The sequence below is a fragment of the Lygodium microphyllum genome, chromosome 12 (genome assembly GCF_053477565.2).
Source record: "Lygodium microphyllum isolate KBCC chromosome 12, Lygodium_microphyllum_v1.1.10, whole genome shotgun sequence".
Lineage (NCBI taxonomy): Eukaryota > Viridiplantae > Streptophyta > Polypodiopsida > Schizaeales > Lygodiaceae > Lygodium > Lygodium microphyllum.
Window position 1 is genome coordinate 138,131,232 of NC_141146.1, and position 144,179 is coordinate 138,275,410.

General features: G+C 41.0%; 1 protein-coding gene across 1 annotated transcript; it reads right to left on the reverse strand.

The window, feature by feature from the left end:
- Positions 1-2,502: 2,502 nt before the first annotated feature.
- LOC148028340 (cytochrome P450 CYP72A616-like) lies at positions 2,503-116,474 on the reverse strand. Its single transcript, XM_087690156.1, has 4 exons — positions 116,223-116,474; positions 54,608-54,886; positions 54,028-54,272; positions 2,503-3,529 (listed from the first exon to the last, which is right to left on the reverse strand). Exons 1-4 carry the CDS (start codon positions 116,382-116,384, stop codon positions 2,752-2,754), a joined length of 1,464 nt encoding a protein of 487 aa, XP_087546282.1. The 5' UTR covers positions 116,385-116,474; the 3' UTR covers positions 2,503-2,751.
- Positions 116,475-144,179: the final 27,705 nt, after the last annotated feature.

A 144,179-nucleotide genomic window follows, 5' to 3' on the forward strand; every position in this document is an offset into this window, starting at 1 on the left:
GTAGACCACTGGGCAGCCGGCGTGCACCCTTTGTTTGATGCCCTGGCTGCTTTAAGATGGGACGGCTTGGGGTAAATCAAAATTTAGGTTGGCCTACTTTTCTCACCCTATTTTGGGCCTGAGAGGGGATATTGTGCTAAGAATTGCTCTTAGCCACTTAAACAGCCCCAAAACATACTTATTTTAGGCTTATTTTAGCCAAAACCCTAAAATAGAAAGTGGATTAAGAGAGTTAAGTGGGAGAGGATCTAGAACCCTAATTTTCTATAAATTGGCAGCCAGCCCTTCACTCTTCCTCTTATCTCGTTTTTGCAAGTTTCAAGTGTTATCAGCTTGTTGCCCACACCCCGTTCGTCGAGGACATCTCAGCCCTTGCTGTCCATCACTGTTTCCTACAGTCTGGTGGCTATTTCCAGCCCTCCACACGCTGATTGCTGCTGTTTTTGCTTGGCGGCTGACTGCTCATCATGTGCACTATTGTCGTACAATCTGCCATGTCAACAAACCCAAGTTTTTCTCTCTCCTGTTGCAGTCGTTGCAGTTTTTCTCTCCTGCAGGCTATCCTACTTGCTTTTTTAGTATTTCTCTCTTCTGCAGGCTGTCCTGCCTGCATTTTTAGTCTTTCTCTCACCTGTTGCTTGCGTTTTTAGTCTTTCTCTCTCCTGCAGGCTATCTTGCCTACGTTTTTAGTCTTTCTCTCTCCTCACTGCTGTCTACATCAGATCTAGCTTCTCACTTCTGCGTTTGCTGGTATTCGACATCCGGAGACTGCCTTGCTGTGATTCGGGATCCGTTCAGAGTACGACACACTCTCTTGCTCATTACCCCTGCCCTGATCCTTGAGATATAGGAATTCGAGGTTCAGTATTCATTCACTGCATAGTGTGTTTGCTGCATGAGCATCGTATTATTAGCAATCATATCATTTCATTTATTAACTGTGTTCATTGTCTCTGAGTTACCCTAACCCTAACCCTGATTGTGTTCTTTTATCAGTCTGTGCTTTGTCATACGGGTTCTGTTTATGCTTCTGTGTTAGGGTATTTTCTTTACACAAGCTCCATCTAGCCGAGAAGTAGCCAAGAGGTCGAGGAAAAGGACCCCACAAAAGAAAGCCAAGGAAGAGAGTAAGAAGAAAGAGAAAGCGGATCTGCTAAAAGCACAAAGTGAGTCCAAAAGTGCCGAAGAAAGAAGGAAGAGAAGAGAAAAGGAGGAGATGAAAAGAATAAAAGAGGAATCTAGGAAAGCGGAAGAGGAGAGGAGGAAAGCAAAGCGAGAGGCCGAGGAGCTGAGGAAGGAAGAAGAAGACATAGCCCTCGCCATCCGCCTCTTGGTGGAGCAGCCTTCAAGGGAAGAAGAGTTGGCAACCATGAGCCCCCACGCAGAGAAACACCCCGGCACAAGCTCCCAAGCACCCGAGAATATGCCAGTACGCTCACTACACCCCTGTAGGATCGAGTCGGCTAGGTGAGAGATAGCCATTTGTGTTCGCTTGAAGCAATAAGCGGTCCTTGGGTCTTGGCGGTTGAGCGTGAGCTCCCACTACATTAGTACAGCACTGGCCAACAAGGGCATACAAAATGGATTGATGTCTTCGACCAACAATCTGCAAGTCTAACGGGCCTTGAGGGAATCCGAAGGGAGAAAAGACTGAATGAGCAGGAATGTGACTGGCTCTGCATAATGCTGTCTAGGAAGAAAGATAGTTGGCCCACCTCGATGGAGATCAATGGGCATCATGTGGCCAAATTCGTGAAAATGGACCCTGACAGGAGACTGTGAAACTGCTGGAAAGAGAGATTTTAAAACAAGCGATGGGAGAATTTTCCTTGCTGTCAAGGAGAAATGGAAGCATAAATACCAACTGACAGACAGCCTCATGGAACTGAAGGCTGTGAGCTGTAAGGTGTGGCACTCCCTTCATCAGACTCAACTTTGTGGGGTGACCAGTACTGGCAAGTACTTCACCGCTCCTTCCCAACATGGGATAGGCTGGCAAAATGGCTTAGAGTGCCTCCCACATGCATCACTATGTAAGAAGGCCAATGAATCAGTGGAGCACATCTTTAGGGAATGTACAGAAACTAAGCAATTCTGGGAAGAAAATAAGATGGGTTGAGGAGGCAGGCTTTGGTGACAAAATTGGGCTGAGACTAGTGTTATTCCAGGAGAACTGAAGGATCGATGAGGAGACCCTCAAGGCCTGGAACGTCACCCACCTGCTAGTACTTTGCCATATATGGAGCTTTAGGAATTACAAAATATTTAGGAAGATGCCTACTACTAGAGAAGGTTTTACTAAAGCCTTACCTAGAATGACAATATACTAGCCCTGTCCAATGGATTTTGTACAAACAACCTTGTGACACATTTCAGTGCATTATCAAAAACAGCTGTCCTTGGCATCTCTTTTCACACATCTGCACAATACTTTTCATTTAAACGCACTAAGATCTGAATCTAGAGTGCAGAGTCACAGATATATTCTTTTGGAGCCAATACAAAAAACCTTCAACCTTGACAATGTGCAAGTTCTTTTTTAGGTTTTGCAAGTTGTACAACTAAAGTGACCCTATATTTTAAGTTGAAAAACTTCTCTCTAAAATTTCAAAGTTATTTACAATCTGATTGACATTAAACCCCCATTTTTTGTGAACACTGAAAGAGTGTACCATATCTCTCCTGATTTAATGGTTTACTGTACAATATATAGTACCGTCACTCCCTTCTAATCGAGTAAACAAATTTCATTCATAAACTTCTGAGAATGATAGGCATGCCATAACGTGGTTGCAATGTCAAAGCCACATCGGGACAATGATGATAACTTGGACTGAGCTCCCAAGAGAACTTCTGAAGCATCAAGGCCAGGATTATTCTTGCTTCCAGAAGTGCTAAAGACTGTCCAATGCAGGTCCTTGGACCCAACCCAAAAGGTAAGAAAGCAAGAGCATTTTTGCTTGCTTTGTTGATGCCATTGGCAAATCTGCTGGGTTTGAAGCCTTCAGAGTCTTCACCCCAAACCACCTTATCATGATGCAGTGCGACAACTGGAACTATCACTTCCATCTTCTCCGGAATCACAAAACCTTGAACCTCATTTCTGCGCACACACAGGCGACCCAGTAGAGGCTGTGGTGGGAAGAGTCTCAGTGACTCCCAAAGTATCATACTGACAGTTTTCAACTGGCTTAAGTTACTCCAGCCTAAGTCCTTCACTTTTGAGACCTCTGCTCGTGCTTTCTCCTGCCACACTGGATGGGTTGCAAGTAAGTAAACAGTCCAAGTGAGAAGACTGGCTGTTGTCTCATGACCTGCAAGGAGGAATGTTGCAATGTTATCCAACACTAAATCTCGTGGGAAGTTTGTGCACTCTTTTTCTCTGTTAAACATCAGATGTATTAGTGTCCCCTCCTTGCTGCCTTCAGAAGATGAATTAGTTGGATGCTTCATCAGAAGGCCCTTAGTCAATGATAAAAGGTGAGATCTATCCTTGGTAAACTGCCTGTTTTTCCAGCTCCATATTAAACTGCCCCACATGTTACAGGTTTAGTTGTTATTATATTTACCAAAAATACAAAGCAAAAGGAGAAATAGCAAATACAATATGTAAAAAAGCACCAGGAACTCTTGCAGACTTAAAACTGGGACAGTTTAACAGACAGCTTGTGCTGTCCTATCACCAGCCACTTTTATTTTACAAACTAGAACACCAAAGCATTATTGGCAAACAAAAGTGGCACATGAGATTGCATCATAAATTATCATTCTCATTGTGTAGTCCCTTGATATAAATGGCAGGTGCAACTGGTAAGTTGGGTTCAAAATAAAAGATGATGATATAGCCATAACCTGCATTGTAAGCTTTAGTCTTTGTTCGACTTTGGTCTATAGCCTAAAGATGTGAGTTTAGGTCCATTTGAAGGACATGTCTCTAACTTTCCATTAAAAAACCAGCTAAATAAAGCTCTCATTTCCCCCAATGCTTTGTGAACTTGACTGTAAACACATTCACTAGAATATGATGGAATGCTTGCTGAATTGCACCCAACTGATGACAAATTCAGCAATGTGCAACAACTCTCTTGCAAACAGGTGCCATGAGTGCACCTACTCAACGGAGCTGATGTGTCCCGATGATAGAACCATGCAACCAGCCTTCCTTCTTCCAAAGGGTCGTAAATGACTATACCAATTACAACAAGCAGTAATTTCACATGAACTGAAAAAAAGAAGTTACCAATTAATCTAGGACAACAAACTCCCAATTAGCAACAAAACTGGTGCTCCTTGCGGTATTTCTTTAACTTGTATTGCAATTGGAAGTAGTACATTGAGATTGCTCCAATTTCCTTCGAATCAAAAAAACTTGCCAAGCACCTTTTTGCAATAATGAATAATGTAATGTGATCCAATAATGTGTGCAATGCAAAAGGGTAGATACAACAAGAAAGGAATATCAATGTCGAAGACATGAAGACAATGCCAAAACCTATATATATCAAGTGGAAAAAGCAACTGTCTCTCAAATCATGGAGATCAATGTTGATGGAGGGGCTGATGTCAGCCATGTGGTGCCAAGACCTAATGAAGTAGTGGATGGAGAAGCAACTCAACTGATAGAGGTACATTGGAAAAGTAGCTGTTGTGATAGTATCAAAGAGATGCCTAAAGCTCTCAACCTCAGGAGAGGGGGCGCCCATGCCAATTGAAGGATCAATGGCTCAACCAAGAGAGATCATGAAGCCACCATGGAATACTAGAACTTGCATATCAATGCTTCACTGAGAAAAACAAATAAAATCTAGAAAAAGAGTGTAAGAGAAGATTAGAAACGAATAAATAAGTAAATGTGTAAGTATATAGATGCAACAAAATATTAAAAATGAATGAATAAATAAATGTGTAAATGAATGTGTGAAGTGGAAGATAAATGAAGTCCTAAAGTAGTCTATGGCCAAATAGTTTATGGGCCCGATTCAATAGCCTAAGAAGTGTAAATGCTAGACTAGCCTAGTGTACCCCATAGCAATCTAGGATGAGGGACAAGCAATGGGTGGGACATGGGGGATGGGAACCTAAAAAATACATGTTTTCTAAACATAATTAAAATGCTCTATAAAGAATCTAAAAGAATAAATTGCTTTAACCCAAAAATCTTCTTAAATATCTTATAAAACAATTTATGAGCCATAAAAGTTGAAACACATCATATGATAGAAAGTCCCATAGCATTGAATACTCAAACTGAAGACTAGAAGATTGAAGTAACAATGCTAACTAAGCAATATTATATGATATAAAGTCCCACAATAAACATTGAGTACTGAAATAGAAGACCCTAGAAAACAATGCTTTTTTTGCAAATAAAGTGTGGCTAATTATATTACTTCAAAACAACTCTTGAATACAAAGAAGTGCTCCTACTCAACAGACTAGCTCGAGCTGATACAGAGTCACAGAAAAATCAAATATATAGGCCTCTTAGGGGGGATGGGGGCAAGAAGCCATGGAGGAGGGGTGTATCGCCATCCGAGGCTGCCTGCCTGCATCACGAAGAACAAGTCCTGACAGCCTCAAGTGCGCATGAAGTGAAGACGGAGCTCTTGACGAGCTTGAGACTCACCCTGCACCTGGTCCCATCGGCCGCGAAGGGAGTGGATGATGGGGATATAGAGCTCTGCCAAAGTTGCCTGTACAGAAAGTCTCTCTCCTTCAAAAACCTCCTGGCACCGCGCCTTCCAAATATGCCATCCAATGAGACTCCCTATGATCTCCCACACTTCAGAGCGGTTTGCTATGGGCTCCAATACCTAGCGGATGGGTAGAGCCTCCAAGCCAGCTTCTGCGCACGACCCAACCTCAATAAGGAAGATCGTGTCCTGCATCCCAGCGTCATACAGAAGGTGGCAACCCTAGTTGATTGCCTGCCAGTAGAAAGCTCCCCAAGAGATACATCCAAGGCTGGGTGATATACGATGGAGGATGCAGCATGCTTCTCTCCACACTAGCTGCGCCGCCTCACATGACCAGAGGCAGTGCTTTGGAGTTTCCAGAAATTGTTGTGTGCAGCATTTACATCCTCCATCCTTCTGCATCTGGGCTAACCAACTCCCTACTGCCAAGCCTCCATGTGCCACTAGCCATACGAAATATGATACCCTCCTCAGCCTTCAACTGTCCCATAGGCGGCACCAGAAAGTCCATCGGAAAGCATCCGTGATGCTATGCTTCGCCTAGTACTTGCTACACAACGACGCCCAGTCCACGTCCTCCTGCATTAGCACGTGTTTGCTAATCTTGGCTGTGTACTCCAGGAACCTTGGTGGCTTCTTGGTGACCACAGTGGCCGGCTATAGCCACTCTCCTGGATCCCACTCCAGCTCATCAAGTGGTCTACCCTCTCGAATTCAAAGGCGCTACTCCCGGAGCTCCACCCAGAAAACATAGGCATCCAGTCGCCATGTCTTCCCCTGAAGGCCCACCACCCGAATCCTCCTCCACGAAAGGAAAACTATCCCCTTATCCTGCTGCCCTCTGTCAAGGGCCAGATGCCCCCCCTCCTCGAAGGTGAAGAAAGTCCCCTGCGAGGTGCAGCCCACTCTACTTGCCACATGTAGGAGAATACTTGTCGGTGAGAACTTAGCGGCCCATACCTCCCCGACCTCTACTGGCTCTCGTACTAGGAGGCCAAGCCACTCCTGAGGTATTGCTGTGTCAATCTCCCTTCTCCTCAACTCAACTCCTCTCCACCAACCTAATGCCCGCTGCAATACCTCGTCCACCAACCTGTACACCTCCCGCCAGGTCCTGATGGTGCGAGCTGGGCCGGCCTCCCAACCAGCCCATTGGATGTGGGGGCGCTCACCGATCTATACCCCCTCCTGATCTTTGACCTAGGGGTTCCAGATCACCGACCGACGGTCTATCTCTCCTGGCAACCTGGGGGGGCTTTGAATTAGGGCCTTACGAAGGCCTTGCCACACACGAAGTAGGCTACGTAGGAAGGGGGATCTGAGGGGTGTGATCTAGGCAGTCATGAAGATCCATCTCAAGGATGGTCTCCAATCCCTGCCAAGCCTCGGTCTGCACTCCTGGAGACCCTCCTACAGTAGGACCTTCCAGGTTTGCCCTCCTGGTGTGAGACCGCAGACTACAAGCTTGCCCAAAAGGGCCATACTCTGATACTCTGGGTCAATGAGCCCAAGCCCTCCCTTTGATTGATGCCAGATGATGGTTGCCCACGCCACCTTGGCCCGAGAGTCCCTCGAACCATCCGACCCGGCCTAGAGGAAATTCCGCACTAGGCGGCGAAGCTGAGCAACACAAGACAAGAAGCACACCAACATGAGGCGATGTACCAAGCTGTCGCTAGGAGGACCTGGTTGACCACCAAGGCTCGGCCCGCTAGGGAGAGGCGAGCATTACTCCAATAGGTTAGCTTCCTCCAAATGGAGTCCAGGACTAGGAGAAACTGCTAGGCGGGGGTGATGTCGAGTCCCACCTAGAACCCTAGGTAGCGGACGGTTTGCCCTCTGTACACCCATCTAAATTCCAAGTGGACGCCCCACTCCGTACTAGAGTTCGGGTCTGTAAGAAAACCAACCAACTTCCGCCAGTTGATTTTCGCTTGTGCTGCAGTATAAAACACCTCGAGAGCTAGTCTCACTCTCTCCAACATCAACTCATCGTCCTCTATGTAAAGTGTTGTATCATCTGCATACTCTGAGTCTAATAGCTCCGTCTCCTCTCTCATTAGAAGTCGGAGGCCACATAACCCACTCACTCGTGATTTGAGAAAGTGAGACATCGCCTCTGCAAAGAGTAGGAACACATACGGGGCCAGTGGGCAACCTTGCCGTACCGATCTCTCCAACCGAAACTCCTCTCCTCTCTTGCCACCTATGAGAACCCTGCTAGTAGCCGATCTGTAGAGTGTAGAGACCCCATGGATCTATGCTTGTGGAAAGCCCAACCTCTCCATGGTGCCCTCTAAGAAGTCCAAGTTCACCCTATCATAGGCTTTCTCAAAATCTAGGAGTGGTACAGCCAATCCCTGTCCACTATGTTGGGCCCACTCTGTCACCTCAAAGAAGATAAAGACATTGTCTAGGATGCTCCTATCCTGGACAAAGCTTGTCTGTGTGTCATGAATGATGTCTGGAAGCATGGGGCGGAGTCACCTACCAATCATCTTTGCCAGTGCCTTATAGGCAACTGGCAACAGGGTGATCGGTCTCCACTGGGATAGCTCCAACCGGTCTCCCCCTTTGGGGAGGAGATTGATAAGACCTGCCGATAAACTCCCTAGCATCCGACCTGATCTGAAAATCTCCTAGAAAGCCAGCAGTAAGGGGTCCTTTACTACCTCCTAGAAGGTGGTGAAAAAGGCCTTAGAGAGGCCATCCTCTCTCGGACATTTCTACCTGTTGTGTGTGGAAAGTCTCCTCTTAAGTCCTTCTCTATGAAGGGGGCTAGGAGGGAGCGCCCCATCTCCTCTGTGACAAGGGACGGGATGTGATCCCAGACCTGCTGTCTGCAACACTGTCCTCTGGCCGAGGCTGTCTCCTGCTGGAAAAGGCATCTGTAGTAGTTGGTGACAATCTCCATCGCCTTGTCTGGGCTAGAGCGAATCCTCCCATACTAATCCCGAAGGATGCGTATCTGCTCTCCTAAGGTGCGGGGTCTGTTCTCTAGGCCAGAGATGGCTGCTCGTGCGTGCACCTCCTGTGCGTGGAGGATGGGATCCCCTGGTGTCTCTTGTAATAATCTCTGCGTGGCTGCTAGGTCCTGCCGAAGTGCTCTCTCCTCCCAACATTGTTGTTTGGCCTGTAGGCCTGTCTCTAGTAGATACTGCTTGACTCAACTAGGACCTCTGTGACCTCTCTGCGATCTGGTCCCTCCTACTCCACTCCCGATTCTAAATCTGCTCAATTTGTCTCCTCACCTCATCTCTCTTGTAGATCGAGTTAGGGATCCGACAGGATCATGAACCTAAGGAAGATGCTGGGGGATCAAGTGTCAGGAGGACCAGACAGAGTGGTGCTAGCCATCTGCCCTATCTGGCCACCGTGAGAGCATCCCCACTCTCCCACATAGAACCTATCCAACCGCTCCAGCAAGACTCCACCTAGCTGCCTATATCCCCATGAGAAGTCCAAAGATCTTTCCCTCCTGTGGAAAGCTGGGTCTCTCCAAGCATCGCACACTCCTACTGCTAGTAGGAAGACTTCCCATGCCTCCTAATCCTCCCCAGCCATGCCCTGGTAGTTTCTGCCTCTACCCTGCTGGTCCTCCGAGGCCTCCAGGTTGTTGAAGTCTCCTCCAACAATCCAAGAGTCTACCTCTGGGAGTCCTGCTGCACTCTCCACCCAGAATCTGTTGCGTGCCCTGAGCTTAGTGGGGGCATAGACATTAAGGACTCCAAGACACGAGTCCCCAATATCCAACCTAACCCATAGAACCCTCCCTGCCACGATCGCCCCATGATTGCGTTTGCAGGCAGTAAGGCTCGGGCCAATAGAGGTGCATATGCCTCCACTCCTACCGTGGAAACCAATGGTGTACTCCCAGTAGATGTGTGACCTGCCTGGGAGAACCTTCCCTACCCGATGGGCCTGAGCGGGGGTGAGCTTGTGCTCTTATAGAAGTAGGATGTCTATCCATCCCGCAAGGGCTGGCTGCAACTCTTGCCGAACAATCAACTTTTTGTAACCAGGTGCCCCACTGTAGTGGAGACTATTCACATTCCAGGATGCAAGGTGTAAGCTCATGGGGAAACCTGTGACTGACCGAACAAGCATCTATTCGGTGTGGAAGTTGCTGATGAGGAGAAAGAACTATGGGGCATGCAAGTGCGCTTTGCCACAGGCCTGGACGGCGAGCTCCAGTTCCCCATGGTGGCCCTCGAGCGGCGCACCATAAGGGTGATGGATGCTCCAGGTGGTACTACCAATGCATCTATCAGCCATGCTGAGAGTCGTGACTTTGTACATTGGTAGAAATGGACCGCTTGTGCTAGGGGCCACTCGATCCCATCCATTAGAGCTCTCCATTATGGAGGGGCTCGAAAAATAATGCTCAAGTGTGGGATGCAACCTGGCCATTGCTGTGCAAACAGTGTTAGTCCTTCTCTCATCCACTGGAGATGTGGTCCCCACCTGACTCTTCACTTCCTCCTCTATCTGTGTCGTCGTCTAATCCCCCTGAGTGAGAGGATTGAAGGAAAAAGGCGTAGTTTGGTCCATCGGGTGGTGCTAGTAGGTGGACCTTGCTTCTCCTTGACTTACGAACCACGAAGATCCCCACCTCTAGAGGTAGTGGGAACTCCCTGCGCTCCGCAACTCTCAGGTAGGACCATGGGCCACTACAAAAGAACTCTTGTGGTAACAGCTGCGCCTGTCTTGGAAACGTGTGACGGGCGGCAGGGACAGATGAGTTGGTGCCTGTGTGGGGGGGGGACAAGACTGCTGGTGTGAGGAGCATATAGGTGTGTGCGGCTCATCACCTCTTATGGGAGGAGGGGGGTGGGTTTGGGGGGAATCACCTGTATCGGGTGCGGGTTAGGGGGGTGCTCGATAGGGGGGTGGTGGGTGGGAAGAAGATTGAAGGATGGTCGGAGGTACGTGGCGGGTGTGGTGGGGAGCTAGTGGCCTTGGAAGGGGGGGCTATGGGCCAGGGTCAGTGGAGGATCCATGGGAGGTGGGTGGGTGTAGGGGCTGTGGGATCTAAGGTGAGATAGTCTGTGGCGCGGGTGGTGGATGTGGGGGACTGCGGTTCTACCGGGTGGGGCGGGGGGTTTGTGAAGTGCTCTGCCGGAGGGGTTGTGTCGCTAGCTCTCCTGCTCCCTGCTACTACTGAGGCTATGACTGAGAAGCTAGCTGTGCCCCCCCTTGCCGTCTCCTCTATCGTCTCTAGACCCGTATGAAGCCATCAGCGTCCACCTGCAGGCCTATCAGCAGAGCCACCCTAGCTCCGAAATGTGTGCACTCGACTGCCTGATGCCTAAAGTCGTGGCAACGCAGGCACTGCCCTAGTTGCCATATCACAATGACCTAGTGCCTAAAGGAGTGACCTCCTGCCTCAATCTCCAGGAACTTCGATATACTCTTTGTGTCTTTCACGGCCACTCGTACCTTTGGGACTCCTACAGTTGTCATTGCATCCGCAAAGGAGGCAAGGAGAAGTGTTCCGAAGAGCCGTCCAAAGTCCTCCACTAATTGGCGGTACTCTACCGCCAGTCCAGGGAAAAGTAAGGTGACTGGATGTTTGAGGAATCTGTTATGGAGCGCAAATGTTTCCATTATAAAGCCGTTGTACCAGAAACCATGTAAATGATCCCCTTCATGGAGGCATAGAGCGAGCTCTCCACTAACTCACGAGCTGCGTGCGTAGAGGTGAGTCGAACCATGAAGATCCCTTGGCCCATGAGGACTGCCTCCGCGATCCAATGCGCAGTGTGGAGTGAAGCCAATCCCGCAGCTCGGCCCTCGATGGGGAGTGTCCAACGACCTGACTAAAAATCGCTATTTCTTTCAACTCCAACTCTATGGCACGGACGGCTAAGAGCTGTTCCTCAAAGAGGAAGATACGCAAGGTGTTTGACTGGGAGGCACTTGCAGAATGCGTCGGCGTCTGACCAGAGGTTTTCATTGTGTGTCTCTGTGCTGAGAACCTACCTATCATGGTGCAGTGCTATCGGAGGGGGGAGTTGCTGTAGGGAGAGGGAGCAACTGGAGGGGGCGGGGGGGGGTTGGGGGGGGGGGGGAGTGCGGGTGGTCGGTCTATCAGACTGGGTCGGGGGTTGCAGGGTAGGAGCAGGCAATGGGCGGGCTGGCAGCAGCTAGAAACAGGTGGGGTGCGCTGCAACAGGCGACGAGCGGGCTGGCGGCAGCCATGGGCAGATGGGGCGGGTGAGGGGGAGCAGGTGTTGGCGGTGGGCAGGAGCAAGCGGGCGAGCAGAAGCAGGTGGGGCAGATGGGAGGGATCACGTAATGGTTGGCAGACAAGAGGGGGCAGACGGCCTAGCGTGAGAGATCAGGTGGTTTTTTTGGGGGGGGGGGGGGGGGGGGGGGGGGGGGGGGGGGTGGTATAGCTAACACGACGCGAACGGGCAGGAGTTCTCCACAGCAATTGATTATGTGACTTCCTTTTACTAAGTGGTCCCAGGAAACAATGCTAGCTGAGAAATGCAACAAAATGAGTCGATTGAGAACTCCAAAATGACTAAAGGCATATGCACCATATGGTGAAGACTCAAGGTGCCCAAATGGCAAATAATCACGCTCCATAGCTGAAGCCTGCTAGCATCATCTGAACATCAACCTCCAAAAGAATGCTCCATCTAAAACTTAACATAATCATCATCCTTGGGATCTCCCTTCTCAGCTTGTTGCTACTCCATCTCTTGTTTCTTCTCCATACCACAAATGGATGTGGCCGTGCAATCATGCTCTTTCTAAAATATACATAAATTGACACTAACAAGCAATGAATCAATTGCTTTTTACACCCCCAAACACTACCTCCTTTTTAAAGCTATGTGAGAATAAGAACTCTATAATTGTTCCAAACAAGAAGAGCTTCCTATGGCACTTAAAATTTGAATAGTCAATGCATGTAGCTGAGGCCCATCGAATCCATAATTCTCCCACCATAAGGTAGTCCCAACTCTACATCTCTCATCATGTGCATCCTAGCAACCATACATACCATGATGAGTTCTATACTATGAAAAATTCTCTCTAACTTTTCGTCTCATATTTGTGTCAAGGGCTAACTTGTTTAAGATTATATTCCAACAAGCTACAACTTCATTATCTCTCGTCTGATGATATTCCTAAAACTCAAGATCCAACATATATGCATCTACATGTATAGGAGAATAATAATTATTCCACTTTGCTATGCATAATGTATGTATCTCTTCATACCCTTCTCTATCAAACCATCATCATCATTGGAACATGGAAAGAAAGACCGTAGCTACTCAATCACTCTATAGATAGGCACATATACTTTTCCAAATGCATGGTTGCATATTGTCAACAAGTCTCAAAAAATGCATATTGGCTGCACCATGGCATCAATTCAACACACATTATCCCAAAAGTATCTTTTGCACATTAGCACATTTCATTCCAACTCTAGTGGAGGGTGAAACTAGCCTTCCTTGGAGAGCGTAGTAACTTGATTTAACAATAATTACAGCAAGTAATTAATTCACATAAACTGAAATGCAAACTTTACCTCTTAAATCTTGGACAATGGACAGCCTTTTGCCCCCAAAATTGGCATCCCTTTCGGTATTTCTTTACTTTTATTGAAAATAAATGGAAAACAATTGAGATTCTCTTATCTCCTATGCTAATCCAAGTGCCTCTTGCTATCAAAATTGACTAGCAAGCCTTCAAACCAATTTGTCCCTTGGTTTGTTGGAGAATTAGTCTTTACCCTACTCCTTGCAAGACAAATTCAGCCCCAAATCTCATATTGGTTGGCTGGACTCTTGAATCTCCCTAAAATTTCTCAATTTCAGCTACTGCTAGAATTCAGGTCTTAGGCCCTCAATTCTGAGCGCACATCTCGAGGTAGTTGTCAAACCCTAATTTCTGCTCTAATTTAGGGTTTACAATAGAGATTTTTCAATATCTCCATCTTTGATGACTAAAATGACTCGATTTTGCTGAGATAACATGAGTGAGCTGTAGGATGAGAGAGAATGCTGTAGAGAGAAATTTTAAAGTTTCATCATGAGAAAAGCTGAAAATTTGCAATTGCCTTGCTTAAACAGCCATGGAAGGTATCACCTACAGCTTAGGATCACTAGAAAGGCTGTTGGCTCCTCTTGCATGTTGTCACTTGTACCACAAGGACCTTGGGCTATTGTCATCTGCACTTGGAGGGAAAAAACTACTGTCGCTTGGTGTAGGACTAGTCCCTCGTGGCTGCAAGTCATATCACTAGCATCTCCTTGCTCTCTAATAGCCTCCTTCTCTCATAATGGTTGAAATTGACTTCCATCAACCCCCAGAAACATTTCTCCCACTTGCATGGGCAAGTTTTGCGAAGTGGCAGCCTTTTAATCCCATTTTCTTACATTCTTTAGCTTATTAAATTAAAATTTAAAATATTAATTTTAAAAATTAATTTAATAATTATTCTAGTACCCCAAAAAATCATTCCACCAACCAATAATCAAATTGATTGGGCCAATTTGTTTTTCAAGTATTCTTGAGCAGTTATTAGCCCTTAGACCGACATTAATTAATTAATTAATTCCTAGTTTCTAATGTCACCACTAACATTAGTAGCTAAATGTAGGAATACAAGTTCTAATATAAGTTGATTTTAGAGAAGGCATAAATAGTCCAACACAAATTATGCTTTTAGATGAAAGGTTTAAAAATAATCCCTTAGATGCCATGTTAAGAATAATTAATGAAAACTTAGTTTATAAACAACTTATATTTACAATATATCCTAACTTCCCTATGAGTATCCAAGAAACAAACAAGAATAGAACTCTCATGCTACATTACAAATTAAAAGGAATAGGCATGCAACTAAGTAATAAGCCCTTAAACATAACCTATAAAACAATCTATGCATACACCACCACCTATAAAATGAACCTTAATGATAACCATGAGAAGTTTATTGAAATTGAGGATAGCTATAAAAATATTGCTGAGTACATTAAACCTCAAAGACTAAGCGAGAATCAAATAGAAATTCCTACTTTCTACTTATTAGATAATGTAGAAGTAAATAAAAGAAAAGATAAAAAAGTATTAAAAAATATGAAGGATAGTTGGTAATAGGAAATACAAATATAAGGAAAATAAATAGTCAAACAAACGATCAGGTACACATAATTGTAGAAATAAGACAAAAATATATTAGACAAATGCACACATTAATTGATACTGGTGTATCAGCCAATCACATTCACCCTAGATATGTAGAATAGGAACTAGTACTTTTCAATCCGAATGAAAGGACATTCCACTCATAATGTCCATTAGGAGTGCTAAAGGCAGTCAACTCCTTACTTTGTTCTATTAGCAAAATCTAAATGAATACACTTTTACAATCGAGTTTACTAAGATTTTTTAATTTATTATTTCATTAATTAGTCTATCTTTGTTTAGAAGAAAATATCCATCAAATTTATTTTTCCATTTAATTTTTTATAATTAAAAATAGTTTTTTCTCTTTTATGTTCGCTATGGTTATTAACTATAAATGCACAAGAACTGTGGGGATTTACTTGCTCTTATTAATTTATATTTTTGCAATTCCACAAGGTATATATCAATTTTTTAAAAATCTGCAAGAGTATATATAATGGGTTTTACTCTAATTATTTGTTTTTTATCTATTAGTTTTGTATGTCCATACACTTTATTTCCGGACCATTTTTCAATAGGATTTTCTCCATAAATTTCTTCTAACTTATCCATAAAAAAAATTTCTATGATTGCTTGGACTTTTGTAAGTTTTATAAATTTATTTTTATATTCAACTCCTTTTAATGTTTTTTGACTATATACTGTTATTCTTGGAGTATCTACTCTAATCTTATCTTGGTAGAGAACTACCATATATTTTGTTTGTACGAAGGAAGCATTTTTAAAAAGAAAATCATTTCTAATAAATAGGTCTTGATCAAAATTACTTTGCCATATTTCATCTACTATGATATGTTTTTGTACTATTATTATTGGTATTTTTTTGCGTGTTTAGTATAAGTCATTTTGGATGTATTTGCTAGTACTCTAGATAAAGTTTTCAATGGATCTTCTATCCAATATTCTACTGGCAAGAAATTTTTGTGAGCAAGACTCATTCCTACTCCTATATCTATCAAAGCTTAGAAAGATTCTTTTTCGTAGCTAGGTAGATTAACTTCTATTCTTATTATAGTGGACATTGGTGCAATTGTTATGTTATTTATTTGATTTTGATTTTCTACTTTGTTAATTCTTATTCTTTTATTTCCAATAGTTATGCTTATCTCCATTTCACTTACACTTATTGGCATTACAGAATTTATGAATTCATTGCCAAGAAGATGTTGTGTATGTCTTCCCATATGACTATCTATTAATAGTCTTGTTGTCATCAAATAGTTATTTTATAGTATATCAGTTATGATTATTTCTGTCATTATATACTCGTATATTATGACTAGATGATCATTATAGTTTTGATAAATATATGGTTCAGTTAATTTATTGGTTTTTTCTGTATTTGGGATGTATATGGTTAGTCGATACTCTAGTATCTATTAAAGTATGCATCTGTTGTATACCTCTTTGATTTATTTCAATAATTACATGGACTTGATTATTTATGTTTTTTATGCTCCTATTTCCTATGACAAGCTTTCCTTCTGATTCTTTTAGAACCTTTTTATCTTTATTTTTCTTCTTATTTACGTCTTCTAATAAGAAAGGCATAGGGATTTCTATTTGGTCTTCTATAATCTGCTGAGTTTCAATATACTCAGCCATATTTCTATAATTGTCTTCTATTTCTATAAAATTTTCATGCTTATTGTTGAGGTTCATTTTATAGGTAGTATAATAGGCATATATAGTTTTATAAGTAATACTAAAAGGCTTGCTACGTGGCTACATATCTACGCCTTTTAGTCTATAGTGTAACATTAAAGTTCTATCTTTATTTCTTTCCTGAATACTAATAGGAAAATTAAAAAAATGATAAATATTAGTTCTTTGTAAGCTTGTATCCCTTGGACCCCAATTATGGATTTGAATTGCTAGGTCACAAGCCTTTACCCACAATTCTACTGTTTTGTCTGCCTCCAGTGGGCAGTCGAGATCTAAATAGACTCCATGTGGTGAAATTGTGGGAACAGTTTTTGGTATGAACCGTCCTTTAAACATTATGCTCCTGCCTTTGTTCATGCTGTAAGCAGTGTTGTCCCATTCACAATGAACCAGGACAGTACCTATTGTCTTTCTTCTATCCCTGCTAGTAGGCTAGTAGTCCTATAAGGAGGGTTTAACTCCATAGGTTGTTTTCCTTTTGGCAGTTCTGTAAGATTAGAACCCCTCAAAGATGCTTGGTTCATTTTATTGTTCCATACATCTTCTTTTTCATTTAGATTAGCTTTATTAAATATCTCTGTCATAATATTTTCTACTTCTTCTTTATCGCTTGTCAAATATTTCTCTTGAGGTTCATCAAGCGACATTTCTTTGTATCTTTTGTTAGGTTTCATATTTATTATTTTATTTAATTCTTCTAGTTTTCTGTTCAAATAATTATGCCAAGCTTTTACATATCCTATTTCGAATCCTGCTACTTCAGATTCTTTCTTTTTCTTGATTTGAGTCATTTTTATGTTATCCTTAATGTAGGATGGACTAGGACTTTCCCATCTTATTTGAGTATAGCCTCTTTCTAGCCTAGCGACCATGCCTACATCTTCTAGAATTATATTTAATTGTTTGAGTTTTTTATTATGAAATATTAAAACCAGCAGCAAACAACATGTCCATCAATTTTCAGCCCATATTGCACTTAGACAGTCAAGAGGATTCTCTGTTCTTCTACCTCCCACCCTTCCTTTTTATAGATTGACACTTTGCAACTATGGCTTCTTCTAAGACTGAACAATCCACTCGATACACCTACTGTGGCAAGAACAGTCATACCACCAAAGATTGTCAACTTCAACCTTTGCTTGCTCCACCACCGGAGTGTATACGTGTACCACTCAACACTCCTTGTGCCACATCTCCCTTCTTGGCCATGGTGATTGTTCTACATGAACTATCACATTATTACGCTTAAGGCAATAAAAAACATCCGATGTGCACTAAGTCCTTACGAGCAAAAGGAGAATCATCAGGCTCTATGACCTCTTGGAGACCGCCGCAATGCACTATGGAGGTTTTTCCCACTCATTTTCGTGTACGGCCACTAGTTCTCTAGTCCACTCCACCAAGAGACCGTGATTGTTGGGTACCATCTCGTTAGTCTACTCCAAGAGACAATAGTTGTTCAACTCCTTCCTCTTCTTCAGCTCCGTAATCTGCTCCACTAAGAGACAATGACTATTGTCCACCCCTGGCTCCCTAGGAGCTATCTATTTCTTGACCTCCCTTGTCTTGCTCCACGGACACCGATTCCGATGCAGGCATTGAGGAGATTTTGTGTGATACACCTCCCTCGACCCCCTCTTCTACTAAGGTTCGAGAGGCCAACTTTGGGAGCTACTCAACCTCTATTTTGGTGGAGTCTTAAATACATTCTTTGACACCACCGATGACATTTCTTTCATCTTTAGATATTTCGGAGACTGTGATCCATGAGTTTCTCTCTCTCTCTCTCTCTCTCTCTCTCTCTCTCTCTCTCTCTCTCAAAGGAGAATTCAATGAGGGATTTAGTGAGGGCTCATCTTTCTTCTTCTTTAGAGGAAGATCCATTCCTTTGGCTTCAGAGGGGATCCTCTCTCATCCTACTGTTCTTCACACACCTTGTCGACAACCCTCTTTGGGGCGGTTGACATCTCTATGCCACATCACCCATTTCATCCCCCATTTCCTCATCTATTTACTCATCCTCTTTTGACCATTCACACCAAGGATCTATAGGTTCTTCCTAGTTTGGGGCTTGGGATATTTCAACCATGGCTTGGTAGCTAGGCCTACATATACCTTCTAGTAGGGAGTAACAGAGCCTGTGGCTTCTTTCCAAGGTTGAGTTTCAGGTTCTATCAGCTTATCATGTCTACTATCCTTCACTACAAGTTACCTTACAGGTGGAATACTAGGATCCCTAGGTTGATCTTCTTTTCTGTCGCACTTCTCTTTTTCGCTCCTTTTTGGGCCTGAGAGGGGGTGTTGAGAAACCAAGTCATTCAATACATTTTTCCTCCTCCATTCCTATTTTTGGTTTCTGTTTACAGCCCCAAAAAGGCTTTCTAGGTACCTCTTGAGAGAGTTAGGCGCTACCCGAGAGACTTCAGTGGGCACCACTCGAGATAGTGTGTGCCTATAAATATAGCATTGACTCCACCCATTCATCATCCGACACATTCACTCCTCACACTGTCACTCTCTTCCATATTCTTCTCCTCTTTGTGCATCCCTCCACTACTATTCACACTCCGCGAGGACATTGTGGTTCGTGGCTTTTGCATCCATCTCCATCTAGCGTTTTGCAACCTACATCATCTGACATCAGCCCTCCTCACATGGCATTAGCATCACGCTTCATTTGCTGCAAATTCAGGCTGTTTACAGCAGGTTACACCCTCTTTATCAGCCCTGCGTAATATACCTATGGTTTTGTGTTTTCTTCACTGTTGAAGAGCTGCCTAGTAGTCACATGTCTGCAGCCACTTACACAAAGAGATCCTCATCAAACATTCTTGCATTTTCTTCTCCAACTAGCTGTCTAGCAGTCACGTGTCTGCAACCACTTACACCGAGAGATCCTCATCAGACATTCTTGCGTTTTCTTCTTCAGCTAGCTGCCTAGCAGTCGCCTTGATAGCAACCATAATCTCAGAGAGATTTCAGCATATAGTTCATCTCTAACAGCTCGTGAGGCCTGCATTTCGCTCCCTCTACAGCTGGATGTCCTTTCCCTCATGATTCCGCATTACATTCTATACCCTATTGCCCAAGGGACACTCCCTCTACAATGCAAGTATCCTTCAGGTGATGTCGTTTGATCAAATAGGATAGTGTAATTATCTCCAGAACTTTGGTTCCATTGTATCAACTTGATTCACTTAGCATGATTCAATGATTGATCATTCATCTTCATCTTCTTCTGTGTTTTTTGAGTTTCTCTTCTCTTTGAGTGTTTGATACACAATATGTTTCCCCCGCAAACCCTACTGTCTCTCTAGTTTGCTTTCACAGCAGTCATATTTTGACATGGTATCAAAGCATACTTGTTATTTTGATATCTCATTCATCTAGGATATCATCTACCATAGTTCCTACTTCTAGCAATACACTCTATAGCATCTACAATTGTGTGTGTTGAACAAACTACTCTTGATGCACATGTTGATGCTAGGAAAAAGAAAGATGCACACGTAGCAATTCCAAGATGTTTAACCTGAATACTTCAAGACTATAAGTAACAAAATTGCAAAAGCAGGACCATCACATGTTCCACCATCCTGCAAGAATTTACACACTACTCTTGTAGAGAAGAAGAGACATATAGTGGAGGTTGCACTTGAAAATACTAAGAGTTTACAGAAAACAAATGGGGTGACCTTGATTGCTAATGGGCAGTCAGACATTCGCAGGTGATCCATTCATGGTGTGATTGCATGTGTGTGTGATGAGATGCATTTCATTAACTCTTATGATGCCACTGAAACTAATAAGTCTAATAATCTACCTACAACTAAATGAATTGATAACATTGAGATGGTTGCCTTTAAGCTAGTCATTAACGGAGTTGTGAATAGTGAGTCTACAAATAGGTCATGGCATTAATTAAACAATTTCTCAAAAGACAATGTCACTTGTCACGGGTTGAGCTTATAATTGAAAGTGCAAACACTATGGTTACATTTATCTTCAACCATGAATTCATGCATGCTAAATTTGACAAGAGATCTAAGAAGGTTGTCTTGAAGTAATCACATACAAATTTTGCATAGAATTTTTCAATACTTGGTCACTCAAGCACATACATTGGTGCTTTGAGTCACGTGTCCATTAGCAGTGAATATGAACAAATGCAATATCCTCCACTATAGATGGAATGAAATTCCTTGTATGCATAAAAGATGCTTCTTTTTAGAACAATATGCATTAGAGCGATGTCATGGTGCAACCTATTTGTTGGGAATAAAGGCCCTCGTGCCTTTTAATGTGATCGGGTGTGAACACACCCTTAGCACTTGTACTTTTATATATATATAACTATCTAAAAACCTGAAGTGGTACACTCGTCATTGTACCCACAAATCGTGCACACTCTCTACTCTGCTCTCTCTCACTCTCTATCTTGCTGCTTCAAACGAACATTGATTGTCTCGATCTTCGTGCCTCTGGGTCACTACAAACCGGTATTAGAGCTGTGGTTAAGGTGTTCGCGCTTCTCGAAGTCCGTGTAGGTCAACAGGTCACTTTCCGCCAGGCGACAGTTCCAGGTTGCAGGCGCAGGTTAAAAACGTCATTTTTGGTCATCAGACGCAGGCCAAAACGTCACCTCTTGGTCAAACGCAGGTCAAAATGTCACCTCCTGGTCAAGTGCACTTACGTGGCTGCAAGCGTAGGTCAAATGACGTCATTTCTAGTCAAACAAAGGTCACGCGATCACGTGACGAGCTGGTGACGAGATGGTGATGGGGCAAGTGACAAACATAGGCGATGGCCAGGACGATCTACAACAGACGCACCGACACGATACATAGGCTAGAGGCGACGGGTTTCTCTGCGCGACAGGACCCAAGAGCTTCCGTGTGACAGGTGACAGGTTTCATTCAAGAAGGTCAATGGCTCCTTTTTTTTTCAATGACTTCTTATTTTCACCTCTCTACTGGGTGTTCACACATAGAGGCACAGAGTGCAAATCTGTGCAAATCTGTCTCTTAAAATTTGGGGCTTTTCCCAAATTTGGTGCCTCACACACATTGTAGTGATCTATGGACCAAAAATTGTAGACATTGAATGCACAGGCCTCAGAAAATTTTAAGGGATTCTCAAATACAAGTGAAATTTTTTGCTTGGATGAGTCAATTTCATTGAAGTTTGTGCAATCTTGGCCCGAAAATTTGAAGTTTTTCCCGGATTTGTGGATTGTGATGTAGGACAAGACAATTTGTCTCAGAAATTGCAGGAATTTGCGACATTTTGTCTCCGAAATTTGAGGTTTTTCATGTACATGCAAAATTGGGCTGAAATTTACCCAATTTCTCAACATTGATGCACATTGGACCCTGTGCAATTTGGGGCTTTTGCTGTTTGGGTAAAATTTGTGTGCCATTTGGTCATTTTATGTACATGCCGGTTTAATTCCATTCAATTTGGACACCTAGCACTTGGAAAAATTTGGGGGTTTTGCTGAAATTGCTCTATTTTGGCAAAATTGGCCTGTTCTATGCATGTGAGAGACAATGCAGATGTCTGGTGAATGCTTTGAGCACAAAATTTTGGGGCTTTTGACCGTGAGTGTCAAATTTTATGCCCATAGGTACATGTACAACAGAAATTGCAGGTAAAATTTGGGATTTCTCATATAATGTGATGTATATGCCCTTGGAACAGCTGTGATCAGTTGTGGAATGTTGTAGCACATGGGCACTTGTGTGACAGTTTGGGGCTGCATTTGCTGAATTTTTTGGTCACATTTGGGCTGAAAATCATGGCTGGCAGTAGTGACAACAGTAATCTCATGCACATAAAGACGCTTGAAGGAGCTTATAACTTTGTAGTCTGGCAAAAACAGTGCTACAATATCTTGTTGCAAAAGAAGCAGGCAAAGCCGATCAAAACCAAAGGGATAAAGCCCGCAAACATGGAACAAGAAGATTGGGATGAGTTAAATGAGCTTGCACGCTCAACCATCGAGCTATTGATTTCTGATGCCTTGCTGTTTAACATTGAAGATTTGGATTCTGCATATGCTATTTGGACTCGACTGGAAGACCTATATGCACAGAAGAGTGCCGCAAGCAAAGTGTATTGGCTGAAAAAGCTTATGGATTTGCGTATGAAAGCAATGTCTACTCACTTGAGTGAGTTTAACTCCATTTTCAGCCAGCTAGTTGCCTTGAAGTTCTTGATTGATGAAGAATGGCTCGTTTTTGCTTTGCACTGTTCTAGAAAGTTGGGATACATTCAGGACTGTTGTGAGCAATTCTAATGCGATTCTTTTGTATGCTGATGTAGAGAGTGCTCTACTCATGGAAGAAATGAATCGGCAGAATAATGCATCCAGTACCAATAAGTCTTCTAGTGCTTTGCATACTAGGGGTAGATCACAGCAAAAGGCAAATCTGATAGCAAGGGATGCAGTAAATCATGTGGCAAAGATATTAAATGCCATCACTGTGGCAAGAAGGGTCATTTCAAACGTGATTGCTACAAATGGAAGAAAGAGAAAGGAAAGGGCAAAAAGACAGATGATAGCAAGGAAGAGAAGAAAGAGAGTCAACCTAAGAAGAGCAGTGTCAAAATTGAAGAGGCGAATGTAGTCACTCATGACAGTGACAGTGAGAATGACGTACTCTTTGTCTCTTCACACTTTGGTGCACATGCTTTACTTGCAGATACAAATGATGACATGCATACTTGGATTCTCAATTCACATGCTTCCTTTCATGTCACCCCTCATCATGAGTGGTTCTCTACCTATACAAGGGGTTGACATGGTGTTGTCCATCTTGGGGACAACTATGCATGTGACATTGCAGGTATTGGCAACGTGCAGTTGCAGCATGGTTCTGTCTTCACACTTCAGCATGTACGGCATGTACCTCAGCTCAAGAAGAGCTTGATTAGCATAGGGCAGCTAGATGATGATGGTTTTCATACCACCTTTGGTGACGGAAAATGGAAGATCTGTCAGGGATCTAGAGTGATTGCCAAAGGTTGCAAGAGTGATACTTTGTATCCACTTCATGTATCTAGTGTGCGTGACCATCATGTTGCCATGACCAAGCAGCCAAGCGTTTCTTTGTGGCATCGCCGGTTGGGACACATGAGTCAAACAGAAATGAAAGTGCTTTCTCGTTTGGACTACTTGCCTTGTCTTCGTTTTTTTTAATTTTGAGCAATGTGATCATTGTATTTATGGTAAACATGCACAGACATCTCACAAAAAGTCTCTTTCTTTGAAATCTTCTTCTCTAGAGTTAGTACATTCAGATGTATGTTAGATGCCAGGATTATCTTTAGGAGGAAAGAAATATTTTTTCACCTTTGTCAATGATGCTATACGAAAGGTATGGGTTTATCCTATTTGTAGCAAGGATGAATTGCTTGACAAGTTTAAAAAATTCTTACCATTGACTGAAAATCAAAGAGATAAGGCACTTAAGTGTCTTCGCTCTGACAATGGTGGGGAATATGTGTCCAAGGCCTTTCGAACCACCATTACATGTGTGATTGCTATGGCTGCACGTTTTAGTTGGGATGTGCATCAATTGGATATAAAGACAACATTTTTTAATTGTATGGCTTAAAACAGGCTCCACATGCTTGGTATTCCAAGATAGATGCATTTTTTTCCGCACATGGGTTCCAAAACAGCCCAATTGAACTTACCCTCTACGTCAAGAAGGAAGGGGGGGATTCAATCATCATCATTCTTTAGGTAGATGATATGCTGCTCACTAAACCAAATGAGAGAAAAATTGCAAATTTCAAGACTGAATTGCAGTCTACTTTTGATATGTCAAATATGGGACTGATTCACTGCTTTTTGGGAATTCAATTCGCCCAAAATCAGCATGAGATTGTTATGTATCAGTCACAGTATGTTCAGAAGTTGCTAGTAAGGTTCAACATGCAAGATTGTAAACCTATCAGCACACCTATGGAAACAAGTCTGAAGATTTCAATGCATGATGGCAATGATCTATCACATGTTGCTATTTACAGCCAAGCTATTGGTTCTCATCTATTTGCACAACACCTATCCTGATATACAATGTGCAATATCACAAGTGAGCAGATACATGCACAGTCCAATGACACCATACTTGCCGTATGGAGTGTTTAGTATATAGTACATCTTTTGTCATTTTGGAGTCCTTAGTCCATTCATTTTGCTACATTTCTCAATTACGACTATCTCTTGTAGTCTTCAATTTGAGCACTCCGTGTTTACTATTGGACTTCACGTCATATGACATTGCCCAGTTGCCATTGTTACTTCAGTCTTCTAGTCTTCAGTTTGAGTATTCAATGTTAACTATTGGACTTTATGTGATATGACATGTGCTTTAACTTTCATGACTAAGGTTTTTGAGTTAATCATATTGGTTTAGTTTCTTTATAGAGTATTTCAATAATATCTCGAAAACATCTATTTTTTACGTCCCCTTCAGCCCTGTCCGTGTCCCCTACTTTTCTCCATCCCCTTGTCTCCCCCCATCCCCAGCCCAAGTCCTTGTCCTTGTCCCTGTACCCCATCCCAGATTCCTATGCACTCCTTGTCTACATAACCTCGGCATTGGCAGTGAGTACAATATGTACTCTGTTTTGGCGAGTGCTGCCAAATGGATTTTGTTTCTTTGGTTCTATCTGAAAAAGGGATAATGCTGCCCTTTTTAGGACTTGCTTTCCATCTTGAGAGTTCTTGCCGCCAATAGACTTCCCTTTCAAAGAAGAAGAAACTAAAGCTCCCTCTAAAGTAGACAATATTGGGGAAGTCTTTTGTGAACTTGGTCATGCAACCATGTAGAATGCAAGAGCTAACATTCAAACTTATAAAAGTCAAAAGTCCAGGTAAAGAGATAACTTGCTCCATAAATTGAAAGTATGTTGAGGGCAGCTTGTTTAGAAATAGTTTGACCTCATCAACATAATCTAACTTCAATGAGCTAATGGTCGCAAACTCGCCAAGTAATTGCTTATATTCATCCAACTTGATTTTTATATTATCCCCCTCCCTAGTGGAGAACTTCTATTGCTCAATGATCAAGATTGATACATCTAGTCTAACCTCTCACCACATAGGGGTTGATAAGATGACTCAAATGATCAAATGCTGGGGTAAATTGTTGAAGTTGTGAGTGCAATTTAGACAGTACCCATTTCTTAGCTCAACATTTGTTGTGTCATTAGCAACCTTCCATTGACAGATATGGGTGGGCAAGTTGAGGGTTTAGCATAGCCTTTAAACCAATTATTAGATCCCAAAGATAGTAGGTAGTAGATTGTCACAAGGCGCACAAAACATTGCAACATCGCTTTCAAGAGGCGAGAAGGTATAGTCTTCATGTGGGCCACACATGATCGACTCCAAGTTTCAACATTCCTACCACATGGCATCCTCTACTAGTGTTCCACATGTTCCCCTAACCCTCATGTCCTGAACCGTGTCTCCTTGCGACACACAGCAAAGTCAAAACGGGTCAGTTTTGAGACATGTTTCTTGGGCATCCCGTATTTCAGAACAACATCAATACATCCAAGATCCCTCTCCCTTACGTCCCTTGCAGATCTAGTATACCCTAAGGAACCTAGAAAGTACTAAGGGTAAATGCAGTGTTCATACTTGAAAACTAGGGGAGTACAATCTTGGGCAGAGCTGAAATACGACCTGCAGAACCTGATGACCTACAGTGACAACCTATTTGCGAGAGAGAGAGAGAGAGACTCATTTCTTCTCTATCTTCCTTCTGGTAGTGGGGGTGATACTATATGGGATCATGTGACAATGCCCATATGAGTATTTTTAAGATGAGGCAGTGTACTACCATAATTAATAATCGCATTTTTTGCTTCCATGCAGTTCAATTTTCTGGTTGTCTCCCTAGAGTAGACGTTGTGGGCCTGATCCTAAGAAAAATTGTGATGAGGGTGAGAAATTTATAGAACTATGGCCTAAGGGTGTGGTCACCATCACACACATCCTTTAGCCAATCTCTTCTAGGTAAATTGAGACTAGGTAAAAAATCAATTGAAATGTGGCCACATTAGGAGCCCTCATAAGAGTGGCTAGAGAGGTTGCATTCTTACTAAAATATGGCCACATTAGGAGTCCCAAGAGGGTACAACTAGTGTGCAAGTCAGAGAAGCTGCATTCTTGCTGAAATTATGATCAACTAAGTGCTACAACGACTATGTCTTCAGAATTTGCATACTACCCCAAAACGGCGTTTCAGGGGGCCCGAAACAGAACGGCTGTTTCGGACCGAAACGGGAATGGCGAAATGCCGTTTTGGCACCCTTTTCAGTTTCAATCCAATCTTCTGTGCAACAGTCTCCTCCTCTTGCTCAAGCACATTACCTCCTACAACTCTCAACTGCTCCTCCTCCTCCTCCTTCCTTCCTTCTTTTCTTCTTCTTTTTCTTTCCTCCTTCTAGGTTCTTCTCCTTCCTTCTTTTTTTCTACGTTCTTATTATTTCTCTACCCTCCTTTTTTTCCTCCTTTTTTTTCAAACTTCTTTGCAAATTCATATTTTGCATTATCTTAACATGGCACCACATTTGTTTTGGAAGCACGTCAATCCAATCAAGGGATACAAGGGTCCTCAGAGTCGAATAGGGAGAAGTGCACGGATCCTCAGAATCCGGACGATTCATGACTTGTGGACTCTAGAGATTAGACTCATGATACCTTAGGAGTATACTAGAGCTTTGCACATCATGATACCATGGTTGTTCATTGATGTTGATAGTTATTACTTAGTAGTTACTCGTACTCAGTGCTCACTAATTATTCACATCACACACTTACATGCATCTTAATTTTACTTATTATGCATCTTGGTTCCACCATTTAGATATCAATTATAATATATTATGTTATTTACGAGTCATAAATTATAATATATTTTGTTGTTTAAAGTTTTGAAAATTGTGTCTTAACAATATTAAATTGTTTTATTTATTGAGTCTTCACTCATGACACGTGTAATGAATCATGATTTCAATCATATGACATAAAGACTCAAAAGTTTTGTATAAAATTTGGATACATGTTATTGTAGAATTAATATATTTACATATCCATGTAATAACATATTTATTTTAGTGTACAATCCGAAATGCCATTTCCCCAGCATAAAAATTTGGCCGTAACTCTGAAACTCCGGTTTTTCTTGTTTCCGTTTCCCCCATTTCCGAAACTCCCCCTACTATGCTTCAAATAGTGAGGTGGAATCAAGCAGTGATGATGCCTCTCAATCTAAAAAATCACGAAGTGTTGGAGAAAATGCAATGCTTAATCTGGGACAAGGTACTTAGCATAGGTAGCAAGCAGTTAATGTTGGTTTAGACCAAAATTTGGGTTCTTCTAGGCCTTTTGAAGCTGATGGCAAACAACAGAAAAAGAAATTTGATGACCATTTTAAGAATTGGCTGAGAACAACAGCTGAAATGTTTGTGCAATTGACAAATGATCCTCAGTTTATGTACTTTTTGAAGTTCTCGAAGGAGAGCAACAAAGGCAAGAAGAGAATATCGTCTTCCACAGCTTCAAGATAGCAAGATGTACCAAAAGAAGAGCCAAAGCAGCAACGCGATGTTCCAAGTGTGTATAATGAGCATAAGCAAACGATGCCAATGAAGCAGTTGATGCATATGCAAGGACAACTTGGAATTGCCAATACAATGCTTTTTGGACAGCAAGGCATGCATGCTAACACAAGTCACCTAGGGTACTTTGGTAGTGGTTCAATTCTCTAGCAGTGGCTGATAATGCTTCACCCATGGGGATGCAAGCACCAACTGAATTTGGTATACAGCCACCTATGCATGTCATGCAAGGTGGGTATAGTGAGTGGAATGAAAAAACACAACATATAGCAATGTTGGCATGATGCTTGACACAAAGTGGCATATTGGTGATGCATTTATGCAACCTACTATGTTTGGAACTCATGGTATTAATACTGTCCATGCAAATGCTCTATATAGTATTGGTTTACAAGGGAAATATAGCCAATGTACCACTTTTGATAGCAATGTGAAAGTTCCAAGGATCTATGTGATCCAAAGGATAAAAAGGTCTAGAACCTAGTGCAGGTTTTGGGGCATAAAGAGTTGGACATAAAGTTTCCATGTGCTTCTTGGTGAAGTTTCAATATTGTTTCACCTATTGATGGACGCAAATGGATGGAGGAGGGCAACTTGGCAAATCATCCTGAGTGATGCACTTTACCTTGATGTGTTTTAATAAAAGCCGATTTCAGATCACGCTCATTCAAGTTTAGTAGAGCAAAGATCCAAAGTATTCTAATACTCAAGGGAAAAACCACGTCTCCACTCCCCTAGTAATGGACAACGCAGTTATGCAATGGATTTCCGATGTACTTGGTTTGCATTCAAAGTAGCATATGTTGATAGTATTTCTGCCATTGTTATGACAACGACAAGAACTTGGCAAGAACGTTGTCACCTCACAACTTACAAGACACTAACCTCAAGAATAAGAACTTATTTCTTTATTTCAAAAGGATGAAGTACAACAATATATTTCTTGATACAAAATTCATGCAAGACACGACCTCGATACAAGACTAGATCAAAGCAAGGCAAGATAAGACAAGAATAGAGAAACATGGCTTGAACAAGAACTAGAAAGGACTTACCTCGCAGCAACCTTACAACTGGTATTGGCAAGATTGAAGGGCTTGTAGCCCAAAACACCTATATATACTAGAGTTGAGAAGGCTAAGGGGAGGCTGCTAGATGATGACATCATTGTTGACATAACCATCGCTGACAAACAATGTTGTAAGTAATCTTCTAGAATCTTCCAAAGAACTACGTAGATTCTCTTAGAATATTCTAGACTTCTTAAATCTTCTAGAAGTTTCTAGAAGATACTAGGCTTCTAGTGTCCATGACATTACCCCCTCCTTTAGCGATAAGTTTCATGAGGATTAGTGGGGTTTCTTGGTAAGGCTCTTGGCTTAAACGGATGTCATTGATAAAACTCCTTTACTTTAGTAGTGCTCGGTGAATATGGAAGGCTAGTTCACATGTTCACTCATTGGCATCATAGCCCTTCCAATAAACAACATATTCCAACCATCCTTCCACAAGATATTCTAGAATCAAGGATAGTCTGAAATCCATACTCTGGTTGACCTTTGATTTGAACAGGTGGTGGTAGTTGTAAGTTACTCCTCCTTGTTGAGGATGTATGGCAAGGATCCAAGACAAAGACATGGAATACTAGGTCATTTTACGAATTGTGGTAACTAGAGATGATAAGCGACTAGATTCACTTGGCCAACAATCTTAATGCTCTAGTTTTCGTATACAAGCCATTTCCATATAGTTTATCAAGAACTAGCCATACATGATACTTTTTCTATTTTTGTTTCTTGAAAAATATTAGAATATCATCTAAATATAGTACCCAAAGTCATCTAGGCACTCATAAAAGATGTCATTCATTAGATATTTGAAGATCGTTAGAGCATTTGTGAGACCAATTTAAATAATATATTCAAAGTAGCCATATCTTGTGTAAAAAGTTGTCTTCCATTAATCACCTTCTATTATTTTGATAAGATTATGGGGCCATAAAGATCAATCTTCGTGAATATGAAGAGTTCCAAGATTAAAAAAAAGTGGATAATAATTCTTAATAGTTATCTTGTTAAGTCCTTTATAGTCGACACATACACGAAGATAACCATTCTTTTTCTTGACAAATAATATTGGAGCTCTGCCAATGACTTGGAGTATCATATGAAACTCTTTGTTAAATTCACATCGATATATTTTCGTAGTTCTGTAAATTTATCTTGAGATAACTTATAGATTAAATCAAAAGGTAGTCGATCTCCCTCTTGTAACTCAATGGCACAATCATAAGGTCAATGCTCGAAAAGCATATCTACTCTCTTATTTTCAAACACACATTAATAATCATGATAATAGGTCAAAGATCTTCCATGCATTTATCACCGATTTAGCAAGTAAAGTATATATTAGAAAACTAAGATTTTTCTTGACTACTCTCATAAATATATTTGCCCTAATGTAAGTTGGATTTACATTTCTCTTTTAGTAAATTGTATTACCCTTTGTTTAACTTTTCTAGTTTTTCAATTGAACTTCAAATTGTATAGTTTGAGTCAAGATGGACCAATGATGATTGGATTGCTTGGGTAACATGTGTTATTGAATGCTATGCTTTCTACAAAGTCTTTCGATGTTACTTTTATAGAATAATTTTCGTACCTGATATCACGTAAAGCAGGAGAACGGTCATCTATGACTTTTGTAAGAACTAGGCTAGATTACTCCAAAATTGTGATATCTTACCACCTAGCAAACTTCTCATCCATGAAACATGTAGAGACTCTAGAGTCCAAAAGTGTTTTAACAACTAATTATCAATATTGTGTATAAAATTTTACCAAAAATATAAAACTTAAAAGTATCCTCAACGGACAAGGAAAGATCTTCTAAGAGTTCCTAATTTTAATCCACTCTCATGGCCTCTATTGTGGCTGGATATCCATGTTCCCAAAAATAAGAACACATGAGAGTTTCGCGCTTATAACCTCTTATTAAAACAATGTTGAACAATACGCTCAAATCCTCCACAATACAAACATAATCCTTGGAAGTATCATCATTACTTTTCTTGAGTTAACGATGGCTTGAATCGTACCGAATTAATTTGCATAGACACAATATCGATTTCTTGTCTTCCTTAGAATACCATTGTTATCATGGCATCTAGACCTAATGAAGCTTCTCTTGACATCTCTGAAATATCCGATTATCATATTTGTTACTTGAGAAATGAAGACACTTAATGTATAAATCTTTAACATTATCAACAAAAGATCTTTCACATCATCATTTAGTCTCCAACCAAATAGACTAATAAAATACTTCTCATGCCAACTCAAATCAAAAGTGAGTTCCTACAATTTATATGCATAAGCTGATGCCGGTTTAGATCCTTGATATAGACTTCTTATGTTAGTCTTGGAAACTCTAGCTCTATCAGTGTCTGCAAAGGTAACTAAGAATTCTCGAACAAAATATTTGAAATCGTAAAGTAGAGGAGATTCCTTCTTACCTAAGGATGCAAACCAAGAGAAAGCTATATCTGAGTCAAGAGAAATATACGGACAAGCCCCACTTAAGAAGAATCATTAAGATAGTATTCAAGTTGCATGCGAATGAGCAACCGCACCTACTACAAAAGACCTCTAAACTTTAATCTTGTTCCATGGAACTTTTTAAGTAGACTGTAAGATGTCGAAAGGCCGTCTTGATATAGACTTATCTCTCAAAGTTCTAGGAGTTGATTTTGAAGGTCTTGAATAGCTAATTCTAAAACTTGGGCTTTCTCCACTTGTAACTGTGAATTGCTCTCATAAAGTTCTTGAATTTATTCTTGAATCTTTTGTAAAGTGGTGATGACACTTTCCATCATTGTATCCATTACAACTAGGCAAGATCAAATATACAATCTTACCAAACAGTTATGAGGGCGATAAGAACTCGGAAAGGACAAGGATTATCACCTCACAGCTTATAAGAGAATAACTTAAAGAAGAAAGAAAAAAATGAAATTTTTTATTTCTTGATACAAGCCAAGACCTTGATATAAGAATAGATCAAAGACAAGGCAAGATAAGACGACATCTAGAGAAACATGGCTTGAACTAGAACTAAAAAGAACTTGCCTTGCAACAGCCTCACAACTAGTGCTGGCAAGACCAAAGGAACTCTAGTATAAATAGAGATCTTAGGCTATAAGCCCTTTAATCTTGCCAACACCAATTGTGAGACTCCTACAACATAACCTCTCTAGTTCTAGTTTAAGCTATGCTAGTTCTTGTCTTGTCTTATCTTGTCTTTGATCTAATCTTGTATCGAGGTCTTATCTTGTTTTAAGAAATATATTGTTACACTTTATCATTTTGTAATAAATAAATAAGCTCCTCTTCTTCTTCAAGTTATTCTCTTGTAAGTTGTGAGGTGGCAATCTTTATTCTTACGAAGTTCTTATCGCCCTCATAACACTTTCGCAAGACTCCATACTTAGAACTTTGTGAGATTAATATATGATTAGAAGTGAAGAAACCCTAAGCTAGGTTAGCCATCCAAGACCTTCAAAATAAACTCTAAGTACTACGTGAGGCAACTCTATATCAAGAGACCTTTCGACATCTTATAGCCACCCTCCCAGTTACAAAAAGCCAAAGGTTAGCCTACTTAAAAAATTTGATGAAACAATATCAAAGTTTAAAGATTTTTGTAACAAGTGCGATTACTCATCCACATGCAACCTGAGTGCTACCCTCATGATGCTTTTCAAGTTTAGCTTATTGACACACTCCTCTCAGTTACAACCCTCTCTTGGTTTATACCCTTGAGAAGGAATCTCCTCTACTTTATCATTTCAAAACTTTTATTCAAGAATTCTCAGCTCCCTTCAAAGACATTAACAGACCTACAGTTTCCGAAGAAGTTTACCTCAAGGATCTAGACTAGCATCATTTTATACATTTGAATCCTAACAAGTCACTTGTGATTTGACTTGACATGAGGATTATTTTATTGGCTAATTTTGTTGGAGACTAAATAATGACATGAAAGATCTTTTGTAGACAATATTAGAGGTTCACACATTAAGTAACTTAATTTATCAAGCAATAGAATGTGATAAACGGCTATTTGAGGGACGTCAAGAGAGGTGCCATGAGGCTTTATTAAGTCTATGATGCCATGATAACAATGACCTCCCACAGAAAACAAGAAACCAATATCAACCTTATGCAGATTGATTTGGCTCGATTTAAGCCATTGTCAACTCAAGGAAAGCAACAATGACGCTTTTAAAAATTATGTTTGTATCGTGGAAGACCTCAACATATTGCTCAATATTATCGTAACAAGAGATTACAAGTATGAAGCTCTACTATATCCTCATTTCTCGAAAACATGGATACCTAGCCATAATAGGAGCTATGCATTTTAATAAAAATTAAGAACTCTTAGAAGGCCTCTCTTTCTCTATTGAGACTACTTCAAATTTTATGTTGTTGGTAAAAGTTGATACACCATATCAACTACTATATGTTAAAATACTTTTTAACTCTAAAGTCTTAGTATCTTTCATGAATGAAAAGTTTATGGGGTCGCACTGTATCATAATCGTCGAGAAATCTAGCTCAATTTTTGCAAAAATCAAACGATCGTCCTTTTGTTTCGGGCGATGTCAGCGACAGAAACTCATCCTATAAAAGTAACATTGAGAGACTTTATAACAAACATAGTATTCAATATTATATATTGCCCAAGCAATTCAATCATCATTGGTATACCTTGGCTCAAACTACATAATTCCAATATCAATTAGAGAACTCAAAAGATTGAATCAAGACCACCACAATTTACTAAAAGAGAGAATTCAAGACCAACTTACGTTAGAGCATTGGTATCTATAAGACCAACCAAGAAAATCCCTAGTTTTTTAATATATACTTTATTAGCCGGTGACTGACAAATGCATGAAAACTCTTCCACTCCAATATCATGATTATCAAGATATATTTGAAAAAAAAAGAGCATATATCCTTCTCGAGCACCGATCTTATGATTGTGCCATCGAGTTGCAAGATAAAGCTCAACCATCCTTTGGCCTAATCTATAAGCTATCTCAAGATGAATGGGCAGAAATACGAAAATATATTGATGAGAATCTAGCAATCGATTTTATACAACACTCCAAGTTGCCAGTACGAGCTCCAATATTATTTGTCAAGAAGGATGGTTCTCTTTATATATGTTTTAACTATAAAGCATAGTTGCCAAGGGTATGGGAGGTATGAAAGGGTTTCATAGGTTTCATAGAAGTTTTGTAAAATATTAAAAATAGGCTTCTTTCGAGATATAAAAAAATATGCAAGCATTATATATATATACTATATGACTTACGTTATGCAAAAAAATATAGATTCACATTATTAATATTCTATACAATGAAAATGGACATTCAACATAACATCAATATTTGTATGGATCAAGGTTCACTATTCATGCCCAATATCAATTTTAGCTGTAAAAGGAGCTACAATATATACATTCATTATGGATAATAACTTAAAACAAAACTCCAACATGCTAATATCCATGTTAACATGTTAAGTAAATGCATAATAAATGATGATTATAAAAGTCTAGAGACTTTTAGACTATGGCATTTGTGAAAGTTTAAAATAAGTGTTTCATATATTTATAAATCGTCTAGATATGAAACGAGTTTTTTAACCTTATGAAACAGATTTTTTGGTAACTATGCTATAGAAAACCCAATAAAATAACCATTAAGAATTGTTATCCACTCCCTTGATCCCAAAACTCTTGGAGTGACTTAGAAGAGCAAAGATATTTACAAAGATTAATCTTTCTAGAGCCAATAATCTTGTCAAAATAACAAAAGGTGATGAATAGAAGACAACTTTTTGCATAAGATATGGCCACTTAGAATATGTTGTCATGCCATTTGCTCTCACAATGGCTTCAATAGTCTTTAAACATCTAATGAATGGCATCTTCCATGAGTACCTAGATGACTTTGTGATACTGTATTTAGATGACATTCTAATATTCTCCAAGAAATAAAAAGAGCACAAACATTACATGGGGTTAGTTCTTAATAAACTAAGGTGAAAAAGGCTGTAAGCTAAATTAAAAAAGTATTCCTTTCATCAACCAAAAGTGAAATTTCTTGGATATATTCTCTCTCAAAATAAAATCTCAATGAACGAGAAGAAGATGAAGACTATTCTTAAATGGCAAACACGAATTTCAGTTCGAGATGTGCAATGTTTCTTAGGTTTTTCAAACTTTTATCCAATCATTAAGGATTATTTCAATATCACCATGTTATTCATGTGATTAACACAAAATGATAAATTTATATAAAACTCTAATACAGAGAAGGCTTTTCAAACACTTAAGCAAGCCTTACACTACAACTCCTATATTGATACATGTAGATCCATCTAAGCCTTTCTTCTTGAAGACTAGTGCATCAGATTTTGCTCTTAGTGCTATTCTTTTTTAAGCTGGCAAAGAGATGGATAAGTACATCCAGTAGCTCTTTATTCTAGAAAATTCTCAAAAGTGAAAATAAATTATAAAAGTCATAATAAGGAATCTTTGGCTATTATTGAGTTTTTAAAAACATAGAGATATTTTCTAGAGGAAATGCTTCAAAAAATCACCATTATTACAGACCATCAAAATCTAAAGTACTTAATTCGTTCTCTAAGTCTTGAATCGATGGCAAGCAAGATGGAGTAACTTCCAATATCATGAATATCAAGATCTGTTCGAAAATAAGAAAAAAGATATGCTTCCCAAGCATCAACTTTATGATTATACCATTAAGTTATAAGAGAAAGATCAACCACACTTCGGACCAATCTATAAGCTTTCTCAAGATGAATTCGTAGAACTACAAAAATATATAAACAAAAAAAGGGTTTCATATAACGCTACAAGTGTCACAAGGACATGAAATTTTGATCCTTCGCTTAGCATTTGATTAAGTGTTAATCAAATGTTCAAATGTGAGTTGCATATATTTTTTGCAAGTAAAATGTGACTGATTATATTACTCAAAAAAACTGATAACAGCGGAGTGCTCATGCTCAACGGACTAGCTGGAGCTAATGAAAGTCACAAGTACATCATGTATACAAGCCTCTCAAGGCAGTCTGGGAGGGATGGGGGCAAGAAGCCATGGAGGGGGGTTGTATCATCATCTGGGTCTGCCTGCCTACATCACGAAAAACAGGTCCTTGCCGCCTCAAGTGCGCATGAAATGACATCGCACCTCCTGACAAGCCCTGCACCTGATCCCATCGGTCGCGGAGAGAGTGGATGATGGAGGTCCAAAGCTCTGCTAAGGTCACCTATACTAAAAGTCTCTCTACGCCGAAAGCCTCCTAACACTGCGCCTTCTAGATATGCCAACCAATAAGACTCCCTATGATCTCTCATACCTCAAAGCAGTCTGTTGTGGACTCAAGAACTTGGCAGATGGGTAGAGCCTCTAAACCGACCACTGCACACGAACCTACCTCGAAAATGAATATTGTGTCCTGCATCCCAACCTCATATAGAAGGTGACAGCCTTGGCTAACCGCCTGCTAGCAAAAAGCTCCCCATGAGATACATCCAAGGCTAGGTGCTATACAGCGAAGGATGCGGCGTGCTCCTCTCCACACGAGCTGCGCCGCCTCACATGCCCAAAGGCAATGCTTTGAGGTTTCTAGAGGCTACTATATGTAGCACTCACAACCTCTCTCCTTCTGTATCTGGATAAACCAGCTTCCCACCACAAACCTCCATATGCCACTAGCCAAAGAAAATATGATACCCTCCTCGGCCTCCAGCTATCCCATAGGCGGCGCCAGAAGGTCTATCGGAAAGGCTACGTGATGCTGTGCTCCGCCCAATGCCTGCTACGTGACGGCTCCCAATCCATATTCTCCTACATCAGTATATGTCTCTAATCCTAGCGGTGTACTCTAGGAACCTCAGTGACTTCTTGGGGACCACAGTAACCGGCCATAGCCACCCTCCCAGATCCCACTCCAGCTCATCAAGTGGCCTACCCTCCTAGACCCAAAGGCACCACTCCTTGAGCTCCTACCAAAAGACAAAAGGGTCCAGCCATCATGTCTTCCCCTGCAGGCCAATCACCCAGATCCTCTTCCATGAAAGGACAGCTATCCCCTCATCCTGCTGCCCTCTATCAAGAGCCAGACTCCCCCCCTTCTGTACGGTGACGAAGGTCCCAGGTGCAACGTCGCCCACTCTACTTGCCTCCTGTAGGAAAATGCCTGCTGGTGAGAACCTAGCAGCCCATACCTGTCCGGGCTCTATCGACTCTCGTATCAGGGGAGCAAGCCACTCCTGAGGTATTGTTGTGTCTATCTCCCTTCTCCTCAACTCCACTCCTCTCTGGCAGCTTGATCCTTGGTGCAGCACCTCCTCGTCCACCATCCTGTATACCTCCCACCATGTCCTGATGGTACGAGCCGGGCCAGCCTCCCAACCAGCCCACAAGATGTGGAGGCGCTCGCCAATCTACGCCCCTTTCTGATCCTTGCCCTGGGGGTTCCAAATCATCGGGGCTGATGGTCTATCTCCTCCTAGCAGCCTGGGGGGCTCTGTATTAGGATATTACAAAGGCTCTGCCACACGTGGAGCAAGCTGCGTAGGAAAGGTAATCTGGGGGGAGTGATCTGGGCCAATATGAAGATCCATCTCAAGGACGGCCTCCACTCACCGCCAAGCCTCGGTCTACAACCCTGAAGACCCCCCTCCAATAGGACCTTCCAAGTCTGCTCTTCTGGTGTGAGGCCGCGGGCAACTAGCCTGCCCAAGAGAGCCATGCCCTAATACTCTGGGTCTATGATCCCAAGCCCTCCCTCTGACCGATGCCATATGATGATCGGCCACGCCACCTTGGCCCTGGAATTCCTGGAGCCGTCTGACCCGGACCAGAGGAAGTTCCGTACTAGGGGACAAAGCTGCACTACGCAGGATGAGGAGAAGCACCAACACGAGGCAATGTACCAGGCCGTCGCTAGGAGAACCTGGTTAACCACCAGGACTCGGCCAGCCAGTGAGAGGCGATCCGTGCTCCAATAGGTCAACTTCCCCCAAATAGAATCAAGGGCTGGGAGAAACACCTGGAATCCTAGATACCGATGTCGTGCCGCTACGCACACACCGTGTAAAAAAATCTAGAGTGTGGCTTTCTTATTGATTTAGAGAGACAATGCTATTTTAGACATTAGTGTTAGTGTCCATGGTTCAAAAATATTAGATTTTTGGACAAGTTTTAGCCAATTTTTAATATTCTAGATATTATCTCAAGTAAAAATCCATAAAACTATAGACAATTTCTAAATTAGGATGACATGTAAAAGAAAGCATATAGCTTTCAGCCAATTTGAGAGAATTTTATGTAAAAAGAGAGCTTGACGAAAACGTGCGACGAGCAATCGCTATTTTCAAGCAATGAACAGCACTCTGAAGGGGAGATGGAATGATCTGGCAAAATTCTAGCCAAGTGTGCTAGTATATTATCCCCCTTTCGAAGCCAATGGAAGCATCAACTTGGCGATCTGAGCAGCATAGAGGAAGATATTATTTTATACACGTTTTTGTCTATTAGAGTTATATCTTCTCATAATGCTGAAAGAAATTGACAAGCTTCATATCTGTTAGTATTCTTCTATATTTTCTAATTCTTTTTGGGAGTATTCTTCTACATCTTCAATTTCTTCGAACCCCTTCTCTTCCGTCTACTCCTCTCCCTGAATCTACCTTTACCCTACTGTCTCTTACCCTCGTGGTGGACTCTCGACACTAAACGCACTGACACCGTGTTAGGGAAAGTTTGTGCTATCATCAAAGGTGAATTTCCGAAGATATTTGGGCTGATTTGGAGCTGATATCTTCAACCATATTCAAAGAATTAGCTACAGCATTGTTCTTTTAATTCATTTCTTACTCTACAGAAGACATCTTGTCAAAATATGCAAGTATTATGTTCCCCTATGGCAGGGCAATGTTTGTAGATCATTCATAGATGCTTTGAGTTGAATTAAGAGGATCATTTTCTCTTATTTCTTGGTTGTGGTAACTTATCTTTATCACGAACTCAATTTGAAACTCTCTTGAAGCAAGTCTCTTTGCCCTACAAGCCTTGTAATTGACTCATAAGCTTTTGTCCCTAACAATCTACATTGAATGTAATCATGCAAAGTTGATTCATGCTATGGCATCATGTATGAATGATGGGATGTAGAGTTGTTTATGAAACATGACAGCATATTGTACTTAATTTTATAATTGGTGATTGCTCTTAGAATCAAGGAAACAAGCTTGATTTGAGATAATACTCTTGTGATCTTTGCTAAGAACATGCACTTGGAAGCTCTATCAACATCTTCAAAAACTTGGCTTGAAACCTTCAACCCTTCTCTTATCTCTACCATCTTCGAAGTCTAAGCTCTTGAACCTCCATACATTCTTCTCTCTCAAACCCCTGTGATCGACTGTGATGTACCTCTTGAACCTTTAAACATTCACTATAATCTACTTATCTCTTGAAGACACATCTCTATCTATCTTGTCCACTTTTCTTACCAAACCCCTGTGGTGACCTTCAACCCTACGTGCTGCGACATTGGTGAACCCGATGTGAAGGTCGGTGTAAGAGAACTCCAAGATGGGGGATTCTTCAAGAGATACTCTACAACAATTTGTGTATATACTGCAGCAAACTCAGCAACAAGAAATCCAAATGTTACAACAACAACAACAACAACAAAGGCAAGACGAAGAGAAGATGGATTCCACAGCTATCAAGGCCCTGGAGGAAGTTGGACGGGAATTAAAACAATTTAATGGTCAAAATGTCTCTGTTTTTATTTGCTTGTATATTGAGAAAATGCTCTTCTTTGGTGTACCGCAACATGCATAGAGTCGCTATTTTGCCAGACTAGCCAAGCATGGTCTTCAACAAAGAATCCATGGTCCTTTTCAGCAAGATGCGGATTGGGCTGCATTCAAAAAAGTTCTACGCAAAGAATTTTTCTTCAAAGACTCTGGCCTAATGACGAAGAAAAGTTTCACTGATTGGGTTGAGAAACCTAACAAAGATTTAGTTGCAATAGCTTTATACCATGAGTTTGAAAGTAAATGTGGACAACTTGATGCTGAAGACCAACAAAGTATGGAAGATCAGAAGATTGAATTATTTCTTAAGGCTGCAGATCCCATTCTACAAGAGAAGCTTGCTTTGATCGCCTAGAAGATGCTACCTCCGAATCAGGAGTCAAGACTACATGGACAGATATTACTGATGCAATTAACATGATTACTCGAAGAGAGCAGATGCGACTAAGATTGGGCTCTACTTCAACTTCAACAACTCCATTGATGGAGCTTGTTCCACCTTCAAAATCCCCTATTCCTTTGACTAATCAACCAACTCTTTTTTCTTTTGTTCCTTCTAAAAATGATGTTATGGATGAACTCATTAAAAGCATGCGTGACCTTCATCTAAATCTTATAGAAATTAGTTCCAAGGTGAAGAAGCTAGATGTCAAAGTTGAAGAACGAGGACGTTTATCAACTCAAAGACCCACGAGAGAAGGCTTTAAGAGGCGCTGTATTTGGTGTGACAGCCAACAACATGACAAGAGGGAGTGTTCTGCCTTCCGTGAGGCTGAAGCACAAAAGCTCGTCTTTTGGAAAGACAGAAAAATTCATGCAGCTAAAACTGGTCTTCTACTGGAGCCAAAGTTTGGCAATGGTGGAATGAAGACAAGATTAGAAGATTTAGCTGTAAAGAATGACTACGCAACAATTGATGCAACTACCTATGGGCTGCAAATTGAGCCAACTAAATCAAATTTGAAAGCATGTAAAGCTAATGTGCAATCTAAAGTATGGATGCAGGCATTAGATCAAATGGAACGCGGCAAAGTAGCCAAAGATGATTTGACTAACGCCAGTCAGTGCATTCGAGGAATAACTGGTTGGAAAGAATTGGTAGATTCTTTTTTTGCCTTTGCACATTTAGCTGACATCAATCATAAAGAAGTCTTAATTGAAGAAAAGAGAAGAAGAGAAGATGAACCAGGGCCTTCCTCTTCTAGCCCTCCGAAACAAGTAACTAGAAGAACGCCTGAACAACCAAAGCTTGCTGAAAATATAACCCCAAATCAAGAGATGAAAGATGCACCACAAACAAAGAAGACCGAAGAAAATAAAAAAGGCAATCAGCCAGGCTACAAATTGCAGTCTGACATAGAATCTGCAACCGATCTCAAACGAGTCCTAGAAGAGCAAATTCTGGGAAGAAAAATTGAATTCACCTTAGGCGAAATTCTTAGAATTGCCAAACGTGAATTCCATGATATAATTATTAATGTAATCAAAAGAAAAAGACAGTATGTTGGTGATGAAGCTGAAAAAACAGTGCATGCTATTTTGCAAGTTCTTCGAGTTTTTGTGCAGGATGAAGAGAAGCTGACTTCACAAGAAATTCATCTTGAAGCAGTTAAAGAATTAATTGCAGCAATTGAAGCTGAAGATAAAGAAAGCATGACTGCAAAAATTAAAGTGAAAGCTGAAAATGTAATGGTCGGCTGGTCCAAACCAACTAGGCAACCCATCTCTCAAAAAAAAGGCCATCTACAGCACATGCATGAGAAGGAAGAGGCTCGGTTCATTCCAAGCAGTCACTAATCCCATACACATTGGGCAAGAGCAACAACGGAGACAATCGTCAAAATTAGAGAAAAAGAAACACCATGTATTGCACTCTTAGACCATGGTTCTGAGATAAACGTCATGACAAGGAGTCTCTATGAAAGCGGCCGATGGCCCATAGATGTTGATCCAAGTTGGCGAATGAGAGCTACAAACAACTCTTCTGGAGAGTTATATGCTACATGTCCTAATGTACAGGTAACCATTGGAGATATAAAAGACAATTTTCACTTTTTTGTTCAAGACTCTTGTAGTTACCCTATCATTCTTAGGAAACCTTACATTTCTGAAGCCCGCTTGGAAACGAAAGCTCTTGATGATGATTCTTCCTATGCTCGAATCCGAAGCAAGGATAATGAACGAGCTGTCCAATTTCTTACTATGTGTGTTAACCATCATCAAAACAGAGATTGACTGCGTGATTATCCTGTGCCTCCTAATGCCCGAGAATTCAAGGGTTTTCGGGCTGCATTGCTATAAAAGGAGGCTATGGCAATGCGTCATGTAAAAAGATTGAATCTCCTTATGCTACAGAAACTGTGTCTCTAGCAAATCTGTATGTATGTACAGCCAATAGTATGGGCTGTTATAAGTCTCTTCCAACCATGACTAAAGCTGAAAGAAAATATTTATGTCATGTAAAAAGGGAGCTCGAACCTTATAACATGATGGCTAAAAATGATGATATTTCGGGCATTTTTTTGGATTGATTACTACTGACACATTGGCTGAAATATATCCATCTGCTCATACAGAAAATCAGGCTGCAAATCAGGCTGCAAATCAGTCTATAGAAGTATGTCATTGGATTTTTATCAAACAATTCAAGAATTTGTTAAGCAGGAAGACATTGGTTTACTCAACAAGGCTAAAGCGCAAGTGGAGACAAAATACAAGACAGTGGATAAGAAAGTCAAGCATATGGCAGTCCCACTGTCTCCTGAAAATGAAGGGCTAGCTCATAGGGCGGAAAATCAGCCAAGTCTTCGTGATCCTTCCAACATTGGTCACAAGTTCACATCTGAAAGTATAAAAGAGCTCAAAATAGGTGAAAATTCTTTCCTTTCGCCAACTAAAAAACACTCTTTTATGCAAATGCTAATGAAACATGGAAAAGCTTTTGCATTTCAACCAAGTGAAATAGACTCTATAAATCCAAATATTGTGGCTCCTATGGTCATTTTTACGGTCCCACATGTGCCTTGGAACCTCAAGCCCATTCCCGTTCCAAGGGTGCATTTGCCCAAATTATTGGAACTTCTAAATGAGAAGATCAGAATGAAGATTTTAGAACCTTCTTCAGTAGCTTACTCAAATTAATGGTTTACCATACCCAAGAAAAATGGATCTTTATGATTCATTTAAGATCTACAGCCTGTTAATCGTGTCACAATCCGAAATATTGGTTCAGGTCCATTTGTTGACGAGTTTGCTGAAGCTTTTGCAGGTAGAGCAATTTATTCTATGGGCAACCTATATTCAAGATACGACCAATTTCAGCTTTCATTAAAAAGCTGAGACATTACCACAATGAAGACACCTCTATGATTGGTCCGCATATGCACTCTACCACAAGGTGCAACAAACTCCGTAGCCCATATAATGAATGCCATGCACAAAGTCTTAAGGGACTTTATTCCACAACTTACTCTTCCATTTCTTAATGATGTACCTATCAAGGGATGTGAAGTCAATGAAAAGAATGAGGGACGAAGATGGCTGTAGGACATTTGTAGTTAACCATATTCATGATTGTGATAGGATTTTGACAAGGCTAGAAGAGGTACATCTTACTCTTTCTAGAGCTAAGTCAATTTTTAGAGTAGAAGAAGTTCTAGTGGTCGGACATCTGTGTGGCTCCTGCGGACGTAAACCTTCACCAATCAAGATAGATGCCATCAGCAGAATACAAGAAAAATGCACAAATATTTCAGAGATGAGAAGATTTCTTGGCGCATGTGTATTCTATCTCATATGGATACCACATTTTACTCATGTAGCCGAAAATCTGTATCAATTATTAAGAAAAAACCAAAGATTCTCTTGCAAGAAAGAGTATACTCTCACTGTACACAAACTCAAGAAGTTAATTTCAGTCCCCACTCTCAAAAGGGCTGATTATTCAAATGGTCAACCCATCATCCTTACTGTGAATACAAGTCCCATTGGGATAGGATGGGTTGTTGGCCAAGAAGACCTTGAAGGTAACAAGTATGTAATTCGTTTTAGAGCAAAGGTTCTCAATGAACATCAAAGAAGGTATGCACAAGTAAAAAGGGAATTGTGGGGAGTTATAACAGTATTAAAGTGTGATTGTGAATACTTTATAGGTGCTTCCGTAGTGGTAGAAATTGATTGTCTACCACTCTTGGGCATGATTGCCAACTTCTCTATACCCGACATTGCTATGCTAAGATGGATTGCATATATTAAATCTCTCAACCCCGAATTAAAGCATATTGCAGGAAAGGCAAATCCAGTTGTGCTGACATGCTATCACATGCAAGATATGACAATGAAGAAGAGCTGATGGAATAAGATGAATCTGAAAAATCTATACTTACTGAATTTCATTCCATGCCTACTGAAAGTACCTTTTCAGTTGCTGCATATACAAACCCAAAGCTGAATCTTACAGGTAAAGCTGATCTTTTTAATGGTATAGCATTAAGTACAGTAAGAACACGACAAGGTACTGCTCTAAATCAATATACATCAACAAAGATCAAAGATTTATCTATTGAAGAAGGGTAGTCAACTAGAAGCTAGTATGCTCATTGCATTGCTCAAGTTCTAGTTCATTTCCTTGAAGAAGATTGACTAAAGATTGGCCAATATTTGAGCACAATGAAGAAGGAGAAGTCTTAAATTTAAGAAGAGTTCAAGCATATTAAGAGGAAAGCTTATGGCTTTTTTCTTAAAGAAGGGTATCTATGGAAGTGCGCAAAGAAGAAGAAAGAAGTGCCTGACTGAGTTTTAGGTAACAAAAGACTACAACAACAGGTAATAAAGGAATTTCATGAAAGCCTATGGGCTGGCCATAGAGGCATATGGGGAACCTTTAATAAAGTCAAAGAAAAATATTGGTGGCAAAATATGTATCGGGAACATAGCACATTTTGTTGAAACCTGTTATGTCTGTCAGATGTATTCTATGGTCAAGCATCGAGATAGGTTACAACCGACTTATCCCTTGTCTGTACATTATAGATGGGTTATTGATCTTATAACTATGCCTACAGGAATATGGAATATGTGATATTTAGTGCTTGCAAGAGAGGATCTAACCAATCAAGTTGAAGGCAAAGCCTTAACAACCAAGACCACTCAAGCTGTTTGTCATTTTTTGCTTGAAGAAGTGTTTTATAGATATTCAAGCAGCTAAAGATAGCAAGATTAAAGAACAAAAGGAGATTTGATAAGCGACGTCGACTTCGGCCAAGAGCAATTCAAGAAAATGATTGGGTGTTTATCTATGACAGCAGCCTCAACAATCAATATAGTACTTCTAGAAAGATGGTAAAGCATTGGTTTGACCCGTATGTGGTAAAGGTCATTCATGACAATGCCACATATTCATTGGCTGAATTGGATGGAACAAGCATGAAGATACCCATAGCTAGAAAAAGAATCAAGCTCTTCAAACGAAGAGAAAGTTCAACATATGAGTTAGAAGACTTGGATATAATTCAAGAGCATAAAGACATAGAGGAAGAAGAAGATGCAGAAGATGAAGACATTGACATGGTAGAAGATATTTCTTCTAACACTGCAGATCCGTAAGACTTTAGTACATGGTAGAGGATGTGCAGGTTAGGACGGGTGGATGTCGTGCTGCTACGCGCACACTATGTAAAAAAATCTAGTGTGTCGCTTTCTTATTGATTTAGAGAGCCAATGCCATTTTAGACATTAGTGTTAGTATCTATGGTTCAAAAATATTAGATTTTTGGACAAATTTTAGCCAATTTTTGATATTCTAGATATTATCTCTTGTAAAAATCCATAAAACTATAGACAACTTCTAGATTAGGATGACATGTAAAAGAAAACATGTAGCTTTTAGCCAATTTGAGAGGATTTTTAAAAAGAGAGATTGACGAAATCGTGCGACGCGCGATCATTGTTTTCAAACAGTGAACAGCACTTCGAAGAGGGAGATGAAGGAGTGATCTGGCAGAATTCTGGTCAGGTGTACTAGTATTTTAGCCCCCTTTCGAAGCAAATGGAAGCATCAAATTAGCAATCTGAGCAGCATAGAGGAAGGTATTATTTTATACACGTTTTTTTCTATTAGAGTTATATCTTCTCATAATGCTGAAAGAAACTGACAGGCTTCATCTCTGTTAGTATTCTTCTATATTTTCTAATTCTTTTTTGGAGTATTCTTCTACGTCTTCAATTTCTTCAAACCCCTTCTTTTCCGTCTACTCCTCTCCCTGAATCTACCTTCACCTTGCTGTCTCTTACCCCCGTGGTGGACTCTCGACACCAAACGCACCGACACCGTGTTAGGGGAAGTTTATGCTATCATCAAAGGTGAATTCCAAAAGATATTTGGGCTGATTTGGGGCTGATATCTTCAGCCATATTCACAGAATTAGTGACAGCATTGTTCTTTTGATTCATTTCTTACTCTACAGAAGACATCTTGTCAAAATATGCAAGTATTATGTGCCCCTATGGCAGGGCAATGTTTGTAGATCATTCATAGATGCTTTGAGTTGAATTAAGAGGATCTTTTTCTCTTATTTCTGGCTGTGGTAACTTATCCTTATCATGAACTCAATTTGATGCTCTCTTGAAGCAAGTCTCTTTGTCCTACAAGCCTTGTAATTGACTCGTAAGCTTTTGTCCTTAACAATCTACATTGAATGTAATCATGCAAAGTTGATTCGTGCTATGGCATTATATATGAATGATGGGATGTAGAGTTGTTTATGAAACGTGACAGCATATTATACTTGATTTTATAATTGGTGATTGCTCTTACAGTCAAGGAAACAAGCTTGATTTGAGATAATACTCTTGTGATCTTTGCTAAGAATATGCAGTTGGAAGCTCTATCAACATCTTCAAGAACTTGGCTTGAAACCTTCAACCCTTCTCTTATCTCTACCATCTCCAGAGTCTAAGCTCTTGAACCCCCATACATTCTTCTCTCTCAAACCCTTGTGATCGACTGTGATTTACCTCTTAAACCTTTAAACATTCACTATAATCTATTTATCTCTTGAAGACACATCTCTATCTATCTTGTCAAGTTTTCTTGCCAAACCCTTGTCGTGACCTTTAACCCTACGCACTGTGACACCGGACGGTCTACCCTCTGCTCACCCATCTAAATCCTAGGTGGATGCCCCACTCCGTGCTAGAGTCTGGGTTTGTGAGGAAACCAACCGACTTTCGCCAGTTGATTTTCGCTCCCGCTGCAGAACAGAACACCTCAAGAGCAAGCCTCGCTCTTTCCAGCATTAACTCATCGTCCTCTACGTAGAGTGTTGTATCATCTGCATACTCTGAGTCTAGCAACTCAGTCTGCTCTCTCACTGGCTGTCGGAAGCTGCGTATCCGCTCACACATGACCTGAGGAAGTGAGACATCGCATTTGCAAAGAGTAGAAACATGTACCAGGTCAAAGGGCAGCCTTGCCAAACCGATCTCTCCAACCGAAACTCCTCCCCTCGCCTTCCACCTATGAGGACCTTGCTGGTGGCGGATCTGTAAAGTACGAAGACCCCGCAAATCTAAGCCTGGGGGAAACCCAACCGCACCATGGTGCCCTCTGGTAAATCCCAATCCACCCTGTCATAAGCTTTCTCAAAATCCAAGAGTAGTACGGTCAGTCTCTGCCCACTGTGCTGAGTCCATTCTATCACCTCAAAGAAGGTGAATACATTATCTGGGATGCTCCTATCTTGGACAAAGCATGTCTGTGTATCATGGATGATGTCTGGAAGTACGGGGCATAGTTGCCTACCAATCATCTTTACCAGTGCCTTATAGACCACTGACAATAAGGTGATCGGTCTCCACTGAGAAAGATGCAACCGGTCTCCCCTCTTTGGGAGAAGACTGATAAGGCCTGTCAAAAGGCTTCCTGATATCTATCCTGAAGTGAAAATCTCCTGGATGGCCATCAGCAGAGGGTCCTCCACCACTTCCCAGTAGGTAGTGAAAAAGGCCTTAGAGAGGCCATCCTCTCCCGAGCATTTCTGCCCGGCATGTCTCCACCGTAAAGCCACTATACTAGGGAACCATGTGGATGACCGCCTTCGTGGAGGCATAGGGCGAGCTCTTCACTAACTCACAAGTTGCATCCGCACGGGTGAGTCGAACCATGAAGATCCCTCGGCCCATGAGGACTGCCTCCACAATCTGCGTTGTGCCAATACACAGCGTGGAGTGGAGCCAATCCCGTAGCTGGGCCCTCGATGGGGAGTGTCCTATGACCTAACTAAAGATTGTTGTTTCTTTCAACTCCAACTCAATGTGACACGGATGGCCAAGAGCTGTTCCTCAGAGAGGATGATGCGCAAGGTGTTTGACTGGGGGACACTCACAGAATGCGCCGGCATCTGACCAAAGGTTTCCATTGCTCGTCCATGCTAGAAACCTGCCTATCACGCTGCTATGATACGAGGCAGGGGGGGAGGGGATTTGTTGTTTTCCAAACGGTGGTGTGACCGCCTAGGCGGACCTCAAGGCGGGGGAGCGCACCGGGAGGGGGCGCAAGGTAGGCGGCGCACGCAAGGTGGACAGGCGACTGCAGGGGAGGCAGCCAAGGAGCAGGGGGAGGATTGGCGAACGGGGAGGGGAGGACAGGAGAACGAGAGGGAGGAGAACGGGAGGAAGAAGGACTATCGAACGGGGGGGAGGGTTGTTGAACGAGAGGGAGGAGGACTACCACAGGGCGGGGGGAGCTGGCACAGGCGGGGGCAGGGAAGGACTGGTGTGGCGGCAGTTCAAACGGAGACGGGGGGCAACAGCGCGACACAATGACGGCAGCAAATGTGAGTGATAACTATATTTTGATTAGGTTGTACACTTGGATTCTAGTGTCGCATGAGTTGCATGTATGATATGCAAGTTAGTTATTTTACAATGACAAGCCAAGGACCCTAAGATATCAATGGGTGTCAAAGGCAAAAGTTGTAAAAAAATTATCCTTGGTAAATACTAGGTTGTACCTAGTGTTGAATTTTGGCCTAGAAGATACTAATGTTAGTGGTAGCATTGGCAACTAGGCATTAGTTAATTAATCAATGCTAGTTCAGGGGATTTGATGGGCTAATAAACACTCGGGAATACATGGATGACAAATTGGCCTAGCCAATTTAATTATTGGTTGGTAAAGTTAGTTTTTCTAGTAAGAATTAATCATTAAACTAATTTTTAAAATTGATAATCTAAATATTAATTTAATTGGGCTAAAAATTGCTAAAAACTGCAATTATAAGGTTGCCACTTGGCAAAACTTAACCATACAAGGAGAGAAAGGCTATTAAAGAATGTTGGAGTTTCATTCCAACATAGTGGAGATTAGGAGAGGAAAAGAGAGAGCTGCTACTATAAGTTTTCCAACCATTGGTGATCAACCTAGCCATTGGAGGCTATCAAACAACTACCCCCAACTAATCGGGAGGTCATTGGAGACACGTGACAACCCATGTAAGCTACAAGTGAGAGCAATTTTAGGGTCCACAAGGGCAAGGGGCTCCTGTCGATAGTGGGTTGCAATCAATCAACCATTCACAGCAAGGAAACATTCAATTTCAACTAATTCTAGCAATGAAACTCTGAAATTTCTCTCATCAACCAATTCACAGCTTTCCTCAAGATACCTCAGTCAAATTCAGTCCCAACTCCGTGCAATTGAAGAATTTTCGCTGCTAAACCCTAATTTACAATAGTAATTAGGGTTTACCAGCCACCTTGGGAAGAGTACTTAGAATTCAAGGCCTAGTACTTGAAATTCAGTAGATGAAATATGGAGATTTCGAAGAACTTCAAGAGGGTAGCTAGCCAACTTTAAGTTTGGGGCATAATTTGTCATCCAAGGAGCACATCAAAGGCCAATCCCCAAGCAAACTGAGGGGCAAATTCGTTTGAAGGCTTGCCGGTTGCTATGGGCATCAAGATGTATTGAAGATTGAAGGAGATCAAGCTAGATCTCAATGTACTTCAGCTTTTAGCAATACAAATTAAAGAAATACCGCAAGGGACACTTTTGGGGACAAAGGGCTTGCTATCTATTGTCCAAGATATAAGTGGTAAAGTGTGCATTACACTTGATATAATTTGTTGACTTGCTATAATTATTGATTAATTAGGTTACTATCACCCTCTTCGAGGAGGAAGGCTGGTTTCACAAAGTCACCGGCAATAGCTCCAATATTATTTGTCATGAAGGATGACTCTCTCTATCTATATTGTATATTGACTATAACCAACTCGACAAGATAACCATTAAGAGTCTTTATTCACTTTCCTCGATCCCAAGACACTTGAAGCACCTTGGAAGAGCAAAGATATTTAAAAACATTGATCTTCGTGAGGCTTATTCTTGTCAGAACAAGAGAAGGTGATAAATGGAAAACAACTAATTGCACAAGGTATGGCCAATTTGAATTTGTTCTCATGTCGTTTGGTCTCACAAATGCTCCACCAATCTTCCAACATCTAATGAATGACGTGTTCCTTGAGTACCTAGATAGCTTTATGATAATATATTTAGATGACATTTTAAATATTTTTCAAGAATCAAATGAGCACGAGCATCATGTGCGATAAGTTCTTAACAAGCTATGTGAAAAGGGATTATATGCTGAATTGAAAAAATTTTCCTTTCATAAATCGGAAGTGGAGTTCCTTGGATATATTATCACTCAAAATAGAATCTCAATGGACAGGAAGAAAGTGAAGACTATTCTTGGATGGAAAACACCAAGATCAATTCAAGTTATTCTTGGGATTTGTAAACTTTTACTAAATCTTCATTAAGGATTATTCCCATATCATTATGCCACTCATGTGATTAAGGGATTGATAACTTTATGTGGAACTCTAATGCAAATAACGCTTTTCAAATACTTAAGGAGGCCTTCACTATGGTCCCCCCATTTTGATAAATGTAGATTTATCCAAGCCTTGATGCATTGGATTTTTCTCTTGGTACTATCCTTTCCCAAGCTAGCGATGATGGCCGAGTACTAAGTACATCCGGTGGCTTTTCAGTCTAGAAAATTCTCAACAGCTGAAGTAAATTATGAAATTCATGATAAGAAACTTCTAGCTATTACTAACTCTTTTGAAACATGGAGACATTCTCTAGAGGGGAAACCACACAAAATCAAAAATCTAGAGTACTTCATGAGTTCTCAAGTTTCGAATCGATGGCAAGCAAGATGGAGTACCTTCCTTTCTAGATTTGATTTTGTCATAACATATCAACCGACAACCAACAAAGGAAACAAAATACATTGTCTCGACACTCCTTTCTTCCACCTAAAAAATGAGATGTAACAAGCAAAGCTCTAGAAGATGTGCCCTTCCTTCTACAAGTCAAAACAGATCTTTCCGAGCATAGCTTTGCCTAAAATATTAAGCAAAAAATTCAAGAAGGGTGTACAAGTGTTGAAGGCTTCCAAAAAGTTGAAGGCGTACTCTATTATCAAGGGCTATTGTATATACTATCTAGATCGCTTGAGTTACATGTACTCCAAACGAGGTGTAACCTTCCAATTGCATGACATTTTAGGGTCAATAAAATAATATTGCTCATCTCTAGAGACTAGTGGTGGCCTCAAATGTGAAAATTAGTCAAAGAATTTGTATGCACAATATAGCCAAAGTCCCTCACCATCGACCTTATGGGTTGCTCCACCCTTTAACTATTTCTAATCACTCTTGGTTATCTATGTCAATGGACTTCATCACTAATCTACCTTATTGCAAGGGATTCAATTCCATTCCGGTAGTGGTTGATAGATTTACCAAGATGGCACATTTTATCCCCACCCCACAAGATGGTTACTAGCGAAAGGCACAACCCGACTCTTCCTTGAACATATCTATCATTATCATGGGTTACCAAATATTATTTCAGATCGAGGACCATAATTTGTGTCAAGTTTTGAAAAAGTCTCCTCAAGCTTCTAGGTATGCAAACCAAGCTCTTTTCAACCAACCACCCTCAAAGTAATGGACAAACAAAGAAATCAAATCAAGTTTTGCAACAATATCTCCAATATACAATCAATTACCATCAAGATAATTGGGTGGATTTACTTTTCTTCGCTGAATTCGCCTGTACAAAAATGCTAGACAAAACGCAGAGTGGAGGGGGGGCTATCTGCAGTAAATGCAGGTCTAAACCTGCAAAATGGTGTGCCGTGGGCTGCTTGCAGAAAAGGCAAGTCTGTATGGTACCTCCTAGACAATAGAATGGCTGTCCAACCTATCTGACACCATCCGAGTAGAACACAGCAAATCCTTGTCAAAGGCAGACATGAGCTGAAAATAGGCCACCTTGCAAGTTTTGAATCCAAACGCAAGGTCTACAATATGTATGGATGGCGCCTGGCAAGTTCCATCACAGACAGCATACTCCTCTTCAAGATCTCCGACTCTTAGGCATGGCTCTGATACCATGTGAGAGTGTGCAACAGAAAGATGAAAGTGAACACAGAGAGAAGAAGGAGACAAAGAGAGAACCCAAGAGAGAAGGAACCATGTGACTGCAATGGCTGAAGGTACAAGGCTGCAACAGTCAATCCCAACACGCAGCTATACACACAAGTGTGGGCGCTAGATGGTAGCAAGGGGATAGGAGAATGAGGAGAACTGGCTAATTACGAAGGATCAACGGATAATGAAAGTGGGAGGGTAGGCCGCCTATATATAAATAAAAAGTGGCAAAACCCTAAATAGGGTCAATACCCTAAAAAAGGCTAAAAGTGCCCAAAAAGAAATGCACTAATGTGCCCTCCATCTAAAGTGTTTAAAACACATAAAATGATAGACAAATACAATGTCAGAGCTCCTAATATCCTCATTTGACTCAGAGTAAGGCTCACAAGTAGGAGATGACCACATAAGACACACATAACTACTAATAGTTATGCAACAAAACATTACATCTAATTGGATGGTACATTCATGTGGTTGAGGTTAATCCTAGATAACCACCATACACAAGGTATATCTAGTTATATCACTGGGCTAACCTACATAACTTTGTTACAAGTAGTAAATCATTTATTTCACCTTACTTATAGATGTGAATGCTAGGAAGAACGTGAGAATGATAAAATTTGAGCTATCCAACTTGATCATGTTACCATATTTTGATAGTAATCAATTTGGAGGCCCTGCCCATGCCATAGCTCAGACAAACATTCCTCCATACCTAGGGACATCGTAGGCTGTTCATTGCAATATAAAATGGCAGCCCCTAGTAGAGTCATACTCCCCTCTGCCTTGGCTTCCTCCTGCCATCCCAACCAAAACTACCCTAAAAGCCATTATATCTATGTACATTGCAGTTACAATACATCAATCATGTTGAGACCATGTACTTCCATGTTTTACTTTTGAGTAATATAATCAAAAACACTTTTCAAGGAAAAAAGGAGGAATCCAGTCCCTTCATTGATGAAAGTGAAAAAATACAAGGAGGCTGGCAGGTTGTTCTAGTGGTAATAGCACTCCATTTTATGCTTTCGTCTCTTTGAGCATGTTTTTTAAATTTCATACTGCAATTGTTATACACTAATGGCTAGACTTTACCTTTGGTCACACCATATGTAGGCCAAATTCTTATCATTGGCATGTTTCAACGAAAAGTATCTCTTATTGTAAAACCCCCTAAATCCAAAGTTTTGCACATAATAAAATCATGCATAATCAATGTGTGATGCACAGTAGGTTTAGTGCATGTTGTGATTTCGTTTGTGCACAAGAATCACGTGTATAATGAACACTTATACAGTAGTTTACATTGCCTATTATCTTGTGGTTAGTAAACAAGAATAAAGGTAGATAAATGCACCTGTGCCCAGGAAAGTTGAAATAAGGGCTGCAGACTAATTTCTTGTAATTCTGCAGATAACGATCAAATGTCTCATATACTTCTATTGCAGTGTTGCTGTCTATGACTTCACCAAAAGCAATACGTCCAATCAGCTTGACTGTCAAACTAAGAAAATGTTTATGGATGTCCACAGCTTCCTTCTCCAAAACAGTCCATCTTTGCATGTCATCTGCTGATTGTGTTTTTATTGCTTCAAAATGATTCTGCCAGCAAAAAGCATCCCACTAGATTGTGTGTCAAGACAAGGATATTGTACAGCTGAAATATAGCACATAGAAAAAGCATTCATAATTGTAATCCACCTACATCTCTACTAAACAATAGGCTAAAAATATACCATCACAATATGGTTTTAGTAATGCAAATATACATGTATAAAGCTGCCATGATTTTTAATCTAGTTGAAGTATTCAAGCAAAGGCAAACGTATATTAAGATTGTCAAACTTCGGAAGGATAGATGGTTTTATGCAACTCTTGTATAGCCTTTTGTACAAGGAGATTAATTAGTATAGATAAGTTTTGAAAGAGAAACAGACCTTCAGTTCTTTCGGAAGAAAGCACTGGCCAAAAATCTGTCTTTGATGTGCCCACGTAGCACCACTCGAAGTAAATAAACCGGAACCAAGTATCTCCAATGACGTGAGAAAAGATGCCTTTTCATAACACTCTGCATTTTGAACAAGTACTTGCTGGATGATAGAAGGATCAAGCACTATCAATCTAAGAAACTTTCCAAATTCAATGTAGAAGCACTTCCCATGCTTCTGAACACTTTTGAGAGACTCCCAGGTCAATATTTTACTCAGATCAGAAACCTGAAAGAAACAAAGCTTAATTATCCATCAAGACGAGAAATCTCTCACACTGAGCTTTTAATGGGCTAGTATAGAACCAAGCTAACTTTGTTTTTTAGAAAAGAAATTTCTATTTATAACACCTCAGAGAAAATTCCCCTAAGGTAAAGATACAAAGTACAGAGAAGGCCTTATAAAGAGAAACTAAGTACATGGTAAGTACAAAGCCTGTGTCAACAACCAATCTGCCCTTCCTTCGCTGAACTACCGTGCAGCCTCTCCCATCTCTCACGGAGAGTATGGATGAACCCTGTCCAGGTCATGAAAGAGACTCTATAGTGGAAACATCTTGGAGATCAATAGCATGACTACACCTCACACTCCAAATGAACAAAGCAATAATACTAGAAATCAACTCCCATCGATGACAATGTCCCCAAATCCATTGTGTTTGTGAGTACTTTGGAGTGGAGATCCTACTCAAATGCTAAGCAATGATGAGAAAAGAGTGGCTCCTTGAAAATCCTCATATCCGCATGTTGGGCCTTTGTCTATGACCCAAGCTACTACCCCCCAAGTTGCAACCATAATCTCTTTGGTGCCATGGAAGGCCATCTTGCGGGCTCTCCTCCATACCTCCTAATATATTACAATCCCATAGACAATGCCTCCAAGTCTCCTCTAACTCAACACATCTCGCACATGCCACTCAGCATTGCCATAACCAAGCCATGTATCAACTGCCATATTCCTATGAGCTACTAGCCATAGAAAGAAAGAAAGATATATTAATGTCTACATAAGGCCAATGTGGCCTATGAGACAAAATCCAGAGTACATCCATGTCTAATGTCATCTCATCAGTAAGGTAAAGATAACATTACAAATAAGTGGGTGGCCTATGAAACAATACTGAAAATAACTATACGGTGGGACTATACTAGGGTTGAACCATGTGTAGTGTTGTTCCATCGGTAGAAAAGAAAAGGAAAGGAAAGGAGAACCAAATCTTATAGACCATGTGCAAAAAGTGTGGTGGAGACTATGGGCTGTAGTTGATCTCAAGATCTGCACATGGGCTCAGCTATGATGCGGTCCCTAGCTGCTTCACTGATATGTCTGGTGGTGAGTCTTTGGTGTCTCGTGATAATGGCTCTGATCCGACTGTGGTGTGGCATTCTCGGACGTGATCCTGGTAGACGGGGTCGTCGTGCTCGACAAAAGGAAATGGCTCTATCCAATGTGACTCCACGGCGTGGCCTGTAAGGTGTCTAGCGGGTTGGCTCTGTCTCTGCTAGGCTGGTAGTGTCAGTAGGGTCGGCTCTGTAGAAGAAGTCTGTCACTACTCTCTGTGTGTGTCCTTCTAGATAAGCTGGCCTCCTATCTTGTAGTAGTGCAGTTCAAGCTACCACTGAAGAAATCTTCCTATATTAAATAAGATCAAGCTACCACTGAAGAAATCCCTTAAGGTTGGCAACATGACATTGGATGCCCTAGGCGGCATTAAAAAATGAATACATTGCAAGTGACCCAAAAATGCCAACAACCCCAAAATCTCAGAAAGTGAAACAAAATCTTCATATGAAGTTGGGCCGGACCATGATATTTAGTCTTGCCAAAGGTTTGATCAAAAGGGCACATCCTAGTCCCCACCATAGCATGCCAAATGTCAAAAAGGAGGACACAAAATGAATCTATGACAGGAAGACTCGACCATAATGTACAAAATAAACTATTCTCATTGGAAAGACCCCTATAGTGAAGAGCGGATGCAAGGGAAAGAACACGCACTAGCATTCTCCAAATGAATACCTTGCATTTGAATGGCATCTTGTTGATCCATCACTATCAATCTCCATCAAGCTTTAGATTTGTGCAATCCCCAAAACACATTCGCTTTCTTGTCAATCATGAGCAATCTTTGATCATGGAATGATAAATTTGATTAACCAAAGATGAATCCAAAGACATACGCCCTTCAATGTCCCAATCTTGCTAGGGATGAACAGAATCTAAGACAAGAAAAGGTTGCTAGTCATGCAAAAGTCAAGAGACCTTGGCTCACAAATCACGATAGCCACAAGGGACCCAAAAAATCCGTCTAATGGTGTCAAAAAAACATCAGTGTGTCTCGAGGCAAGAGAGTAGTATCAGCCACCAAGACCAATGCAAGGCGAGTCATGTGATTAAACTTAGGTCTCTCCTCCGATTTGTCCTCCCAAGGAAGCAGACAAGATACCACCAGAATTTTCATTTGCAATGAATTTGCAGCTAGTGTGTCCTCTATCAGATGCCATTAGACCTTGCAAAGAGCAATTTTCAACACACCTTGCAAAGAGCAATTTTCATTTGCAAAGAGCAAAGAGCAATTTGCAGCTAGTGTGTCCTCTATCAGATGCCATTAGACCTTGCAAAGGTTGTTGATCAACACACATCGCTTGAAAAAGAGATCAATGAAGGGCTTCCATATGGGTGTCAACATCCAAAACAGCCCCACCTCCCATGGATTTCAGGGTACAAACAGGGCTCCAAGGTATCCAAGTTATACCACCATGCACAAAATCTTTCTTCCATAGCATGGAACGAAAGTGTTGGGTGAGATCCTTCCAAGCAACCTTAGTCCAAGGCAACAATGGCAAAAAGTAACTGAGCATGGGGAGCATAATGGTCTATGCCACTTTAAGGTGCACATGAAATAGCCAAGCTTGAGATTTCCAATAACCAAACTTGGCTGCCAATTTATGTGATACCTATTTCAGCAAGAATCTTGGCTGCACATCAATACCCAAGAGATAACCAAGATGCCTTACAATGTCTCCTTGTTGAACACCCACATGCTACCACCACAAATCTGGAAAATTCGAGCCAGTACAAGCAATAAGGGACGATTTGACAGCATTGATATGAAAACCCAACATATGTCCAAACAAATCCCAAACATCTAAACATTTGCAAAGGTTAGAAGCATTTGCTTTCAAAACCAAAAATGTATCGTCAACCAGTGCCACCTAAACAACAAAATGTTGGTATGGAGGAGATAAACTAGCCAACTATCCCATATCAACAACATGCGATAACATGGAAAGAATATAGTGAGTTGAAACCAGTCTTCCTAGGATAAGGTGGCAATACTTGATTAAGCACTTAATTACAGCAATCAATAAATAAGCATATTTCCAAACTTCTAAACCTTTGCAAAGGTTAGAAGCATCTACTTTCAGAACCATAAATGTATCGTCAACCAACGCCGCTTGAACAACAAAATGTTGTTGTGAAAGGAGAGATAAACTAGCTAGCTATCCCATACCAACAAGATGCAATAACATGAAAAGAATACGGTGAGTTGAAACCAGCCTTCCCTCTTAGATAAGGTGGTAATACCTAATTAAGCACTTAATTATAGTAATCAATAAATAAGCATAAACTGAAATGCACACTTTACCTTAATAGTCTTGGACAATGAACATCTTGTTGGCCCCAAAATTCACGTCCCTTTTGGTATTTCTTTAACTTCAATTGCTAATGGATTGAACGAGATTCCACAATCTCCTTGGTTGATCCAAAAGCCCCTTGTTGTACCAACAATCAACAAACAGCAAATTGCCCCTTGATTTTCACCTAAGACTTACTCTAATGGAACCCCAACTAGCCAAATGCTGCCCCAAATTTACAATGGATGGGCTGGCATCTAAAATCCCTAACAATTCCTTGAATTTTAGGCCCTAATTTCAATGTGCAATGCCCTTGACTTATAGCACAGGTCTTAAGGTGGCTGCTAAACCCTAATTACTACTATAAATTAGGGTTTACAACACAATTTTTCTTGCTGTCCACCAAATTTGGTTGTGATCTTCTCAAAATGGCTAAGAATTGCCTAGATAACTTGAGAATGGATTAGAGAAAGTGAAAGAATGCAAAAAGAGAGATAAATTCCTGATTTTTCACGCAAGAAAAGCCCTAAAATTGATTGCTGCCTGCTCTAATCAACCCCAAATGCTGTTGTCTGCTGCCACAAAAGTGTCCAACTGCTGTCATCTGCAAAAAATGCTGTCACATGCATTTGTAGGCATCATAAATGCTATTGCCAACATCACCAAGGTCTCTTGCAGCAGTTGGCAGCCTCCTAAATGTCTCCACAGCAGCAAATTCTGATCAGCAACTTCTCTTCCCTCTCTCTCACAAGCTCAATAAATGAAAACAGCCTCCAAAAGCCCAAAAACCTTTTTTCTCAATTGCATGGGTATTTGTACCAAGTGGCAGCCTTCTAAACCCATTTTTCAACATTATCCAACCATTAAATTAATTTTGAAAATTGATTTCGGCCCATCTGACCCTACCAACATTTAAATGTCCCATCCATAATTAAATTGGCTAGGCCATTTGCAACCTGGAGTGATCCCCAACCTCTATTGATCCTTAGACTGACATTGATTAATTAATTAATGCCTAGTTCCTAGTGTCACCACAGACACTTAATGGCCAAACAACTATCCTAGGGTCAAAACTGACACCAACTGACAACCAAAACCTAGCTGGCATAACTTGTTACAACTTGTTCCTTTGACACTCATTGCAACTTCGGGGTCCTTGGCTTGCTACCATGAGATAACTACCATGTGCAACGCATGTGCCTAACAACCTGACACATTTGATGATTAACTTAATAAAATGTTACTAGCAAGATTAAAGCATCTCAAAAATGTCACGTCCCTGTGATAGACCTCCCCCTTGAAATCCCTGCAATCATCCTTGATTGCACTACATTGTGTCAAAGCAAAAGCATACTACACTAGAATTTTCAGAAGGCATCACAGTCACAACATTGGCCATTGTTGTCTAACTATGCCATACGCCTCAAACTTGCTGAAAATTTCTAACCAACATAAATATCAAATAAAACTGAAAAATAGTCTAGAACTATTGCTAGAAACCCATTGGATACATCCATAACTCATGTTTCTCAACTATTTTGGCTAAATAATCATAGAAAAGCATAAACTCAACATGAACCATGTCTCAAACTGTCAAATGGCATTCACTTACATGCTGTTGTTCATGGAACCAAGTATAAACCATTGAAAACGGAGCATAAACTGATTTTATACTGATCTGAAAACTGGTCACAAACTGCTGCAAATGTGATCCCAATCTGATCACACACTGATGCACAACTAATCCCAAAAGTAACCATAAATTGATCTCTATCTAATCATGAGCTGAGCTAACACTGATCAGAAATTGAACCCCAAACTGATGTAAAAACTCATGTCAAACTGATGTAAATGTATAGTTTCACTGCCGTAGTGAAATTCATACTCATCTACATAAATCTCATAGTAGCTAGCATACTAAATAGTGACCTCATGGCAAATATATTGTCAGCACGGTACCTTGGATGCATGTTGATTACATCTAAGATCCACTATATACGAGAGCTGTCCAAAACTAGAGTGGAAGTGCTATCTCCCCCTTGAGCATCAAGCACTACTTTAGACCCCTACTCTGTTGAATCCAAGTGAGTCCAAAGAACCAATATCGGCTCTAACTGAAAGACATCTAGGTAAAGTTGCAACAACAAAGGATGGTGTCACGAGGACGTGAAAATTTGATGCTTTGCTTATGTTTAATTGACATTTGATTAAAGGATTAATCAAATGTGCAATTAAAAGATGCACATGTGAGGTGCAAGCTACTTTCTCACAGTTGAAGACCGAAGAAACCTGTAAAAAAGAAAGGTGTCAAAGGCAAAAGTTGTAACAAGTTACACTTGTTAGATTCTAGGTGGATTTTGGTGTCAGTTTGCCCCTAGGACCATTAATTGGCCATTAAGTGTCAGTGGTGGCACTAGGTACTAGGCATTAATTAATGGATTAATGCTTGTCCAAGGGTCAATTAATGCATGGGACCACTTTGGGTTGCAAATGGCCTAGCCAATTAACTTTTGGATGGGCAAGGTCAATTTTTTGGGCATGGATTAAGGGCTGAATTAATTTTCAGAATTAATTAATTTTGAAAATTAATTAAATGTTGAAAATTGCTGAAAATGGATTACGAAAGCTGCCACTTGGCAAAACTTTCCCATGCAAGTGGAGGAAAGGCTAAATAGGGCTGAAGGAAGAGAGAAATCTCGTTTTTTCATTTTGGAGCTGTTGGAAAGAGGTGTTGGACTGTGGCTGCCAGCTTTTGGGGCCATTTCCCAGCCATTGGAGATCATTTCGGTGATGGAGATTGCATATTCTTGACCTTGGGAAGCTGACAATTGCTGCTGATGCACTTTCTCCTAAAGAGATCAAAGTCTCTGATGCTCCTATTGTTGTTGGTGCATCCGTTTGGGGCTAGTACAGCAGGGCAGCAACTGATTTTGATCAGTTCTTCGCGACAAATCTCAAAATTTTCTCTCTTTACAGCATTCTGTCATCTCCTTGAGCCTATGCTCAGCCATTCGGAGAAGATCTCAGCCATTTTTGGTGGGCTGATCTGTAATTTCTGTAGTAAACCCTAATTTAAAGCAAAAATTAGGGTTTAGCAACCACCTTGGGATCCATGCCAGAGATTGAAGGCTCAAGGGACTGAAATCAACAGTTGGTAATTGAAGATTATCAAGGGATTTCAGGAGCCAGCCCATCCCAAATTGATTTGGGGCAGCATTTGGCCAGCCAAGGTCAACTTGGAGAAGAAGTCCTAGGTGAATCAAGGGGCAAATGACCCAAAAGGCTTGTTGTCATTTATGACAGCAAGAGCAATTGGTTAGCAGGAGGAGATTGAAGAATTTCAAGTTGTACTCCTTCCAATTGAATGAAGCTAAAGAAATACCTCAAGGGGCGCCAGTTTTGGGGCCAACAAGGAGTCTACTGTCCAAGAATGTTATGGTAAAGTGTATATTTTATTTTATGTGCATTTATTTATTGTTGGAATTAACTCTTAAATCAGGTTATCACCACCCATTCCAAGAAGGAAGGCTGGTTCCATGGTTCCATTACCGGGATACATCAAATCTCTTGATTTGGTGGGCCCAAGGCACCTAATTGCAAGCCAAAGCTTTGTTCTAGTGCTAATTTTTCTGCTCAGCTCTGAGAAATTACAGCAAGATGTCTTCATACAGTGGGATGCAATCAAGCAGTAATAATGCCTCTCATGATGCACATTCACATAGGGAATAAGGAAATGCAGTGCCTGATCTTGGACAAGGCACGAATCATGGACAACATGCTGAAAATGTGGTTGAAGGCCAAGATGTTGGACCCTCAATGCAGAAAGATGATGATGATCAGTAAGGGGAAATGGAATTTGATGATGCATTCAAGAATCAAATGAGGGCAGCAGCCAATATCTTTGCTGAATTGGCAAAAGGTCCTCAGTTTACTCGGTTTTTTGAACACTCCTACAAAGGACAACAAGGGCAAGAAGAGAAAATCCTCTTCTAGAACTTCGGGACAGCAAGATGCACTGAAGAACAAGCCAAAGCCTTCTCAAGATGCTTCTAAAGATGCTCATGGTGAAAAGCAGTTAGTGCCAGTTGGGCAAGAAATGCAAATGCAAGTTCATGATGTAAATGCTAATGCTATGGTTTTTGGACAGTAAGGTTTGCATGAGAATTTGGGGCAGCCAGCTTACTTTGGCAATAGCACAACTTTTGATGCTACGGTGGGTGAGCGATTGAATTTGGGAATATATGGCACACCTCCCCATAACTTTCAGCAACCAATGCATGGCTTGCATAACCCAATGTACTTGGGTATGGCTCATGGAATGCATAATCCGATGTATGGCGGCATCGGTATGATGCCAGGTGTGCAAAATCACGCAAATAGGCAAGCATCGGTACCGCATCGTGCTTTTGGGGCTCAAGGAATAAGTGCTGGTCATGCAAATGCTCCATTTAATGTTATCATGGAAATTGCCTCTACACTAGCGGATACACTATGCCTTTCATGTAAGCTTGTTGAGGCCTTTTTATGCTGATGTATCTAAGGATGTATCTGCTGAAATTCAGTCCAATGTAGAGAAGCTGAATGAGATATTAGTATCCGAGCAGACTTTGGCACATAAAGAGAAAAGGTCAAAGGTAAAGCTTCCATAAGCTATTGGGTGAAGTTTCACAACTGTTCACCAATGGATGCTAAATGGATGGAAGCGGATGACTTGGCAGACCATCCTCAGTTGTTGCAGCTTTACCTTCATGCCTTTCAGTTAGAGCCAACTTTGGATCGAGCTCTTTCAGGTTCAGCAGGGCAAGGGTCCAGAATACCACCTGATACTCAAGGGAAAGATAGCACTTCCACTCCTCTAGGAATGGACTGCTCTAGTCTAAAGTAGATCTCGGATGTATTCAGCATGCATCCAAGGTACTGTGCTGACAGTATGTCTGCCATGAGGTCACTATTCAGTATACTAGTCACTCTGGTATATATATAGATGGGTATGGTTTTCACTGCAGCTCTGAAACTGTACATTTGCATGAGGTTATGATCATGAGACACTGATTACCGAGTGCTGGTTTTCAGTGTATGATCATTAGTTTCAGTGGTATTCAGCTGGTTCTATGGACAACAGCATATGTATTGAATGCCATTGACAATTCAGCCATGGTTTCGGCTCCATTTATGCTTTATTATGGTTGTGTAGCCAGCACTGTTGAGAAACAAGAGTTTGGGATGCATCCGATGAGTTTCTGGCAACAGTTCTAGACTATTGTTGAGCTTTATGCTATGTTTATGCTGGCTGGAAATTTTCAGCAAATGGTGGGCATATGAGATAGTTAGTCAGCAATGGCCAATGTTGTGTTGACTATGATGCCTTGTGAAAATTCCAGTGCAGTATTGTTTGCTTTGACACATTACAGTGCAATAGAGGACGATTGCAAGGATTTCAAGGGGGTCGTCTATCACGAGGACATGAAAATTTTATGCTATGCTTATGTTTAATTAACATTTGATTAAAGGATTAATCAAATGTGCAATTAAAAGATACATATGTGTTCCACATGTGAGGTGCAATCTACTTTCTCACAGTTGAAGACTGAAGGACCCTGTGAAAAACATGGGTGTCAAAGGCAAAAGTTGTAACAAGTTACACTTGTTAGATTCTAGGTGAATTTTGGTGTCAGTTTGCTTTCTAGGTTCATTAATTGGCCATCAAGTGTCAGTGGTAACACTAGGTACTAGGCATGAATTAATGGATTAATGCTTGTCCAAGGGTCAATTAATGCATGGGACCACTTTGGGTTGCAAATGGCCTAGCCAATTAATTTTTGGATGGGCAAGGTCAATTTTCTGGGCATGAATTAAGGGCTGAATTAATTTTTAGAATTAATTAATTCTGAAAATTAATTAAATGGCTGAAAATTGTTGAAAATGGATTAAGAAAGCTGCCACTTGGCAAAACTTTCCCATGCAAGTGGGGGAAAGGCTAAATAGGGCTGAAGGAAGAGGGAAATCTCGTTTTTTCATTTTGGAGCTGTTGGAAAGAGGTGTTGGACTATGGCTGCCAGCTTTTGGGGCCATTTCCCAGCCATTGGAGACCATTTCGGTGATGGAGATTGCATATTCTTGACCTTGGGAAGCTGACAATTGCTGCTGATGCACTTTCTCCTGAAGAGATCAGAGTCTCTGATGCTCCTATTATTGTTGTGCATCCGTTTGGGGCTGGTACAGTAGGGCAGCAACTGATTTTGATCAGTTCTTCACAACAAATCTAAAAGTTTTCTCTCTTTACAGTATTCTCTCATCTCCTTCAGCCTATGCTCAGCCATTCTCAGCAATTCTTAGCCATTCGGAGGAGATCTCTGCCATTTTTGGTGGGCTGATCTGTAATTTCTGCAGTAAACCCTAATTTAAAGCAAAAATTAGGGTTTAGCAACCACCTTGGGATCCATGCCAGAGATTGAAGGCTCAAGGGACTGAAATCAGGAGTTGATAATTGAAGATTATCAAGGGATTTCAGGAGCCAACCCATCCCGAATTGATTTGGGGCAGCATCAGCCAAGGGTAAAATTGGAGAAGAAGTCCTGGGTGAATCAAGGGGCAAATGACCCAAAAGGCTTGTTGGTCATTTATGACAGCAAGAGCAATTGGTTAGCAGGAGGAGATTAAAGAATCTCAAGTTGTACTCCTTCCAATTGAATGAAGCTAAACAAATACCTCAAGGGGCGCCAGTTTTGGGGCCAACAGGGAGTCTACTGTCCAAGAATGTTATGGTAAAGTGTGTATTTCATTTTGTGCATTTATTTATTGTTGTAATTAACTCTTAAATCAGGTTATCACCACCCATTCCAAGAAGGAAGGCTGGTTTCACATGGTCTACCAAGTCATCCTCTTCCATGCACTTTGCATCCATTGGTGAATAGTTCTGAAAGTTCACCAAATATCTCTTGGAAACTTTACCTCTGATTCTTCTTTCCTTATGTGCCAAAATCTACTCAAGTACAAATATCTTGCCAGCTCCTCAACCTCTGGCTGAATTACAACAAATACATCCTTTGGCACATCACCACGAAAAAGCCTCAATAAACTGATATGAAAGGCATTATGTATCCACCATTGTGGAAGTAATTTCAACCGATATGCAACATTGTTGATCTTCTCCAACACTTGGAAGGGCCCATAGCATCTCATAGTCAACTTCACATACAACCTCTCTCTTTCTTTCATCCTTTTGAGCATTGCATTTTCAAAACGTAGCAATACATAATCGTCCTCTACAAATTACAAAACATGTCTATAGCAATCAACTGCCTTATTTTGCTTTTCTTGTGATCTCTGAAGCACATACTTTATCTTTGCATAGGTTGCATCCAGGTTTTCCACATAGCAATTAGCCTCAAAGATCTTATCCTTAGTGTGTAAGATAGGTGGTACCTTTTTACCACCCTCAACTATCTTAAATGGAGCTTTGCTAGTGAAACTATACACTGTATTATTGTATGCAAACTCAACCAATGGCAAATACTACTCCCGCTGTGTCTTATGGTCTGATACATAATACCTTAAAAGATCCAACACTATAGAATCAGCCTCTTCCGAGTGACCATCTATCTATGGATGGAAGGATGATGAGAATTTTAGCATGATACCCATATTCTCAAATAACCCCTTCCAAAATAAACTCGTCATCCGAGAATCTCGATCACTAACGATTAACTCTGGTATACCATGATACTTAAAGATGTGTTGCAAGAACAAACATACCATATGATCGCCGTTATCTTTTTCTTTAGCGAAACAAAATGGGCCTATTTGCTAAACTTGCAAATGATAGTCCATATCCCATCATTTCTTGTAGCTGTCCTACAAAGCTCAAAAATAAAAGCCATAGCAATGCTCTAGCAAGGCCTGTCTCGAATGGGCAATGGCTGTAACAAACCTGGCATCTTTTATCTATCATGCTTAACCTTCTAACATAAAATACAAATCTTCACAAACCACTCTACATCATGTCTCAAAGCTAGCCAATAAAAGAAATACTCCATTGCCTTAACTATGGCATCAATACATCTGTCCTGCATACGAAGGAGCCTGACTTTCAATGATCACTCTACCCCTGAACTGCTTTGTGCCACAGTCACCCATGCATCATCAAAAATCCATCTCGTAGCACAAAGTGTTAATGCCTCTTGCCATTGCAAAGCTGATCATAAACAATAAACCATGTTGACTGAAGAGATATTTCTCATAGACCTGCAAATTTCTCTCTACACCGTGGAGAAGACTCATAAGGCACAACTCAACCATCCTGCATTAAAACAGCCCTGATGTTGTTTCCACAAATGACTTCCTTAGATCAGGCTACACAAGCACAAGATTTGAAGTCATCTTTTCCTTTAACTTCTCAAATGCTAAAATTTCCATTATTGTCCATCTAAATGGCACATTTTTCTTTTGCAAAGCACACCATGGAGACACAATTTCAGCAAACCCACGTACATAGTTTATGTAGTAAGAACATAAACCCAAGAAGCTACAGATCTCATGAACATTCTTCAAAGGTGGGCATGATCATATTGCCTCAACTTTTAACAGGTCCATACAAATAACATTAGCCGATCCAATATCCCCCAAAAAGTGGATCTCATGCAAAAAGAATTCACTTTTCTTGTCATTAATGATCAGCCTATGCTTACACAACTCATTGAACATAGCATCCAAGTGCTCTCCATGCTCAGCCTCATTCTTTGAGTAGGCAATCATGTCATCAAAGAAAACACCCACAAATGTCCTATGTGGCCTGAAGATGCAATCCATCATGTGATTAAGAGTGGAAGGAGCATTCATAAGTCCAAAAGGCATGACAAGAACCTAATACAATCCAAAAGATGACTTCCATCTTAGACACATCCTCTAGTCTAATGCGTATCTAATGATACCACTTTTCAAATCTATATGGCTGAAAATGATTGCCCCCTACAATCTATCTATGAGATCATCGATCCGAGGGATCAAAAACCGATTCTTTATTATGATTTTATTCAAAGCACGATAGTCAATGCACAGACGCCATGAACCATCCTTTTTCTACATCAAAAGCACTGAAGAACAAAAAGGAGATAAGCTAGGCTAAATCAATCCTTTTTCTAACAACTCATTCACCTAACTCATAATTTCCTCCTACTAGGCTATACTGACTCTGTAGGGTAGCTTATTAGATGGGCTACTTTCAAGGATAAGATCTATACCATGACCTTCATGCCGTTCAGGCGATAGCTTCCCTGGAAGTGACTAAGAGAAGCAATCAACATACATTTTCAGAAATGACATGTAATCCTTCTCTAACTTAGAACATTCTCACTATCATCCTTATTCTTAGTAAAAACCAAGTACATTGAAAGATTATTTTTCATTACTTTAGAAATAGTTGCATATATGACAGGGATAGATTCCCCTTTCAACTTTACATGGAGTATAAGAGTCTTTCCCTTATGCTGAATAGTGATCTCTTTTGCACGTGAATCAATCACTATATGTATATGGTGACACCATGGCATACCAAGGAGCATATCATAACTCTCAAGTGGAGTAATAAAGAACTCTTCATTGTCCACATATCCCTGAATATGTAAGCGAAGCTTTTCAATAAGCGGTATGATAGGCTCTGCATGGCCTTTACATGCCATTCCAACTTCCCCCATGGGTCCCATCTCATCCTCTCTGATGCCTACACAAGCTCCCATATCTACAGAGATGAAGTTGGCTTGTGCACTATTATCAAAGAATATCCATGCATGCCAAGCTTTGATTTTGCTCCATGCTCTACATAACTTAGTACATCATCATTGAGCTAATCACTAGCAGCATCAAACACAAATCCCACTGGCATTTTAGGCTTCTTTCCCTTAGGATCTCCCTGATTTTCTGATTTTCCAACTTGCTGCCTATTGAGACAGTCCTTTGCAATATGACCCCTCCTATTCACAAATGAAGCATTTATTTGCAGCCATTAATTCCCTATTGTGCCAATGATTTCCAACCCTTTCATTGTTGTTTTGGCCTCTTTTCAAGCTGATTTTCAGATCTTCCATTTTCTCAGCCTTACACAACTTTTTATTCGCCTTCTTCCCACTCTCTTAGAAGCCCGAATCCTTCCCATGCAACAAATCATCAGCTATAGCAACAATCTCTATGACTTGAGACATGCTAGACATGGTGGATTTTATACAAAAATCCCTAATTCCTTTGGACAACCCACATACATATTTTTTCACTTGTTCATGAAGGGGTACCAGACGATAAGACATGACCGGCAGCAATGCATCCAAAACTTCTTATTGTATTGCTCTAAATTCTTGTATTCCTTGGTACCTAGCTTGTTCCAAGCTGTCATGATGTCCACCTCAAAGATACTTATCAATCAATTTGATGCAACATTTGCTTGAATTGTACCCATGTTGACGGTGCTCTACCTTGCATCAAGAGTGTGGACCACCACTGCAATGCATTCCCCTTCAAGAAAGTAGCTGCCTTCTGAATCTTAGAGGATCTGGTGAAATGTTCCCCTAAATAGGATGCATCAAACTACTGAATGAATGTCAAAGCTTTCAGCCTATCTTGTGCACCACTAAAGGACTCAAACTTCATTGCTTTTCCAACCTCATCATAGTCTTTTGCTGCCCCTTTGCCAGTCAAGTTATTATAAATTGGTCTTTTTTTGCAAGTAAAATATGGCTGATTATTTTACTCAAAAAACTAATTACAAAGGAGTGCTCATGCTCAACAGACTAGTTGGAGCTGATGAAAGTCACAAATACATCATGTATACAAGCCTCTCAAGGCGGTCTCGGTGGAGGGGATGGGGGCAAAAAGCCATGGAGTGGGGGGTCTATCGCCATCTAGGGCTGTCTGCCTGCATCACGAAAAACAGGTCCTGGCCACCCCAAGTGCACATGAAATGACATCGGAGCTCCTGATGAGCTCTGGACTCGCCCGGCACCCACCTGATCCCATCGGCTGCGGAGGGAGTGAATGATGGAGATCTAGAGCTCTGCCAAGGTCGCTTGTACTGAAAGTCTCTCTCCGCCAGAAGCCTCCTAACACCGTGCCTTCCAAATATGCCAACCAGTAAGACTCCTTATGATCTCCCATACGTCAAAGCGGTCTACTGTGGGCTCCAGTACCTAACGGATAGGTAGAGCCTCCAAACCGATCATTGTGCACGACCCTACCTTGATAATGAATATCGTGTCCTGCATCCCGGCCTCATATAGAAGGTGATGGCCCTGGCTGACCGTCTATCAGCAAAAAGCTCCTCATGAGATACATCCAAGATTGGGTGCTATATGGCGAAGGATACGGCATGCTCCTCTCCACACAAGCTATACCACCTCACACGACCAAAGGCAGTGCTTTGGGGTTTCTAGAGGCTGCTGTATGCAGCGCTTACAACCTCCCTCCTCCTGTATCTAGGCAAGCCAACTTCCCACCGCCAAGCCTCCATATGCTACTAGCCATAAGAAATACGATACCCTCCTCGGCCTCCAACTATCCTATAGGCGGCGCTAGAAGATCCGTCGGAAAGGCTCCGTGATACTATGCTCCGCCCAGTGTCTGCTACATGACGGTGCCCAATCCATATTCTCCTGTATCAATACGTCTCTGCCAATCCTGGTGGTGTACTCCAGGAACCTCAATGGCTTCTTGGCAACCACAATGGCCAGCCATAGCCACTCTCCCGGATCCCACTCCAACCCATCAAGTGGCCTGCCCTCCCAGATCCAAAGGCGCCACTCCCTGAGCTCCTGTCAAAAGACAAAAGGGTCCAACCGCCATGTCTTCCCCTAAAGGCCAATCACCCGGATCCTCCTCCATGAAAGGATAGCTATCCCCTCATCCTGCTGCCCTTTGTCAAGAGCCAGACGCCCCCCCCCCCTTCTGTACGGTGAAAAGGGTCCGAGGTGGAGCACTGCCCATTCTACCTACCACCTGTAGGGGGATCCCTGCTGGTGAAAACCTAGCGGCCCATACCTCCCCAAGCTCTATCGGCTCTTGTATCGCGAGAGCCAGCCACTCCTGAGGTATTTCTGCGTCTATCTCCCTTCTCCTCAGCTCCACTCCTCTCCGAAAACCTGACACTTGCAGTCCACCATCCTGTATACCTCCCGCCATGTCCTAAGGGTACAAGCCGGGCCGATCTTTGACCTGGGGGTTCCAGATCACCGGCTGACGGTCTATCTCCTCCTAGCAGCCTCGGGGGCTCTAGATTAGGGCATTACAAAGACTCTGCCACATGCAGAGCAAGCTACATAGAAAAGGTGATCTGGAGGGACGGGCGCGGGGGGGGGGGATCTAGGCCAACGTGAAGATCCATCTCAGGGATGGCCTCCACTCACCGCCAAGCCTCGGTCTATAATCCTGAAGACCCTCCTGCAATAGGACCTTCCAGGTCTGCCCTCCTAGTGTGAGGCCGATCCATCTCAGGGATGGCCTCCACTCACCGCCAAGCCTCGGTCTATAATCCTGAAGACCCTCCTGCAATAGGACCTTCCAGGTCTGCCCTCCTAGTGTGAGGCCGATCCATCTCAGGGATGGCCTCCACTCACCGCCAAGCCTCGGTCTATAATCCTGAAGACCCTCTTGCAATAGGACCTTCCAGGTCTGCCCTCCTAGTGTGAGGCCGCGCACAACTAGCCTACCCAAGTGGGCCATGCCCTAATACAATAGGTCTATGATCCCAAGCCCTCCCTCTGACCGATGCCGTATGATGGTTGCCTATGCCACCTTTGCCCTGGAATCACTGGAGCCGTCTGACCCAGACCAAAGGAAGTTCCACACTAGGGGGGCGAAGCTGCACTACGCAGGATGAGGAGAAGCACCAACACGAGGCGATGTACCAGGCCATCACAAGGAGAACCTAGTTAACCACCAGGGCTCGGCCTGCTAGTGAGAGGAGTGCCGTGATCCAATAGGTCAGCTTCCTCCGAATAGAACCAAGGACTAGAAGAAACTACTGTGCGAGAGTGATGTCGAGTCCCACCAGGAACCCTAGGTAACGGACGGCGGTCTGTGCCCTTTGCTCACCCATCTAAATCCCAAGTGGACGCCCCACTCTGTGCTAGAGTCCGAACTTGTGAGGAAACCAACCGACTTTGGCCAGTTGATTTTCGCTCCCGCAGCAAAGAACAGAACACCTCAAGATCCAACCTCACTCTCTCCAGCATCAACTCATCATCCTCTATGTAGAGTGTTGTATCATCTACATACTTTGAATCTAGCAACTCAGTCTCCTCTCTCACTAGAAGTCGGAGGCCGCGTAATCCACTCAAATGTGACCTGAGGAAGTGAGACATCGCCTCTGCAAAGAGTAGGAACAGGTACGGGGCCAGGGGGCAGCCCTGCCGGACCAATCTCTCTGTTGTGCTAAGAATTGCTCTTAGCCAATTAAGCAGCCCCAAAACATGCTTATTTTGGGCTTATTTTAGCCAAAACCCTAAAACGGGGAGTGGATCGAGAGAGTTAAGTGGGAGAGGATCTAGAATCCTAATTTTCTATAAATTGGCAGTCAGCCCTCCACTCTTCTCTCAATCTCATTTCTGCAGGTTTCACGTGTTATCAACTTGCCGCCCACACCCCGTTCGCGGAGGATATCTCAGCCCTTGCTGTCCATCACTATTCCCTACAATCTACTGCCTATTTCCAGCCCTCCACACGCTGATTGCTGCTGTTTCTGCCTGGCGACTGACTACTAATCATCTGCATTGCTGTTCTACAGCCTACCACGTCAGCAAACTACTGCGTTTGCAGGCCCCAACTGCTGCCCTGACATCATATTATTAGTAGTCATATCATTTCATTTATTAACTGTGTTCATTGTCTCTGAGTTACCCTAACCCTAACTATGTTCTTTTATCAGTCTGTGCTTTGTCGTACGGTTTCTGTTTATGCTTTTGTGTTGGGGTATTTTCTTTACACTCTCCAGCCGAAACTCCTTCCCTCGCCTACCACCTATGAGAACCCTGCTAGTGGCCAATCCGTAAAGTGCGAAGACCCCGCGAATCCAAGCCTAGGGAAAACCCAACCTCGCCATGATGCCCTATAGGAAATCCCAGTCCACTCTGTCATAAGCTTTCTTGAAATCCAAGAGTAGTACAGTCAGTCTCTGCCCGCTGTGTTGAGCCCACTCTATCGCCTCAAAGAAGGTGAATACATTGTTGAAGATACTCCTATCCTGGACAAAGCATGTCTGTGTGTGATGGAAGATGTCTGGAACCACAAGGCGTAGTTGCCTGCCAATCATCTTTGCCAATGCCTTATAGGCCAGTGACAATAAGGTGATTGGTCTCCACTGGGAAAGCTCCAACCGGTCTCCCCCTTTGGGGAGAACACTGATAAGGCCTGCCGAAAGACTCCCTAGCATCTCTCCTAAAGTGAAAATCTCTTGGAAGGCCAACAATAGGGGATCCTTCACCACCTCCCAATAGGTAGTGAAGAAGGCCTTAGAGAGGCTAGCCTCTCCCGGCGGGTATTTTTGCCCATTCTGTGTATGGAAAGCCTCCTCTGGTTCCTTCTCTGTGAAGGGGGCTAGGAGGGAGCGTCCCATATCCTGTGTGACGAGGGAACAGGATGTGATCCCAAACCTACTGTCTACATCGTTGTCCTCTAGCTAAGGCTGTCTCCTACTGGAAAAGACATTTGTAGTAGTCGGTACCAATCTCCATCACCTCGTCTGGGCTAAAACAAGTCCTCCCATACTGATCTCAAAGGCTATGTATCAGCTCTTCTGAGGTGCGAGGCTCATGTACCTCGAAAATCTCCCTGCACATCATGTCCCCCTTCCGCGCCCAGAAAGTTGCTGAGGTGCGAAAAGAGAACTCCGAGCGCCTGTCCTCGAGGCCAGCAATGGCTGCTTGCATGTGCACCTCCAATGCGTGGAGGGTGGGATCCCCTGGTGCCTCCTGTAATAATCTCTGTGTGGCTGCAAGGTCCTGCTAGAGTGCTCTCTCCTCCTCCCAGCTCTGCCACCTCGCTTGTACGGCTGACTCTTGGCATATACTGCCCAACTCGGCTTGGACCTCTACAATCTCCTCTGCAATCCGGTCCCTCCTACCCCACTCCCTTGTCCAAATCTGCTCAATCTGTCTCATCATCTCCTCCCTTTTGTAGATCGAGTCAGGGATCCGATAGGATCGTGTGTCTAGGGACAGATGCTGGGGGATCAAGTGTCAAGAGAACCAGGCGATGATCGGACAGCATGGTGCCCGCCAACTGTCCAACCTGGCCTCCGCGAGAGCATCCCCACCCTCCCACATAGAACCTGCCCAACCGCTCTAGCAGGACTCCACCTAGCCGCCTGTATCCCTAAGAGAAATCCAAAGACCTCTCCCTCCTGTGAAAGGCAGGATCTCTCCACGTATCACGTGCTCCTACTGCCAGTAGGAAGACCTCCCAGGCCTCCTGCTCCTCCCCAACCATGGCCTCGTAGTTTCTGCCTCTGCCCTACTAGTCCTTTAAAGCCTCTAGGTTGTTGAGGTCTCCTCCAACGATTCAGGAGTCCACCTTTGGGAGTCCATCCGTGATCTTCACCCAAAACCTGTTGCGTGCCCTAATCTCAGTAGGGGCATAGATATTGAGGACTCCAAGGCATGAGTCCCCAATATCCAATCTGATCCATAGAACCCTCCTTGCCACTATCGTCCTGTGATCTCGTACATAGGCAGTGAGACTCTGGCCAATGGAGGTGCATACGCCTCCACTCCTACCGTGGGCACTGATGGCGTTCTCCCAGTAAGTGTGCAAGTTGCCCGGGAGTACCTTCCCTACCCTCTGGGCCTGGGCGGGAGTAAACTTGTGCTCTTGTAGAAGTAAAATGTGGATCCATTCGTCAAGGGCACGCTGCAGCTCCTCCTGCTGAACAATCAACTTCCTGGAACCATGTGCCCCACTAAAGTGGAGGCTATTCACATTCCAAGATGCAAGGTGTAAACTCATGGGGAGACTGTGCTAAGAAATGCACTTAGCCACTTAAACAGCCCCAAAACATGTTTATTTTAGGCTTACTTTAGCCAAAACCCTAAAACGGGTCGAGAGAGTTAAGTGGGAGAGGATCTAGAACCCTAATTTTTTATAAATAGGCAACCTGCCCTCCACTCTTCTCTAATCTCGTTTTTGCAGATTTTAGGTGTTTCAGCTTGCTGCCCACACCCCGTTCACGGAGGACATCTCAGCCGAAGCAGTCCATTGCTGTCTCCATCGGCTGGCACCTGATTTCCAGCCCTCTTCATGCAGTTTGGAGCTGATTCCAGCCAAGCGATTGCTGTTCATGTGCAAACCTGCTGCTGTACAGCTTGCCACGTCATCACAATCCTGCTGCCTGCGTTTTTAGTCTTTCTCTCTCCTGCAAGCTATCATGCCTACGTTTTTAGTCTTTCTCTCACCTGTTGCATACGTTTTTAGTATTTCTCTCTTGCAAGCTGTCCTGCCTACGTTTTGTCTTTCTCTCATCTGCTGCCTACATTTTTAGTCTTTCTCTCTCCTCACTGCTGTCTGCATCAAATCCAACTTCTCACTGTTGTATTTGCTAGTGTTCAACATTCAGAGGTTGCCTTGCTGCGATTTGGGATCCGTTCGGAGTACAACACACTTTGCAGCTCATTACCCCTACCCTAATCCTTGAGATACAGGAGTTCAAGATTCAGTGTTCATTCACTGCATAGTGTGTTTGCTGCATGAGCATCGTATTATTCAGTAGTTATATCACTTCATTTATTTACTGTGTTCATTGTCTCTAAGTTACCCTAACCCCAACTGTGTTCTTTTATCAGTCTGTGCTTTGTCGTATGGTTTCCGTTTATGTTTTTGTGTTAGGGCATCTCTTTATATGGTATCAGAGCCTGGTACTCTCTAAGAAACCTAGGCCTTTGATCTAAAAGCTCTACACAAGAAGCAAGAACTACAGTAGCTTCAAATGACTTCGAACACAACAATATCGATTCAGTCTCCAAAACCAACTATGCCAAGAACCGAGCGAGAGTGGGCCGATCAGCTTGCTCCACAAAGTTCCGACATGGTGGAAGACACTTCTGATCACATGGAAGAAAAGCTAGGCAAGCTGACCTCCTCTAAAGAATACAAACTGATCATAGCTTATAGAAAAAAGAAGATTGAGGAGCTCGATCGAAGGATTGCCCTTCAAGAAAAGCTTCTAAATGAAGGTATACATGAATTTCTCTCTTCAAAAATGGTGGTAAATCTGATGATGTTGCAGGGCCATCGAGACCTCCATCAAGAATGGGCCCCTCTCTTGGAGAACAAGACCCGGAGTATATTCCTTTCTTTCATCTTCTTCCGTCCACTCCAGTGCAACGTACTTTAGATTCGTCTTTTGTTCCTTCTTCTTTTACCTCTTCTGCTTTGCAATATTATGGTAGAGATCATGTGGAAGAAAGAGTCTAATCTGTTGACTACAGAAAAGGTCCTCTTGAAGACCAATCCCTGTATATTAACACACGTCGTGGGGATTATAAGAAAAATCCAATACCTCTTCTTCTACCCTTCCTTCTTTTCCGTCTACTTCACAAAATCAAAATGAATTTGGTGTTCCTTTTTCTTTATTGTATGGTGTATCGTCATCTTCACATTTTCATTTTCAATCATTAATGATAAAAATGAACAAAATGCATCTGCATCTCATACACCTCATTTTCAAAACCCACCCATCCCACCACATTCATCCGCTGCTTCTCCACTTCCATTCACACCATTCACTTTTCCATTTTGGACACCGTATATCACACCGTACATCACACTGAGGGTTATGGAAACATAGGCACATCCTTTAGGACCTCATCCTTACCTCTGCTGGGTGGTGTTCCACCTACTTTACACACACTTTCGGGATCATTGCAGCCTGGGTATCCCCCCCAATCTCTCCCAAGTATGGATCAGTTGACTCCACAGTTTGCCTCCATGGCTTTACCTGGTGGACCTTCTGGTCATTCTGTTGTGCCCCAGCCTCACTTTGGACAAGACTTCCATGTCCCAGTGCCTCCACCAACACTGGCACCTTAAGGAAACATTCATATTCCAGTGCCTTCGCCTCAATCGGCACTCATTGGATACTCACAGCCTACTTCTGCCTACCCATCTTTTCCCCCTCCTCCTTATCAGACACATCCACCTCCACCATCTTACCCTCCACAATCTTATCCCCCACATCCATCTTACCCTACCTACTCGACACCTCATGGTTCTAACTCATCTTCTGCCAAGCATGCATTTAATGACAAGACTCATTTTAACGGATCAAACTTTACTACTTGGTCGAACTTGAGACATGTCCTTGACTCCCAGAACCTATGGGATCTTGTGCAGGGGTTGGAATCCCAACTCGATCCCGCATTTGTTCTGTACGAGATTGTTCGCTTATGAAAGGCTAGGAATGCCTCCGCTATAGTCGAGCTGATGTAGGGCTTATTGTCTAAGTTTCATTCTCAACTTCAGCATTTTGACTCAGCGTCAGAGTGATGAGCACACTTGACTGCCCACTATGCGGCTCGGGATAGGACCCGTCATATTAATCTTGACCATGAGCTTTAGCTTCTTGTTGGAAATAAAGGCCTCGTGCCTTTAAATGAGCTCGGGTGTGAACACACCCTTAGCACTTGTACTTACACATATATATCTATCTAAAAACCTAAAGATACACTCTTGTCATTGTACCTAAAAACGTGCACACTCTTTGCTCTTCTCTCTCTCTCTCTCTCTGTCTCTCTGCGACTAAGAAACACCTATTGTCTCGATCTTCGTGTCTCGTGGTCACTACAAACTGGTATTAGAGCAGGCAAGAGACAGCTCAGGTGTTACAGGAGTCCCAGGTGGACTCAACGAACATCAGTAGGCAGTCAGGTACGAACGATAGTCACTGGCACACAACAGTCACATGCAGTGAGAATAGTCGACAACTGCAGACATCGTGGGTAGTCACAGGCAATGAGAACAGTCGACAGCTGCAAGCATCGTGAACAAGCGCCACGTGAGACTCCAGCGAGGAGACAGGTCATGGCGGGCAGCGGACAGCTCATGATGGGGCAACAGTCGGCGGGACAGGTCCAGCGTGTGGCGTCACGGGATGGCGGCCGGGCAGGCGACGTGATGTCTAACAGGTCACGGACCTCGATATGGATCAACGGATCCCCCGTCACATCCTTTTTTTTTCAAATTTTGAGTTTGCTTTTACCTCCTCTCCTTCGGGTATTCACGTGCGCAAGCACAGCATGCAAATCTGTGCAGGTTTAGGCCCAGAAATTTGGGCTTTTCCCGAATTTGGGAATCTTAACGCAGAATTGACCAATCTAACTCAAAAATTGCAAAGTTGGTGCACATTTGCCCGGGAATTTTGGGCCTTTTCGCATTTTAGTGAAATTCTTTCAATTTCACTGAAATTAGTGCAAGCAGGACTTGAAATTTTTGGGGATTTGTCCAAATTTGGTGCGAGTAAGATGCAACAGTAATATTTGTCTCAGAAATTGCATGAATTTGTGACATTTTGTCCCCGACATTTGGGGCTTTTCATGTACATACACAAATTGGGCTGAAATTTACCCAATTTCTCGATATTGATGCACATTGGACCCCGTCCAATTTGGGGCTTTTGCAGTTTAGGCAAAATCTGTGCAGTATTTGGTCATTTTATGTATATGCAGGTTCAATTCTATGCAATTTGGACATCAACACTTGGTAAAATTTGGGGGTTTTGCTGAAATTACTCTATTTTCGCAAGGGGCTTTTGACCGTTTGTGTCGAATTTTATGCCTGTGGGTACATGTACAACAAAAATTGCAGCTACAATTTGGGATTTCTCATGTAATGTGATGCATATGCCCTTGGAACAGCTGTAATCAGTTGTGGAATGCTATAGCACATGGTTTGGTGCTTCTTAAAATTTAATTACAGATCTGAAATCTGTGCTTCTAAGTGGTCATTTATTATTGGTTGGTACTTGTTTGTACCTTAGTCACTTGGGTGACAATTTTGGGCCTGCATTTGCTATTTTTTTGTCACATTTGGGCTGAGAATCATGGCTGGCAGCAATGACAGCAGTAATCTAATGCACATAAAGAAGCTTGAAGGAGCATATAACTTTGCAGTTTAGCAAAAGCAGTGCTACAATATCCTGTTGCAAAAGAAGCAGGCAAAGCCCATCAAAACACAAGGGGCAAAGCCCATGGACATGGAATAGGAAGATTGGGATGAGTTAAATGAGCTTGCGCGCTCAACCATCGAGCTATCGATTTCCGATACCTTGTTGTTTAACATTGAAGGTTTGGATTCTGTATATGCTATATGGACTCAACTGGAAGAACTATATGCACAAAAGAGTGCTGCAAGCAAAGTGTATTGGCTAGAAAAGCTTATGGATTTGTGTATGAAAGAGGATACAGCAATGTCTACTTACTTAAGTGAGTTTAACTCCATTTTCAGCCAGCTGGTTGCCTTGAAGTTCATGATTGATGAGGAATTTCAGGCTACTTTCTTGCTTTGCACTCTACCAAAGAGTTGGGATACATTCAGGAGTGCTATGAGCAATTCTAATGTGATCCTTTTGCATGCTGATGTAGAGAGTGCTCTACTCATGGAAGAAATGAATCGGCAAAATGATGCATCCAATAAGTCTTCCAGTGCTTTGCATACTAGGGGCAAATCATAGCAAAAAGGCAAATATGATAGCAAGGGACACAGTAAATCACGTGGCAAAGATGTTGAATGCCATCATTGTGGCAAAAAGGATCACTTTAAACATGACTGCTACAAATGGAAGAAAGAGAAGAAAGACAGTCAGCCTAAGAAGAGCAATGTCAAAATTGAAGAGGTGAAAGTAGTCACTCATGACAGTGATAGTGGGAGTGACGTACTCTTTGTCTCTTCACACTTTGGTACACATGCTTTACTTGCAGATACAAATGATGACATGCATACTTGGATTCTCAATTCATGTGCTTCCTTTCATGTCACCCCTTATCGTGAGTGGTTCTGTGACTATACAGGGGCTCGACATGGTGTTGTCCAAGTTGGGGACAACTATGCATGTGACATTGCAAGTATTGGTAGTGTGCAGTTGCAGTTTCAGCATGGCTCTGTCTTCACACTTCAACATGTACGGCATGTACCTCAGCTCAAGAAGAGCTTGATAAGCACAAGGCAGCTAGATTATGATCGTTTTCATATCACCTTTGGTGATGGAAAATGAAAGATCTGTAAAAGAGTGACACTTTGTATCCACTTCATGTATCTAGTGTGCGTGACCATGTTGTTGCCGTGACCAAGCAACCAAGTGTTTCTTTGTGGCATGGCCGGTTAGGACACATGAGTCAAACAGGAATGAAAGTGCTTTCTCATTTGGGTTACTTGCCTTGTCTTCGTTTTTTCTGATTTTGAGCATTATGATCATTGTATTTATGGTAAACATGCACAGACGTCTCACAAAAAGTCTCTTTCTTTCAAATCTTCTCCTCTAGAGTTAGTACATTCAGATGTATGTAAAATGCCAGGATTATCTTTAGGGGGAAAGAAATATTTTGTCACCTTTGTCGATGATGCTACACGGAAGGTATAGGTTTACCCTATTCGTAGCAAGGATGAAGTGCTCGACAAGTTTAAAAAATTCTTGGCACTGGCTGAAAATCAGACTGATAAAAAACGTGTCTTCGCTCTAACAATGGTGGGGAATATGTATCCAAGGCCTTTCAGGCATTTTGTGACAACAAAGGGATAAAGAGAGAGCTCACTGCCCCTCATAATCCACCCCAAAATGGAGTTGCAGAGCGTATGAATCGGACCATGCAGGATAAGGTCCGTACAATGTTATCTCATGCTGCATTACCCCATCATTTTTGGGCAGAGGCTATTATGACAACCGTACACTTGATTAATCAGTCACCAAACAGGTCTTTGGGGAGGGCAGTTCCCCAAGAAGCGTGGTCGGGCAAGCCACCTTTATATGCTCATCTAAAAGTGTTTTTGGGCATAGGTTGTTATAACAGCCGTACACTTGATTAATCGGTCACCAAACAGATCTTTGGGGAGGGGAGTTCCCCAAGAAGCGTGGTCGGGCAAGCCACCTTCATATGCTCATCTAAAAGTGTTTGGCTGCGACCTTTTGTGCACATTCGTAAAGAAAAACGCAGCAGACTTGACCCAAAGTCCTAGAAATGCATTTTCCTAGGATATGGTGACGAGGGTGAAATGGGATATAGATTGTGGGATCCCGAGAAAAGGAAAGTAGTACGCAGCAATGATGTTATTTTTCGGGAAGATCGCATGCATAAACAGCCCGAAAAGACTGAGGAGATCTGTAGGGTTGTATTCCAGGAAGAAAGACCTTTTGGACAGCAAAATGTGCCCGCTGTACAGCAGCAAATACCTACTGTAAATGAACCTGTAAATGTAGAAAATGATGCTGCAAATGATCACCCAACTATTGCCCATGAAAATGTGCCACTACATGTGCAGGAACAGCCAGGACAGCAAGCTGTTAATGTTGATTTGCAGGCTGAAATGCCAGGACAGCATGCTGAAAATGGAAATTTGCAAGAACAACCAACAAACAATGATGATTGGGTTAGGAGATCATCTAGGGCTCCTAGACAACCTAACAGATTTGTTCCTAGTGCAAACAATGTGGCTGATTATGTCATGTTGACAGACTGTGGTGGACCGTCTTGCTTCAAGAAAGCAATGGACAGACAGGACAGCAAGAAATGGTATAAAGCCATGTTGTCAGAAATGGAATCTCTTGAGAAAAATGGCCCTTAGGACTTGGTGCAGTTGCCTAAAGGGCAGAAAACACTTCCATGCAAATGGGTTTACAAGACGAAGGTCACTTCTGGTTCCTCACCAAAGTACAAAGCAAGATTGGTGGCAAAGGGGTACAAGCAGGAGCATGGAATTGACTTTGATGAGATTTTCTCTCCTGTAGTCAAGATGACTACATTGAGAACCATTTTGGGCTTGGTTGCAGGTGAAGATATGGAGCTCATACAGATGGGTGTAAAGACTACGTTTTTACATGGTAATCTGCATGAAGACATATATATGCAACAGCCTGAAGGGTTTGTGGAACAAGGGAAAGAAAAGATGGTATGTAAACTCAAAAGGAGTTTATATGGGCTGAAACAAGAACCAAGAGAATGGTACCATAAGTTTGATACATTTATGCAGTCTCAAGGTTTCCATAGAAGTCAAGTGGATCATTGCTTGTACACCAAGAAGGCAACAGATGGCAGCCTGATTATCTTGGTCTTGTATGTAGATGACATGCTAATTGCTAGCAGGGATACTCATGCCTTATACTCACTGAAGCAAAGTCTTCATGGTAGCTTTGATATGAAGGATCTTGGTGATGCAAATCACATTCTTGGCATGCGAATACTCAAAGATAGGTCGACAGGCTTACTCTATCTATCTCAGCAAGAGTATATCTCCAAGGTTTTATAGCGTTTCAATATGGAGGGGGGGGAAACAATTGGGGTTCTATTGCCTCCATATGTGAAACTCAGTGCAAAGGACAGCCCTACATCTGATGATGAGACGACTAAAATGGCCAAGATACCATATGCTTTAGCTGTTGGCAGTTTGATGTATACTATGGTTGCTACATGTCCTGACATTGCCTTTGCAGTGGAAGTGGTTAGCAGATACATAGCAAACCTTGGTAAAAAGCATTGGGAAGCAATGAAAGGTATTATGAGATACCTCAAAGGCACAAAGGAGTTGCGCTTCTGCTTTGGAAAGCAAAAGGCATCTATTGTTGGCTTTACGGATGCAGACTATGTTGGTCATGCTAATTGCAGAAAGTCCACTTCTAGGTATGTGTTTACCTTCACAGAAGGAGCAATCTCTTGGATCTCCAGGCTACAAAAGTGTGTTGCATCGTCTACTATAGAGGCAGAGTATGTGGTTGCCACTGAGGCATGGAAGGAGGCTTTATGGCTTTCATGTTTGGCGCGAGAGCTTGGCATTACAAAGTTACCTATTCTCCATTGTGACTGTGAGAGTGCTATCATGCTAGCACGGAATCTCGTCTTTCATGCGCGAAGCACATACAAGTGAAGTACCACTTCATTAGAGATGTACTTGACAGCAAGAGCATTGAGCTTGTCAAAGTGCATATAGATGATAATCCTGCAGACCTTCTCACAAAGGGTCTTCTAGCAGAGCGGTTTGCTCATTGCCCAGATAATGGGAGTTGGATAGATATATGTATTTCAGCTTTGTACATACCTAGACTTAGCTGATTCTTTTCTCCTCTTAAGGCACATTGCCTTTAGGTGGGAGGTTGTTGGGAATAAAGGCCTTGTGCCTTTAAATGTGCTCGGGTGTGAACATACCCTTAGCACTTGTACTTACACATATATATCTATCTAAAAACCTAGAGGTACACTCTCGTCATTGTACCTAAAAACGTGCACTCTCTCTCTCTCTCTCTCTCTCTCTCTCTCTCTCTCTCTCTCTTTGTGTCTCTCTACGACTAAGGAACACCTACTACCTCGATCTTCATGCTCCCGGTCACTACACTTGTTGTGCTAAGGAATGCAATTAGCCACTTAAACAGCCCCAAAACATGCTTATTTTAGCCAAAACCCTAAAATAGGGAGTGTATCGAGAGAGTTAAGTGGGAGAGGATCTAGAACCCTAATTTTCTATAAAGAGGCAGCCAGCCCTCCACTCTTCTCTAATCTCGTTTTTGTAGATTTCAGGTGTTTTAGCTTGTTGCCCACACCCCGTTCGCGGAGGACATCTCAGCAGAAGCTGTCCATTGTTGTCTCCATCATTTGGCACTTGATTTCTAGCCCTCTTCACACAGTTTGGAGCTAATCCCAGCCAGGCGACTCCTGTTCTTGTGCAGACCTGCTGCCGTACAGCCTGCCACATCATCACAATCCTATTGCCTGCGTTTTTAGTATTTCTCTCTCCTACAGGCTGTCTTGTCTACGTTTTGTCTTTCTCTCTCCTACAAGTTGTCCTGCTTGCGTTTTTAGTATTTCTCTCACCTGTTGCCTGCGTTTTTAGTCTTTCTCTCTCCTCACTACTCTCTGCATCAGATCCAGCTTCTCACTGCTGCGTTTGCTAGTGTTCGACATTCGGAGGCTACTTTGTTGCAATTCAGGATCCGTTCGGAGTACGACACACTCTCCAACTCATTACCACAGCCCTGATCCTTGAGATACAGGAATTTGAGGTTCAGTATTCATTCACTGCATAGTGTGTTTGTTGCACGAGCATCATATTATTCAGTAGTTATATCACTTCATTTATTTACTGTGTTCATTGTCTTTGAATTACCCTAACCCTAACTGTGTTCTTTTATCAGTCTGTGCTTTGTCGTACGGTTTCCGTTTATGTTTCTACGTTAGGGCATTTCTTTACAGTGTGGAAGTTACTGACAAAGAAGAGGAACTATGAGGCATGCGGATACGCTTCGCTACCGGCCTGGATGGTAAACTCCATTCTCCCATGGTAGCCCTTGGTCGGACCACGGGGGTGATGGATGCGCCTGGTGGTACCACCAGGGCATCTATCAACCAGGCTGAGAGAGACGACACTCCGTACACTAGTAGAAACGGGCTGCCTGTGCGAGGGGCCACTCTATCACATCTACCGGTGCTCTCCACTGCGGGGCGGCTCAAAAGATAATGCTCAAATGATGGACCTCAACCCCTATCCACCAATTGATGTCCATCATGCAACCCGGCCTGCTGGGAGAAAAGTGTCAGTCCACCTTCTCCCATCCACCCGGAAATGTGATCTTCCACCTGGCTCTTCACCTCCTCCTCTACCTAAGTCGTTGTTCAGCCTCCTCTTTGAGAGGTCTGACAAAAGAAAGCATAGTTTGGTCCATCCGGTGGTGCTAGTAGGGGGGGAGGGACGCTCGCTCTCCTGCTCCTTGCCGCCCCCTGTCACAAGACTGTGACAACTATTACATTTTTCTTGATTTCTTTATTACATATTTTATTTGGTTTTTCTTTTTGGAAGGATTCCTCTTGAAATCTAAACGCCTGAGTTGCATGGCCAGTTTGTGAAACGGACAGGAATGTCAGTGAGTCAAAACTCGACAGTTAAGGTCCAGTATAAGTCTGGAAGAGACTGATGGCACTGTAGATTGACAAGCCTGGAAGAGACTTGTGAAAGTGTATATGGACAAGTGTGTTGAAGAACTAGCCTGGAAGAGACTAGTTCAAAGTGAAGATGGATAAATCTTCAAGAGATTAGTCCATGTGGAGTCATCAGTGGAAATTCACTTTCAGTTGAGCTACATTACAGATTTGGATGTAGCCATAGTCTGCAAAGATGGTCAGAAGACTAGTGGGGATGCAATGGAAGCAACTCCTAAAATTTAGAGAGTTACTATTTTTGGACCCCAGAATCTGTTTCCGTCATTATCTTTGTTTTTGTACAAGGATTAATCCTCTAGTCTGTGCCGAGGTCAAATTTTGAACTGAAGATGGAGAATTTTACACCAAAAGGTTTAAACAGGAAAATTGTTACATGTATGCCATGTGTCACAATTTGGGCATAAATTCCCAAAAGAGAGAGAGAGGGCAGCACAAAAACGAGTTTCAATGCATGGGGGGCTCATTTTTTGTGAAAGGGAGATGGATTGCTGCAGATGGAGAGCTCTTGAGAGCTGGTCTACCTTGTCTATGATGCACAGAGGCTTGAGCTTGGTTCCTACTCTCTCTCTCTCTCCCTGACAGTATGGTTATGCTGCAGAATCAAGGGCCTTTCTTCTGCTTCAGGTACAGCTGTGTGGAATATGCTGTTTTTGCATGAGGCAAGAGCCTCCTTTCTCCAGGAACAGGAGCAGTTGTATGCTGTCCCAGCAGGGACAGGTGAGGGTGGTAATCTCACCACGTGTCTAAAACAGCACTGAATCAGTACTGTTTTTGGACTGTTCAAAGGCTGTTTCAAAGCCCAATTGATGTCAGAATCAAGGGGCACTCGGCCCAGATGATGCAGGACAGTGCAGGGAACAATATGAGCTGAAAACAGGTGTCAGAACAGGTCTGAACCAGTAATTACAGTGGGCTGAATAGTACAGGGAACAGTAAGAGTAGTAAACAGGTTTCAGAACAGGTCTGAACTAGTAAATACAGCAGGCTGAAATGGTCAATTCTGCACTCCAACCAGAAGATTCAGACTTGGGCAGAGTCTCCCCTCCTGGTCAACTTGTTTTGGGTCAATAATTGTATTGTTATGCTGCCAAATTTCACCCAGAATAGGTGAAAGACAGCCCATTGTACTCTCTCTCTTTTTAAAAATAAAGAAATACTGCAAGGGGCGCAAGGGGCGCAAGGGGCGCCTAACTTAGGGGCCAACAGGGTGTCTATGTGGCAACAGGAGCATTCTAGTTTCCTGTATTTCTTCTTGATTCTGTGTCTTTAAGTTCAGGTAAAGTGGGCGACTGTTAAATTGGGTGAAAGCATTTATGTATTTTGATTGTACACTACCGCCCTTTCCAGTGAACAGGCCGGTAACACCCCCCCTGCCGTCTCCCTCTCTGTCACCTCTGTACTCGTGTGAAGCCATCCATGTCCACCTGTGGGCCTGTCGGCGAAGCCGCCCTAGCACTGAAGCACATGCACTCTGTTGCCTGGTACCCAAGGTCATGACAGCGCAGGCACTGCCCTGGCTACCCAATCACAATGACCTACTACCTAAAGGAGTATCCGTCTACCTCAATCTCTAGAAACTATGGGATATTCTTAACCTCTTTCACTACCACCCATACCCTTGGGACTCTTGCGGCTATCACAACATCCGCGAAAGAGGTGGGAAGGAAATTGCCGTCGAAGAGCCGACCAAAGTCTTCCACCAACTACCAATACTCTATCACCAAGCCGAGAAAGAGAAGGGTGACCGGGTGCCGAAGAAACCTGTTGTGGAGTGCAAATGCCTCCACTGTGAAGCTACTATACCAAGGGACCATGTCCCTTCATGTGAAGCCATCCATGTCCACCAGTGGGCCTGTCGGCGAAGCCGCCCTAGCACTGAAGCACATGCACTCTATTGCCTGGTACCCAAGGTCATGACAGCGCAGGCACTGCCCTGGCTGCCCAATCACAATGACCTACTACCTAAAGGAGTATCCGTCTGCCTCAATCTCTAGAAACTATGGGATATTCTTAACCTCTTTCACTACCACCCATACCCTTGGGACTCTTGTGGCTATCACAACATCCGCGAAAGAGGTGGGAAGGAAATTGCCGTTGAAGAGCCGACCAAAGTCTTCCACCAACTACCGATACTCTATCACCAAGCCGAGAAAGAGAAGGGTGACCGGGTGCTGAAGAAACCTGTTGTGGAGTGCAAATGCCTCCACTGTGAAGCTACTATACCAAGGGACCATGTATATGACCCCCTTCGTGGACGCATAGAGTGAACTGGCCAGTAACTCATGGGTTGCGTCTGTCGAGGTGAGCCGTACCATGAAGATCCCTTGGCCCATTAGAACCGCCTCCACGATCTGCGCTGTGCCAATGCGCAGCATGGAGTAAAGCCAGTCCCGAAGCTGGGCCCTGGATGGGAAATGTCCTACTACCTGACCATAGATCGTTGTTTCCTTTAGCTCCAACTCTTTAGCTCGGATGGCTAAGAGCTGCTCCTCAAAGAGGACGATGCACAAGGTGTTTGACTGGGGGGCACTCAGTGAATGCGCCGGCGTCTAACCAAAGGTTTCCATCGCGCGTCCCTTCTAAAAAAACTATCAATCACGTTGCAGTGCTACCAGAGGGGAGGAAAGTTGCTCAGGTGGAGGGAGCAACTAGAGGGCGAGGGGGACCGATGGTGAGGAGGGGGAGCTACTGTTTTTGACAATGGGGGAGGTGTTGGATGCCACGGATGGCCAGCTTACGATGGGTACCGCACGGGGGACCGATGGTGAGGAGGGGGAGCTATTGTTTTTGACAATGGGGGAGGTGTTGGATGCCACGGATGGCCAGCTTACGATGGGTACCGCACGGGGAATGGTAGGTCTGCCGAACGGAGCCGAGACCGCGGGGAGGAGGGGGCGCACCAGGGGGGGGGGGGGGGGGGGGGGGGGGGGAGATCTGGCGCAAGGGATAGCATGGCGGGGAGAATAGCAAGGCGGGGGCAACGCAGGGGATGGCAGCGCAAGGGGGCTAGGCAGGGGGGCAGCACCCGCGGGGAGGGGAGCTGGCAGGGCAAACGCGCCACGAGGGAGGGAGATGGCGGCAAGACGATGGGCAAGGGCCGGGGCCGGGGCCGGGGGCGTGATGGCGACGGGCAGGTGAAAGCGGAGGCGGACGTGAGGGAGAGGCGGGGGGCTGGTGCGATGCAGCAGTTGGGGCAGGGGGCAATAGCATGACGTGACGGGCGTAAGCCTCAATTACCACAGTTGTCAAACATTGGTTGCTGCAAAAAGGGTATATTTGTTGTATTTACATCATGACCAAACCCTAACAAAATATTTATATGACCAGCACTCATTCCTTGAGCCCCATAAGCATTCCAAGGTGCAATGCATTACAAAACATACCACTTTGTGCCCTGGGCATCAAACCAATCCTACCATACATAGGATTATGTACATTTTCAACCATACCCAAATACATTGGGCCTTGCATACCTTGTATATTTTCAACCATACCCAAATACATTGGGCCTTGCATACCATGCCTTGCATACCATGCATTGGCCCAATCACAATGCTCAATCCTTGTCCAAACATTGCATGAAAAATCGTACTACCACCAAAGTATCTTGATTGTCCCATTATTGCATGCATACCCCGTTGTCCAAAATCCATTGGATTGGCACTTCCATGATGGCCTTGCATTTACACACCTTGCCCTATGGGTACTAACTGTTTTGCTTCATTGGCCTCTTTGGGAGCTTCACGTAAAGGACTTGGCACTTCCTTTAATGCACCTTGCTGTCCCGAAGGTGTAGAAGATAACTTCTTCTTCTTCTTGCCCTTGCTTTCCTTCTTAGGAGCATTCAAAAGTCAAACAAACTAAGGATCCTTTGCTAATTCAACAAATAGATTTATTGTTGTCCTCATCCAATTCTTAAACTAGTCATCAAATTCCTCTTCTTCTTCCAGGTCATCAACCTCATTTTGCCTTGAAGGCCCAGTATCTTGTCCAATAGCCTAGCCAAATGCTACCCCAAATTTACAATGGATAAGCTGGCATCTGAAATCCATGACAATTCCTTGAATTTCAGGCGATGATTTCAATATACAATGCCCTTGACTGTTGGCACGGATCCCAAGGTGGCTGCTAAACCCTAATTATTCCTGTAAATTAGGGTTTACAGCATAATTTCTCTTGCTGTCCACCAAATTTGGCTGTGATCTTCTCCAAATGGCTGACTGAGATAACCTAAGAATGGGCTGGAGAAGGTGAGAGAATGCAAAAGAGAGAAATTTCCGATTTTCAACACGAGAAAACCCCTGAAATTGACACTTGTTTGCTCTAATCAGCCCCAAACGCTATCACCTGCTGCTATGGAAGTGTTCAACTACTATCGCCTGCATATATAGGCATCATAAATGCTATCACATGCATCACTAGGGTCTCCTGCAACAATTTGCAGCCTCCTAAATGTCTCCAGAGCTGCAAATTCTGATCAGTAACTTCTCTCCCCCTCTCTCTCACAAGCTCAATGAATGAAAACAACCTCCAACATCCCAAAAAGGCTTTTTCTCAATTGCATGGGTATTTTGCCAAGTGGCAACCTTCTAAACCCACTTTTCACCATATCCAGCCATTAAATTAATTTTCAAAATCCTTCTAAAAATTAATTGCAGCCCTTCTAACCCTACCCAAAATTAAATGTGCCCATCCATAATTAAATTGGCTAGGCCATTTGCAACCCGGAGTGGTTCCCCAACCTCTATTGACCCTTAAACTAGCATTAATTAATTAATTAATGCCCAGTCCCTAGTGTCACCACTGACACTTAATAGCCAAATAACTGTCCTAATGTCAAAGTTGATACCAACTGACAACCAAAACCTAGCAGGCATAACTTGTTATAACTTTTGCCTTTGACACCCACTACAATCTCAAGGTCCTTGGTCTGTTACCATGAAATAATTACCATATCCAACACCTGCTTAACAACCTTACACATTTGATTATTGACTTAATCAAATGTTACTAGCAAGATTAAAGCATCTAAAACATCGTGTCCCTGTGAGTAGCAAGTGCAAAAAGAGTGGGCTCAGAGGGCAAGCCTATCAAACCGAGCGTGCGAGGGAAAAGGGCTTAGCAACTCCACCATCCAACATAGCACAAAAAGTAGCGCACATACTGATGATATAGATCAACCTTGACATACGAGGCCCAAAACCCATGGTTTGCATGAGATCCGTAAAAAAAAGACCATTCCAAAAACCGGAAGGTCTTTTTCAAATCCAGATGCAATAGAACAACCTCCTATTGTGTGTATCACACATAATCTATAGCCATCTACTCGTTCAAGATATTGTGCAAAATGTTGCTGCCCTTAATAAAACCATACTCGTGAGGATGCACAAGATCATCTAGATGTTTATGAAGAGAATTTGCCAATACCTTCGCAAAGATCTTATACATAGTACCCATCAAGAAAATCTATCTCTAATGCGTAAGTTTTGAAGGGGATGAACTTAATCACCCCTTCTTTCCACAATAAAGACGTGCTTCCAAAATCCCAAACTTACTAATGCATGGCCATCAATGGTTTTGCCAAAAGAGATACATACATTTGAAAGAATTCATTGGTAATACCATCCCAACCAGGGCTTTTATCATGAGGCAAATGCAACAAAACTTCCATAACTTCACCCTCACCAATATCAGCCTCCAAGGTGTCTTGTATGTCTTGGGAAACTCGATCTCTAACCAAGGTACAAAGGACTACATGAGCATGAGAAACCTAAGGAGAACATGCCTGCCGCGATCCTAAAAGATTCACAAAGTAATCCTGACATATACATACAATGGATTGGGGTGTGATCATGTGACCATCTACAATTTGCAACCTCACCATATTCTCCCACGCACGGTATGCATTCAAAGCTCGAAAATTTTTATGAGTCTGACAAGAAATGTCCCAACCACCCTCTCTTAGGTCACGAAGCTTAGGTTGTTGATAAGACCATAACTAAAAACATTGAATAAGTTCAACCAGCTTTGTCGATAATGAAACCAGAAAAACATTATGTGAAGAATCAAGCAAAATAGACAAACCAAGGCTAGGATGTCCTCTACAACATGTAAACACTACCTAGTAAGGAACCATGGTAAATCCCATATTGTCTTGAGACCATTTGAACATTAAGAAGTAGTCTTTCAAATGAGGCAAAGCCTTCCAAGTGGAACTATATAGAAACCTTTCAAGCGAGCGGCTCACGTATCCCTTGAAGTCAGCATGACTTAAAAAGGAAGAGTTAAATCGCAAGGGCAACCTGCCCAAGAGACCCATGAAAGCATCCACAGGCTGCCTAATCATATTAACTTGTAAAGGAAAATGATCTCACCTAAATGGAGCTCCAAAGGTTCTCCATAGCATTATTGTAAGATGGGAGATAACTCACCCAAAGGGACCCACACAGAGCAACGAAAGACTTTTTATAGACCCATACCTTGCAAACACTACTATCCTAGCAAAGACGGAACTACCTTGCCAAACATCTTCCTTCCCACTCTGTGGAGTCACACTAGATAGAGCCATTTCACTTCGCCGAGCACAACAACCACATCTACCAGGACTATCACTGAGGAGGCCATCCCACAGTCAAATTAGAGCCATCACTATGAGAAACCGTAGACTCACCATCAAGCACATCAATCAAGCAGTGAAGGACCACATCATAGCTAACATCATGCACAAATCTTGAGATCAGCTATAGCCTATAGTCTCTAGCATAGTAGTAGAGTAGCAGGTGTTTGAGTAGGACTTCTTTTTCATTCTATCCATGACACAATGCCAAGCATGCTTGTTACTCTAGTATTATCTCACTATACATTTACTTTCAGCATTGTTTTATAAGCCACTTATTTTGGTATTACTTTTACTATAATCTTCACTTTACTAATGAGATAACATTAGACATGGATGTACTCTGGATTGTGTCTCATAGGCCGCATTAGCCTTGTATAGATGTCAATTTTATTTTTCTTTTCTTTCTTTCTCCCTACATGGAGTTCCATCCACCTTAGATGCTAGTCTCATTTGCAAGCTCCTCCATCTAACACACAAAAAGACCTACTTCTTGTGGCAAAAACTCTCAATTCCAATGCCCTAATAATCTATCCAGAAAGCATGATAGAAAATGAGAGGCAAGAGATTGAATGCCCTTTTCACCCTTCTGAGTCTAGACTTGCCTTGAAGAGTCGACTTGCTGTAGCCCATGCACCTAAGGGCTTAGAGACATGGTGGATAAAAGAAGACCTCCGAAAATTCATTGTGAAGAACAAAAGCACAAGGCTGTCTAGCTCATTACGCCATGTGTGATGCAAGTAATGGTGCCAACTCAAGATATCCATTTGTGTTGCTTTCAACGGCACTCAATACTACCTTTTAAAACCACCCTTGCCTGAACGAATTCTGTGCACTACGCCATGTGTGATGCAAGTAATGGTGCCAACTCAAGATATCCATTTGTGTTGCTTTCAACGGCACTCAATACTATCTTTTAAAACCACCCTTGCCTGAACGAATTCTGTGCACTACTCCCTCTCTCCTCTCCTCATTCATCTACCCCTCCTCTTGCTCCACCATCCTGCATCTCTCCTCGCACACCACCATCCCACACAAACGTCTCATACTCTTATCCAGTCCATTCATGCTCCCTTCCGGCCACAAAGATACAATATTAATTAATTCATTAATTAATGATTCTTAGTGGCCACCTTTAACATTAATATTTTTAATTTTTAAGGTTTTAGTTTGTTATTAATGTTTTGCTTTGTAATTTTTAACATTTAGATTTTAAACTTTCCACCTTTAAAAAGGTTTATTAAGCATTGAATATTATGGTTTATTAGTATTGACTATTATGGTTTATTAAGCATCCACTCTTATGGTTTATTAAGCATGAATATTACATATTGGGATTACGAAGAGTTAACATTTTGAATTACTAAGCATTAATTATTAAGAAAGCCCACTAATATGTCACCTTTGCTCCCACCATCCCCCCTGTCAAAGTGAAGCAATGCGGAAGTGAATGACCATGACAAAGAGTGAACGGAGAGAGAAGAGAGAGAGTGAAAGAGACGCAGAAAATCTGCAGTGAAGAATGTTGTATAAGGATGCAGAATTATACACGGGTGCAGAGAGAATATCTGCATATGTCTCCGCCTTGAGGACCTCAATCTCCGTCAGCCTGAGTGCTGTCACCATCACCGTCAGCCCGATCTGTGTATGTCTCCACCTTGAGGACCTTGATCTCTGTCAGCCCGAGTGCTGTCACCGTCACCAACAGGCTGAAATGTGTCAAATACTAGTGATCAAAACTGCTGGAAACTCAGCCTTTAAAAAGGCTGAAAAGAATGCCTCGTAAAATGCCAAAAATAGGCAGGTTGCCTGCATTTAATGCAGCCGCCAACTGCAGTCGAGGGACTGTCCGACTGCTGCCACGTGGCACTGCTGACGTGGCAAGGAGCTAACTGCTAACACCCCCTCTCAGATCCTAGAAGGTAGCATATGTAGGGATCTGGAATGTCGATGAAGTAAAGCCTGGGGAAGTGCCTTCATAAACAAATCTCCAAGATTTTCTTCAGTCTTACAATAATCCACAACAATGGTCGCATCCAGAAGCTTTTCCTTGATGAAGTGATACTGGATCTCTATGTGCTTTGTCCGGGCATGGAATACGGGATTCCGTGCCAAGGCAATGCAACTCTCATTGTCGCACCACAAGATAGTAGGACGAGTCTGGGGGCAACCAAGCTCCTCCAACAACCGCAAAAGCCACACAACCTCACATGTGGTAGAAGACGCAGCCCGATACTCTGCCTCAGTCAAAGATAGGGCTACCGTGGGATGCTTCTTGCTACTCCATTGCCAAAGATTATCCCCTCATTTGACTTAACAAACAAAAACTTTTGGACTTATTAGGTTTATTGGATGTGTACTATGGGACCAAAACCTATCACAAAGGAGTGTTCCATAGTTACTGCCCTTCCTATCACGGTCCCCTTCATGTATGGGTTACGATAAGTTCTCTTTAGAGGACAATACACTAATTTTTAGTGGTGAGACCTTCTCCAACCTGCAAGAACAAGATCAGAAGCACCTGTACCTGCTCGATAATGACACCCTGAGTCAGAGGTTCCCCTCAAATACCATAGTATCCTCTGAGCAGCCTGCCAATGCACTTGCTAAGGCGCACTCATGAACCCAGCTAAGAAACCTACAGCAAAACATAGATCAACCTGTGTGTTGAGGAGCCAAATCAGTGAGTCGATCAGCTGACGGTAGCGAGTAGCATCTGCCAAAGGAGAATCTGCATGTGAAGTGGCCTTCCAATTCGGATCCATAAGAGTAGAAATGGACCGACAATCCTCCATCTCAAAAGGCACCAAGAGCTCCTGTACATATCTCTGCTGAGAGATGAAAATCCCCCTTTGAGACTGAAAAATCTCATGGCCCAAAAAGAAATGGAGAAGTCCTAAATCGGTCATCTCAAACTTCTGATGTAGGGCTGCCTTCGTCTCTTCGACCTTCTAGGTATGAGCACCTGCAATAATCAAGTCATCAATATACAAAACAAACAACACACGACCTCCCTTGGAAGTGTGCACATAAACCTGCGGATCCGGCCTGAGAGCGCCAATATCCCAACTTGGCTTGGAGAAACAAGTCAATCTTCTCGTTCCAAGCACGCGGTGTTACATCAATAAATGTAAATTATTGGGAAACAAGCGCGAGAGATGACCGTCCGGGGGCCTTGGGCGCGGGAGCTTAAGAAGTAAGTGAGTTATAAAATTAGTATAACTCACTAGGTAAGGACGGCTAGCAAGAGAGTCACGACGGAAGTTTCTCCAACATCTTTTTGAGCATGGTTGGGTGGCGAATGAGAGCTCTCGTGCTTCACATGAGGGGAGTCGACAGGACTCAGAGCGGGCATCTGCAAAAAGACAGTTCCATGATATCACCAGTCACGTAATACTCGTATCAGAGCCTTTGCAACCTGAAGACGGGCCACGCCAACCACCACTTCGGCCATGTCCCGCCCCACTGCACAACGAACGGAAGGTTTTAATCCACGACTCTCGCAATTCAAGACGGGCCACACCAACTACCACTCCGGCCACGTCCCGCCCAATTTTTCCCTTTTAAGGCTCCAAGCGACATAATTTAAAGGTTCGCATCCAGTGACACGGTAACCCAGCTTTCGTGCCCGACAAGAAAGCGCAAAAGCTCCACCTCACTTCACGACCCGTTTTTTTCACAATGCCTAACAAGTCTTGTTTCTTGTTCCACGCAGCCTGCACACAATCAATGCAGATCTGAGGAAAGCCGCACCACTCCTCGCACCGTCTCTACCACTGAGCTATAGAGGCCGCCGACATCTGTCCCACTTTTACAATCAGGAAATCACTTTTGTTTCTAAATTTCTTGCTTTTTCTTTCCGATTCCAATGTATAGATGGAGGGGAAAGAGAGAGAGGGGGTAACCGAAGGCTCTAGTTCCAGGGACCACCCTATGGTGGATCCCCATGAAACTGAAATACAAGAAGAACACTGGGAAGAATTTTTTGCTACACAAGAACAATTTGATGATTTAACTGCTCATGTGCAAGCACAGGGGGTTCAAATGGAGTTGTTAACTCAAGCACTTACCGAAATAAAATCCCAATTAGCCCTATTACTAGAAAGGGATAAAAGTAAAGCAAAGGCCTTGGATATTTCATCTTCATCGAAAGATGTAGATATGATTATGAGAGACCCAAGGGAACCCCACCAAAACTGAGGGATAATCCAGTGTTAAAGGACATGAAAACCCCTCAGTTTCATGGGGAGGAAAAAGATAGAAATAAAGATACTATCTTTAACTTCCTCCAAAAATGGGAGGATTTGCACAAATTAAAGAATACTCCACCACATCTCCAAGCGTTGGAGACCAGTTTAACCTTGGGGCCAAAGGCATATAAATGGTGGAGAACTTTAAAGGAGGCAAATAAAATACCTCAAACTTGGGCTCAATTTGAATTGCTCTTTTTGAAAGAATTCCTTTCTGAAAATGAAATGGAAAGAAATTGGGAAGATTGGGATTTTGTTAGACAACAAGGAAAACCTTTGCTAACATATCTCGAGGAGTATCGTGAGATAATCCTCAAATTGGAAGGAATAGATGAATTTCAAAAGACCAGGATTTATAAGGGGACTAGATAAGGCTTGTAAAAAGAAAGTGAAAAGGAGTTCACCTAAGACGCTTGAAGAGGCAATTAAATTTGCACTAATAAATGAAGATAATACACGTCCAGGTGCACTCACTAGTCTCACCGATACGGAACCCAAGACTAAGGAATCTAAAGCCTCAAATTTTATAAGCAGATCCAAAAGGAAAATGCCATTATTTAAGGGTAAGAAACAACCCTTTCAAAAGAAACAATATGTATAGCCGAAGCAAAGTCAAGATGACTTTGAGAAGGCCAAAAAAGAAAGGTTGTGTTTCAATTGCTTATCTCCCAACCATGGTGCCTAGAATTGCCCTCAAAGAAAAAAGGGGAAAGATAAAGGAAAGGATAAGGACAAGGGCAAGGGAAAAGAAAAACAAATCCATGTAGTGCAGACCTTGGAATTAAAGGGGCATGAAAGGTATAAATCTATAGAGGTCTTGCACAAGGATGTACAACACAGGTGTTGTATGTCAACTTCTATGTGGCAACCTACCTTCGGGCCACATGATTTAGTTAGAGTGCATGGATCGATAGGTGGGAAGAAGGTTAGAGTCGTGTTGATTGATGACTCTGCCACCCACAATTTCATAAGTTATGTACTTATCAAAAAGTTGAAACTTCCCCAACAAAAGAGTGAGCATCAATACATTGTTCGCATGATGCAAGGTCAGGATAACAAAATATGGGATACAATGGTATCCAATTTGGAAATCGAGATCCAAGGATATAAAGATAAGCTTGATTTCCAAATTATGAATATGGAAAGAGCTGATATCGCTTTAGGGAGGGAGTGGCTATAGGGATTGGAACCATCCTTAAAGCGTAGTTATCATCATAATACACTGGAATTTGAAAGGGATGGTAAGACTTTTGTGATTCAAGGTTAACATGAAGTATTTGATAATCCGTTGATGTGTTCCCTTGAAGTTCAGAAGCTGATAAAGAAGGAAGCTTGTGAGGTATATATATTATGGTCCCTTTTTGTACAAGACACTTTTACTTTTTGTAATATAAAGCAACAATTTTCTTATGTTTGTGAGTTGAATGTAAATAATGAATTAAGTGGATTGTTAGATGAATTTAAAGATGTGTTTCCTTCTGACTTATCTAATGGCCTTCCACCAGATAGAGGTGATGTAAATCACCGAATTGACATAGATAGGGATATATACCCTATTTCTAAACCACCTTATAGACTAAGTGAAACACAGCACCAAGAAGTCGAAAGACAAATCAAGGATTACCTTGATAAGGGGTTTATACAACCCAACAATTCACCTTGGGCTTCGCCAATTTTATTGGTGAAGAAAAAATATGGTTCTATGCAACTTTGTGTTGATTATAGAGCACTCAATAAGATAACGGTGAATAATAAATTTCTTATGCCCAGAATGGAAGATCTTTTTGATCAATTACAAGGGGCAAAATTCTTCACAAAGATTGACTTAAGATCAGGCTATTACCAAGTAAGAATTAAGGCCCTGTTAGACCGTGCAAAATGGAATTATTCTGTTTATGAGAGGGAGCTATATGCAATAGTACATGCAATAAAGAAATGGAGGCACTATTTGTACGGTGCCAAACTTTTGACCTTGTCCGATCATGAAAGCATTAAGTGGCTTAATGACCAACCGGATCTACAAGGGCGTAAAGCCAGATGGGCTGAACTCCTTCAAGAGTTCAACTATGAGATAAGGTACAGAAAAGGAAAGTACAATATAGTGGCTGATGCAATCAGCAGAATGCCCATCATAAATTAATTGAGTTTTACTCAGTTCACTTCCGATTTGCTTGAATCCTTAAAAGAGAAATGCCAGGTTGACCCGGCATATTCCAACATATGGGAGGCAATAGAAAATGGGGATCCAACTGGGAGAGCCTCCATTGAGAAAGAAACATCTGAGGATGTTCAACAAGGAAATGGAGCATCAGGGGTTGCTCAAATGGGATTCAGGTGGAAGAATTTTACCATTGATAATGGTTATTTACTCTACAAGTGTAGGATATGTGTCCCGAAAGATGAAGAAATAAGGCGCCCGATACTCTTTGAGTGTCATGAAACCCTAGTGTGGGACATCCAGGAGTTAATAAAACTTATAGTCTTATTAAAAGGCAGTTCTATTGGCCTGGAATGAAGAAGGACGTCCTTGATTATGTTGTCAAATGTAATAAATGCCAAGTTAATAAAGCTGAAAGATTGAAAATGGGAGGACTTCTCCACCCATTAGAGATTCCTTCGAGAGAATGGGAGAGTATCTCCATCGACTTTCTTGTCGCGCTACCCAGGACACAGGGGGCACCACTCTATGTAGGTGATTGTGGATAGGTTAACCAAAGTGGCTAGGTTTATTCCAACTTCAACTGATGTTAAAACACCAAAATTGGCTAGATTGTTCATAGAGAACATATACCGATTGTATGGCCTTCCGGCAAATATAGTTTCTGATCGGGATAGAAAATTTGATAATCAATTTTGGCATGCTATATTTAGGAAGTTGGATACTAAACTTAGCATGAGCACGGCGGAGCACCTACAAACTGATGGGCAAACTGAAAGGGTTAACCAAATCCTTGAAGTTATGTTGAGAGCATATGTAAGTAAAAGGCAAACTAATTGGGAAGAGTATTTACCGATAGCAGAGTTTGCATATAATAGCGCCAAACACTCTTCCACTGGATATAGTCCATTTATGCTAATGTATGGGTTTCAGCCCAGAGCTCCTCATGCAGTAGGATTGCATAAGGAAAAGGTTAAGGCAACAAAAGATTTTTTGGAGGATATGAATAGTATGTTAAAATTTATTCAAGAAAATATTAAGAAAGCTCCAGACCGAGCTAGAGCTTGTGCATATCATCACCGAAGAGACATCTCCTTTGAAGAAGGGGAATTGGTCTATCTTAAAGTGCCTGGACAAACTAAAACCATGAAAACGGGACGATGGCCAAAGCTTTCACCCAGGTATTGTGGTTCTTTCACAATACTTAAGAGGGTGGGGGAACAAGCTTACAAGCTCCAACTACCTACTGGTAGTAAAACACATCCAGTTTTCCATGTAAGCAAGCTAAGAAAGAACTAGGTGATATGAATAATCTAATCTTAAATGATAAGATTGAGGAGCTATTCAATGACCAATCTATTCCACATGAACCAGAAAGAATTTTAAATGTTCGTAATAGACAAACAATGCATACTATTTATCAAGAATATCTGGTAAAATGGAGAGATTGTTAAGAAAGCTCAACATGGGAGCGAGTAAGCACTTTAAGAAAAAAGTTTTCCAATTTACGGTTGGACATTCCAAGTATCGTTTTCGAGGACGAAACTAATTCTTAAGGGGGAGGAAATGTTACATCAATAAATGTAACTTATTGGGAAACAAGCACGAGAGATGACCGTCCGGGGGCCTTGAGCGCCCATACGGGGTTAGGGGAGCTTAGGAAGTAAGTGAGTTATAAAATTAGTATAACTCACTAGGTAAGGACGGCTGGCAAGAGAGTCACGACGGGGTTTTCTCCAGCATCTTCCTCAGCATGCTTCGGTGGCGAATGAGAGCTCTCGTGCTTCACATGAGGGGAGTCGACAGGACTTAGAGCGGGCATCTACAGAAAGACAGTTCCATGATATCACCAATTACGTAATATGTGGAGCTTGCTTCAAGCCATACAAGGTCTTCTTTAACCTGTAAACCTGCCCATCTGAAGAACCAAATCCAGGAGGCTGCTCTACATAGATCTCCTCCTTCAAATCACCATTCAAGAAGGCCGACTTCACATCCAACTGAAAAACAGGCCATCTCCTATAACGAGCCAAGGCAAGAACAACACAAATAGTCGCCATGCGAGCTGTAGGGGCAAAAGTATCATGGAAGTCAACACCTGGGCGCTGTGCAAAACCTTTAGCAACAAGGCGAGCCTTGTGCTTGTCCAAGGAGCCATTACTATGGTACTTGGTCTTGAAGACCCATTTGACACCAATCACCTTCTTATGAGAGGGACAAGGCACAAGGAACCTCCTAGTACCGTTGCCTATTGTATCTCATCTTATGCTAGTCCCCAAGTGTTGCATGCAACGCTTCCTCTCTCCCCCTCGCCCCCAACCAATAGACCGCCCCTCTACTTGCTCTACTATCTCTTGCACTGTTTGCCCACAATATTACTACATCCCACCTCCCTACCTAGTTTGCTTACATAGCACTCAAGCACACCTACCTACAGCACACACCTCTCCCCTCAAAAAATTTCATCTCTCCTCCCCTCGTCGCTCACCCCACCTACCGCCTTCAGCTCCCTCCCATCCCCTCCCCCAAAAAAACCCGCCAAAATTTCTACCACTCTCTTGGACCACAACAAGTTTTTAAATCAGCTTTCACCTCTAGATAAACAGCAACATCCACGGAAGGGCCTGGATGAAGAAAGCCCTAGGAAGCCCAAAGGGAAATAAAGCACATTTTAGCAAACACTTAATTCAACTTAGCAATAAATTTAGCGAGAAAAATCCACGCACAACCAGAGCTTAAGTTCTCTTGCACCACACATGACACCTATTAGTCCCAAAGCTCAACGCCCCTTTTGGTATTTCTTTAGATTACTAATATATGCTTAAAATTGATTTCAAATAGCTATATTTCAACAATTTCTCATGACACAGCTGATCCATGGATGCAGAATGACCTTATCACCTTGAATGTTGGCCTCCAACCAATTGTAGAGTATTTGAAAATGTAAATGAGCGCTTCAATTTGTCAAACCCTAGAAATGACAATCAGCATTTGAACACAATTTCATGGAGCATTCGCATAGTTCCCATTCAATCTCATGTTGTTTCTCTCACAAACAAATGAATTTCTCATGATGGAACTATGAGAACATCACTTTCTTCACAACAAAGTTGCCTAGAAATGAACAAGGCTTGAGATCGCAAAGAAAAACAAAGAATCTCAAGGGAGAAGAGGGATCTCAACCCATAGTATTGTAATAATCTATTTTTCTAATATTTATATTTTAAAAGACAGCATGTTTTCCTATAAATGGAGTTAGAAAGCTACACGATGGATTCCCCATGCCAAAAGGAGAAGATTGGCTATTGTCCACACTCCACTCATACTATCAGCTCATAATGGCAAAAACATGCAATTTATACAACAAAGAGGAGAAAAATAGCTATCCCTAAACTCAGGCTGCTCAAATTAAAACAGGGCTGAAGCTGTTTTTAGCCTATTCAAGTGGAGCGACCAGCAAATCATTGAGTTTGGGGCATTTTCCATCTCCATACCAAAGCAGATAAATGCGAATTGATTACTCGAATCAAGGGACAAATCAAATTGAAGACTTGCTTGTCATTTTGGACAGCAAGGGGAGTTAGAATACCGAAAGGGATTGGAAGAATCCATTGTATATCAACTTCTTCTTCAATTAAGTTAAATAAATACCAAAAGGGGCGCCAATTTTGGGGCCAACAAGGTGTTCAATGTCCAAGATTATATGGTAAAGTGTGCATTTCAGTTTTGTGAATTTGTTAATTGCTGTAAATAGTGGTTAATGAGGTTATTTACCACCCTATCCAAGGAGAAAGACTGCTTATAGCAAATCTGAAAATTAGCTTGAAAAGAGGCCAAAATAGCAAAGAAAGGGCTCGAAAACATTGGCACAATGTAGAGAATTAATGGCTGCAAATAAATGTTTTATTTGTGAATAGAAGGGTCACATTACAAAGGACTGTCCCAATAGGCAACAAGCTAAAAAATCAAAAAATCAAGAAGATTCTAAAGGAAATAAGCCCAAAAAATAAGTGGGATTGGTGCCCTATTGTTAGTGATCAGCCCAATGATGATGATGCTAAGTTGTGCAAAGCATAGGGCAAAGTCAGGAATTAGCATGCATTGATTTTCTTTGATAATGATGCACGAGCCAACTTTATCTCTGTTGACATGGCAGCCCATATAGGCATTAGAGAGGATGAGATGGAATCCATGGGAAAAGTTGAAATGACATGTAAAGGCCATGCAGAGCCCGTCACACCACTCATTGGAAAGCTTCGGTTGCATATACAGGAATATGTGGACAACGAAGAGTTCTTCATTGCTCCACTTGAGGGTTGTGAATATTGGTATGCCATGGTGTCACTGTATGCATGCAATGATTGATTCTCGTGCAAAAAAATATCACTATTCAACACAAGGGAAAGGTACTCACACTTGATGTAAAGTTGGAAGGTGAATTTGTCCCTCTTGTATATGGTGTAGCCCAACAGGAGGAGATTATGAGTTAGGTAAATGAGCTGTTATAAAAAGAATTGATTTAGTCCAATATATCTCTTTTTTGTTCTCCAGTGCTTTTGGTGCAAAAAAAGAATAGTTCATGGTGTATATGCATTAATTATCATGCTCTAAACAAGATCACGATAAAGATTTGCTTTTCGGTTCCTCAAATCGATAATGTTATGGATAGATTACAAAGAGCAGCCATATTCAGCCATATAGATTTGAAAAGTGGGTATCATTAGATACACATTAGACCGGAAGATGTACCTAAGACAACTTTCAAGACATCTTTTTTTTTTTAATGAGTTTCTTGTTATGTCTTTTGGACTTACAAATGCTCCTACCACTTTTAATCGAATGATGGATTGTATCTTCAAGCCACACAGAGTATTTGTAGACACTTTCTTTGATGACATGATTGTCTATTCAAAGAATGAGGTAGAGCATAGAAGACACTTGGACATTGTGTTCAATGAACTCCGTGCGCATAGGTTGGTTATCAATGACAAGAAAAGTGAATTCTTCTTGCATGAAATCCACTTTTTGGGGCATATTGTATTGACTGATGGGATTCACATGAACCCTGCAAAGGTTGAGGCAATACAATCATGGCCACCTTTGAGAAATGTGCATGAGATCCATAGCTTCTTAGGTTTATATTCTTACTGCAGGAAGTATGTACGCGGGTTTGCTAAAATTGCATCTCCATTGCATGCTTTGCAGAAGAAGGATGTGCCATTTAGATAGACAACAATGGAAATTTCAGCATTTTAAAAGTTGATGGAAAAGATGACTTCAGATCCTGTGCTTGTGTTGCCCAATCTAAGAAAGTCATTCATAGTTCAGTGTGATGCATGTGGTAGCAGGATTGGGGCTGTTCTTATACAGGACGGCCAAGTTGTGGCTTATGAGAGCCGAATTCTCCATAGTGCAGAAAAGAATTTGCAGGTCTATGAGAAAGAGCTCTTGGCTATAATTCATGCACTGTCTACGTGGAAACATTATTTGTTGGGGGCTGATTTTGCAGTGCAAACAACCATCAAACTTTAAGGTACTTTCTGATACAAACAAAGTTGTCAGAGAAGCATATGAGATGGGCAAATTTTCTCTCTATGTTTCACTTTTAGATTACACATATTGATGGTAAAAAGAATGTTATGGTTGATGCACTGTCACGTGAGCCACAAATTTCAGCCGTCAAGATGGTTTATCACACTGAGTTGGATGCCATGAAAGAGCACTATATTGTTGATTCAGAGCTTGCTAATGTTTATGAACAACTTTGCAATGGCCAACGGCATGAACACTTGTGCTAAGAGATGGATTTCTGATGATGCATGGATGACTGTGTGTCACAAAGCAATTAAGGCCCAAAGTTATCGCTGAAAGTCATGCTCTTCCATATATAAGACACAAAGATATTGATGCCACGGTCAAGGCACTGGAGCATTTCTTTTATTGGCCAACTCTAAGACATGATATAGAACAATTTGTCAAGACATATATCGTACGTCAAAAGGTAAAGCTCGATAGGCAAAAGATATTGGGTTTGTTGCAGCCCTTGCCTATTCCAAATAGGCCTTGGCAAGGTTTAGCAAACAAGTCCAATTTTATTCCGATGAGGAAGAAAACGAAGGCTGATCGTATGGCATGATTGTTTTTGCAACACATCTTTAAGTATCATGATATGCCAGAGTCGATCAATAGTGATTGAGACCCTTGAATGACCAGTTTATTTTGGAAGGGGTTGTTTGAGAATGTGAGTACCACACTGAAATTCTCATCATCCTTCCATCCGCACACAGATGGTCAGTCTAAGAAAGAAAATTCCACAGTGTTAGATCTTTTGAGGTGCTATGTTTCAAACCACAAGACACAGTGGGAGCAGTATTTGCCATTGGTTGAGTTTGCTTACAACAACATAGTGCATAGTTCCACAGGCAAAGCTCCATTTGAGGTGGTGGAGGGTGGCAAGAAGGTACCACCTATTCTACAAACCAAGGATAAGATCTTTGAGGCTAATCATTATGTGGAAAACTTGGATGCAACCTATGCAAAGATAAAGTATACACTTCAAAAATCACCACAAAAGGAAAAGAGAGCAGCTAATCGTCACAGACATGCTTTGCAATTTGCAGAGGGCGATTATGTATTGCTGTGTTTTGAAAAGGCAAGGCTGAATAAGACAAAAGGAAGAGAAAGATTGTATCCAAAGTTAAGTATGAGATACTATGGGCCCTTCCAGGTGTTGGAGAATATCAACAATGTGACATATCGGCTGAAACCACAGGCTGAAAATTTTTAGATTTCTCTACTATAAACCCTAATCTGCAGCAAAAATTAGGGTTTACCAGCAGCTTTGAGAAGCGTGCTAATAATTGAAAGCTCCAAGACTTGGATTCAACAAGACTGAAGCTGTTTTCAGTCAAATTCAAGTGAAGGGACCAACAAATCAATGAATTTGGGGCATTTTCCATCTCCATCAAAGCAGGTGAAGGCCAATTGACTACCCGAATCAAGAGGCAAATCAAATTGAAGACTTACTGGTCATTTTGAACAGCAAGGGGAGTTGAATTACCGAAAGGTATTGGGAAAACCCCGTTGTACATCAACTTTTTCTTCAATTAAGTTAAAGAAATACCAAAAGGGGCACCAGTTTTGGGGCCAACTAGATGTTCATTATCTAAGATTGAAAGTTAATTTGCATTTTTCACTTTTGCAATAAATGTTACTGCTATAACTAGGTTGTAATCAAGGAATAACCATCCATCCATGGAAGGAAGGTTGGTTTCATGGGGCTATCATAAGGACATGTATTTTTGAAACCTCACTTAGCATATAGATTAATTTTTAATCACATGGTTAAGTAAATGTTACACATGTGAGATACAACTGGGTTTAGAGTAAATTTACAAGCTCGGGACCCGAGGAATCACGGGATGTCAAAGGTAAAAGTTGCTATAAGTTATTACCCATAGATACTTGGTGGTATCTAGTGCCAATTGTTGGCCTAGGTCATCCATTTGGCCATAAGTGTCAGTTGGTGACACTAGAAAAGTGACATTTAATGATACGTAACACTAAGCTTGTGGTCAAAGATAGTGCAGTGGCACTCACAAATGGAAGTTGCCTAGCCAATTTAATTATTGGCTAGTCAAATTATTTTTCTAGACACCGAAATAATTATTAGATTAATTTTCAGTATTTAAAGACTGAAAATTAATATTTAAATATGGATAATGCTAAAAAAACCATTTGAAAAGGCTCCCACTTGTCAAAAATGCCCATGCAAGCAAGACTGAAAAACGTCTTTACAAGCTAGAGAGAGGCATTTTTAGAGCATTCAGCCTACAAGAGAGAGGGAGGAGATACTACTGGTTTGATTTATAGCCATTGGAGGACCTTCTAAGGCAACCAAAGGTAGGAGAAAACCAATCAACAGCAAGAGGTAGCATCTACACGCTGTTAGACAAGGCAGCAGCAATAAATGACTAATTTTCTTCAGTTCTTCACGAAGAAAGTCTGAATTTTCTCTCCTTAGCATTCTCTCTCATCTCCCAACCTTTCCGCAACCTTGCTCTGAAGATTATAGCATTGAGATCATGAGAGGCTGAGAAATTTTAAATTTCTCTACTATAAACCCTAACCTACAGCAAAAATTAGGGTTTAGCAACAGCCTCAAGAAGCGTGCCAAAAATTGGAGCATTTTCCATCTCCATCAAAGCAAGTGAAGGCCAATTGACTACCCGAATCAAGAGGCTTGCTAGTCATTTTGAACAGCAAGGGGAGTTGGATTACCGAAAGGTATTGGGAAAATCCCGTTGTACATTAACTTTTTCTTCAATTAAGTTAAAGAAATACCAAAAGGGGAGCCAATTTTAGGGTCAACAGGGTGTCCATTATCCAAGATTGTAAGTTAATTTGCATTTTTCACTTTTGTAATAAATGTTACTATTGTAACTAGGTTGTAATCAAGGAATAACCACCCATCCATGGAAGGAAGGTTGGTTTCATGAAGCCACCAGCTAGTTGAGCAGTAGTCTAGCTGAGTGGATGGAGCCTCGAGAAGAGGGCTCATAGCTGGCTGAGTGAGGGAAGCAACCCATGGAGAAGAAAATGATGAAGATGATGAGGAACGATGAGTAAGAGAATGAAATGATAAGCGAATGAAGAAATGGCTGCAACATGTCCTTTATAAGAGATTTTTGGGCCTTTATCCTACTGCAAAGTAAAATACCTTATTCATTAAATAATTATTTTAAGGCTGTTTTAAGGGAGCTAAATTAGGCCAAAATAAATAAAGCCTTTAATTTAACTTGCTTCACACCTCCTCTCAAGCCCAAAAAGATGTCCAAGGAAGAGAGAGAGTATAACTTTCCCTCATATACCAAAAGGTCCCACCCCAAAAAGACTCACGCATTGAACCAAGAGTGCCACAATGGACTGCCCAAGGCATTATACTAGGATCACACATGAGATAGATCTTCTATAGGATAGCCCAACTGAATGGGCCTTTTTTTCCTTATTGGAATAAATTGTTGGTGGTAGGACCCCTCCATAAAGGACGCTCATGGCAAGGGTATCAATGGCAAAGATTTTGACAAGGTAAAGCTGTCAAGGTGAAACGTAGAAAAAGAGAAGCCAAACCCCTCGCACCATTTCAAACCAATGGCTAAGGCAAATGAGGCCTAATCAGATTGTGATACCAAGACCCTCATGTAGAATGAAAGAAGCACCTATACATAGCTAGAAACCTGAAGGGCTAACAATAGTCAAGGCTATAGTGGAGATGCCCGAACTCACCCTTGGGAGAGAAACCACCAGCCATGTCTCCATTTTGGCAAGAATACAAAGGCATGCTTGATCCTAGGCCTCAAGAGAGGACACCATCCTCATATCCTTGCTGGACAAGACGAGTAAGCATAGGCACCAAGGCATCATTGAAAATCTATGCTTTTGGCCTAAGCAAAACATATAGATCTTGGGGTTGATGCTGAAAATGGTGGGGGACTAAGGCCAAGGCTCTTCACCATCGTGCACATACATACATCAATGGATGGTCGTAATAGACCACCACCACCTCTAAAGGATAGGACAGCTAGAAAAGCTTCCCAAAGAAGGTGGAGAAAACTTAGTGAAGGAGATAGGGAACACAAAAATTCACGAAAAACGGCCTCCAAGGAATTGGAAGAAGAGGGAGGGAATGTCCAGCAAGGAAGTTGAAGAAGGTATTTGGGACTGGCACAATTGTTGAACAGGTGCATGAAGCTCTACAAAGATGGCCTTTAGATACCGAGTAGGAGAGGGTTGAGAGGTAGGGGTATCACAAATCATAACTGATCTCCTCAAGCCTCAAGTTGGAATATGTGTTCATGGAGTCATACAAGGGAGTAGGATGTAAAGCTTTTATGGAGCCATAGGCAACCGACCACCACTGTCTCACAGGAGAGCAAACTGCACAGATGCGGTTGTCCAGCAGCCACTATCTTGATGGAGCAGATTGCAAAGATGAGGATGTCCAATATCCACTATATCTCAATGGAGCAGCCTAGAAAACCAAAGGTCGTGACAAGGGAAGCCACTATATCCAAGAAAACCTCCACAGCAAGTTGCATCAATCTCCAAAAGGACTTCTTGTCAATGCATCAATATGCTTGAAAGAACTAAGCACACCTCATAGGTGCCCTATTGCCTTGAGCAGAGAAATAATTTGGAGAGGAAATATCCCCAACAATTCGTATTTGTCTCCATGAGGTTTATTGCAAGTGCCTCGATGTGCTCAAAAGGATTTAGCATGCAGCATAGTTGTTTTATTGCCTTGAGCTTGGTCCTCCAATAGCCAATGCAGAACAAACATTGTCACCCAAAATGTGATGTGCACACACCAGTGATGTAGGAAGCAATGGTTGATGATGTGATGACAAGTTGTGGTGGAGTGGCCTAGCTTGCCACAATAGGTGCCCCCAGTGGTCAAGGAATCAACTTGCAATCAGGAAGCCAGTCACAAACTGGTGTTGCAATATTTAGATATGAAATGGGAGGGTGGGATGGGAGAAGAATATGGAGCTCTCCCCAATGACAATGTTGCAAGGAAAGAGGGAACATAGGTGTTATTAGATCGTATCACTTTTACAAAGCCCTACTCAATCATAGAAGATATATGATATTTAGCTCTACCACCCTTGCTCTAATACCATGTGAGGAAACAGGTTTGCAAAGAGAAGAAAGGCATGTACGATGACAACTAACAACAACAAAAACTCAAAAACTCAAAAGATAACTGAATAATAATGAATGAGATACAATGGAAGAGCTCAAGGAGCAGAAGCTGTCCAATTGTCACTGTCTCTTGTGGAAGCCAGCTAAGGGATGGATCCGGAGTGCAGCAATCCAACAATGTGGACGAAGAAATCAGATGCAAAGGGGTGCGACAGCAGGGCAGCAGGCTGCATATCAAAACACAGCAGTGTCAAGGGCTGGAATGACAAAAACACTGCAATGTACTACCTGCCGATAGTCTCTAGGTGAAGAAGAAAGCAGTTGGTCTGAAAATGCAGCAGCTTGGAGACGTACAATAGTGGACAGCAGCATCAGCAGCCCAAAATGCAGCCAGGAAGATGTCCTGTCTTCACATGGTAGGCAGCAGTGCAAGCGTCTGCAGAGGATGAAAATACAGCTATGCTGGAGTGTTCAGTAGCTGGGTGTTGCCACCAAGGGGTTGTGGCGGCAGCAGCAGGTCAGGCGGCAGCTTCCACAGCAGGGTGCCAACACCAGCAGCAGCACGGCAGCTTTTGGAGGAGGGCGGTGCCACCATTGGCTGGGCAGCAGTCTAGCTGGCCAGAGCTTGGAGAAGAGGGGTGGCAGCTGGCTGAGTGAGCGCAGTAGCCAGTAAGATGGCCAGACTCCACATGGTAGGCAGCAGTGCAAGCATCTGCAGAGGATGAAAATGAAGCTGTCCCAGAATGTTCAGCAGCTGGGTGTTGCCACCAAGGCGTTGGCGGCAGCAGGAGCAGGTCAGGCAGCAGCTTCCACAGCAGGCACCAACACCAGCTGCAGGGTGGCAGGTTTTGGAGGGCAGAGCCACCAGTTGGCTGGGTGGCAGTCTAGCTGGCCAGAGATTGGAGAAGAGGGGCAGCAGCTCACTAATAAGTGAGTGCAGAAGGAAAATGATGAAGATGATGATGAATGATGGGGAAGAGGATGGGAACAATCAAAGAATGAAGGAATGCCCACAATATGTCCTTTGCAAGAGAAATTTTGGCAGTTTTCCTACCACCAAATAAAATGTCTTTATCTCTAAATATTTCCTTTTGGGAGCCTTTAATTTTGCCTCCTCTACAGCTAACATCAAGATGCCAAAGTATCTCTATCACAATGATGATCTCAAGTTTCCAATCTCTTGGATGTGAAGCTCTATACCTTTTGCCGAAGACACTTCTTCAAGAGAGCAATAGCAAGTAGAAGTGCCGCTCTCCTACAGAGCAAAAGGGCAGCCTGGGCCCCTTTGAAAGTACACCAAAAAGATGAGAGGAGAACAAGACACAAATGGGTAGCCCAAAGGATGCATATGGTGAGAGGTAAGAGCTTGAGGAACGTTTTACCTCTGGAAAGAAATCCTTTTGTAGCTTCAAACACCCACTAACAAGGCTTTTTGCGAACCGGTGAGGTAAAGCTAGACCTTGCAATTGCAACGATCCTCAAATTGGTCATGGTAATTGTCGTATCCACCTCAAGTCACAATTAAACATATTGTTAGAGAACCCTATTTGTGATAGCCAAGTTCTAGGCAAGCACGAGAGCCTTTCGATTCACCTCCCAGCCTTGCTCAAGAAGACGCAGGAAGAAACGAGCATAGTATCCTGCCAGCCGTCGAATTCTCAAGAGTTATACTAATTTATAACTCACTTACTTAAGGCCTTGTTCCCACTTACTTCCTAAGCCCCCCCCCCCCCCCCCCCGAACCCCATACCGGCACCCAAGGCCCCCGGACGGTCATCTCTCGTGTTGTTTCCGGTCATCTCTCGTGCTGTTTCCCCATAAGTTACATTCACATTTCCTCCCCCTTAAAAATCGATTTCGTCCTTGAAAACGATACTTGGAAAGTCTAACTGTAAATTGGGAAACCTTTTTTTTTAATGCTTACTCGCTTCCATGTTGAGCTTTCTTCTGAACAATCTCTCCATTTTACCACATATTCTTGATAAATAGTATGCCTTGTTTGTCTATTACAAACATTTAAAATTCTTTATGGTTCATGTGGAATAGATTGGTCACTGAATAGCTCCTCAATCTTATCATTTAAGATCAGATTATCCATATCACCCAGCTTCTTCCTTACCTTGCTTAGATGGAAAACTAGATGTGTTTTACTACCAGTAGGTAATTGGAGCTTGTAAGCCTGTTCCCCCACCCTCTTAAGTATTGTGAAAGAACCACAATACCTGGGTGAAAGCTTTGGACATTGTCCCGTTTTCATGGTTTTAGTTTGTCCGGGCACTTTAAGATAGACCAATTCCCCTTCTTCAAAGGAGATGTCTCTTCGGTAATGATCTGCATAAGCTCTAGCTTGGTCTTGAGCTTTCTTAATATTTTCTTGAACAAATTTTAACATACTATTCATATCCTCCAAAAAATCTTTTGTTGCCTTAACCTTTTCCTTATGCAGTCCTACTGCATGAGGAGCTCTGGGCCAATAGAATTGCCTTTTAATAAGACTATAAGTCTTATTAACTCCTGGATGTCCCGCACTAGGGGTATCATGACACTCAAAGAGTATCTGGCGCCTTATTTTTTCATCTTTGAGGACACATACCCTACCCTTGTAGAGTAAATAACCATTATCAATGGTAAAATTATTCCACTTGAATTCCATTTGAGCAACCCTTGATGCTCCATTTCCTTGTTGAATATCCTCAGATGTTCCTTCCTCAGTGGAGGCCCTTCCATTTGGATCCCCATTAAAAATTGCCTCCCATATGTTGGAATATGCCAAATCAACCTAGCATTTCCCTTTTAAGGATTCAAGCAAATCGGAAGAGAATTGAGTAAAACTCAATTCATTTATTATGGGCATTCTACTGAGCACATCAGCCACTATATTGTACTTTTCTTTTCTATACCTCATCTCATAGTTGAACCCTTAAAGGAGTTCGGCCCATCTAGCTTTACGCCCTTGTAGATCCGATTGGTCATTAAGCCACTTAATGCTTTCATGATCCGACAATATCAAAAGTTTGGCATAGTACAGATAGTGCCTCCATTTCTTCATTGTATATACTATTGCATACAGCTCCCTCTCATAAACGGAATAATTCTGTTTTGCACGGTCTAATTTCTTGCTTTCAAAAGCAACCGGTTGACCCTCTTGTAATAAGACCACGCCTACTACCCTATCATTGGCATCAGCTTCAACCACAAATGGTTTATTGGGATCCACAATTAATAGTACTGGAGCTGTAGCAATAGCTACCTTAAGTTTTTCAAAACTTTCATTTTGGTTTGTTCTCCAATTAAAGCTCTTCCCTTTTCCTTTTCCTTTAAGTTGGTCCGTCATTGGAACAACTATCTTAGCATAATCTTAAATGAATCTACGATAAAATCCAGATAAACCTAGGAAGATCTGCAGCTCTTCCAGGTTCCTTGGAGATGGCCATTCAATAATTGCCCTTACTTATTCTAGATCCATCTTAATTCCCTCATTTGAGATAATATGCCCCAAATATTTGAACTCTTGTGTGAAAAATTCACATTTAGTTTTCTTCGCATAAAGGGAATGGATTCTTAACAATTGGAATACTAACCATAAGTGTTCCAAATGTTCTTCTCTTGATTTACTAAAGATCAAGATATCATCCAAGAAGACTACTACAAAGAGTCCTAGATAGGGCCGTAATACACTATTCATCAGCTTCATAAATGTAGCTAGTGCATTTGTGAGACCAAAAGGCATTACCAAAAAGTCATAATGCCCGTATCTAGTACGAAATGTTGTCTTAGGAACATCCTGGGCCTTAATGCTTACCGGTGATAGCCTGATCTTAAGTCAATCTTGGTGAAGAATTTTGCCCCTTGTAATTTGATCAAAAAGATCTTCCCATAGCAAATTTATTCTTCACCGTTATCTTATGAAGTGCTCTATAGTCAACGCAAAGTCGCACAGAGCCATCTTTTTTCTTCACCAATAAAACTGGCGAAGCCCAAGGTGAATTGCTGGGTTGTATAAACCCCTTATCAAGGTAATCCTTAATTTGTCTTTCGACTTCTTGGTGTTGTGTTTCACTTAGCCTGTAAGGTGGTTTAGAGACAGGGTGTGTATCCCTATCTATATCAATTAAGTGATTTACATCACCCCTATCTTGTGGAAGGCCAATAGGTAAGTCAAATGAAAACACATCTTTAAATTCATCTAACAAACCACTTAATTCATTATTTACATTCAACTCACAAGCATAAGAAAATTGTTGCTTTATATACAAGTAAAAGTGTACTGTACAGGGAGGGACCATAACATGTATACTTCACAAGCTTCCTTCTTCATCAACTTCTGTATTTCATGTTCACCTTGAATCACAAAAATCTTACCATCCCTTTCAAATTCCAGTGTATTATGATAATAACTACGCTTTAAGGATAGTTCCAATCCCCATAGCCACTCCCTCCCTAGAGCGATATCGGCCCTTTTCATATTCATAATTTGGAAATCAAGCTTATCTTTATATCCTTGGATCTCGATTTCCAAGTTGGATACCATTGTATCCCATATTTTGTTATCCTGACCTCACATCATACAAACAACATATCGATGCTCACTCTTTTGTTGGGGAAATTTCAACTTTTTGACAAGTGCATAACTTATGAAATTGTGGGTGGCAGAGTCATCAATCATGGCTCTAACCCTCTTCCCACCTATCGATCCATGCACTCGAAGTAAATCATGTGGCCCGAAGGTAGGATGCCACATGGAAATTGACATACAACACTTGTGTTGTACATCCTTATGCAAGATCTCTAAAGATTTATACCTTTCGTGCCCCTTTAATTCCAAGGTCTGCACTACATGGATTTGTTTCTCTTTTCCCTTGCTCTTGTCCTTATCCTTTCCTTTATCTTCCCCCTTCTTTCTTTGAGGGCAATTCCAAGCAGTATGGTTAGGGGATAGGCAATTGAAACACAGCCTTTCTTTTTTGGCCTTCTCAAAGTCATCTTGACTTAGCTTCGGCCATACATATTGTCTCTTTTCAAAGGGTTGTTTCTTACCCTTAAGGAATGGCATTTTCCTTTTGGATTTGCCTGCAAATTTTGAGGCCTCAAATTCCTTAGTCTTGGACTCTGTGTCAATGGGACTAGTGAGTGCACTTGGACACGTATTATCTTCATTGATTAATGCAAATTTAATTGCCTCTTCAAGCGTCTTAGGTAAACTCCTTTTCACTTCCTTTTTACAGGCCTTATCTAGTCCCCTTATAAATCCTCATCTTTTGAAATTCATCTATTCCTTCCAATTTGAGGATTATCTCACAATACTCCTCAAGATATGTCAGCAAAGGTTTTCCCTTTTGTCTGAAAAAATCCTAATCTTCCCAATTTCTTTCCATTTCATTCTCAAGAAGGAATTCTTTCAGAAAGACCGATCCCAAGTTTCAGGTATTTTATTTGCCTCCTTTAAAGTTCTCCACCATTTATATGCCTTTGGCCCCAAGGTTAAATTGGCCTCCAGCGCTTGAAGATGTGGTGGAGTATTCTTTAATTTGTGCAAATCCTCCCATTTTTGGAGGAAGTTAAAGATAATGTCTTTGTTTCTATCTTTTTCCTCCCCATGAAACTAAGGGGGTTTCATGTCTTTTAACACTGGGCTATCCCTCAGCTTTTGGTGGGGTTCCCTTGGGCATAGTCACATCTACATCTTTCGATGAAGATGAAATATCTGAGGCCTCTGCTTTACCTTTATCCCTTTCGGCCCTTTCTATCAATAAGGCTAATTGGGACTTTATTTCAGTGAGTGCTTGAGTTAGCAACTCCATTTGAACCCCCTGTGCTTGCACACGAGTAGTTAAATCATCAAATTGCTCTCATGTAGCAAAAAACTCTTCCCAATGTTCTTCTTGCATTTCAATTTCATGGGGATCCACCATGGGGTGGTCCCTGGAACTAGAGCCTTCCATTGCCCCCTCTCTCTCTTTCCCCTCCATCTATACACTAGAATTAGAAAGAAAATGTAAGAAATTTGCAGACAAAGGTGGGGCAATTCCCTGTATTGCATCCGCTTGATTCCTCAGCAAAGGACGAAAATGGGTACGTTGAGTTTCAGGAATTTCCAGCACAGAAATTCTGTCCCCGGTGCAGAGAATTGCAGCTAAAATTTCAGCCTCCAAGAGAAATTGCCCTGCTGAAATTTGCCTGAGGGAGTGTCGATTTGCTGACCGGTGCGTTGTCCAGGGCTGTAGAAAGCTTCCACGTGCAAGCCAGTTGAAAATTCCTCTGCCTGGACAAAAATTGACTTGCTATTTTCTGCTCTTCTCGCGTCAGACAACTGCTCTAATACTAGTGTTAGAGAACCCTATTTGCGATAGCCAAGTTCTAGGCAAGCATGAGAGCCTTTCGATTCACCTCCCAGCCTTGCTCAGGAAGACATAGGAAGAAACAAGCGTAGTATCCTGTCAGCCGTCGAATTCTCAAGAGTTATACTAATTTATAACTCACTTACTTAAGGCCTTGTTCCCACTTACTTCCTAAGCCCCCTCGAACCCTATACAGGCGCCCAAGGCCCCTGGACCCCCATAAGTTACATTCATTAATGTAACACATATGAACTCCCTAATCATTTGAAGGTTTCACTAGAAGAACTACTGATGCCATTCATTGAGGGCTCATAAGGTTTTGACAATGAACTCCATCTTGTTTAGCTAAGTCTGTTAGACAGCCCAAAAGCAAGGAGATTAGAGATAATTTTATTAGGTTAAACATGTACTCTGGGATCAAGCATTGTCACTTATGGGGCCAAGAGGGCCTATAACAATTCAGTGCAACTTGCAGATGTGTACAGAACTACTTTTGATTCCTTTCTCGAAACCAGCCTTGTCCACTAGAAGCATTTGCTGATGCTGGTTGGGCTGTGACCAATCCAATGATCTTTCACGTTCTATTATGGCTAGGTTTGTTGTTGACTCCATCATCAACACTCTATTAATGTATAAGACACCTTCAAAGTTAGGTCCCTGCAATCTCATCCTTTAAGAAAGGCTTCATTGTATGCTGACGTAGAGAAAATGTGTCTAGTTTGATAACATTGTATACTTGGGTCATAAAATTTTAGCCGATAGGATAAGCATGAAAATGGAGAATCTGGCATTTCCAAGCATGGTCAATATGACCCTGCTTGATCATTTTTAAGGTTGTGCAGGAAATTCACAGAATCTTACTATTGTATATCCCCTGCAAAGTACCAATGTTGCAAGAGCAAGTCCTCTATGTTTGGTTCTGAGAAACATTGTGACCTCAGGACTAATATTAGTGGTATTGCACTAGGAGCAACTCTCTGAGGTAGGCTACTGCATCAAGAGCAACAAGCCCTGACCAGCTCAAGGAAAGACAACCAGTTCGTGAGCAAGAGCCTTCAAATTTTTGGTGCAATATATTAATGGCATTGATCACCACTTGAATTTTCTTGTACTCACAAGGAGTTTTTGACATTTTTCCCTGTGGGCGAAAAGGCACTCTTTACCCTCTTTTTTTCCCTATAGTGTTCCACATAAAGAGCTTCTGCTCGGGTGGCACTGCAAAGCTGGCTAGGTGCGGTTGGAGCAGGGGGCTGCCAAACAGAGAGTTTTAGGGCTGCTTGTGAAAAGGAAGGCAAGTGAAGCCAAGTTGTCCTGTGTGAATGGTAATTTTCATGACAATAAAAGCCCTCCGCGAAGAGACTTTCCGAAGCAATTTGCAACTCTCTAGCTGGAAGGAGTCTCGCAACCTGGGCAGGCAGCCTCCCCGACCCCAACCACACCTAGCTAGATATGTAGTCCCTCCTTCATAGAAGCTCAAGATGTTGCCATAATTCACAATGAGGGCAATTTTTGTGGAAATTTGTCTAGAATTTCTTGTGACTTGGCAGGAATCCTACAAGACTCAAATCAGACGAACAATGTATATAGCAAGGGTTTCTCCCTTCTGAGAGGAGATTTAACCAAAATGATATGCAGGCCTTTTTGGATCGACTTCCTTGCTATGCTAGATTGAATGAAACACAACAGAGAACATGCACATACCCGGTATCCATGGATGCCATGCTTCTGGCAACTGCGGATGGAAGACAAACGGCTCCACGGACACAGAGTGGCCTCCATATAATAATAGCAACACACTACAAGCACAGTGACAACGACAACAAGAAGGAGAGGCAGTAGCAAGACGCTCGCTAATGCCACCATCACACTCGCCTTCTCCTCCCTCCTCAAAGCGGCTGCCAAGTGGAAAGGACATTTCGTATTCTTCTTTATCTATCTTCTTTGCAGGCCAGGCTTCACAGAAACAATTTTTGGTAGGCTAGTAGATTAAAAAAGGAGGGGTTTTGAAATAAATTGCATTTCCATATATATGTCACTTTTATAACTAAAGTTTTAAACCTTTTTCCTTTAAATTTTTAAGATTGTTTGAAATTGTTGCAATTCATTTTACATTAAACCTTGCTTGCATGAACACTCTTGGTTAGACATGAATCTCACTTTGCAAGTTATTAACCAGTCAAAGAGTTTTTATTGGGGGGGTCTCGCTTTCACTCTTTACCACAAAAGAAGACATGGCCCATTGAGTACCTCCTAAACTGGTAAACTCTTTGCCCATTTTTGGATGAGAGTCTCCCTCACCCACTTTACAAGGTGCTAGATAAGGGTGCATTTTTTGTTTATTATATTTCTTTTTTTTATAATTGTGTCCTTTTGGTGTGTAAATATGTTGTGCCCATATCCATGCACACTTTCAAAAAGTGTACACCCACACTTTGGGCAAGAGTTCGGTGTATATCACTCACTAATAACCAAACTCTCTCCTAAGCAACATGAAAACCATTTTGTATTAGTAATTATAATCATAGTGTACCTCGCTAGCACTAAGAGCTCCTTTACACAATAATCATAACAATCAAATCTTATCTCAAGAGTAGAAGAGTGTGAGTATTTAATGTGGAGTAGCAAAGGGATTGATAAGGTGACACCCACTCCATTACCCTCCCCCCCCCCCCCCCCCCCCCCGTGGGCCCCCAAAAAAAGCAAAAAGTACCCTGACCCAATTCGGTGACAATTTTGCACAAATATTGCATTTTTTAAAGCCACTTAAAACTATATTCTAAATTATAACAGGCACTCAATGCCTAGTTTCCTTCCGGAGCTATGCCCCAATTGGTTAACGCATTCACGTCTTGATGCATGTTTTACGTGGCAATATGATTCATGGCCAGTTGAGTCCCTTAAAAACAAACCATGAAAGAACTCAGAACCATTGTGAAGTACTTGTATTAATAATAGTTAATGTATTGCACTTCCATGTCGATTTTTGAAACAATAACTTGATCCATTTGTCCTCCTATTGCTCTCTCTCTCTCTCTCTCCCCCCCAAACTTTTTTATTCTCTAAATAGAATTACGTGTATTTTGGAGGGGGGGAAGGGGTTTATTGAGAGATACATACAAACACATATATACACTCATACAGACACATTGCTAGATTCCTTCCCTACATTAGCCTTTGGAGATGTTTCATTTTTACACTCCTTAAAATTTAGCGGATATTTTATCTTCTCCAAATGAGCTTCCTTGTTATTTTGAAACTTCTAGCAAATATATATCATATGCCTACATATTCTAAATTTGTGCTTATGGTAGCATAAGATTATGTAAGTTAATCTATTTATTTTGTATTAACATTGCCATTTAGAGATAAATTATATAATAGGTCGTAATTTTTTTAATAATAAAAATTTTATTTTAGTCCAATCCCTCCCTGAATTTATCTATTTTTATAAATGTCATCAATAAATTTATGAAAAATTTTAATATTATATATCTTATAATATATATATATTATTAAAATATATATACTATGCATTATAAATATATATTGTGTATGTATGTACTATTTATAAATGTAATATATAGATATATACATCTATATAGGCCTATATACATAATGTATGTAAATAGACATATATACGTATAGTATAATCATGTAAATATTATATATATACTAAGACATGTGCATATTACGTATATATAAAATTTTAAATATATAGATATATCATGTATATATATTTTTTATATATGTGAAATATATGAATAGACATGTACATACATATTTATAGTATAATTACATTTTTTATTTTATAAACATGAATATAAATATAATATATCATATAAATGCTATATATAAATAAATGTATATATACATGTATATAGTATGATTGTGTGTGTGTGTGTGTGTGTGTGTGTGTGTGTGTGTGTGTGTGTGTGTGTGTGTGTGTCATACACACACACACATACATACATAGACGCATTTTATAGACATGAATATTAATACAATAGAATATTAACATAATGATTTATCAAATTTACATATCAAGTTAACAAATTCACATTTTTAAATTTTCTTATCAAATATATATATATATATATAAAACATCGAGCTTGTCTTTGGTTTCAAATATTCATTTGAGCTTGAGCTCGGCTTTGGAATGCATTTGATGCTCCGTCTTGGATGTACATATGACATGTATGTTACCTATGTCTGACTGGTCTTGACATGCTTGGCCGATGATGCCACTACTACATGCTACTTACAGTGTTTGGAGTCGATTGCTACTAGCCATAGACATCAACTGTATCCCAAATACAACTTTGGCAAGCTATGAAATATCCCAAGTAAGTTCCCAAAAGCCAGATGCAAGCCAAGACAAGGCACTAGTAGCAATCGACTCCAAACAATGTAAGTAGCATGTAGTAGTGGCATCGGCAAAGCATGTCAAGATCGATCAGACATAGGTAACATACATGTCATATGTACATCCAAGACGGAGCATCAAATGCATTCCAAAGCCGAGCTCAAGCTCAAATGAAGATCCGAAACCAAAGACAAGCTCGATGTTATGTATGTATGTATGTATGTATGTATGTATGTATGTATGTATGTATGTATGTATGTATGTATGTATAGCGAAGAGCTCAGTAATATCCTGCCCCAACCCTTCATCTTATAAGTGCATTTTCCCTTCCTCCAAGCTATGACCAAGTGTGCCTACGGGAATTGTAGGCAAGCTAGGATGGGCAAGGTAATGTGGCTAGAGGAGGGATGCGCGTGGTAGGGCGGCTCAAACCAACACATGTGTCCAGCAGGTCCCCCTTGCTAAATATTAAAATAGATACATTCCTCACGAATACAATCGAGTTTAACCATTGAAGTAGGTGAATATAGCTACTTGGAAAGGTGCAAACATGTATAATTATAATTATATAAAACATATATTATAGGCCCACACACAAACTCTCTCTCTCTCTCTCTCTCTCTCTCTCTCTCTCTCTCTCTCTCTCTCTCTCTCTCTCTCTCTCTCTCTCTCTCTCTCTCTCTCAATGCTCTAGAAGCACCAACAAACCACTAGCAGGCATTTTGTCACGCGATGCCACTTCATCGTGTGGCCAAAGTGCTTTTCCATGTCATGCCTCTCTATTTCATTGTGCGGTAGAGCCTTGTCTCGTGGCACCATCGCCTCACTATTCATCTACTCCTCCACTTGTATAGTCCTATGCTTGTCTATTTCTCCAGCACTCCTTGTTGCTTGCTTAATGGGATGTTGCATATTGCTGCCCACTCGAGGAAGAGAGAGAGAGAGAGCGCAAGCTTTGTTGCTCTCAGAAGAAAGAGAGAGGGATGTGTTGCCTCGTGTGTGTGTGTGTGTGTGTGTGTGTGTGTGTGTGTGTGTGTGTGTGTGTGTGTGTGTGTGTGTGTGTGTGTGTGTGTGTGTGTGTGTGTGTGTGTGTGTGTGTGTGTGTGTGTGTGTGTGTGTGTGTGTTACTCTCATAGACACACAGAGTGAGAGACAGACTTACGTTGTTCTCACAAAGAGAGAGAGAGAGAGAGAGAGAGAGAGAGAGAGAGAGCCATTCTATACTACTATAGCTCAACCTAATAGCATGACCCTTATCCAATGCACTCACAACAATATATTGCTTTAATTATTGCAAGATACTCCGTGCCCATGATCAAAGACGTGCTCATGATCAAGGAGAAAGAGAGAAGCTAGTCATAGCATTGTACACCAAGTCGTCTCATTATATATATATATATATATATATATAGGAGAGAGAGAGAGAGAGAGGCTCATTGCTCCACTTTTTTTTAAAAGAGAGGCTCCACATTACTTTGAAGATGAAAAAGAAACCTTTGATATTTTTAAAGGTTTGGGGTGACTCCTTAAGCACCACATAGGTTTGGGTATCATATCCTTGCTCTGGGGCTCACCATGTAAAGCTACAAATAACATATAGTAAAGATGCATCATATGTAAGTTTAATCTGAGCCAAACACTTGAGCCATGCAAATGATTTTATATTTTGGATATTGTAAAACCTTAAAACAACATATGGTATTATGCCATATAAATAATTTAATATTTTGGATATTGTAAAGCATTAAAACAACACATGCTTTAATGTCACACTATTGGCCACACATTTGTGAAATCTTCATTTATATAACTGAGTCTACCTTATAAAAAGTAGGTGCTCTGCACCTAGATTCTCCTAGTGCTTCATGTTAATGTTCTCGTAGTGCTGTGTGCCATGTTTCATAAGCATGTTTCATGTGGTAAGATGGTTCATTGGAAGTTGATATAAGGAACAATATAATCTAAACTTCAAAAGCTTTAGCAACTTAGACTAATACAATGTTAATTGAATCCACGAAAATGTAATATATGGGGATGTACTCACTAATATATAGGGAGTGGAAGGCCATCAACATTAACAGGATTAAGTCTAACCTATATCTCCAAAGAACCCTTATGACCATTTCTCAAAGTTTCTCATAGACAAATACATTTAATGGTGATTTCTATTCACATTGAGTCTAATATGGCATATATATTATCCTCAAATATGAAGACTATAATTTAATAATAATTTGTATTCACATTAAGCCTAACTTGGCATGCATATTATCTTCACACACTGACTTTACAACATTACATAAATTTGACAACCCATAAACTATATTGAGAATGCTCTCTCTCTCTCTCTCTCTCTCTCTCTCTCTCTCTCTCTCTCTCTCTCTCTCTCTCTCTCTCTCTCTCTCTCTCTCTCTCTCTCTCTCTCTCTCTCAATTAATAATTAACAACATGCATACATAATTATACACACACACACACACACAAAATTATACATCCTTCATTAACAATTAATTGACATATTATAAAGTAACAATTAATATCTAATGATTATTACAATGATCATTAATACAATTAATAAATTTTGGATAATCAAACATCACAATAATTAGTTAAAATAATAGCACACTAATTCATATTATAGATTATAGTGATATGTTAATGTATACACATAGTACATAATAAGTAAATACATTAACTTATTTGACGATTATGATATGCATTTTAGTTACACATCCTTTATTGAAATTTAATTAATGTACTAATAGTTAATTATTAATATCTAATCAATTATGTTAATTTTTAATAATTAATATGTATATTATCAAAGTGAGTATAATTATAGCACATGTATAATGATGATAATCATCATCGTTGTCATTGTCGTCATTATACAAATGAAATGTGATAATACATATAGTTATAATTATATATATATATATAATATAAATAATTATTTCATGATAATTATACATAATAATCTATATTAATACATAATATAAGTATTATTTATAAAAATACATATTTATTATAGTCTATATATCAAGTATAATTTGTATAATACTATGTATTTATAATAACCATATGATATCTCGAAGGATATTAATTATACGTTAAATAAATTTACGTAATAATATTCAATTATAAGAAAATTATTGAGAGAGAGAGAGAGAGAGAGAGAGAGAGAGAGAGAGAGAGAGAGAGAGAGAGAGAGAGAGAGAGTGTGTGTGTGTGTGTGTGTGTGTGTGTGTGTACAGGCATATATGTGTGTTTTATATGTGTCCATCTATTTGTGTAGACTCATAAATGTGTGTTTATTTTCTCTCCTATCTTTTTATACCTCCTATCTCTCATAAATGTGTGTTTATTTTCTCTTCTATCTTTTTATACCTCCTATCTCTCATCTTTTTTCATCTCATATGTGTGCATATTGTGGACTCATGTATGTATATGTGCATGTGCATTTGTGTATGCATTGCATATATATGTACATGTATATATATGTGTGTAGATGTATGTGTTTGCATATGGAGTATGTGCATGTTTGTAAGTGCATATTTTATAAGTGTGTATCCATTCTCTCTCCTTCTCTCTCTCTCTCTGTTTTTTATCTCATATATATATACTTTTTGTATGAGCATATATGATATACGGATACATGTATGTATATGTTTGTACATGTATACATGTGTACGTCTATATGAGTGCACGTATTGTTCATGTGTTTTTATATTTTATATGCCTTTATGTGTGGTTTAAGAGTATGTATACGTTGCTTGAATATGTCCAACCATTAAAATTATTATCTCATTCTATATGTTCAATAAGAAAAGAAAATCACCTCTTTTTTTAATAGTATATGTGCATTTGTAGATGCTTTTAGAGTATGTACACATTACATGCACATGTTCAACCATTAAAATATCATATCATTTCATATATATACTTTAAAAAAAACATTTCATATATCTAAGTTTAAAAAAAATTATATGTATCTCTCTCTCTTGAAAAAGGAAAAACACACACACACACACAAATTTTCAAAGTCTCTCCTTTTCCCTTTCCACGATCTATATTCAATTAAAAGATAGCATTAGGAAAAAAATGAACTCACAAATGGGCCTTTTAGCCCCCCCTCCTCCTTAAAACAAGGAAAAGAGGAGAGAAGAATAGTAAAATAATTATATTCTCTCTTCACTTTTGAAATCTCATTTTACCTTTTTTTATATTATTTGCAAAGATATACTCAAATTCCTTCTATCTTCTCATTCAAGAAGTTTTTTTCAACCAAAATTTATATTAAAAAATCAGTTACTTACAGGAGTGTGGTGCTTCGTTTTCAATGCAAAATGATTAGTAGATACGAGGTAATTGATTTTTTAATCGAGAACAAGAAAAATAAAATTTCGAAAGTTCCTTTTAAGATATTTTGGGGATTTTTTATATTCTAATTTTTTGTAAAAAAAACACCAACTGGTCAAATTTCATGTCTTTTAAAAATACTTTTGGAGGCAAAATAGAATTGTCTAAATTATGAAAAGTCTTGGACATTCCTACTCTTGAGCTATTTTCCCCCATATTTATACTCTCTCATGGCTCTATTGTGACATCTTTTTTGTGTTTATGCAACCTTCATTAATAGAATGAATTACTTACACCCTCTGTTCCCTTGGCACCTTTGTGGGCCTCTCTATGCATCTCAACTCTACCTCCTGTGACAACCAAGTAGGCTCCCTGTTTCTATTAATAGTAAAATGAATACATGAAAAAAGGAGCTGCATATTGAGGTAGAGATTGAATATGCCCCATTATTCAAAAGAACCTAGCGTACCAATGTTAACCCTGAGGTTCTACACAGTTACAAGTAAATGGGATTGAAACATGTGGATGTGCGGGTTGATGGGGGAATCTACCCAATTTACCCCTTAAACAATAGACCTCCAACTTTCTCAGGAATCACAAATTTGATGAAGTATGTGTGCGAGGGTGAAAATGGGTTACTTGGTTACACTAGGTGGCTCAATGATCAAGCGTTCAAAGTATTTACAACTTGCCAAGCAACCATAAAAATTTGTCATGATGTGATCGCTACACATCAACTTCATATACAATAGCTCATAGGACAAGTGGTACAGCTGAATGGCACTATAATTCAACAAAACAATCAAATTATTTCAATGCAAGACACTATCCATGACATTAGTATCTCATATGAGGAGGCAAAGGCACAATTGGACGACATGAGAGAGATCAATATCAAGCTAACATAGGAGTGCAAACGAAAGAAGAAACCAATCAATGAGTTAATTGTGAACAGCAGCCAATGGAAGCGACGTATCAAAGCATGTAAGGTAGCTCAAAATGAGAACCTAGGTGAGGGTGAGGTTGGATCATGTATTAGTAGATTGCTGAAGGCAAGTACATTGGAAAACACTTTGAGCAATCCTAAGTTTAAGGCTGTGAAGGAAAATGTGATTGAGTGTACATTAAAAGATGTGTCAATTGAGTTCTCAATTGTGGATGCACAATCCATTTGTGATAGGGCCGGTATAAGCACAAGGACTTATTCAAAGATATTCTAAGGTGTGAAGGTTGGGTTTGGTCGTGTACTGAAGAGAAATAGAATCGTGCCTCTTCCTCAACCTTCAAAGTTAATAGAGGCTCGATGATAACTTAATACAAATGTTTTGGAGCTAATAGGAGATTCCATGCATGTTCAATGCGTGGAAACACTGAAGGTTAGGACAAAAAATACATATGAGGTGAAGTTTACCGAACTCAACAATTACTATGGTTGTCAAAGGAGTAAAGCTTGAAAGAGCTAGTGTAACTCTGATGAATAGAGCTTTACAATTTGACAACAACGACCCAGGGAACTTTAGTGTTCAATCCGAGTGCTGTGTGTGGTGGCTTGCTGCATTTGAAGTTCCTAAGGAAACATTTGAGGTGCTGCAGGTGTTCTTTATACACACACATTCCAAGCATCATCGATCATTAGGAACATGGTGAGATGCTCTCAATTGAAGGGTATAGTCAATACTTGTTTGAATGGCATCTTGTAGGAGACTTGAAAACTTTAAAATGCATGTGTGGAATCTCCAATGGTGCAAATACAAAGAATTCATGTCTATATTACTTGATAGAGAGGGTGGAAGGAAAGGACGGAAATAAAAATTGGCAAAGGGTGACAAGTGCTGCACCAACGCGCAATAGAGAAGATCCCACTTGGAATCCCATCTTCAACATTCCATTGGATTGTATTCACATTTGTTTCATTGTATGCTTTTGTCAAAATCATGGAGAAACGTGTATATGAATACATTTGCTTTGCTTATAGGATGCAACCAGAAAAAGAAGCCATTGCAACGTGTAGGAACGTGGAGCGAGTGCTATCAGAAATTGGGCTACACAAGCATCAAGTGACGATTGAAAAAGATGAGAAGAGATCATGAAAATTTGGTAACTTGCCAAAAAAGCCTTGCTTTGGAGGAGCAAAGGCTAGGAAGCTTCTCTCAGCACTCATCAATGAGGAAGGGAATGTCATGATTTGTAGGCTGCAGGACTACGATGGGTGGAAAAAGTTACATTTTGAAGTTCTTGTTTGAGGTAATGGAGGAAAAGCAAGGTTTGGATAAGTCTTAAAAAACAAATTGGCTCCCTTACTTCACAAGGTGATGTTTAACAAAGAAGATAAAGCAAGAATTTATCGATGCTATGCATAGCTTCTACGAAAACATGGTGGAAGCGTGGGGCAAAAGCTCTATCACACATTACATGGTGCATCCTAAGTTAATATTTTAAAATTATATGAATTGTATAAACTATTGAGCATAGTTTTACTCATGTGTGATATGTGTCTTTGTAGCATATCCTTGAGGCATATGGGCCATACTTTGCAGAAAAGGGAAGCATTGGAGTTTGGTCCACACAAGGGATGGAAAATTCAAATTGGATAGCACGTGGTGCATACCAAAGAAAAACTGATCATGGTAGAGGTGTGAATGGTAGCAATCCAATGATCTATGTGCTATCTTGGTGGATAGGATTATAGCAGCCGATGAAGCAAAACTCTCGCAAAAGAGAGCAAATGAAAGTGCTGATGAATTGGTTGCAGACATGATGGAATCACGTCGTGTCACTAAAAGAGTGCACTATGAAGCCTCAAGTGTCAAAGAAAACCATGCCAAGTACCTAGAAACAAGGCTTTGACAAGGCTGCAAATGGGTTTGAAGAGAGCTAAGATAGTAAGATGAACAATGTATTCGATGTGAATGCAATTTATAGTTTAAGAGAGAAAGAGAGAGTGTGCATCTATGTGAATGAGTCTTACAGTTTAGGGTTATATAAAAGAGGTTTTCACTTTCTATCTTATTCATCGAGTTCTCACATCTCTTGTGCAGGAAATATGGCTAGGCCTAAGGTAGTTGCAAATAAGCTTCTGCTCAGAGTCCCATATCGTGTTCAGTCCCTTGGAGCATCTACTAGCTCAGATGCACCTCCTTCTCAACCTAACCTAGCTTCCTCAAGCCACCCTCACAAGGGTGCTCCTCAGCATCCCCATACAAAACACAAGTGGAAGCCAGGCACAGTGGCCCTAAGATAAATTGGGAGGTATCAATGCTTTTTTGATCTCATCATTTTGAAAGCGAGCTTCTCGAGACTTGCTTGCAAGATTGTGCAAGACCTTTACTGCACAGAAAGCAGGAGGTGGTTTTTGGCACAAGGTTAGGATAGACCTAATCGCTTCACAAAAGAATGTCTTCATGCTCTATAGTGTGCTGCATAGGCCTTTTTAGTTGACTTGATGACTAATGCTCAGCGTTGTGCAATACATGCGAAGTGCGTCACTACAACTCCCAAGGACTTTCAACTTGTAAGAAATCTTCAAGCAGCGAAGGATGCATTTGTTCTAATGGAATGAACACAATTTGTAATGTTATCTTTTTTGGCATAGTGTTCTCCTCGTGCATTGGACATATGGCTATGTCCCAATGCAAAACTATTGTACGTGCCCTTAAAATATAAATTAAATTTTTACTCTTGTCCTTTGCTCTCAACTTTGACTGTGCATCTTCGTTGTATTTTCAAATCTTACTTACAGTTTTTGCTAGCACTGTCAATTTCAATAGGAAAAACATGCAAAAATTTGCCATTTCTTATTGCAGACTTTACTCCCGATGCCTCTGTATAGTCTATGTTTAAAAGTTCATTCTTCTTCTCATTTTCACATCTTACTTTCTTTGCTTCCTTCATTCTCACACCCCCAACCTCTGTCTCTCTCCCTCTTACCCTCTTTGAGCTTGCATGGCACGCACCAAGCAAGCATGTTGCCATTTCATCCACGGGAAGGCCTCATGCCAAGGCTTGCTACATGGAGCATAAGGTGGAGCCTCCTCTAGTGTAGCAACAAGTGCTCCCCATAGAGCACAACGACCACCACAGAAGAAGAGGAGATGGAAACCGAGTACTGTCGCCCTTCGGGAGATAATGAGAATCCCATGCAGATACGAGCTTCTCATCTTGAAAATATATTTTTATAAGATTGTTCGGGAAGTCATACAAGACTTGGAGCTGAAAGGGATGGGAAGATTTTGGGTGCGAGTGCGGGATGGCCCACCATCGGGAAGGTGGACTGCTGTAGCTATGGAGGCCCTGCAAATGGCTGTAGAGGGGTTTCTCATCGACTTGTTCGATGATACACAGCTAGTGGCCATCCATGCAAAGCGCGTCACAATCATAGATAAAGACACGAACTTTATCGTTCGGCTTCAACACGGCAAGAGGACTCCTCCATAGGTTATGAGATTAATGATACAAGGTTTTGTAGTGAGTGTTATAGCATCATAACATCTTGGAAGGCCAAAACATTTTGTATACTCTGCCACATTGGGATATTTATATATATATATACATAATATCTCATGCAACATGTACTAAATTCGAATAATTGAGTATAGTTATTTTGTTTTGTTTCTTGAAACCATGACTTTTAATTTTTGTTTAATGTACGCACGCATCGAAAGTAGTAATACATATGGATACGAGTTACATTATTGTCTATGCACAATCATAAGTGTAGTACTACGCGTTGACATAATTAAATTGGATTATGTTAACGTATGTGAATGCATCATTTATGCATGTAGCACACATTATCGTCACACTTACACGAACCACACATTTATTCAATAAATATTTCTTTATAGAGACAAAGTAAAATATCTTATATTCATCAAGAAAAATACATGTGATGGTAAATACAAAAAGCCGATAGCCAATAAAAACTCTCATTCGTTCCTTGGCTTTTTCATCGGTGGAGAGGAGGGGCTAGCTTTTGATGAAAATAGAAGTTCCTTCTTTGCTTCAAAAATGATATGCTCCCCCTTCAGCTCTTTCTCCAAGAGAAGCGGATCTCACACTTTAACAAGGTCACCTGATGTAGCAAGCACACACATTGCTCCACCACGCATTTGGTCAAACAAGTAAAGAAGCTTTGATAGCTTGACTAGCACCACATTCTCCAAGCTAGATGTCACATGTATCGCTCGAAAAGGTCCAAACTTGGTCAAAGCTCAAATTTTCATGATTGTTTCTTGCCCTCGTGGCGAGCAATTCTATGGAAGACCACCAAGTTTGCAACAAGGTTGCCAATGTACTCCTTCGGAGACGAATCCTTCTGTCGATTTGTATGCCAAACTCCTTGCCTTGATGCAAACTCATCTATATATAGTATGTCATGAATGACAAAGTCAAATCAAACAATATATTTAGCAACTAACTGAGAGTTATTAGAAAGCGACGAAACTTGATGATAGGGTGCACAAAAAGTGGCCCCAAATTCCAGGGCAGCTGCAGGCATCATTTTTGGCCAAGATTTCACTGGTGGACTCTGGGGGATGCAATACACCATAGCATCAAGTTTCGTCACATAAAAATATATGGTAGTTAGAAATCTCATCTTCTCTAGATAATCTTATATCTTCATTTCCTTGTGTGTTAGCGAGGCACCTCTTTGGATAGAGGGATTTACAAACTCCTTGGTAAGAAGCTGGGACCTTGGTTCGGCGAATATATCATGCTATAGTGCTTTAAATTAAGCATCCATCACAAGGTAATCTTCTTCAACCGAGGTAATATGCTCCTGTGCTGCTATGATGGCACTCAATGTATCTAAGCTTTTGCCATCATATCTTCCAATCTCTGCCATCATCGGATGCACACCCATGTAATTATAATCAATCAGGTCTTCCATCGAATCCCTGACTAGGATGGAAAACAACTCTTCTTCCTTTATTTCCAAGTATTGCAACACATCTAACAGAAGCAAGTATTGTACACCATCTACTTCAATGGGCGTCAAGGAGGCAATGTTGGGTTTGTCGACTTGTGGCTGTTTTGAAGAAGATGGCACCATGAGAGCCAACCCTTGCTCTACCACCACCAAATGTTCATTTTTCAACATTTATGAGATCTTCAATCGGCCGTGTATGTGATAGCAACAACCTCTGGAGTTGTATCTTCATCGCTCTTCTCCTCTAGGGGTGTATCCAATGCAAGGAGGTAAATTTCCAATACGCAATCACACTCCACGAGATCCAAAGGTACTATACCTAGTACACTACCCATGGGAACACTGCATACTCTGTGCGAAGGATCCACGTGGGCCAAACACCTATTTATCATTTTTTGGTGATTCTTTCCTGCTTGAAATACCATGAACTGTTTCAGAGGCACCCAAGTCATGTTGGATCCCTCGATGGAGTATGTGCAAGTAGCAATGGTGCTCATAAAGTCTTCCAAAACCTAAAGGGGGGATCCAACGATGAGAGCGCACTTTCAACGTTAACATTCTTAGAGAAAACCTGAAATAACTTGTCACCCTAGCTAGCAAAGATAGTCTCGTGGATCCACTTATCAAAGTGTGTGTGAGCATCCATCGTAGCAAGTAGGAGGGATGTGGTGGATATAAAGAGATGAAGAGATAAAGAGTGAAATGAAACAATGAAACAAGGACTAAACTAGTTCTACCTTAAAAACCTTTAGTTTTAAACCATTAAGGACTGTTCGCATACGATATTTAGTTATGGCTTTACTTACATCTTTGTAAAGTTTAAATGCATATGTAAATGTGTTGATGTGGAAAGTATATAGCAAGTGTACGATTTTGCATAAATACCATAATTTTTAAATATAGCAAGTTTGCAAGCGACAATATTCTATTGAAAAAAAATAGAAAATTTACAAGTGTTGGATATTACAACTTGTGGTGGGATTTTTAGGGAGACTCTACAATTTCTAAAATATGTGGAGCCACACACTTTCCACTGGTAACAGTATTCTCAACTTAGCTTCAAATTTTCTTGCCATCTAGTTTAAAATAGAAGCTAATAGGTGGATTCTGCATTAACATTGTAATTTCATGGTGCATTATACTCAAGGGCCAATCATCTTTCATTTGCAACACTTGGGGCTCGTGGCCCTCACAAATGATAGTAACATCCACAGCTGCACTTTCACGCGTGTTTTGATCAAGGCGCAACCATTTATCCTTGAGCATTCTCCATCTACGATACTTGAACACTAGGCATAAAGTCTGTTGTGTGACAAAATACCTGTAATTGGAAAGGAAAGTTAGCCAATCCATCCCAAAGTAAGATAATAGTCAACTAAGAGAGAAAAATTTTACATGAAAACCATGTCCCTTGTTGTGACTCAACACTCCACTGTGTCCAGACTGTGAGTCATTTTTTATGTCCAAGTTTTGCCTAGGATCCTTGTTACATAATCCTTCGATGTACTTTTTATGATATACGTGCTTTTGGTACATCTCAAACCCTTACATTCCTTGAACATATGTGCGAAAATTGCAACTGGTATGAACCAACTTAGATGTACATTCTTTTAGCCGGTGCTTGGCTTCATAGAGTTCAATATGTTTGCTAAATTTTTTGTGCTACACGTGTAAAATGTCACTACTACACAATGGCCATGTTATGCTATTGAGATTCGATATATGCATAGACTCCAGGGTTCCATATTCTTGACCCCCCTTGGGAAATATGTACTTGGAGTCATAGAAAAAAGCAAGGTCCTCTGCGAGCTACTTAGTTGTATGCCCCTCAAAGAGCAATCTATCAATTTCGAGGTGGTAATACTTAAAAGAACCTATGAAACTCTTGACATTTTGCCACTCATAGCAATTTGAAGGGTATATTCCGTAAATACGAGACAAGTAGTTACATAGATATCATGAAATTTCTCATTCTCAATGAGTTGCAAATACTTACTGCTTGCAATGTTTTGTTGAAAGGGCACAATGGGCGCAATATTTATTTGTTTTTGCATAAATACATGTTGTACAAATGCCTCTGTTACAAGGTTAGAATTAGCATTCCTTTGTCTGAGAGCTAAAATTTTACCCTTCCAATGCTTTGATACATTTGCAATTGCATATGCTTTCACGCTGAAAGCTCCCTTCATACTTGGATATATATGTACCCAAGACGACTAATGATACGTATCAGTGAACCAATTTCCTTCTTCATCTTTTCTATTACGTACTTCTATCAAGAGAATGCTTGTTATTCTCTCAGGAATTATAACCGACATTAGATGTAAAGAAGTATGTATTAACCCCTAAATACCAAGCATTTTAAGTATGTCCAGTAATCACCAATATGCTATACGAATCAACATGGAATTAAGAGATGTTTACACTTTTGTAAATAGACACAAACATCAATATCAAAATGCATCTGGATATGTACATTGATACAAAGTATAGATTCAATTTCAAGGCATCACTTTAATCATACCATTTATATGAAATATAATGGAAAGAATGGCACAAGAATACTTAGAGAATTTTGCCAAAATAAATTTCATTATAATAAATAGGAGTTTGATTTGACTCAATACATTGTATGAAACGTGGGTATTATAGAGTAGTTGCTACAAGGATAGCAGCCACATGGCATGAAATTCTTAATAGACACATTTGATTGACATCTGAGATCTTCTATGACTCAACTTATTGTGCGTTATATGGATGATATGATACAAGAATTTCATGGATCATTGCCAATTGGCATGGAGATCCGAATGGACACACATGACCAATAAAGTAGAGGATTTTTGAACCATCAACTGCCAGTAGATCCATATCATCGAGTACAAAGAAATCACTCACCACATCAAAATAGTCGATCAAGAATTGTGTGCTTCACCTAAACCTTGTACAATACTTGTATGTACAAAAAAATACATGTATGAATCTCGTTTAATAAAAATACTTGCATGAATCCCTTTTAACAAAAAATATCTAAATAACTACATGAATAGAAGCAACAAAAAATAGGGCCAATTTACCTATAAGCCGATCTGTTGAAGATAAGATTGAATTGTTGCTTATCAAAACCCATTGCAAATGATGGACAAAAGAAAACATAAATCCCATCAAATATAAAAGTCACTAATTAAATGAATAAAATTTTCACCACAAAATATAGCATATTTATCCGCAAATTTATCTATAGAATCTCTGTTATACCTTGTGTTAAGTGTTGCAACAACAATTGATCCTTAAGTTAGAACTAGCATCAAACCCTATTGTAAAGATAGTAGAAAAGGGAAAATGCAGAGAGGAAGAAAGAGAGAGTGTGTGAGTATGTGGGAGAGAGAAAGAAATGAGCACCTGTCCAATCTTGCCCAAATCGATCTATGCAAAAGACAATAACAAGAGTTAGTATTTATATGAAGGTATACTGAAAAAATAGTAGAAAAGAGGATACATAGAGAGAGAGGGAGAGAGAGATGAGCACTTGTGCAATGTCACCCAAAATGATCTCTGCAATAAAACAACAACAAGGGTTGGAACTAACATCATGTTGTATTGAAAAGATAGCAGGAAAAAAAAACCAAACAGAGAGAGATTAATACATTTGCCTCTTACTCCAAATAAACTCTACAAGAAAACTACATCAAATTCTATTGAAAACACAACATAAAAGAGAAACAACATATAGAGAGAGGGGGAAAGAAAGGGGAGAGAGAGAGAGAGAGAGAGAGAGAGAGAGAGAGAGAGAGAGAGAGAGAGAGAGAGAGAGAGAGAGAGAGAGAGAGAGAGAGAGAGAGAGAGAGAGAGAGAGAGAGATGAGCACCTATGCCTCCTGGCCCAAAACAACCTCTGCAATAAAACAACAATAATAGTAAGAAATGACATCAAATCCTATTGAAAAAATAGCAAACAAGAGAAAATGCAAAGAGAGATGGGCACATGTGTTTTACCCAAAATCTGGAGCTGCATGGAGAAGAAAGTGCAGAGGTAAGCAGAATGCTCAAAACTCTAATTACTCTCACCATGGAGCTTCAATGGAGACAAAAATTCACCAGTATAGAGAAGAGAGTGAAAATGGTATGTTGCTCAACTTTTGGGTCAATTTGATTTCTTAAGAGGGAAAAAAACCAAAATTGAAAATTCTCCAAAAAAAGGGGGGGAAATACGAGGTGAGAGAAACTCAAATTTTGTGTACTATTCATTCTCCCTTTTTTTTAATCCCCCGCTACCCCTTTTTTTGATAAAAAACCCAAGATTTGGAGAGAGAAGATTCACCCTCCATGGATGTCAACATCTAGCCTTCCTATTGGACAATCCAAAAGGTCCACATCTTAAACTATATTATTTTTAAGGGCCCATTTGTGAGTTCATTTTTTTCCACAAAGAGAGAGAGAGAGAGAGAGAGAGAGAGAGAGAGAGAGAGAATGTAACTCCCACTTACCCTTTAAGAAAAAACCCTTTTTATTTCTTCTTATCTTCCTTGTACCACATAGGCTTGTGAGCCTTCTAGTTGGTTCACAATCCCTAGGACAAAGCTCAAAACAATATATAAAATAGATATCAAAATATCCAAGCTTTTAATTTGAATGCTATATAATATATACATTCAGCTTTAAAACAAATATATAACTCACAATTAGAGTCCAATTAGATATCACTTTATTGGCCCCTTTACCCTAGTCTAGTAAATCTTGAAAAGTGACTTTATGTGACTTGATTGGGCTAGGAAACACATGTTTCCACAATGTCTTCCACATCAATGCTATACATGGCCATGTCATGCTTGCAAACTTTCTAATTTCATAAAATTAAAAATTTTCAGCCCTTGAGTACCAATGTAGGGTAAGTTTGCCCTCAAAGTTCATGAAGGCAATATGGGGATGGCTTACGAAAAACTTACGACTCCACATCCTTAGATATGCAAGAAACATCCACGAGGTTTATTCTTCTTATTTTATTGTGTGGTACAACTTCTCTTAAGTATACTTATTGGGTAACCTTGTGTTTGAGCAGTATATTACACCCATGTAACTTTTCAAAACATTTGGAGTGTTGTACATAGGTTATAACCACAGCCTCAAACTATTGGCAAACCCACATGTTGTTATCATCTTTTCCCTTTCATTCATCGTCATCTTTAAGCTTTGTCTTCATGCGAGTTTTCCTCATCTTCCATTTGTCTTCATCATCATCCTTCGGTTTGTCACAAATAGTCAGCTGGCATGTATGAACTTCTCATCCTCATTGTCATCAACAAAATCATTGTCTTGCTGATAAAAAAACAAACTTGTTCTCATAGACTATAGTACACACTTTGTTATCACTAATCTTGAATTGATCACGCACTGATCACTCCATCGATTCCATTGTCCTCATTGCCTTCAATGCCCATTCAACTACTCATTGAGCAAAAAGGATGTGATAATCCGAGTGGAAGTACCAATCAATGGGCAGGCTATGGCTATAAATTTAGACTTAGCCCTTTGAGTAGAGGTTTTTTTATCACTATTGTGAAAGTTGTCATTGTTCTTCTATTTCTCCTAATCATTGAAGGAAGATAGAATGAGAGATTGAGAGAGATAGTTAGAGGGAGAGGGAGACATTGATAAGGATAGAGAGGGGGGCTAAGAGAGTGAAAGAAGGAGAGAAAGAGACCTAAGGCTAGGGAGAGATATAAGAGAGAGACGTTAAGAGAGTGTACGAATTCTCAATCCATCAAGGCTCTCTCATCATCCAGAGATTTATCTCCACACTAAGAAGGGAACCTGGCTTGAGAAAGCTAGAGTTCGATGGTCCAAGTGCACCAAAGATCGTGAGGAGTTGGATGCACTATAAATCATAGAGGTGGTGAGTGGGATAGGCTACAACTTCTAGAGTTTGTAAGCAATGATGGCCCCAAAGCATAGAAGTACAGGAGCTGGTCAAGAGCTTATACCCGTGGACAATGTCACACTAAATCAATCCCAAGTTTTTTCCATTATTATTATTATGAAAGCTAATTGAAGTTCATTATTAGGTTTGACTAAAGTAGATAGATGTGCAATATACCCCTTGAGTTCAAACACCTTATGGTGCACTGTAACTCGGTTGACGGACCCACATTTTATGATATTCTAGAGGGGTGTTCATAAGAAGCATGCTTCTCTATAATGGGGCCAGATCTTAGTGGTTGCACAATAACTCATAAGGTTGAGTTAAGAAAACATGTATCATTGAATGAAAGTTAGAAAAGTGCGCCTAGTGTTAAGTAATGTAAGAAAGCGTTAAGATAGTGATTAGTAGATACCCTTTTCTTTTTGGTGTACTAGTACATCATATCCTAGTTTTAAATAATCGTTATAGGAAATTAAGCCAAGTTCAAATTATTGCTTGTTGAAGGTTGAATCGAAGAAGAATTAGATTCATAATTTAGAGGATATATAGGATTGGCTTTTGTTTTAGGATAGTGATTTGAGGTCTAAGTATGGAAGTCCTTGCCCTTGTTCTATTAAAGTTCCTATTATGAGAAATATTATCTCAATTAGAGAGGGAACCGACATGATTTATAGGCTTCCAACCTATGTACCAAATATGCTAGTCTTCTCTTTTTTTGGGCCTCTAAGGATTAAGTAGTAGAAACTAGAGAAAACTACCATAGAGGAACAAAGGAATTACTCATGTGACAAGGGATTTCTCTCTCCTTCCACCTGTGTAAAGAAGTACACTTTATAACCTTGCAAAGTTGTAAGATAATTATATTTTTAAGAGGGAGTTATGATCCAAACTATCAAAACTAAAGGGACTCAATATTTTTTACCTTGATTGTTCAGGTCAAAGAGCCAAAGGTCCTCAACTGAAGAGACTAAACTCATTGGAAGATCATTGGAATTTAAGACCCTAGAACTGTAACTTTGGATATAGAAAAAGCCCCAAATTGTTTGGTTTGCACCCAAAGGGCTATTTGATGCATAGGAATGATGCATTTAGAAAGATTATTGTGCTTGAACTATTCTAATGTAGGGCTTGCATAAAATCAGGTTAAATTTAGAGATACTCTATGTCTCCCCCAAGGGTAGCCCGTGGGAACCCTTCACCAAGGGATTATACTTGCAGCTTTGGATGCTAGCATCGGCTTTGGAAACGAGAGGTCTATTTGTAGGAAGCACAATTAGCTAGGAGATTACATGGGTAACAAGGGGGCTCTAGCCATAAATCCCTTACTCCAAACCTTGTCAGCTTGAGATGGCTTTCTTGGAAGGCCCTAACACTAGCTACGGGCACAATTAGTGGTATCATCTTCTTGCGGGGTCCTATATGGACGGCTAGATTGATGCAAGTAAAGCAATGTTGCCCAATTGAAATAACAAATTATTTTGGAAAGATTATTTTCAGCTTGTCTTTGTTTTTGTCCTTAAGATTACATGAATGAACCTTGTGTTAATATGTTTATTAAACAAGCTGATTTTATATGTTGAATTAATTGTGATAGGTAACTAGATAATTAGGAAAATACATCTTAAATGGAAAGTGGGAGGGTGGATCGTGCGATGAATCTTCCCCATGGTAAGGTGGTCCTAATAAGCTGAGAGGTTTCCCACCAAAAGGATAGGTTAAAGGAATTAGGAAGAGCCAAAAAGTGAATGTTATAGAAAGATCAATTTAGAATCAACCTTATGTCATTTTAGGGGGCTGGTTGAGACTTTACCTTATGGATATAGAGATTGACATGACAAATTCTCATTGTTTCTCCATCTTTGAACATAGTGGGACATAGGCCTACTTTGATTTGGGTTGAATTGCAAAAGCGGTTGCTCGTGGTCGATACTAGCTAAATTGTTAGGTGACCGTAGTATTATTTAGGAACCTTGAATTTAAGGTCGATCTTCGTGGGAACTAGGTGGACCTTCCACTACGAGGTAGGCTCAAGCAACCCTAGATAGCAAGGCCTATGGCATTCCAAAGGAGTTCTAGATGGCATTGCCTAGAACATGGACTATCAAATCATACCATCAAGGGGACATTTAATAGGCACATTATGGGTGGTATCAAAGCAAAATCAAGTTAGCATAGAAATATTTTTTTGAACCCTATCTAAGGAAAGATTGAGTGCAAAAAAATGATTTGTGATCTAATGAAAAGTGGGATCTCTTTTTAGAATAATAAAGATCGGTAGAAGTTGTATTCCAAGCAATGTTTACCTCCACGATGCACTCCCTAGATTTTGATTAGTGGGATCACTTCATGAGACTCTTAGAGCATATGTATAATACTTCCCCGCTGTATCGGGAGTGATGGATGTGAGGGAGTTTACTACTTTATAAATATCGATTGACTTGCTTAGTTAAAAAATAATATCATAAGGATTGAGCAGATGGAAGAACTTAAGGTCGTCATGCTATTTATCTTCAAGGGATCACATCTAAACTCTACTCTCAATATAGGCATAGAGAAAATTTGTCAAAAGCACTATCTTTATGACCAAGTGCTTCGCATTATTCCAACCAAAGCATGTTGCCATTTTAGGGTGCTTTCACCACAATAGCTGTTGAAAATATGGCTTTCTAGATCTTCCCCTTGAATACAAAATCTTAGATTTTGCTAAGCCACCAGCCTACAAAGTTATTGATGTATCTCGATTCCATGGTAAAATCCAAAATGATCAAAATTCCCAGTTTGATCTAACTAATATCCACCTTGATATACTACCATTTTGCATATGGAAAATTATGAATAATAAAGATGTCATATTGTGTAAGATCTAAGTTCCTTTGTATGATTTCTTTACATCTTTCATCATGATCATGTGAAAGTATGATCAAAGTCTTGGATAAATTTATGCAAAGACTAACTTTGTGTACTACAAAACCCTAGGATGTTACATCTACTTCAAATCCTCTTAAAGTTCAGGAGAAAAGTTTCTTCTCAAGTAGGTCAAACTACTTGAGTTTGATGGCAATTTGAGAGATGTGGAGACAAAGACCAAGGCTTGGTTACAAACAATGGAAGACTACTTCCTCACTGCGGATACTAGTCCCAAAAATAAAGCCATAATTGTCAAGCTTAAGCTGCATGTATAATAGTGAATAGGTCGGCAAGCTATGTCATGGGTTGAATCCACCATTAGATACTCAACTTCAAGCGATGCAACATATGAGCCTCTAGGGTGCATTGCTTCAAGCCAAGCCTTTATAGCACGAAATCCAATCCAAGCCAAAGGGCAGAAGATATTATAGGGATAAGGTACCCCAATCAAAGGACCACATGCTTTCATTAAGAAAGCTTAAGGTCAACAATAAGCCTGTTCGATGAAAAAGGCTAAGACAAGTGCGAAAAGAAATTTTGTTCATGTAGTTAAAAACCATGGTGTTGTGACTATAATGAGCTTGGGCATTTCAAGAGGGAGTGCCCAAACTTGAACAGACCTTCCCATAAGGGCAATTCTACAGCCAAAATAGTGGGACTATGGCCACATGGAATAAGAAGAGGAACCCACTATGGAAGCCAAAATTAAGATAGTAATTGTTCATGTTGCCTTCAACAAGCGAGGAACGAATCACCAGTTTTGGGTGATTTGAACCCCCCGCAAATTGTCAAGGTAAATGCTTCAAAATTCTTGTTAGTCACCCGCTCTTGAAAACAAAGATGGCATTCAAGGGTGACTTATGTGGGTTCAATTCCTCTGTGCATTTCATGAGTTAGGTGCAAGACATTTTGTTTGGTGACCTAAAATAGCATTCATGGGACAATGGCTGAAAGAGGCTATCAATTCTAACAATAGCAGTGCAGTAATACAAGGTGGTGGATTAGCCATGGACTATGGCAGAAGGACTTCATGACAGCATGGGCATCAAAGACTATAAAAGGATCATGGAAGAAGTGTTGTGTTCTTCTGGCCTCTCGACAACTCTCTGTTGTATACTTCCTTGGTTACCACTTGCTCATGTCTCTCCTCTTGGCTCCTCACCCTTTCTTCTTCCTTTTTACTTCCTCTTTCAACCCACTATTTGGGTCTTAACCTTTTCTAAATCCTAATGATCACCATATAACTCTTTAATACAGTGTAATGATACAAGGGTAGCTAAGTCAATCTAGTCCATTGTCATGTATTGCTTCTTATGTAGTTAGCTCTTGGGATGCATTCTGTGTTCTAATATCTATTATCAAACCTTGCATACCCTTGATGGAATATATGAGATTTTTTTTTCTTGATTAATTGCTTATCTTACTAGTATAAAATGATAATTAATTATGTTGCTATGCTCTATTGTTAAGTTTGAGATGCTAACATACCCATGTGTCGGGTCCATGTACGATAAAGATCTACTGTTTCGCAAAGCTGATGCAACCAATTTGTACATGGTGACCACATTGAAGAAAAACAAGAAAAAAGGTAACAAAGTACAAAGTATACATATAAGTACAATAGGATGAGGAATAAACATCAGCTCATCCTATGCCCATCACCTTCCTAAGGCATAACGTTCCATTGGGAGACTTTTAGTGAGCATATCTATAGGATTCTCATCAATCAAGATCTTAACAAGCTCTATCTGCTCGTCCTCAACTATCTGATGAAGTGATAATAGACCTCAATGTATTTGGTCTTCACATGAAATATCAGATTGCATGCCAATTGAATGGTACTCTAAACGCAATGCATGAGCCATATTCATATCAAGAAAGTCTACCCCACCGAATGGCCTAACCATAGAGCCTTCTTGTAAGACTTAGTGGGATTGCAATGTACTTGTGAGAAAGAGAATAAGATTTTTTGTGTGTCTTACTCACCTTTTCCCACCTTCTAATCGGGTCTCTAGGGCCTATTTTCATGGTGCACCCGACTGTGTTCCCAAATAGACAAGTCCTGCCCAATTTAGCAAGAAATCTGAGGGTATCGCCTGAGCTTTGAACCTTGGCACTTCTTGCCATTGTTCGAGACACACTAATTAATGCCCGTCTTGGGCTACTTGCTCGGCCGAAGGTTATTATGTCTGACATTCTCTCCCCCTTTCAAAAATCATTGTCCTCAATGATTAGTGATGGGAAGTGTTGTCCAATCAGAGTATCTGATTCCCATGTAGCATCAGTAACTGGTAGACCCCTTCCAGGTAACTAGATACTCGTGGAGAGTACGATAACACAACCGTTTCTCTCTCCGATCTAGTATCATGTTTGGTCCATGGTCAACAGTTGAATCATGTTCCTGCAAAGGTACCATACCATCAATTAGATTATCATCACGTGAGATATACTTTCTTAATTTGCTAACATGAAACACTGGGTGAACATGGCATCCAGGAGGAAGTTCCAATCGGTAAGCTACATCACTTAGCTTTTGAATAATTTTCCATGGTCCACAATATCTTGGAGATAACTTTGGACATTTGCCAATCGATAAACTAGACGACTTGGCTGGTACTTGGAGAAAAACTTTTTCTCCTAATTCAAAGATCCCACTTGACCTTTGATTATCTACAAAATGCTTAGCCCTATCAGCAGCTTGCTGTAACTTGGCTTGAGCAATTTTAATATTAGCCTATATGTTAGTAAGAAATTCTACTGCAGCTGGGCATTTCTCATCTGACCTTACTGTACTAGGAAAAATTGGATTCATTCCATAATTTATTTCAAAAGGAGACAAACTTGTTGCCTTATGAGGTTTGTTGTTATACGCAAATTCTAACAAAGACAAATGTGTATCCCAATTTGTTTGTTTTTCAAATACATATGCTCTTAACATGTCTTCTAGTATGTGACTGACTCTTTCTGTTTGACCATCTATTTTTGGGTGATCACCACTTAACATGTTTAAAGACACTTTTAAACGACCAAAGACATGACACCAAAAATGACCAGTAAACCTGACATCCCTATCATACACAATGGACATAGGTAGACCATGCAACCTAAACACATGATCGATAAAGAAATCTGCGACTCGTGGAGCTTCCACACTTTCATAAGTGGCTATAAAATGAGCCATTTTACTGAAGTGATCCACTATCACTAGGATAGTGTCTTTTTGTCTCTGGGTTCTAGGTAAGCCGACAATGAAATCCATGGAAATAATTTTCCAATTAGATTCTGGAATTTGTAATGGCATTAGCAGACCCGGTGGCTTCACCCTTTCTACTTTATTAACTTGACATTGAAAGCATTGTTGGCCATGTTGGCAGACATCCTTGGCCAACTTTGGCCACCAAAATTTCCTTCTAACAAGCTGTATGGTCTTATCAATACCAGGATGTCCTGCACAAGGCACATCATGGTTATCAAACAAAACTTTCTTTTGTAGTTCCCGTGCACTAGAAACACAGATCTTGCCTTTTCGTTTAAGAAACCCATTCTCAATTGAAAAGTTCTTAAATGAACTTGCCTTATCAAAAATAACAGTAGGTAATGAAACAAAAGTTTCTGGTCCATCCCTAATCAAAGAGTCTCGTTCTATGGCCTGATAAATTTTTGCCATATAAGAGTCCTCTAATTGTGCTTTCTTTATTTCTTGAAGCAATGAGCTTTCTAAAATTGTAAAGCTCATTTTATACATTATACAAGATCATGCATCAGCAACAACATTATTCTTACCCTTCTTGTATAGAATTTCCATATGAAATTCTTGCATCATTTCAGCCCATCGAGCTTGGTGCCCTCGAAGATCTGGTTGACTACAAAAACACTTAATGGTATGGTGATTTGTATAAACTCTTCTTGCTTTCAAAAGCTATAGGCCCGCCTTTTTGGCTAAGGACTGCACCTATCATGATGCTACTTGCATCTGTTTCTAAAACAAATGGTTTCTCAGGATCAACTATCTTGAGAACAGGGGCAGTAGAAACTGCTTGTCTCATAGCCTCAAAACTTTCTTGTTGCATTGACGTCCACACATAAGGCACCATATCTTGCAATAAATCTGTCTCATAGGAGCAGCTATGTACGAGTATTCTTATATAAATCTCCTATAGAATCCTGACAATCCCAAAAAGGAACAAAGAGCTGTTTCATTTTGGGGTGTCGGTCAACTAAGTATCACAACAACCTTCTTGGGGTCCATCTTGATCCCATTGGCAGATACAATATGACCTAAATAATCTATCTATGCTAAACATAGAATAGTCTTGTCTGGGTTAGCATAGAGTTTTGCTTCCCGCAAAGTTTCAAAGACTATCACCAAATGTGACTCATGTTCATGGATACTCTTACTATACACAGGCACATAGTCAATAAAATCTACAATGAACTTGCCCATGTATGGTCTTAGTAAATCATTCATTAACATCATAAAAGTAGTAGGAGCATTTGTTAAACCGAAAGGCATAATCAAATACTCATATTGACCAAATCTTGTTCTAAAAGCAGTTTTAGAAATATCTTCATCTCTTACTCTAATCTGGTGATAACCACTTTTTAAATTAATCTTACTAAAGATAGAAGCACCACCTAGAGCATTCAAGATATCATCAATACAAGGCATAGGATATCTATGCTTGACAGTTATTTTATTTAAATCCATGTAGTCTACACACATTCGAAAAGAACCATCTTTCTTTTTTACAAGTAAAACAGGGGCTGCAAAGGGTGAAAAGCTAGGTCTAATCAATCCTTTGCTTAAGTACTCATCCACCACCTTACAAACTTCATTCTCCTCCTGTGGACTCATCGTGAACGGGGGGGTCTAGCAACTAGATTAGCTCCTGGGACGAGCTCAACCCTATGCTCCACATTCCTATGAGGAGGTAAACCAAGAGGTAGATCAGATTTAAATACATCAAGAAATTGGGATCTTATTTTACTTGATAAGGCCGAAGGGATACTTGTGGAACTTCCACCTTTATCCATGTCATCCTTTGACAGACATTTAGAAATATTTAAAATATAGCAAAAGTAAAGAGACTTACAGTCAATCTTGAGCGCCTTGGTCATCAAGAGAATCTTCGTTTCTTGGAGATTCGGTTCTCCGCGAATCAACAATCGTTGGCCCTCATGCTGAAATTGATAAATATGAGAAGAGAAGTCAATGATAGGTCTCTTCTTTGCGTGCCACTGCTTGCTCAACACTAGGTCGAATCTTGCAAGCCGTGTAATTTCAAAATCCAATCTGTCCTCATAGGACTAGATCTGTATAGGGAGGTCAACAACTTGTTGATCCCATGTCTCTGTACCCATCCCGTGAGCTAGCTCTACCGAATAACTATATTCTAAAGGGGTAGTCTTGAGCTTCAGCTTCTTGACGAGATTAGAGCTAATAACATTATGTGAAGAGCCCGTATCAAATAAAATACGCACAGGGCATCTTGCTACTATGCCTTTCATTACAATGAGCTCAGTGTCAGCAAACTGGTACCCCTTTTGTGCCTCAAGTGATAACACTACATCTGGCATAGTTGGTACTTTCTTTGTTACTATGATGGCTGGGATCTGTTCATGATAACCAGGGTCATGTGGAGATGACTCATCTAGGTCATCTCTCACCTTATCCACATTCTGCATTGGATTAAGCACCATTTGAGCACTAACTCTTGCCTTCTTGGGACAAGCCTTAAATTTATGCTGCCCCAGGCATTCATAACAGAGTCCTTCTCTCATTGCTTTCTCCCTTTGATGTGGAGTGAGCATGGATTTATTATAGGCTCTCTTAGCCATAGCAGATACCTTCCTCTTGGTACCTATCACAGTCTTGATCATATGCACTTCTCTAGTGTCCTTTGCACGAGGAGCACTAGGTGCAACTACAGGAGTAAAGATAGGGCATGCACCTCTAGTCCAAAGCAATCTCTGGGCCTTCCCATCTTCAAGGACTAATGCAAGCTCCACTGCCTCATTCAAGGTTTTACATCTCTCCTTCTTGACAAGTGGCCTTAAGGTTTCTTTTAAGCCCATGACAAATTTATGCACTTGCAAAAAGTCAAGAATATGTTCAGGAACCTTTAACAGAATCTCTCTATACTTGTCCGCATATTCTTGGATAGAGTAGCTCTTCTGAGCT

Bases quoted from the DNA above. Each gene is read 5' to 3' on its own strand.
- LOC148028340 (XM_087690156.1), bottom strand. From the start codon at position 116,384: ATGGTGGCATTAGCGAGCGTCTTGCTACTGCCTCTCCTTCTTGTTGTC. The intron at 54,273-54,607 runs GTCTGTTTCTCT...TTTTGCTGGCAG, and splicing joins TTCTTCCGAAAGAACTGAAG to AATCATTTTGAAGCAATAAA. The intron at 3,530-54,027 runs GTGCATTTATCT...CATGTGGGGCAG, and splicing joins TTCAACTTTCCTGGGCACAG to TTTAATATGGAGCTGGAAAA.